The 121,896-nt window shown below is 60.7% G+C and overlaps 2 protein-coding genes, 1 long non-coding RNA gene and 1 other non-coding gene across 5 annotated transcripts; 2 read left to right on the top strand and 2 right to left on the bottom strand.

The window, feature by feature from the left end:
• Window positions 1-3,824: 3,824 nt before the first annotated feature.
• On the bottom strand, window positions 3,825-91,857 carry LMF1 (lipase maturation factor 1). 2 transcript variants are annotated; one of them, XM_078440346.2, is made up of 11 exons: window positions 91,647-91,857; window positions 77,622-77,931; window positions 71,037-71,047; window positions 42,444-42,592; window positions 27,658-27,723; window positions 16,843-17,010; window positions 5,859-6,042; window positions 5,507-5,660; window positions 4,987-5,170; window positions 4,354-4,466; window positions 3,825-4,047 (listed from the first exon to the last, which is right to left on the bottom strand). In XM_078440346.2, the coding sequence occupies exons 1-11, from the start codon at window positions 91,816-91,818 to the stop codon at window positions 3,873-3,875; spliced, it is 1,686 nt and encodes a 561-aa protein (XP_078296472.2). In that variant the 5' UTR covers window positions 91,819-91,857; the 3' UTR covers window positions 3,825-3,872. The 2 variants fall into 2 exon arrangements, with proteins under 2 accessions (XP_078296472.2, XP_078296473.2); XM_078440347.2 differs by lacking the exon at window positions 42,444-42,592 and having other exon boundaries at window positions 70,987-71,047.
• On the top strand, window positions 55,464-55,548 carry TRNAQ-UUG (transfer RNA glutamine (anticodon UUG)). Its single transcript has one exon. It is a non-coding gene; the product is annotated as a tRNA-Gln (tRNA).
• Window positions 91,858-92,913: 1,056 nt separating the features above from the next.
• LOC145713307 (uncharacterized) lies at window positions 92,914-101,309 on the bottom strand. The gene is made up of 2 exons (XR_014136373.1): window positions 94,531-101,309; window positions 92,914-93,813 (listed from the first exon to the last, which is right to left on the bottom strand). It is a non-coding gene; the product is annotated as an uncharacterized LOC145713307 (long non-coding RNA).
• A 777-nt stretch (window positions 101,310-102,086) lies between these two features.
• On the top strand, window positions 102,087-107,014 carry SOX8 (SRY-box transcription factor 8). The gene is made up of 3 exons (XM_078440345.2): window positions 102,087-102,699; window positions 103,989-104,218; window positions 104,954-107,014. Exons 1-3 carry the CDS (start codon window positions 102,278-102,280, stop codon window positions 105,688-105,690), a joined length of 1,389 nt encoding a protein of 462 aa, XP_078296471.1. The 5' UTR covers window positions 102,087-102,277; the 3' UTR covers window positions 105,691-107,014.
• Window positions 107,015-121,896: the final 14,882 nt, after the last annotated feature.

The following is a 121,896-nucleotide window of genomic DNA, read 5'->3' as shown; positions in this document are numbered from 1 at the left end:
GCTTTTCCTGTATCTGCTGAGAGGACTGCGCGTGCCCCACCCACCGCGTTCTGTCGACGCGGATGCGGATGCGCGTACCGCGGTGACGGATTTTCTGAAGTTGAGCCACTCTGGCACTCCTGGGGCAGAATGCCACTTGGCCGTGGCATGGAATCCTCTCTGGTCATGCTGTTATTTTGCTAGTATTTTGTTGAGGACTTTCCGGTCTGTATGTTTAAGGGATACTGGTGTTTTTGGCTTTGTTACCAAGTAAAACTGGCTTCACGAGAGGACTTAGGAAGTGTTCCCTTTTCTGAGTTTTTTGGAAGAGTTTGGGAAGAATCGGTGTTAACGCTCTTTTAAATTCTTGGCAGAATTCAGCAGTGAAGCCATTGGTCCAGTGTTTTTATTTACTGGGAGGTTTTTGATTACTGATGCAGTCTCTTGTGATAGATCTTTTACAGCTTTGTTTTTTCCTGAGTCACTTTTGGTAGTCGGTGCGTCTCTAGGATTTTGTCTGTTTCGTCGACGCGATCTCATTTGTCGGCATACTGCTCTTAGTACTCCTAAAGTTCTTTTTACTTAAGGTCAGTAGTAATGCTCCCGATCTCTTTTTTCTGATTTTAGTTCTCTGCTTTTTTTTTTTTTTTTTTCTGTTTGTTAAACTAAAGGTTTGTCGATTTCATGGATTACTTTAGGAGTTTTAAAGGTCAGTTTGCTTTACTCAGTGGCTTTGGAACCAGTTCCCTGAGGACAAAGGCATCTTTATGCCCTGAGGGTACAGGGCAGGGAGGTCGACTTGGGGAGCGGCCCAGGGTGTTGTGCTGCGGAGCAAGGGGACTTGTCGGCCGAGGGAGGCAAGCAGCCACTTCACGTCTGGCGAGGGTGTCCTTCCCAGAGGGACGTCGGTCCTAAGGATGCGGGGGCCTGAGGTGGAGGGGGGTCTTGGGGGTGGCGAACGCATGGGGTAAAATAGAAGACAGTCAAAAGGTAGCCCCAAGTCCTTTTTTCTGGAAACTAAAATCCCCACCTCTGTCTTTGGATGGGTTGAAGGGAAAGGCAGCAGTTCTAGAATCCACAGACCAGGCCCACAGTGTCCAGCTGAGCCATGGGGCCCTTGGCCCCATTTCCTCGAGGTCAGAAGGAGGACTAGAAAGAAGTGAAGTTTTCAGTCCCAAGATGGCACCGATGGAACCCCCGCAAGGTGGCAGGGAGGAAGAACGAGTGTCTGTGCGCTAGGGCCGGGGGATGCTGGCTGGAAAACCCAGCGCCGGTGCTGCGAGACTGAGAAGGCGGTAAGAAAGACCGGCCCCAGATGAGCCTCGGGAGCAGGGAAGGGCCGTCACCCCACAGACGGCAGAGGCTGGTGACCCGTGAGTGATCGCAAAAGCAGCTGAGCGGAACAGTGATGGCTAACGGCCACTCAGGCTGCCCGGGCCCACCCGGCAGGTTTTAGGAATCTGCGCCCTTCTCGACTTTGTCACTGTGTCCGCCCGCAGAGCCACGGGGCCTGAAGTGCGCAGACCCTGTGCAGACGCAACCCGGCGGCCCCGGGGGCAGAGCACGGGGGCCTTCCCCGTGCAGATGCAGGAGGCCTGCAGTGGCGGGCAGGGCCCGGAACTCCTGCGCCCGCAGGTCTGTGGTCCGAGCGAGGTAAGAGAGGAGCCCCGCTCGACCTTCACACGTCACCGCTGCCGAGCGAAAACCCTCTCGGAAAGGGAAGGTTCCCCTGCCCCTGGCCCCGCACACGGTCGTCGGTTGGTCGCTGGCTTGGGCGGGCTCGGCTCCCTGGGGCCAGGCCCTTCCCTCGAGCCTTGTGCCCCAGGAGGTGCGGGCAGCATATCTAGCCTAGCGTTGACCTGAGCCTGACCTCCGCGTCTGTTTGTTCCCAGTGAGGAGAGAGCCCCGCCCCCGCCCCCGGGAGACGATTTTTCTACGGTGGAGCCGGGGGTGGGTAGAGGAGGCACCCGGTCCACCTGCACCACCCAGGCAGGGTGAGCTAATGTCCCCATGTGTCCCCGAGCCCCAGCCCCTGAAGTTTCTCTTGGGTTGACCAAGAAACAGCTTCCCAGAGACCACAGGGTCAGGCTGAGTAGATGCGGATTTGGGACCTTTCAACTTTGTCAGGCGGACAGTTTATCCAGCAGGCCCGTATCGGTGTCGCTCGGCCCTGAGAGGAGCGGCTTGGGGTCCGGCGAAGGCAGGGTGAGGTGGCCCTCAAGGGGGGGTGGGCTGTGTGGAGCCGGCACGGGAGCTGCCAGAGCAAAGGCCCTGCGGTCCGGCACCGGTGGGCGTGAGGAACGGGGGCCACGGCGCGACCCCAGGCTTGTGCTCAGTGAGGCTGGGGCCACGGGAGGATTTCGAGTGGAGGAGGGGTGGGGTCTCAGGAGGGAGATGATGGGCCTCGGGACAGGCTCTGAAGGTGGAGGCTGGGGCACCCTGGGCCTCTGGGAGGGTACGGGCCGTGGGAGATGTCGTGTGTCCCTTGCAGCGGGCCTCTGGGCGAGCGGATGTTTGTCTTGTCCGAGGGCCGGTGTGCCCCGAAGGCCTAAGCATCGTGCCGTTGGAGGCTGTCTTGGGAGAGGTGGAGGAGGCCTGGCGTGGCGCCCACGGGCAGGGGTGTGGTGAGCCCAGGGTACGGAACGAGAGCTGCCAGGGGCCTGCGGTGGTTCTGGCGGCGGAGTCTCCCCAGGCCGCCCGCCCGCCCCGTGCCCCCGCCCAGCGGCAGAGCTCCCGGGACAGCCCCCTAGGAAGGGCTGCCCAGGCCACGGCGGGCTGGTGGGCAGCTCCGTGCGGCCGCCGCGGGCAGACTCGCTGGCTCCAGGCTCCTCGTCTGAGGCCGCGTCTGTCCTGAGCCAGACACAGGGAGCCTGTGTCCCCGCGAGCAGGAACACGGCCTCTCTGTTGGCACCTGGACCGGCTGGCCGCCCCCCCTCCCCCCCCCCGCCCGGCGGGCTGTGTGTGTGGGGGGGCCCTCCACACAGACCCGCGCTTGTGCCCCCCTCGGCCGGGCCTCCTGCCTGAAGCACCTCGTTCCCGCCGGGACCCTCCCTGGGGTGGCCAGGCGCTCCTGACGGGTGCGGGGAGGGGGAGGGGCAGCTAGGGCAGGGAGTCGGGCCACCTGATCGGCAGGGGCGCCGCCATGGGGTGGGAGTCGTGTCTGCTCCCAGCTAATATCAGGCAGTAACGATGTGGGGCCTCAGTCCACGTCACGTGGCAGAGACCCCCAGAAGGACGCCTGGCAAGGAATAATCCACGTAGTTTAACTTGTGCCCGTCAGTCCTCGGAATTGCCGCCGTGGGCACTCCCAGGGCGGGGGTCAGGGAGCAGGAGGCTCCACGGTCACTCACGGGCCGGGGGGGGGGGGGTGGGAGGGGGCTCGCCTAGGGAGGAACAAAGGGCTTCTGTCTGTGCCTCTGGACCCTGGAGCTGGGGGAGGGGGAGGCGTGCAGGTTCTGAGAAGGGGGCGGGCGGGAGCCGTGGCGTCTCCCTCTCCCGGGCACCTCCCGGGCGTGGGGGCAGCACCAGGGGCTGCTAAGAGCACAGGTCGGGAGTGGCAGCTTCCCTGTGGCCCCGCCAGGCACGTGATGGGGTTTGGGTGCCCCAGGGCCGGGGGCTTGTGTGGGCCCAGCGCCCTGGTGCTGGTGGACACGGTGGGGTCAGGGCGGTACTGGTGACCGGCAAAGGGACCGGGGGCTGGCTCTCCGCAGTGAACTCCATCTGTAAGGAAGAGGACGTGGCGGCCCAGGGACGGACTCTGGAGGCCAGCACGAGTCGCCCTGGGACCCCCCTCCTCTGTGGGAGTGGGTGGCGGTTCCCCGGGCGCACGAGACCTCACCCAGGTAGCCGGGCCTTCCTGCTTTATTCCTCCGCGCACTGGCCCGGGACCGCCTCTACTCCAGCTCCGGGAGCGGCCAGTCTCGGGACTGGAAGTAGCCCTCCAGGTCTCGCAGGCTGAGTGGGGGGAAGTAGGGGCCGATCCTCTTCCGGACCCACCACCTGCCTGCCGCAGCATGCTGGCCCCCCAGGCGGCTGAACTTGTACCTGTAGTGCTCTCCCCGGACCCACCTGCAAGGGAAGACTCGTGTCGGGCAGCCTGGCCCCTTGCCTGCAGAGCGGCTGCTCCTTGGAAGGAGAGGCTGCGGGGGTGGGGTGGGGGGGGCAGGTGACCCCCGGAAAAGGAAGGGCTCGACACTCGGTGCCACGTCCTGCCCTCTGGCGCAGGCGAGCAGTGCCGATCAAGGTGGGGGGTCCAGAGCGTGGGGACCTTGGCACTCAGGCATGTTTTCAGGTGTTTGGGGCATGGCCGGGGGTGCCCGCATTTGTAGGAGCAGCGCTGAGGGCACGCTGGGCTGTCCAGGAAAGGGTTCTTACCTGGGGGGGGCCCTGTCCTTGAAAGGGTTGAAGGCCAGTAGGGACAGAGCCTCCCTGTCGTTGGCCAGGAGCTTGCCTGCCAGGTGAATGATCCACTCGTTGTGCTCATAGGTCTGGGGGTGAGAAAGGAGTGGGGTGCTGGCTGTGGGCACAGAGCCGGGCACGTGGGGGGCCCCCTGGATGGGCCAGAACAGTTAAGCCGTGGTCCCTGGGGCCCTCAGCTTGCTGCTTCCTCACCTCCCCCCACCAAGTGTGGTCAGGGTTAGTCTCTCCTGGGGGCCAGGCCCACCCTCCCACTTTCTCCGTCTGGGTTCCTCTCTGGAGGGGCCGCTCACTCCCTGCTCTTGGCCGTGGGGCAGGTGCCCGTGGACCGTTCCTCTCAGGGCCCAGCTCCCGCCATACTGTCCTGTCCTCGGATGGAGCGGGCACGGGCCTGTCAGTGTTGTCACCTGCCGGCCCCGGGGTCTCGTGTGAGGCGTCTTCCTGAGGCTGTCTTTGAGTGAACGAGGCCCCCGCTGACACCCTGACGCTGGCTTTCTCGGCCGCGTCCTCTCCCAGGGGGGCCGTGTGAGGCAAGGGCTCACCCCCACTAAGGGCGTCGTGGCCTTGGGAACGCGGCGGAGAGGCCCTTACCTGGAAGGCCGCGAACCACATGAGCCAGTCCAGGCGGTAGTGGTACGGAGAGATGAGGCACGGCCGCCGCCCCGGGTCACCCGGCTTGCACTTGAACCCATAGTCCTCCCACACGGCGTCCGGCGCGCTGGCGTTGGGGCTGGCCGTGCCCTGCAGGATGACCTCCGTGCGCTCCTTGGTGATGCTGTGGGGAGACCGAGGCGGGGGGCTTTGGGCGCACGACGGTGGCGGCTGCTGTGCCTCTGCACCGTGGCTTCTCTCCTGAGCAGACCCGGCTGAGACTGGGGTGTCCACGCCCCGGCTGATCTTGGAGGCAGGTTCTTCCCAGAGCTTTGAGTGGAACCCGGCCTCCAGACACGGCGGTTCCGGCCTCCGGGGCTGCCCGGTTCCCACCCACCTCCCCACGACCCTGCCCTAGACCGAGGCTGCCCCCTTGGAAGGTTGGGGTGGGTCTCCGTGAGGGACCTTGGGTCTCACGGGCGCACACAGCAGACGGGGTGAGGAGAGACCTCGCACGTACCTTCCGAAGGCGCCGTATGTGTTGACGATCCTCAGAGAGTTGAAGGAGGTGTTCATGACCTGCGTGGGACTCAGCAGGTTGAGGACCACGGGGACACTGAGCCAGGCCACCAGGATGCCTAGTGCCACGTGCACTGCCTGCCGCACCACACAGCCTGGGGGGGGGGGCAGGGAGGGGGATGGTGGGGTGAGCCTCACTCTAGGCCAGGTGCCCGCCAGGGAGGGGCGCCTGGCGCAGCCCCGACACCCGAGCCAGGACGCTCTCTGAGGCTGATGTGGACCCTCTCTGATGGGCTGGTTGTTCCCATCCTGGGGACGAAGGGCTTCTGTCCACGGCGGGGGTGTCCACTCACCATATCTTAGGGTGAGCCGGGCCCCTCGGGCCGCCTCTTCCTGCATCTTCCGGACTCGGTCCTTGAGGCCCCCAGGCCCGGAGGGGAACAAGAACCCCAGAGCGGCGTCATCGAAGCAGGCGATGCTGGGCACCATGGTCAGCCAGTTCAGGAAGCTCAGGTTCCCGCTGATGACAAGGACCACCTGGAGGGGGCGGGGCAGCGCCTGAGCCCAGGGCAGGGGTGCTCACCGAGGACCTCGACCGTGGCACGCTCTGCCCGGGACGAGGCAGCCTAGCGTGGGTGGCCCTTGGAGAAACATGGGGTGTGCCAGGTCTGGACCCCTCTCCCTCATCAGGGTGTCCACGCCCCAGCTGATCTCGGAGGCGGGTTCTTCCCAGAGCTTTGAGTGGAACCCGGCCTCTGGACACTGCGATTCCGGCCTCCGGGGCTGCCCGGTTCCCACCCGCGGGACCGCCAGCTGGTCTCCTTGCGCTGTTTGATGCCGTAGTTTGCGTTGGGGCAATTGCCGTGGTGACCGTCGACGAGTACAGGCCCGCGTCAGCCCCCGGGGACCTGTGCCCAAGTCACGCGGAAGGGGGACGAGGCTCTGGCTGCTTACCCGGAAGTTAGGGGTGGGGGGCGCCTGTGCGGCCACCCCATCCTCCACAGCCAGCGGTCCCCGAGGCACGTCCTGAGTGACCATGTACAAGGCCGGCCGGGGCCCGGGGCGCCTGCTGGGATAGCGTGGCCGGCCTCCACTCGGGTTCGGCTCCAGTGTGGCTGGACTGCCGGCACGCTCTCCGCCTGAGCTGGGGCTGGCCACCGTCCGTCCCGAGAGGCTGGTTCTGCTGCAGGGTCTGGGGTGACCCGGGGTCTAGGAAGTCCCGATGTGCTTGGGGAGAAACCGCCGCCCACTTTACCAGTTGTCTGCCGACTTCCCACTACCCAGGCTGTGGCAGTTTTCCGATAGGGCTCATCCCTAAAAGCGACTTAGCACCTTGGCTGTGAGAAGTAAGGTCACAGAACCTCTGAGCGGATGGAGTGCCAACAGCCTGGCGTTTTCCCGCACGCCCAGCCTCTTTCCTGGCGAGATGCTGGCTGTCACGGCTGCATCCCAGCCAGAAATGGGGAAAGTTCCTTCTGGCAGCTGCACATTTTTAAGTTGTTTTAGTGACTTGAAAATAATCAGGCCTGATTACAGCCCTGTCAGTGGGCACTGGAGGGGGAGGGGTGGGGAGGCTGCTGGGCCCGCGCCCCGTTCACGGACATGGGGCCGCGAATCCGGCCTCAGAGACCCACGCCGCCCCGGGCCGCACGGCTCAGCCAGATGCGCCTGACCCGAGCGGGGAGGGTCTCGTGAGGCCGGTCCTCCAAGGAGGTGCCGATGCCCTGGGCTGCCGCTCCCTGGGGATGGACGGGTGCCCTCAGAGCGGCTCGGACTCGGGAACCCGGCAGGAGCAGGCGGCGAGGGCAGCAGCAGCCGTGAGCTTCTGGCAAACGTGCGTCCTTACTTTCTAACTCCGTTCTCTTGACACAGATGATAAAGGCGTATAGTTCAGGCTCTTGACAAATGCTGACTCTTGTGTAAATCACCATAAAGTCTAGAAAGTTCCACTCCAGATAGTCCCCTGGTGCCTGTGTCGTCCACCCCCCCACCCTACGACCTGTGAGCCGACCTCTGCCTTCTGTCACTCTGCCTGTCCCCGAACGTGGCAGGCACGAAACCTCGGTGTCCTGAGACCCGCGGCCACCACGTGTGCAGTGGGGCTCGGGCGTGCGGGGCCCAGCGAAGCCCGCAGGGTCTCGGTGTCCCCGCGGGAGCAGTGCTGGGGTGTCCCTGTGGGGCCTGTTAGACGTGCATACGTTCCCGTCGTTTCCAGCCAGCAGACTGCTTCTGTCGGGGCATCGGGTTGCCGTTGACGCTTTCACAAAATTACAAGTGACTAGTTTTTTAGAAGCTTTACAAGCGGTGCTGTGTCCTGAGACGCGTCCCGAGAGATGCTTGGTTACTCTGGGGCCACACGGGTGTGAACGTCGCATGTTTAGTTGCGAATTAGCTTCTTGCATGTGGGGTGAGGCTGGGGACTCCTCTGCACCCAGACCCCGTTGTCGGCCGGCGGCCCCGCTCGCACCTGGGACCTGCCCTGGGATGGCCGAGGCCCGCAAGTCCGGGGGCAGGGGAAAGGGGGGGGGCAGGACGGGGCAGGAGTTGACGCTCACAGGAGACAGCCGCCTGCCGCATACGCCCCGAGGAGACGTGAGGATGGGAGTGGCCAGACAGACCTGCTTTAGGAGGGACTCTGAGAAAAAGAGGAAGCCAGAAAGCAGCAGAATTGGCCCAGAGGCGAGAAGAATCCGAGCCAGTCACCCGCACACGTGAGTAGATGGACAGACCTCGGCAGCGACTACGGCCTGGACAAGCCAGTGGCCGTCACCAAGCCGAGCAGGCCGTCTCCCCGTGCAGCGACCTCACCGTGGGACGGCCTGGAGCGGGGCGTCGAGGTCAGGTCTCCCCGCGTGGCCTGTGGGTGCCGGGGGCCTCTCTGCCTCTGCTCTTCTCTGTGGCGGGCAAGTCCCAGCTGACGCCCCAGCCCCTTATTTCCTGAGTTGTGGTTGCAGCCGGTCCTGGTCCTGGCGACTGGGGAGGAAGGTGGGGTCACAGCCGCCAGCCTCAGGAGGCTCTGGCAGGAGGAGCCGTGCTTCCGGCGGGTCTCAGCAGCTTTAAGGATGAGGGCACATCACGAGGTGGGACGTGAGAGGCAGGGACTCACGGCTCTCCCGGGAGTAATTCTTGGTTCCAAGCCCCTAGATGATTTCTCCCCCGGGCCTTGGTCCCTGCTGGCAGGTGCCCTGGGCACACTGGGCTCCCCCCGCAGTGTGCCGCACACGGCATCCTGGTCCCCTTCCTCCAGGCGCCTGACCTCGGGCGCTGGTCTCCCTGGGCCCGGGGGCCCGGACGCTCTCCCAGCCGCATCAGCAGGTGACTCGAGGGGAAGCTGTGCCTCCTCTCTGCCGTCTTGGCCGTCGGCAGCTGCCTGCGTCTTCTGACAAAAGTCGTGTTTTCCGTGCTGTCGACTGGGGGTCCGCTCTGTCGGGACCCCACGGGGCTGGCGGGCTCGGTGCAGCTCCGGGGCCGCGGTGCCAGCAGAAGCTCCCTCCGCTGCTCCCTACGGCTCGGCTGCCACTGAGACGGTGAGCCCTGCCTCCTCCCCCTCGCCCGCACTCGGGTGCGTTTCCAAAGTCCTCTCTGGCCCAGCCAGGACACCGGGGCCCACCTGGGGTGGCTAGGTGGGGCGTTCACACCCCTGCCCCGCAGAGCCCGGCAGCCGCCCTCTCACTGCTGGCCGCCAGCACCCACCTCTGCCTACAGACACTGCGCTGACTCTCGTAGTGCCCGGGGACATGGCCCAGGGGCTCCCCTCCAGGCGTAATTGGTGGAACCTGCACAGGTACCGAGGCACAGTCTCGCCTCGCCCCTCATGGCCGCCTCTGAGACCCCAGAGAAACCCAGTCCCAAGCCGCTAATCTTAAAGGAGCCTCACTGGCAGAGAACGTTGACGTTCTCCAGTGTGTCAAGGAGAATAAAAACACCAGGGGAAGGGCAGGGGGATTCTGCTGAGATCTGAGTGGCGCTTCAGAAGGCAACTTGACAAACCCTTGAGGGAAGGGAGACGGGCTGAGCAGCATCGGGGGCTTCCTGCTGGACTTTCCAGAAACCCCCCGAAGGGGAAGGAGACCCGTGGGTCAGAGTGAAGGGGGGCCAGGACACCCCAGTGGAGCAAGGCACAGGCTCACGGGGCTCTGGCGGGCTCTGGTGTCCCAGGCTGAATTAGCAGTAAAGATGGTGTAAGCGTTTAGACTGAAAGATGTGAAACATGCGGCAGGATGGGTGGCGTGTGGAGTGGCAGGCTGGAGTCGGAGTGGCACGGGGCTGGCCAGGTCGGGGCTCGCCCGCTCGCCACGTCGGAACAGAGGTTGGGGGAGCAGGGTGGTCACACGGTTTCTTGACAGCACTTGGCAGGTGGGAGGCAGATCACCAGGGCGCAGCCATGGGGTCTGGCCCCAGAGCTGAGAACTGGGCAGAACCACGTGGCCCGGTGTCCGCCCCGAGTTCTGTCTGTAAACACCCAGACCGAGGACGGGGACGCCCCGTCCTGTCTGCCTCCCCGGAACAATCCGATCGCACGCCCTTCCTCCTGTTTCCACCGAGTAGAGCCTGACGGGGACGGGCCGAGGCAGAGGAATGGTAGCTGGCATCCCGCCACGGCCTCCTCATCCTGGAAAAGTGGGGTCAGCCTCTGGGGCCCAAGGCCACAGCCGTCCTGCCTTATCATCGCTCGGCAGCCCCAGTGACATCTGAGCGACGGGCTTCTCCGGGCTAAGGGCCCGAGGGGCGATATAGTGCGGCAGCGGGACAGCGGGGACAGAGCAGGTGAGGCGGCTGTCCCACAAGCCGTGGCGGCCAGTGCCGCGGCACTCCTCCGGCCTCTGCTCTCCCCGCAGGCACTTGGGCGGCCTCAGCACAGGGAGGGAACCCCAGGAGCGCAAGCCTGACTCCGGGGAGGCCGAGGTGTCGGGCGCTCGCCGCACGAGCACTGCAGGGATGGCCCGGGTGCCCTCGGGCCTGCCACCACTGAGTCACGGGCACATGGAAGCTCACACGGGGAAAAGAAGCCAGGCACCCGGCAGAGACCCTGGCGAGGCACAGGCCCTGTGAGGGCCAGACCAGCCTTGCAGTGAAGGGTATGTCCCACCTGCCTGGGACGGAGGAACGGACCCGTGAACAGTTAGCCGCTCGTCAGGAGAGAGAACTCAGCACCAAGAGGACGCTCGCTAGCACGGCCCGTGGTGGCCGGCGTCCGGTCACCTCTGCAGACGAGCTGCCACCGCTGGGATGGAACGGGAGTAGAATCACATGAGAAAATCTGCAACGAGGAGGCAAGAGCGTTGAAGCAGCTACTGTGAGTAAAGTAAGGAATTGATGAGAAAACATCATCATAATTAAGAGAACTAGGAAAACTACGTAAAAGAACCAAATGCACTTTGAGAGTTTAAGAGGTCACACGAAAGATGGAGAATTTACCGCAAGGACTTCGGACAAACGGACACGATAAAAGTCCGCCAAACTGCGGGAACAGGGCAGGGGCCGCCTTGTGAACTGAGGCCCAGACCACCGCTGACCAAAGTGCAGCCCCCAGGGGCACGGGTCTGTCACACCCGGGGAGGTGTGGCAGTAAGAATATCAGGAAGGCAGGTGGCAGTGCGAGAATGAGGAAGGCAGGTGCAAGCATTCTGATTTGACGACAGTGCTGAGCGCACAGATGAGAGGAGCCCAAGGAAACACAGGCGCACTTGGGTCGTGGGAGCCTCACCAGCAGGCTCGCGACGCGAGCAAGAGCCAGGGTCGCAGCGGTGCGAGTCCACAGTGGAGACCCCTGGGCATCGTGTGTCGGGCTCAGATGCCCACGTGACAGAGCGGTCCTGGAAGGTGGCCGGAGTCCAGAGCCGGCCGCGGCCTGTTGGAGCACCGTTCCAGCAGCACAGCTCCCGGGAGCCCTGGGTCTGCGCCCAGGGGGGGGGGGGTGCAGAGTCCCAACGGCCATACGTGCGTGAATTTTTAAATATGTCTTACATTTCCTTAAAGGAGAATTGTTCGGGCAACAAACGACCCTGGACCGAGCGTGGCTGCCGAAAGGAGGGCTGCTGGCCCGCAGTGGCGACGGGCCGTTCGTGCTGACCGCTGGCCGCAGCGCCCGGGGCGGGAAACCTGCGGGTGGCTGCCGGGGGTGTGACGGACCCTGCTCTTCCCGCTTCTGTGCCAGATCGCCGGTGTTTTCCACTTGAGTGCCATCAAGAGGCTTTGCTGGCCACTCCCTCTGCCGTGCCCTAACCTGAGGCTTCCTGGAGGGGCAGACGGCCCAGGCCACCGGGGCCCACATCCCCATCCGCCCAGAGTGAACTGGGGTTTGGTGGCCACGCCCGGGCGGACCCTCCCTCCCCAGCTGCTCAGCACAGGCCGGGCCATCTCCTGTGGGGCCCTTGCTCCTGCTGCAGACTCCCCGAAGAGGGGGACGTTTGCAGCCAGCTGCCCCCTCGCGTGTGATCCCCAGAGGCCCCGAGGCCTTGCCTGAGGCTTGAGACGCGGGCCGCCTTCTGAGGCTCGCTGGTGCCCCTGTGTGGCACCGTTACTTTGGCAGCTGGGGGCTCTGAGTCTGCATCTGGGGACACGGGTCCTGTCAGCCCAGACCCGGTCCTCTGCCTGGTGACCAGCGTCTCCAGCCACACGTGAGAATAGGGGCTGCGTGGGACCTGCTCCGGGGAGGGCCACTGCTGAACAGCTTGCGGGGAACCAAGCGGCTCCGCTGCGGGTCACGGTTGGTGGCCAGCCATCCCACCCCTGGCGCCACCTCCTGGCCGTTGGGCTCCCAGCCCACCCCCGCCTTTGGAGTCGGGATGGGGTGTGGAGAGGCTCTGCCCTGATGCTTCCCCATGGCCCCTCCCCCCCTTCCCGCGCAGGCCATGGAGAGGAGGAAATGTCAGGAAGAGGCCCCCAAGTCCATTATCCAGAATGTTCTGGCCCCACAGGCTTCTGACAATTTTGTCTGGGTCAGAGCTGGGGAGGATGTGCTGAAAGGCTGGCAACAGGCCCAAAGTGACCAGAGGCCTGGCTGTCCCTTGGTTCCTATCTTGGTGGGTCTGAGTAGGGCAGTGGCACAAACCTGTTTCTCACCTACCTGCGCCCACCGCGCCAGTCACCCTCCTGTGAGCCCACCTGGGGTGTCCTGGCCCGGAGAGCTAGGGTGCCACAGAGCACAACGTTGGGTATGAAGTCTGCTTCTGACAAAGCAGCAGGAGCCCTGAGGCTGCAGAAATGCACGCTCCTGGCTCACTCCCCTCATCCCTCCTCCCGTCCATCGGGATGGTTACTTTTAACAAGAAAAAGGGCATTTGGCGTGTGTGGCCCCAGTGTGCTGAGGGGACACCACTGCCACAGCCTCTCCTAAGGGACAGTGAACGGATCACACTGTGTTTACGGCGGCAACGGAGCCTGAAACATGCCTGCAGGTCAACTTGTGGGCTGCGGGAGACCAGACCTGGGCCGGCAGCCCCGCGTGCTGCCCCCCCGGGGACCAGAGGGAAGCCTTGGAGAACACTCAGGACGCTGAGCCGTGCGCATGGGATCCTGGGCTCAGGAGACGCTGAGCAGGCGGTCCGGTGATGCAACAGACACCAAAGGAAAGGGGTTTCTGGAACTCCCGTGCCGGGCTCTCAGCTCCCAGTCTTAGAGAGGACACCCGTGCTTGTAGGTGACTTGCTGTGGCCAGGACCCCAACTCTGGCTCAGGGGCTGGGGGAGGCAGCTCTCTGCGCCCGCATCCCCGGTGAAGGCCCCCAGTGTGACACGTTCCCGATTCTGCCCAAATTCCTAGAGACTGGAAGGAGCAGGACGCTGTGGGAGGCGGAAAAGACGGGTGTGGGGTGAACGACTGGTCTCTGTACTGACCAGGAGCCACTTGCCTGGCAAACCCCCATTCCCACGCTAGGAGGGGGTGCCCCCCTGCCAGGGTCTCTCCCTGAGGCTTGAGGTGGCAGAATGGGGGGGGGGGGTCCGGGACCGCGCAGTTCAGCTCTCCTGTTGCCTCTCACGTGCACCTCTCCAAGGAGACAGCGGACCGGTGGCATTGCAGAACCCTCCGGAACAGCTGTGTAAACTGAGCGTGGGAGGAGGTGAGCATGCTCACATCCTCAATCCTTCCCCGAAGGAATGAATGGAAACAAACAGAACCAGAGACGCCCCTCAGTGTGTCGGGTGCAGAAACGGGAGCGTGGCCCCCGTCAGGACAACGCGGAAACCTTCGGGTGGGCGTGCCCACAGCGTACCGCTCGCTGGGGTGACCGGCACACCCGCTCCTGCCCCGAGACTGCGCCCTGCGGCCCCCCCCCAGCCTGAGACCCCACGCTGCCTGGGAGGGGGCCGGACACGTCGCGGCTGGACCAGCTGGCCATCCGTCCTCCCTGCTCCAGGAAGCTGGGGCCCGGCCCCCGGGGGCATCAGACCGTGCCTCAGAGGAGAGCCGCCGTGCTAGTGTTCTGCTGCCTTGTCTGGCGCACGGCGTGGCACTAGAAGGGGGGACACTGGGGACCTGCCCGGACTACAAGCAGAAGGGCTGGTCTTGTAGAATGATGCCCGGAACTGCAGGTCGGGAAGGTCCGGCTCTGGCCTTCCCTGCCCTGCGTTCCTGCACCATTGCCGTATGCCGTTACACATGCAGGCAGCAGAGCCTAGAACAGGGTCGAGACCGGCCACGTGGCCTGAGACCCTCTGCTTGCAGTGGAGACGCTGGTGCCCCAGGCCAGGATTCGGACTTGCGGCCCAGCCGGGTTCGGCAGGCTGGCGCCCATCCTGACGCAGGCCTCCCGCCAAGCACTCTGTGAACGGACGAGGGCACTTCGAGGGCCCTGGTTCTGCGGGCAAGTGAGGATCTCTCAAATCCCACTCTCAAGGCGCTGAAGCCTCTCCATCCATTCTGTTAGCGCAAACCTCCCACCCTCATCCTGTCACGTAACGGGACAGCATGCTTTCCTCTTCCACTCGTCAAACCCTGGCTTCAGGGTTTTGGAGAGAAAGCAGTAAGTAGGTGCAAGCTGGTCTCGCGGGCCCAGGCGGGTTTACAGCCTGGAGAGGGTCCCCGTGGTCCACAGCCCGGAAAAGCAGCCGAGGCGGTGGCTAATTAAGGCCCCACGACGCTGAGCGGTTCTCTGGCACCATGGTAACCCTGACGCCAAGCGGGCTGTGCTGGCCAGGGTCCTCTGAGTCGCCTTGGAATGGGGAGGGGGAAGTTCTCCTGTGGGAGGGGACAGGGGAGCCCACTGGCAGGGCATCCTTGGACAGCGGAGGAGGGTCCAGCACGAGGTGGCGCCCACACTGGCGGACGCTCTCAGGGATGCTCCAGCCTCTGCCCGAGGCCGCCTCCTGCTGACTTGGGGCCCTGGGACCACGGGGCTCAAGTGTGCGTGGGGCAGGCGTGATGCACAGCGCCCCTGCCGGCCCGGGCGTGTCCCTCATCAGAGGGTGGGGGAGCAGGGGTCACGGGCCCGGCCATGCGCATTGTGACCGGGGTGTCACATGAATGCAACAAGTTCACGGACAAGGGGACTCTCCGCACTCAGCTTTTCTGTAAGTCCAAAACCGTTCTAAAAAAGTGTATTAATTAAAAAAGCAGAGCCACCGAAGCACTGGAGGGCCGGAGCAGAGCCTGGGCGGCCGTGGCAGCAAAACAGGGAGGAAATTCAGACTTTTCAGTCTGTGCAAAGAGCACGCGTTCACCTGCAAGAAGCCACGTGTGTAACTCAGAGAGAAATAACGGAACAACAAAAATAGTTCAAGAAGGCTGAAAGGAACAAAAGGAAACCCAAGACGTGGAAACAAGTCCAAAAACACCAGTTGAGATACGTGCACTTGTGACTTGGGAGCGTGTCTTGCCTCCACTCGGGAAGAGACCTCTCTGCTGTGACCAATGGCCCAGTTGCCAGGAAAACGTTTGCTGCTAAATCTGCCTTCGGGACAAATGCAAACCCGGCCTGTCCAGCAGCCCCCGAGGTGCCGCCTCTGCCCCGTGGCCGCCTGCCCTCGCGGAGCCGCGTGGGGGGCGGAAGCGCCGCGAGCGGGGCCCGGACGGGCCGCCACTGGCGACGGACGTCATTCCCTGCGGCCACGCCAGATGCACACGGATACCGGCAAGTTATTCCCAGGGACGTGTCGAAGTACACGTGTGGCAGAGCCGCGTTCACCCGAGGATGTGAGACTGGCTCAGCGTTCGCGGCGTTCGTGCCACTCCCCGTGTTACAACTTCCGGGAGGGGAGGCCCTCTCCCAGCTGCTGGACAAAAAACAGTTGGCTGAAATTCAGCATCCACTCGGGACCCGTAAAACCCAGAACAAAAGCGGCCGGAGCGCGTACTGCCTCAGGGGGTGACGAGCAGAGGGACAGGCGAGCAGAGGGACAGGCGATGAGCGCAGGGGCAGTCGGACGTGGCCGATACGTGCAAGTCAGCACTGTGTCTGCACCCCAGCAGCAGAGAGGAACACGGTTGAGAAAACTTCCGCCGACAGGATCAACTCGAGTGATGCGTCCGGCAGGAAGCCACCCCGGTGGGTATGAGACACTCTGCTGTGGACATCCCGCACCGCAGGTGCCGGAAGGCAGGGCCTTCGTGAAGGTGGCGGCTCTTGCCGTCGGATCCCACTCCCCCCGTCGGATCCTCACCCACCGGAACGGCCAACGGAAAGACGGACCGGAGCAGAGTTAGCGAGGAGGCAGGACGAGCGGGGCTCACGTGCCGGAGGGAGAGGAGAGGACGCGTCCCGCATGACGTCGCGCCCGCCTAGGACACGGACTCCCGTTTGTCTGTGACAGTGACCACCTGGAAACACCCGGGATGGTACAGCCGCAGGACGTCCGCACCGCGGGACACACTCAGTAACCGAGGGAGCACAGGCCAAAGCACACCGCCACCACGGCGGACCCCAGGGTCTGGAGCAGGACGGCCAGGCCCGGCGCCCCTCCGTCTGGATAGGTGTTCCCAGGAACGCTCTCACGCGGCGCACACACGGCACCGGTCGTTGTCCGCGAGGACGATAAATACGACGTAGGAATTGAAAGTCCCCACGGTGTTTTTCCTGGGGATCGACAGGTAGATGCCCACGTTTAGGGAAAGGAGAGGTCCCGGACGGTCAGCGCCCCAGGGGAGGGAGGTGGTGGAGCCCCTGCCCACCGCGGAGGGGCCCCGGAGCCGGGGGTTGAGAACAGCTGTCCGCGTGGAAGTAGACGACCACCAGCCCTTTCCTCGGAGACCCGACGTGCAGCTCGCACGTGAAAGGAACCCCACAGAAGGCACCACGGAGGGCTTCCCGGTCGCACGTCCTGGGCCACGTGCCTCGTGAGCCCAGCAGAGCCTGCGATCTCGGGGACAGTTACGGGGTGACGTCGGCCGTGGACTCACCTGGAACAGGATCTGTAAGGCCCCGTGGAGGATGCACAGCCGCCGTCCAAGGAAGATGAAGAAAGGCACCACGAGCTCCAGGAAGTGGTTGCTGAGCGTCTCAAAGCGGTGGGCCCACCAGGGGGACTGGTGCAGGAGGTAGGCCATGGGGTTGGGCACCGGCTGCGTCTGGGGAACAGAAGCAGGCCCGTCAGCCGAGCCTGGAGCTCTGCCCACAGGGGACCCCTGCCCACGCAGCACCCACCGGTGGGCCCAGAAGCACAAGGGGGTTTTTAGGGGAGGGAGAGGTCTGGGAGCATCCTGGCCGGCAAGGGCACAGGGGAGGCTGGTCCCGTGGCCCTTTCTCCAGCGGTCACTTGCTGGGGGGGGGGGGGGGGGCGGTACCGAGGATCAGCGACTGCTCAGGGTGTGCATCGCCATCCCCTGCCTGGTCTCCTGTAGCTTCTGACGCTGACCCATCGTGGTGCCCTGACGGTCCTGGTGACCTAGGAGCCCAGGTCTGTCCTGGCCAAAGGGACGGGGCACCGGGGGAGCCCATGTTTCGGGCCAGCGCTCGCACACGGGAGGTTTCTGCTCCGAGGCTGCCGGGGGTGGGGGGTTCCGGCCTGTGTGTGTTCCCGGGAATGGCCTCCGCACACGTGTGAGGGGGGCGGGTGTGCACATCCCACGAGGCCTGTGTGTTGACTCAGCCGCGGTGCTGGCCGCCCCAGGGCCCGGCTCACAGGCCCTGTGCCCCTGACCTCAGGGGCCCCGTCTTCCCTCAGACCCCTGGCAGGAGAGGAGGCCGGGAGCAGGCCACGCGGAAGGCTGCGTGCCCTCCTCACACACCCGCGCAAGCTCCACAGGTTCAAACACCAACCGGAGCCCTCGGATTCCAGGAAGGGTGCGGCCCACGATGAAGCAGGTGTGGGGGAGCCCGGCCCAGGCGAGGGGCCTTGTTGTTTCCCTTGCTGCCGCCAGGCATGCGCAGGCCGTGTGCCAACGCTCTCTCTCTCTCTCTCTCGAGGATTCGCGCTCACACTCCCTGCACGCACACCTCACACGAGGACGTCACCATCAGAGGGGGAGGCCGGGGCCAAAGGGACAGACGGACAAGAACGGTGGGGCCGGTGCAGTTCCAGCTTTGAAACTCTGAAGATGTTTCTGACACTAAAGGACTTACTCGTCACAGGTGGTTTAGGCCGGAGGAGGAAGTATTCGTCCGTAGCTGCTGCCGGGACCCCGTGCCCACCTGCTCCCCAGCCCCGAGGTGCCCTGGCGTGGCACCTGTGTGGCGTGGACACCAGTACCTGTCCCTCTGTCGTGAGTGGGCAGAGGTGGGGACTGCTGGTCCAAGGACACCGGTCACATGCTGCCCTGGACACGCAGGGTGGCGGGATCGGACGAGAGGCCGCGGGAGTGGGTCGCGAACACAGCGGCCCTCGGCCGCCCCGCCCCCTGGCTCAGGCTGGGGGCAGCTCCTGGCCGGACAACTGCCCGGGAAGGGCCACCGTCCCATCTGGGAACACTTTTCTTGCTTTCCATTGGACACACTTTCTGGCTCAGAGAAAAGTCGGTAGAATAGGAGAGACTCCCTGAACGGCACTCTTCCCCACCTCGTGTGCTTGGCCCCTCAGTACTTGAGCGCGAAGGGTGAGCTGTCTCGGTCACAACCAGGGATGGTTGACTCAGGTTCCTCCTGTTGCCCGGCAGGATGTGTTTAACAAAAGGCGACCCAGCCCCTAGACTCTCTAGACCCTTGTGTGAATCTTAGGCACAGACTAGCTCATCTGCAGGGTGTCCCTCACGGTAGATGTGGGGCTTGCACTTTGGGCAGGAGGCCGAGGAGGGGACGGGCCTGTCCCCGGGGCCTGAGGGGACCATGTGCCTTAGCATGGCCGTTTCCGCCTGGACCCGGTTAGGGGGTGTCGGCTGGGCCGTGCCCAGCACTTTGGGGCCGTGGAGTTCCCCACCCCGCCTGCATTCCAGCATCCTTTGCGGGTTCTTGCCAGAATCCGTGGCTCTCTTGGCCTGTGAGCCATGACTTCTGGGTCCGCCGCTCCTCCTCATTGGTCAGTTGGTGTTCCACTGCAAGGGAGACCTGTCCCTCCGGCCCAGCTGCCTGTGCTGTGCGGGCACGCGGGTCCTTCGCCGTCACTTAACTGCAGAGATGCTCCTTACCTTCTGGCCCTGAAGACGCTGCCGCCTCTGGTTCAGGTACGTTCCCTTCGATGGGAGCCCGGCCTGGGCACACGTGTCACGGGCTCTGGGCCCTTCGGTGGGCCCAGCGGGAAAACCGAGTGTGGCTCCGACCACACCCGTCTAGCTCACAGCTCTGCGTCTACGCGTGTTCCGAGCAGACGTCTGCAGCCCAGGGCAGCGCCCCGCGGGCCTCTCCCCGTCCGTCCCAGGGGCTCTCAGCACGTGACACGTGTTCCCACCTGTGAACAAGAAGGGCGCACCTGCCCGCACGGCCTCGGGGCCTCGTTTGCTCTCTCCAGGTCCCCCGGCCCTCAACCCCGGGTGCGGCTGACTCGGACCCTCCGTGGCCCGGACGCGCGGTGGCAGGCGTGTGGGTGGGGCTACCTGGGCCCCTGAGCGAGTACAGCACGTGTGCCCAGGATGCGCCTTCCTCTTCACGATCATCTGGGGTTTACGGCCCACGGGGCCCCGCGGACAGGCAGCCCCCGGCCCCTTGTCCTTCACAGTGGACCGTCCAGCACTGAGCAACAAGCACAAGGAAGTCTCTTCTGCTGGGCCCTTCCAGACAAGCCTCGCTCACGGCCTCCAGCTGGTGACGGGACACGGGGACGTGTTTCTACTTGGCCTTCAGAGAGGTCAGTCCTTCGGAAGTCACCGCACCAGGGGGTCACATCTGCTTCTCCGGAGGTGTGGGGCCCTCCTGCGATCTGCTGAGGCCCCGGCGACAGCTGTCTGCCTTCTGGGACCCCCTGCTCCTGGGGAGATGGGGGAGAGAGGCCAAGCTCCTCACGGAGTCACGCTGCAGGGAGAGGCGCTGAGCGTCTCATCTGTTCCTTCCCTCAACGTGCAGGTGGGAGTGAGCCCGAGGCGCGGGCGGTGGTCGCTAAAGTGTTTTCTGGCAGAAACAAACTGTCTGGGTCGGGGGTGAGGCTGGCCAGCCCCCCAAGGCCCCGCCTCCAGGCCCTGCAGCGGCCAGGCCACCCTCCGCTGCCCAAGGCAGGCTCATTGTGTTCTTGGCAGGGGGCGCCCAGGCTGGGGCTGCCCCCAGTTGGGGGTGCCGCGTTCTCTGCCAGTTTTCATTTCTTGAACTTCGTGTTTATCTCTGGTTGGGGCAGATTTCTGGGAACCGCATCTCTGGGACAAGGGGATGTTTCCTAGGGTTTTGTGAGTAATTGCGTGTTCTCAGCAGAGGTCAGGCAAGACACATCTTCTCGGGAGGGCTGAGCTCGGGGCCTCCCCAGCTGGCAGCCCACCGACGCCACCTCTGGGTCATGCCTGCGGCAGCGGGAGCCTAGACAGGACAGTGGTCAGGGACCGTGTTGGGGTTTTGAGAAGGTTGTGACCTGAATTTGTAATAAACTTGGACAGCTGCTGCAAATTCCCGTTCCTTCGAGTTTCTGTGACCTTACTTATCGTGAAGCAGAGACACATGCTCAGTAGAATCATCCGCCGCTTGGCGCGGCAGGGGGCAGCCGGTCGGCGGGGGGACGGGGCCCCACGTCTGCAGGTGTGAGCCCCAGAGTGGGCCCCGTGCCCTCCACCTGGCTTCTCTGCCACACAGAAATGAGAACAAGTACTGTGACGGGTGTCCGACACCTCCCACGACAAGTCCTTGAGAGGATGGCTCCGTTTCCCAAGGCCCCACACCGCCGGCCGAGGGCTCACGCTCCTCCCGTGGGTTTGCTCCCTGCCGGGGGCGGCTGTGTTTGGGCCTAGGGGCTGGGAGGGTCCCGAGGTCTCCCTTCTCCTGCAAGGTGGAGACAGAGTTTTATTTTTGTTTGCACCGATGCTGGAAAAGACCACTATGTCATAAAATCTGGTTGTAAACCCTGGAGGTGGCTGGAACGTCGCACCCCATAAAGCAGTGGCAGGAGGGCCTGCTGTGCTCACCACTGCAGCCGCAGCTCGTTAGAGAATCATGGCCGAGTGTCCGGAGCTCGGCCCAGCTTGCAGGCCGGGGGACGGCCAGCCGGGGGACCCGTGCGTCATCTTACAGCTGGGTCCCTTAAAAAGATAAATTTTTTTTAACGTATATTTATTTTTGAGAGAATGAGAGTGCACGTGGCAGAGGGGCCGAGAGAGAGGGAGACGCAGAATCCGAAGCAGCTCAGGGCTCCGAGCTGTCAGCACAGAGCCTGATGCGGGGCTCGAACCCACGAACTGTGAGGTCCTGACCTGAGCCGGAGTCGGACGTCCAACCGACTGAGCCACCCAGGTGCCCCCCAAAAAGACACTTTTAAAAAGGAAAAACGTGAGGACAACACGAAGGGTGATGAAAACAGTTTCAGGATTTGGGGAAAGCGACGTTCCTTCCTGTCGGTTCCAACGCCCTCCTCTCCAGGCCCTCAGTGAGAAGCGTGAGGATAGAAATGGCTTTTTCGGCCCTTTTCCCACTTTAGGGACTACGAATTATGTGCGTGAGGTTTTAATGAGAAGAGGAACGTGCGTAATCCTTGTCTCAAGAACAAGTTTTGGAAAACCCTCGAGCTGCACGTACTCTGGTTCAACAGAAAACCCCCGTCGCGCCATCACTGCCAACCCGGGACGCGCGTGGCTCGCGGAGCCTGGGAGGTGAGGTGTCCGCCCCGCGGTCTCAAGTTTGCATCTGTTTTCGGGGTGGAGGTGTGTCCCCTGGGGACACGGAGGCGTCTCCCTGTGGGCGGCTCCCTGGTGGCAGGGAATGGACGTCGCTCGCGCCTGTCAGGAGAGGGTCTCAGGGTGACACCAGGAGATGTACCGTGTTCTCTCACACAGCTGGCGGCTGGCCTGCTGCGGGCCCCGACGTCAGGGCTGAAGGCTCCGTCCCTGGTGACGCCAAGGCGGACACGGGTGCCACGTGTGTGCTCACCTTGGGAGCTCAGACCCCCTGAGGCTGCCTCTGCTTCCCGCCCCGATGACGGGCGGCGGAGAAGGAAACAACGCGAGCTGTGCACACGGGTCCGGGACCGTCCTGGCGCCGGGTAGAAGAGCACGAGACACCGGGGGTGGCTGTGGCGGCTCCGCAAGAACTGGGGGCTCTCATCCCGCCCGAGCCCGGGTCCCAGCAAGAGGGCACTGGAGCCACGTCCCTCATGGACCGAAACAAGTCTGTCGAAAACGTCTTTCACCGACAAGGGGGAGAGAGGCCTTCGGATCAAGAGCCCAGCGGCAGCAAACCCGCACCACGGGGTGTGAGGGGCGGCCGCCCGGTGGAGGGAAAGCAGGTGGTGATTGGAGGGGAGCCCTGGAGATGCTGAGGGCTCGGACGGCCCCACAAGGCTGTCTTTCCGATATAATGTGCGATCTCTAAAGGCCAATTTGACTGGACAACAACAGTAACGACGTGGCCTGTGGCTCCTGTAACAGGACGCGTGCGACAGCAGCAGCGGGAGGCTCGGGGAGAGAGCGAGCGCGTCACCGTCCCGGTCCTAGCTGTGACGTACGACAGACTCTCACGGCAAGCCCTCAAATTACCACGAAAACGGAAACAAAACGATTGTGGCTAATGAGCTGAGAAAAGAGCTGGAAAGGGGTTGTAAGAAACATCCGAGAAATCCAGAAGAAGCGGAAAAAGACACAAGAAGATGTAAAGGACAGCTGGGCGGGACAGCAAACCGGCAGCAGCCACGAGACCGCCGTGCTCGGGGACGGTGACGAACACACAGCCGGAAGGCAGTCTGACCAGGTGACGCAACGGGGCCCGACGCCACACACGTCTCACGCGAGGACGCACGTGGGCTGACAATCACAGCGTGGAAGATGCAGGCCACGCGAACGCCGCCGGCCAGGGGAGCATCGGACCGGCCTACGAGGGAGGGTCATTTCTTCCGGCCCACGTGTCCGCGAGTCCACGATTGGGGTTTCACGGTTCAGCTCCTCTCTCAATACTTGATGGGACAAGTAGACAGACAAAACATGGCGACACGGGGACGAAACCCCTACCATCCAGCCGGACTTCACGAGCACTCAGCGAATACGGGACAGACACTCCTGCTTTAGGCTCATACGCAACATTCACGAAGACCGTATTCTGGGCCACAAAACAAGTCTGAATACATCTGAAAAGATTCAAATCACATATATATGATCTCTGACAATAACGAATGGAACTAGAAATCAATAACAAGGACACTTGCAGAGTTCTCACCTACGCGGGAACTCGGTTACACTAACTGGCCTCACAGAGTTGACACTCTAGTATGCGTGTCACTGATCTGATGAAAACCTTGGGGTTGTTACCAGCTTCAACTTGGGAAGACAGGGTCAAGCCTCGAGGTGCACACGGGTCAGAAGCAGCCCCGAGGGCACGCGGCATGGGTCTGTACGAAGAAGGCAGTGACAGGGACCTGGGTTCAGGTCTGTGCCAGTAGCAATGACCTTCGCTGACCCTAAGGCTGCACCCTTGCCTCTCACGGACTTGGTCTGGCAGAGCTCGCCCTTTGGGTAACCCCAGGGCCTGGGCCACCACAAGCACCCGGCCAGGTGGTGTTCCCCTCCTGTCCCCAGTACGCACAAAATACACTTCCTTCCTATGAAATCAGGAAAGCTGCCGGGGGACCAAGCCTTGACTCCCAACCCACAGGAGCTAAGTCAGCCTCCACTCCCATCATGTTAACATTTGTAGCTTTCACAGTAATGTCAGTCTTGAGTCCGGTTCCTTCCAGATTTACGGACCCCTGTATTTGAGGGCGTTTGGTGACCCCCATCAAATTATGGTATGAACAGCTGGTAACCCAGGTCCCCAGGTGGCAGTTAAAGACAGGACCGACTGGCCGGAGACCCAAACAGAAGTCTCCTATGCTGGGGCCGGTGTGCGATGTAGGAGGAAGGTCCTGCTGTGCTTGGTGGGGGCGTTGGTAGAGCGGCCCCAGCTGTGCCCTCGGCTGTACCCAAGGCCAACGGGCACAGCCAGAAAGGGTGTGTGGGCCGTGAAAGACGCCGGTCACCGCTCGGCGGGCCGGCGTTCACACACGCAGATGACCGAAGCTCGCCCAGGGAGGGAGGACACGATGCCCAGGGTTTAGTGAGCAGCCCCCCATGACACCGCCCAGCCCCGGGAGGACGCCTGGCTGCCTGGGAGGGGCCGGAGGCTCCCACCGGCACTGCTGTCCGTCCCTGGGGCCCAGCCTGCCTCGGTCACCCCAGAGAGCATCCTGGCATGGCCGAGATCACTGGCACCTGGGAAGGAGCGCCTGGCCTGGACCCGGGAGGCAGAGTGCCAAGAATGACCGTAAATAAACATTAAAAAAAATTAAAAAAAAAAAAAAAAGTCTCCTGGGTGGCTCAGTCGGTTAAGTGTCCGACTTTGGCTTGTCATGATCTCACGGTCTGTGAGTTTGAGCCCCGCGTCGGGCTCTGTGCTGACAGCTAGGAGCCTGGAGCCTGCTGGGGATTTTGTGTCTCCCTCTCTCTCTGCCCCTCCCCCACTCACACTCTGTCTCTCTCCTTCGCTCAAAAATAAACAAACAAACAAACAAAAGCTGGTTTAGGCTCAGGGAGCAGCGGGAAGGCAGTCCCCGCTGGGCTGGGCTGGTGCCCGCGGCCCCGGGAGCGAACACTGACGAGGCAGTGCTCGTGTGGACGGCCTCACGCGCACTCGGAGGGGTAGAGGCCGGGGGGCCCCCGCGTGGCACGGACCCGCCTCCTGAAGGGTCTGCTCAGGCATCGAGGCTCTGAGGCGGACCCCGCAGGTGCCCTCAAGCCAGCCGTTCCGCCCAGGCGTGGAAGTCGCGCCTAGGAGCACAGTGGACGTGACAGGCCCCTCGGACGCGCCAGGGACCGCAGGACCTCACAGTCGCGGAAGCCGACCGTGACTTGTGTCCCAGACGGAAGGTCACCTCTGCGTGAAGGACTTCAGAACGAAACCGGTGCCGGCGTCCACCCACTGCCTCCCGCGGCCTGAGGTGGGGCACAGACCCGACCCCAGAAGCGCTGCAGGTGGATCCCGGCGGGTGGCCAGCGAGGCGGGAGCCCGTGTGGCTGCTCAGAGACCACACCGCACGCCCGTGTCCGCAGCCGCGGGCAGGGGCCCGCTCAGGCGTGCGCACGTCCAGGGTACGTCCGGGAACTAAAGCATCGTAAAGGTCACAAGTCCGGATCCCGACTCGTCTGTTCTGGGCAGAGAGGTCACGGGGGAATGCAAGTCGGCCGCTACCTGAAGTCGTGCTGCCCCGCGTGGGGTGCCACCGTACCTCGCGGCCACCCTGACAGGGAACGGAGGTGTCGGCAGATAGACAGCATTTTCCTTTCCTCCCTCGCTGAGCACCTGGCGGGGAGGCCATCCCGGGGCCTTTCTCGTGGACGGTTTCACCGTGTAAGAGCCCGTGAGCGTGGGGGCCAGGGCTCCCGGCACCTTCTGAGGGACGGCTGGCTTTGCTGTGGCTGCTCAGGGCCACCGTGAGACCCGCAGGGACCGTGGCTCATCCTGGGAGCGTCCACGGAGGTCACCCGCTCTTTCCCCTACTGAGGCTGATGACACACACGCAGGGGCCCTGCCTGGGCCCTCCTGTGCTCTGAGTCCGCCAGGAGCTGCGCCCAGGTCACGGGAGAACGTAGACGGGACACCGCGGGCCGAGGCTGCGGTGTCGGGTGCGGGCCTCTCCTGTCAGCGCTTGGGGCTGGCAGGAGGTCTGCCGAGCCCGCCCCCCCCCGCTGGCCTCCGGCTCACTGCCCGGTCTGGGGAGGCAGGGGCTCAGCCCCCACGCTGACGGCACTCCAGGTTCTTGTCTTAGCCGGAAGCCCCTCCCTCCCTCTCACCTGCGTGCCTGCCCCCCCACCCCTGCCAGTTCCCTGGCTGTCCCCTGAGGGTCCCTCCTGTGAGCCTCCCACCAGCAGTGCCGTGACAGTGAACGAGCTGCCCTCTCTCATCCCACTGCCACCTGCCACTGACTGGGGAGTCCAGGTCACCGAGGACAGGCCGTGAGGCCCCCATCCTTGCTCAAGGCACACAGACAACCTGACGGGGCTCTGCGGGCGGCAAATAGCACGAGGGGTCCCAGCCCCCACTCCTGACCTGCGTCGGGTGCCCTCACTCCACCTATCTTCTAGAGCATGGGGGAACATGATCCACTAGGCAAAAGCTTCTCCTAGATAGTCGGGGTGCTTCTGTCCCTGCAAGGGACCTGACCTGGGGGCACAGGCTCCTGGTCTGCGACAGTGGCACTGCAACCAGGGCCCCAGGGCAGCCGCTCCCTTACACCCTGGATTCCACTATGATCGCTGAGCCAAGACTTTGCCTGTCCTAGAAGACGGACTCCCAGAGGCCTTGGCCTCACACCGACATCATGGCTGGCTGGCCCCCTCCTCAAGACGTGGGTCACACGCCACCAGTCTGCCCGGATCCCTTGCAGGGTTGGAGAGATGCAGGAACTCTGCCTCCCTGTACCTGCCTCCAGCCCTTCTGAGGATGCAGGAGGCTGGGACACCTCGCCCACCCCGTGTGCAGGCTCATCCGGCCCCTCCCTGCTGGCCGAGGCTCCTGATGACATAGAGACTGGAGTCCCGGGTCCCGCCTCCACTCTGGTCAACACCTGCAGGCACGCGACACCAGGTGGTGCCGCGGGGACTCTGGCACGTGCCACCTGTTCCTCCTGCTCTGACTCCCTTCCTCTGCACACAGCGGGCAGTCGAGGGGACGCGGCCGGACTGGCTGGGTGGCCCCAGGGGTCCTGGCTCAGCCCAGGGGGCCCCACGCCACCTCCCTCCTCAGAGCCAGGAACATTTACTGTCTGGAACTTTGTGGCAAGGTGGCTGCAGGACCCAGGGATGGACCCGTGGGCAGGAGGGGAGGGGAGTCTGTGGCGCATGTGCCCCGAGGACGGTCTCCTACCCCCATGAAATGCGGCACACGTGGGGACGTCCCTGCCCCGGGCTGGTTGACAGAGGACGTGAAGCCAAACGTGCCTGGGACTCAGAGTCAGCATCCACTCAACACGTCAGGACTGAAAACCCCCAAGGTGCGGAGGGCTGCAAGCAAACGCCTCGTAAGAGGGGCAGAGCACGTTGCCTTTCCCGTACTGGAGCCGCAAGCCGGGAGCGGGAAACGCGGAAGGAAACGTCCCGACAGGCGCGCGCCAGGAGTGTCACCAAGAGGGACGTGGCACCCGGGAGGGCTTGTCTGTGCACACACACCGAATTCATTCACGGGGCAATGCGGTCCCCGCCCCCCACAAACGTGAGCAGTCAGAAGGGACACGAACGTCCAGAAGGGCTTGGACCCAGGCGGGGTTCCAGGGAGGGGTGGGGAACGGGGTGTGGGAGCCTTGGAAACGTGGGCACAGCGGGACTGGGGCCTGCCCCCACGTCCGTCTGCCACGGCTGGGGGGCAGGGCGCACAGTGGAGCACCTCCCAGCCTAGGGGTGCGCGGGGCCAGCCCACCTGCCTGGAGAGGGTGCCCGGGCAGGACCGTGGACAGCGGTGGAGGGACCGGTGCCCAAGGGACCGCTGGGCCCGCAGCCACGGGCACCGGGAGCCCCGTCCTCCAGGACGGGGCCCTCCCCACGTGCTGGGGCACTGCAAGCCACCTCGTGACCTACCCATCACCCCCCACCCCTCCCGAGAAAAAAAGCAGGAGGGGGCAGCCCTGTGAGCCGAGCCGAGGCCTCCAGGAGGCCGCACCTGTGGCGCGGCGGGCGGGTCCCCCGCGTGGGGCTCACCTCATAGTGGAAGTCCATGCAAGTGAGGTCCCGCCAGCACCGGTCTCCCCGGATCTTGATGAGGCCCTGCCAAGACAAGACAGAAGGACGTGAGCCGCTCCCGAGGACACGCAAACCCGCCACGGTGGGGCCGCCCAAAGGAAGCTTTGAGGGACAGAACTTCTCTCGCACCTGAAACACGGACCAGAGAAGACATGAACGAAGCTGTACGAAAGGCCCGCTTGGGGCTTTTCTGTGAGTAAGTCCCGTGTTACGTGTAGAAAACACCAGCTTCCTCCTACAAAGGCAGTTCCTTCTGTGCTTCCTGCAAGACTCAGCTCTCCTTTTCTTTTTTTAGATTTTTTATTTTTTAAGCAATCTCTACACCCAACATGGGCCTTGAACTCCAACCCAGGGATCAAAAGTCCCAGGCTCCTCCAACTGAGCTGGCCAGGCACCCTGAAAACAGGTTGCCTGAGCATGACTGCAGGAATGCGGTTGGGAGGCTTTAAAAACGGACGGGTTAGAAAAGCCACAGGCCCTGGATCCGCATACGCTTCTATGGACGCAGAGGAAGCTGGGCAGGAGGGGACATCTCCACCGCCCCCACGAACAGCAGGTCTGAAGCGTGCCCAGGGAGCGGCTCAGCCGCCGGGCACGCAGGGGAGAGGCCGTGCGGGGAGGGCCCTGAGCGGCCTGTGGCCCCGAGGACACTGGCGTCCACGCCGCCCGTCTGCAGCCTCGGGGACCACAGCAGCTCGTCTGTCGGTCAGATGCCTCCAGCCCGGCTTTCTCTTGGGAACTCGCAGCTCCCTGCGGACCCTTCCTAGGAGGGGGCTGTCCGCTGCCGGCACTGGAGACCCCGCTTGGGTCCCAGAGATTCTGCTGCGACGTCTCTTACATAACAGCTCGGTTAGGAGGTGAGAAGCCGCACCGACAGAAAGCGGGCGTGGGCTGCGGCTCCGCTTTCCCTCGTGACCGTGGTTTGTACAGCTGCAACAGTTCTGGGCCGAGTCCTACCAGCTTCACCCTCCCGCCTACCTCCCTTCCACCTGCCCGCCCGCCTCCCCACCCGCGTAGTCAGCACATAGAACTCAACAGGTCGAGCCTGGCGCAGAAGAGGCCTTGTCTGGCTGCGGCGGGGCAGGCACGTGGAGGGTGCCGAGAAGAGCACCCGGGCCCTGGAGCAGGAAGGTGGGCGGCCCTGGAGAGGCCGGGACAAGCCGCAGGAGCGAGGGGCACAAATGCCAGGCAGCGGTGTGAGGGAGCCCGGGCTGGCAGGTCTGGAGCTGAGCAGACCGGGAAAGGCTGTGTTCGGGAACTCCCAGGGTCCCCTTGGCCTTGGGGTCAGGTTCGGGTGGGGACGGAGTAGGCCAGAGAGGGACACGAGATCGGTGACGAGGGGCCTCCGCGGCTGTCCAGGCAGAAGGACCATCCAGGTTGGGATGTGTCTGGAACATGGAGCCCGCAGGATGGGTGCGGCATGGGGAGCAGCCGAGAGTTCGGGCTGGTGGGCGGCAAGGACGTGGTGACACCCAAAGGGGCAGGGATGAGAGGCGACACGGGAGTCCCAGTGACACGGTGTGGCCCTTCAGGCTTCCTGACACACCGAGTTAGCATTGCTCCTGCCGTGCACGTGGGCTTGGTTTACAGATGGTGGGCTTGCACATCTATCCCCAAGGGCTGCTAGCGCTCTGCTGTCCTGAGCCCCGACCCACTGCCGTCTCTGATGGGGTGCTGGGCTGGGGGGGGGGGGGGGGGTCGCGCACACACCCGGCCTTCGGCCACCCTGGCAACCCGGCCTCTCGGTGGCACCTTCCACCCATGTGGAGACGAGCTCTGGGCGCCCGGGTGTGCTGTTTGAAGACCGGAGTCCCCATCTTTCTGGAAACTAGGTTTGCTTAGGTCACACAAGTGCCAGAGACACACCCCCTGGGCAGAGCTCTGTGGCACATTTGTGTCCACAGGAAAACCGAGTTCTGAGAAGTCCCGCGTGCCTGCTAGCCAGACCCGAGCGAGCCTGTCCCGGTGACGCGGACGGCCACGAGCTCCCGGTGATCGCGTGCCTGCTCGCGGGGCAGGAAAGCAGCCGCCGTCACGCGACAGCCCCGTGAGCGCAGCTCTGCTCCCCGCACCCCTTGGAATCCAAGAGCGGGTCTCTTTGGAGATTCAAACCAGGCAAAGAAGAAAAAAACAAAATAATTAAAATGTCATTCAAATTCTAAGTTGATATGAGACACTTAAAAATCTGAAACATTCTTCCGGGAGCAGAGAATAATTATATTCCTCCTCATCCGCTGACTTCTCCCTATAGTGCAGATGTCAGATTTTCCACGGATTTTTTCCTTCCTGAGTGAGCGTCAAAGGAACAAAGACTTCTGTCAGCCTTTTTCAGCCCCAAATTAATTCTGGAAAAAAAAAAAAAGGCTCAGACAAGCCAGTGCCAGGCCAGATCCAAAGAGAGCCGAGTGACCCACAGCCGTCCACCCCTGCTCTCCAGGGAAGGGAGAATGCAAGACACAAGAACGTTCCGGGCTCGCTCTCTGGAGTCAGGAGGAGGCAGGGGCACGAAGGGAGGCACCCGGGATGCAGATGGGCCTCTCCGGACGGTCACGGGCCTGAGAACGTGCTTCTGAGCCCCCCGTCTGGAGAGGCCAGGTGCAAGGCCTTCCCACAGGAAGGACATGGGCTTCTCCATGCTGCGGCCTTCACTCCTACCCGAGGGCCAGAAGGGGCTCCCGGGCCTGAGCTGCACCCGGGCAGTGGGCCGCCTCCTCCAGGGGGCGCCCACACCCGGGGAGCGGTCTGCGGCAGCCTCATTCTGCGCGCACACGGCACCCCACCGTCTCACCGACGGGCCACCGCCTCCACCTGCACACGCAGGGGCCACGCCGGCTCCTCCCCTCGGGAGAGGCCTCGGTGACCCTGGGGCCACCCATACTAACGAGGTCGCGGGTTCGGAAGGAGGCACTGCTCCTCCCGAGAGCAGCCTGGTGGTCTGGAATGCCACTCGGGCTTCCCGCCACCCCTCTCCTCTGGGGGCGGAGCTGGGCCCGAGGACCCCGTGTGCCCCTCAGCAGGCGAGGTGGGGGGACCTCCGTGTCTCAGGTGCGTTTGGGGTTCACAGTCACGTGCCCCCTACGTGGTGCTGGGGGCTCGGGCACACGGCGGGGCCTCTCGGGACTGCCCCGTCTCCACGCCCGCAGGGCCCCGCCAGCACCCTCCAAGCCCAAGGGACAGTTACACAGAGACCCCCTGCTGAATCCAGTGAGCTGGCGCTGGCCTGAAACCCGGGGGTGGGGGACTAACGCTGCTTTCCCTCCGCCCTGCCCCCTGGGCCCGAGAGGTCTTGGAGAACGGCCGGGCCTCCGTGCGGGGTCCTCCTGCGGCAGGCTGTGTGATGGGCTGCACAGAACGCAAGGGAACACCGTGGGCCCCGTGAGCGGTAGGACTCGGTGCCCGTCGGGCCCTGGGTTGTTCGGAGGCGAGCGTCTGGAGATGGAGGCAGAGAGGGGCCGAGGGGCCAAGCACAGGGCCACGAGCTGGGGCCGAAGCTGGGACCAGAGGTCAGAATACCGCAGAAAGCACTTTCCAGAAACCCCCACGCCGCCTCTTGCGCCGGAGTCTGAGGTCTGGCCCCCTAGGCGCTCTTGGGAAGGACAGTGCAGCCCCACGGGAAAACCCCTTCCTCTGCCCGTGTTATTTCGCTGGAGCAGGTGGGAGTGACTGCTCTCCTTTCCGAGCGGGGATCCCAGGACACGGTGTCGAGGAACTGGCGACATCGGCTTGGGCTTGGCCGTCATGGGGCGGCGCGCTGCACCCCATTTAATTACATTTGACGCAGTCTTACTGGAGGCCTCTGACTCCAAGGCGGGCCAGACTTCAAAGTCTCTCTCCTCCCCCAGCTCAGAAGCTCCCTGCTCCGACCTCCCCCCCACCCCCCACTCGGAGGTCTGGATGATTCCGGTTTGCTCCCTCAGGGCAGCCACTGGGCCTGGTTGGGGAGGGGGAGGGCGGGAGAGAAGCAATCCAAATGCAAACGGAGGAGCTACCCAGTTGTGGCCTCCTCGCAGCCGAGAACGAGAACGTTCCCTCCCACAGAAGTGACGGAGCCCCCGGAGGAGGAAGAGGCCGAGGTGCGGTTGGGACACGGAGGCGGCGGGCCGCTCGGCTCCGGAGGAGATCCAGACACGTGCGCTCCGCGCGCTCACGGGAAGCTGCTGTCCCCCTGCCAGCGAGTGTCACAGCCGCGCGCGGGTCTGGACGTGGAGAGCGGCCCCTGCTTGCTCCCGACCCCGCGCCCCACACGTGGCTTCCGTGGACGAGTCTGGTGGCCGCCCTCGCTCTCTGCGGCGGGGGTCCCCTAGGGCCGGGGGTGGCTGCGCGGTTACGCTGGACTCGCTCGTCGTCCCCGGGTGTGCGGAGTGAATCGGGGCCGCGTCTCGCCGCAGGGGCCGTGTGTAAAGCTCCACGATACCCTCAAGTCAGAGGGTGGAAGCTACGACTTACATGGAACGAAACCCATCCGAAGTCTCAAGTTCAGCGTGTTCTGACGATTGAGGTACCCCCACCTCAAATAGGAAGCGGATGTCCATCCCGGAGAACGTTCTCCGTGACCCGTTTCCAAGCTGGTCTGGGCCCCGCCCGCCCGGACGGAACGGCGGCCAGCGCCGGCTCGGCCTCCCCGGGATCTCACCCCCGCGGACTCACCAGGCTGTGCTCCGCGCGTTGTGGGGTTCATCCGTGTTGCCGCCTTTGGAGCGGGCTCCCTTTTACGGCGGAGCGTGGCCCCGCATAGGAGCGCACCGCCGCTGACCCCTGTTGACGGACCCCGGGTTGTTCCCGGGCCTGGCCGTTCTGAACAGGGCCGACCTGCGGCGTGCGGGGGTGTGCGGGCCTCCGTGTGGACGCGGTTGTCCCCTCTCCCGGCACGGCGCAGGAGAGGAAGGCTGGCTCGCGGGGGCAGGTGCGCGTCTCGCCGGGTGGGACCTGCTAACGGCTGTGCCACGAGGCTGCATCCCTGACCCGAAGCGGCGGGCAGTGCGGGGGGCGCTCCGGGCCCCGCTTCCCGGGCTCCCGGCCGGGAGGAAGATCTGCTTCCTCCCAGTGTGTTCGAGCCGCGTGCCTGCGTTTCTCCCGTGGTTTGCGTATTCTGTGGGTTAATTGTTGCTTGGGCCTGTACACGCTGCAGATGTTTTTCCTAGTCTGTAGCTTACCTATTCGTTTTCTTCGTGTGGTTTTGCTGATGGAGATTTTTCATATCAGTCAAGTACATGTAGCAAAAAAACTTTTTTAATGGTTACTGTTTTTTTGTGCCATCGGAGCAGTCTTTGCCTTCCCTAAGATAACTGTGTTATCTTCGGAAAGCTTTGTTTTCCTGGCTTTTATGTTTGCAAAACAAATTCTGTGGTTGCCCCAGGGAGTGACCAGGTTGGAAATCAGTCAACTGCACCCGTGCGGGCACGTTCCGAGAGGTACTCCTCCGTGTGCCCTTCTAGGAACTTGCCAGCGTCGCTCTTAAATTTAGGTCCGTGGTCCACCTCAAAGTAGGGTCTGGTGCAAACGAAATCCCGTCCAAGCTCATTTTCGTTCCTCTGCAGATTTCCCGTGACTTCAGCACCTTTTGTAATGAGGGGCTTTCCTTTTTCCATTGACTTGACTCCGTACCCTGGCTGAATATCAGCCGAATAGGAGAGAGGTGGTCCATTTCTGGACCCTCTTCCCTGGGTCCACTTTTCTAGCTTAGATCAATATACCACGCTTCAGTTTTAAATTAAGCTGTAAAATCAGGAAGCAGGTGTCCCAGCTTTGCTTTTCTTTTTCAAGATTCTCTTTATTTACATATAAAACTTACAATCAGCATGTTAACCTCTCCAGAAAGCCCAGTGGGACTTTGACAGGAAATGCCCTGAATCTGCACACACATTCGGGTGAAGCGGTCTTCCGACCTGTGGGCGTGGGTCCAAGTGCGCGTCACCCGCCACGGACGCCCTGCACCTGCCACACACGCGCCTTAGGCATCTTCCATCGGGTCTGTGACCGCGTACTGGAGGTCTGCTTGATGCAGCTGTAGACGGTATTTTCACAACTTGCTTTTCTAACGGTCCCTTCCTAGTACGCGGAATACGACTTGGGCTTCGCACGAACCTTGCTTCCCGTGTCCTGAGTTCATGTGTTCATTTTGCTAGTTGGTTTTTAGATTCCGCTGGGTTTTCAGCCTGTTGAATCAAGGGGTGTGAACAGTGCCTTCCTTTCTTTTCTTCCAGTCTTTATGCCTTTTCTTTTTCCCGTCTTCCTGCACCAAGACTTCCAACGTGACGCTGAGAGCGGCGGTGAGAAGAGACACTAGCTGGGTGTGAATGCTCCCGTCCCTCTCGAGCAAGGACCGGTGGCCCGGTCTCAGACACTGTCCCCCGAGGACGTCCCCCCGCTGCCACGAGCCAGTGTCAGTCTGTGTCGCGTGCTTTTCTCACAGCTGCTGCTTTACGCTGTTACTGTAGGGAACCGTGTCCGTTGATTTTCCAATGTTAAACCACCCCACGTTCCTGAGAGAGACCACGTGTTGTCATTGCCAGAATCAAACTGACGGGTGCTTTGCTAAGGGTTTCTGGATCTTTGCTCCTGGGGGTACTGGTCTCTTTTGTTCCTTTCTGTGATATCCTGATCAGGCTTTGTTTCATTGTTTCAGTCACGTAAAACAACCTGGGAAGTGTCCCCCCCCCCCCCCCCCCCCTTCCAAGAGACCCTGCCATCGTTTCTTCCTGAAGCGTCTGGTAGATTCCACCAGGGAAGCCATCTGGGTCCGCGCTTTTCTCCCTGGAACGGGTTCTGGTGACGCATTGCGTGTATTTAATAGACACAGAGCCATTTAGGTCTCCCGTTCCCTCTCAGCTTTGGGAAGCTGCATTTGGGAAGGAACGCGTCCGTTCTGTTCCGTCTACGCTGTCGAGTTCATCCCAGGTGACTCGTACTGCGTCTGAGCAAAGCGTCTTCTCACAGTACCGATGATCGCAGCCTGGCCGTGGCCCCCGGGTCTGCCAAAGTGACCTGAAAAATGCAGGACCACAGGCCTCGCTCTGGTGGCTAACATACGGCTTTTTCTCTTGTGTTAACAGGATAGCAGGGCAGTCTGCCCACGACGAGCACCGGAAGGGTCCCACCTCGGGTGCCGCAGCTGCTGTGAGACACAGCCGCGAGCGGGAGCACACAGCGTGAGAGGCACCGGTGCTCGGTCGTCAGGCACCTGCTGAGGACGGCCTGTGGGAAACACGCTGGCATCTCTCTCCTTCAGGTCCCTGGGCGGGGGGGGGGGGGAGGTCACCTGCACGTACGGAACAGCAAAGTTCGTGCCTTGCCAGCCTCTGAGAGGTGCCTGGGGGCTCCGGCGCCCGGCCTCCCCTCTTGCCGCACCCTGCGCTCGGCGAACCTGCCAACGACCCGCGCCGGCCACCGCAGAGACACGGCTCCCGATGAAAGTGGCTTGTTTCGGCTGCATTTGGTCGGTAAGAAGTTGGGAAGTTTTTTATGAAACTCCCACCAGGTGAACCAGTAATGAAATAATTTAGCACATGGTGTCGGAGGAACTACGGAAAGGATATGTGAAAAATTAAAGGCGCGCTGACAAAGCGAGAGCCCAGAGAAGCAGCCGCATCCCGGCCGTGAAATCCAACGGTCATCAGACCGACTCCTGACCCCCGTGGCCCGGCGTGCACACGCTCCTCCTCGTGGGCCAGCGACCACACCGCTCACGTCACGCCAGGTTCTCACGGAGGAGGGGCCGCAAAGAGCCTCCGCCCGCCTGCGCACCCAGGCCTCCCGCACGCGCCAGGGAGGCCGGGGGGAGGGAGGTACGCGAAGGAGATGCTTTCGGTTGTCCGGTCGTCCAGGCCGAGGCCAAGCGCGCGCCTCCCCCGGTGCCGTCCAGCGCGAAGAGTCCCCGGCGGCAGGGATTCTGCCTCGGCTCCCAGAACTCGGGGCACCTGAGACCTCGGCCTTCGGCCCGGCGCGGGCCGTCCGGCCGGCCCAGGACCGATCAGGGACAGCCGTGGCGCCAAGGCCTGTGGAGAAGCCATGGTGTGGTCCGACTCGGGGAGCGGAAGCTCCAGGAGCAAAGGGCTCAGGCTTCGGTGACAGGCAGCGTCTCCAGGACGAACCCGGCCAGCGCCGACTCAGCCACAGACACACCTACCTGTGTCTGTCTTTACAGAAGTTGAGATTTGAGAACAAAGTGAAAACTTTTTTAAAGCATGATGAAAGGCAACCTATTAAACACTGACTCAGACACCCACGCCGTTTGCCATTTTCTGCAGATGGAAAGCCTCTCCCCACTAATGTGTTTGGAATCTGTGCCTTTAAAGCCGAAGACTGAGTTGAAACCTGGGAGAAGGGCTCCTGACTCTTCCAGAGAAGCACCGGGTGGGCCTGTGCCACTCCAGCGGGAGGGTACACCCGCGCCTCTGCCCCAAGGGAGGGAGTCCGACGGGGTGGTCGTGCCACGTGGCTGCCCGCGTCCCCGCAGCTGGCGCGGGGAGCCTGGCCAGGGGGCTGCGTCGCGTGGCTCTAGCTCAGGCGGCATATCCGGCCAGGCTGACCATCTTTCCAGGGCTCGCGGCCACGTGGTCTTCTCTGCTGCGCGACGGAGAAGCCCCAGGAAAACCTGCCAGCGTGCCGGTCTCCAGCCCTGCCCACAGAGGTAGCTGTCTGCGCGACGCAGGGGCCGATCGGCCACCTCCCTGGAGGCCCCCGGCGGCTTGCCTCGTCGGGTTTAAAAAAATGATTTACATCCAGGCCCGAAGCGTGTGGCCAAGGAGCTTTGTGCACGGGCACGCCTGGGTGCCTCCCCCGCCAGCACGGGGGACCCTTCCCCGGCCCCCCACGTTCCAGTATGCCCCCCCCAGTCAGTCCCCACCCCGGATCCTGGCCACACGCTGGCCCCACCGGTTCCGGAAGCCCCCGCACGAGGAGCCAGATGTGCCGTCTTCTTGCTGATGGACCGTGGTTGGTCTCCAGCTCCTGGTGCCGGGGGAGGGTTTTGGGGAGTGCATTCCCAGGCATCCTGAGGACAGAAGGATGACGGGGTCGAGTAGGTTAACTTCGTAGGTAACTGCGTCGCGGCTTCCGTGAACTGCGCACCATTTCTCACGACTGCAGGAGAGCACCACAGGCCGGTCCCTCTCTGGTTCACTCCCCTTCCGTGAAGGGCCGGTGCCGTGTCCTCCCCGGGCCCTCCCCGCAGCTGCGTTTAGACTGAGGAAGTAATTAAGTGTCCGTGGGGCCGTGGGGGCAGGGTCCTGAGCAGACGGGACGAGTGCACCCATCAGAGACACCGGGGCTGCTGTCCCCCCGCACCCCATGAGGACACGGGAAGAGTCCTCACCGGGGATGGGAGGCGCTGGGACACCGCCGGCCTCATGCCTGGAGGAAGGAAGCACCGCTCAAGCCACTCGGTCTGCGGTGATTGGCGCTGCCCAAGCCAGGACACTGGCTGCAGTGTGGTCCTGCCCTCTGTGGGTTCAGCAGGTCCTGTGGGCACACACGCCATCCCACTGCGCGTGGACTGGCAGGCATTTCCCTAACGGCTGGGAAAGCTGGGCAGTTTTCAAGTGTTTGCAGGGGTATCTGCTAAAGCTTCCCCCTTTCACACCGATCGTCGTGACCGCTGGGTTTCTTGCGTCCTTTATGGGCCCGGACACGGGCTCCCCGTGCGGGGCAGAGGAATTGTGGGTGCCGTCTATCACTCGTGTCTGTCGGGAAGAGAAGATTCTGATTCAAAAACCCCCCGTTACCTTCAAGAAGTGTTGTGATTTCCACTTTCACGTTTGGAACCCGCCTCGAACGAATTCCCGCGCGCGGTGGCGGGCTGGGGCTCATGGCCTCTGTGGGTAACCAGACACCTGAGCGCTGCACCTCAGAGAAGCATCTTGTCTTTCTTGGTGGCACTGACTCGGTCAGTTGTCCAAAGCGTGCGTCACGGTGATTTTGGTGTGGGGCTATTTCCGGATTCGCTGACCCTCCTAAGGGTTCGGCTGTGTGTCCTTGTGCCCCCACTGCCCGTCTCACCAACTGCGACCCCTGGAACAAGGGGTGTGCCTCTTGTGCGAGATTTTCTGGCTATTCTAGGTCCTTGGCGTTTCCAAACAAATCTAACAATCAGTTCATCAACTTCTAGAAAGAAAGTCCTTCTAGAATTACGTTTGGGTTGCGTGGCATCTATCAATCGATCTGGGGAGAGCTGGACACTTGAGCAGTGTTGAGGCTCCTGACTCACACAAGTGTGTCTGTCTCTTTAAGCCTTTCTCATTTCTCTCAGCAACGATGGTAGCTTTCAGAGAACAGTGTTAGACTTCTGTTAAAATTTCGAGTATTTTACGGTTTTGGAGGTTATTAATGACATATTTTACATTCTCTTTTTGTTTTTTTCGGGGGGGGGGGGAGGCGGGTAAAAAACAAACCACTGTATTTATTTAATGTATTCATAAAGGCTCAACCAGAGACTTCATTTAAAAAACAGAAACGAAACAAAAATGACACCACAGCTTAAGATACAGAGTCCTAGACAAAAACGAAGGAAAGGGCAGATGATCTAAGGAGAAGATAAAAAGAGAACACAAGGAGAGAGCCTACACAGTCCGGGTTCTTGGCGAGAGACCAGCTTCGAGCAGGTTTCTTGCAGACACGTCTTTTAAAAAATTTCTTTTTAATGTTTGTTTGCTTTTGGGAGACAGAGACAGAGTGGGGGAGGGACGCAGAGAGAGGGACACACAGAACCCGAAGCAGGCTCCAGGCCCTGATCTGCCAGCACGGAGCCCGACGCGGGGCTCGAACTCACGGACTGAGATCAGGACCTGAGCCGGAGTCGGACGCTCAACCGACTGAGCCCCCCGGGCGCCCCTCTTGCAGGTACTTCTTAAAGGCCGTGAGGTTTCTCCAGGCTTTTCACACACAGCGTGTGTGCTCAAAGGGCTATGGGTGCTGGATTCTCCTAGCAGGGTCTGCATGGACAGCAGGGTGGCCCTGATGTCACACACACAGACCACACGTCCTTGACGGTGTCCAGGCAGATGTCACCCTGGGTGTCCGCGTCTGGGTAGCGGCAGACCGTGAGGAACGCCCCCCGTGGGCGAGTCGTAGGCACCGGGGGGCTCTGGGGAGAGCTCGTACCTCAGGTTTTCACACGCTGTGCCCGCCGCTCCGGGGATGATCCCCACGCATGTGAAAAGGTTGATTTGGGGAAGGTAGAAGTTCCTTTGTCACCAGACCTCGTGGGGGTCACAGGCTCCTGCTGTGGCATCTTGCCCGCAGGGCTCCAGGCGACACCCCCACTGGGCCCGGCTCCTTCGTGGGTGGCTGGGTAGCGGTTCCGTGGGACCCCCGGGGCGCCGCGGGCGGGGAGACAGGAGCTCGGACGGCACGACAGTGACGACCCCACAGATTCGCTCCCTGTCGGCTTCTGCTAGCCTGATCCGTGTGCCCTGTGCGTGAATCCCACACCTGGCTAACTGCACGCGCTGGTCCTGAGGACCTTGTGACCGCTCCGCCGCGAAGACGGGTGCCTTCACTTCCTCCCTTCCCGCGTTCGGGGCTTTTGTTGCTTTTCCTTGCTTTTCTGCGCGAGCTACAATCTTCAGTACGACACCAGGTAGACGGGATAAGTGGGCGCCCGGCACGCGCTCCGCCTCGGCAGACACGCGCGGTCTCCTCAGGTGAGCGCGGCATCGGGTGGGTGCCTCACATATCGGGCGGAGGACACCTATTCTCAGGGCGCCAGAGATTCACCGGCTGTGAACGAGTGTTTAATTCTAACGCTTCTCCGTCAGTTAAGAATTTGGTGAATTGTATCGGTTCGCTTACGTCCACTCGATATCCCGCGGAAAGCCCGTCTACCGTGAGGCTTGGTCTCCGTGTATCATGCGGCTCAGGCGCTGCTGGGTTCGTTCGCTAATAATTCAAGAGTGTTTCCCGGTGCTCTTGAACAGACTGCTGTGTAATTTCCTTTTCTTGAAACGTCCTTGTCCTCACGGACCTCACAAAAATAAGCCCAGAAGGGGTTCCTCTGTGTCGTGGATGCGTGTGGACAGGATTCACTTTCTTCCCTAAATGTTTTACAGACTGATCAGTAAAATCTCTTCTAGGCCTGGAGTTTTCTCAGTGGAAGGTACTTCTTCTTTGGTTGGATGATCTCAGTTTACACAACTATTCGGACCGGGCACCGGGGCGGCCGTGTCAGTTAAGTGTCCGTCTGTTGGGATTAGATGGGAGCCACGCGCCTTTGCAGGTCGGCAGGGGTGCTGTGTCCTTCTCGGGGCTCCTTCTGTGCCCAGGTCCTCCTCTCTGTACCTCGCCCCTCGAATTCTAGCAGGATGCGGGCCGAGGGAACTCTGGGCCTCCCTCCGCCCGCCCCTGCCCCCTCGTAGACGGCCAGGCACCCGCCACGTGTCCCGCTGGCCCCCCACCCCGGCTGTCTGCTGTCCAGCATGCGTCACGTGCCAGGCCCAGTTTCCAGCTGTTCACAGGCAGAGCCTGCTCCACGGTGGGGAGGCCACGCTGACCCGCCTCGGGGGCCCGGGAGGCCCGGGGGCCGTGTGTGCAGGGGGGTCACTGCCCGGCGCGCCGGGACCGCAGCAGACGGCGGCCGGGTGGCTTCTGCGTCCGCGACGCCGGTCGTGAGCAGGCGCAGGTCAGGCCGGGGCTGCACCTGCAGGCAGCTCAGTCCTCGGCAGGCGCGTGCGGCCCTCTCCCCGCGTAAGCGACAGGCGCTGTCCTTTCCCGGGCCTGCTCCCCGCTGCCGCTCTCCAGCGAGGAGGAGGAGGAGCGGCACCCAACACAGACGCAATCGAGTAATTACCCCTTTTAGTGCACCTGATGAGTTTTCACCCAGCTGGTGCGAACAGTCAATCAAAATGCCACGAGAGGCGCCTGAGCGCTGTCAGGCTCCGTGGGCGCCGCTCCGCCACCCGGCGCCCCTCCCCCGCCGCTCTCCTGCCTCCAGAGCCTGCGGTCCCAGGCCGGTCCCCGGTGAGGGACTCGAACAGCGAACACCTTGGATTTTCAAAAGTAGTTGAAGAAGAACTCCAAACTGAAGTCCCAGACGGACACGGAACCACGCCCGCTAATCACAGCAAATAACTTCCGTGTGTCAGGAAAAGGAGCCGCGAACGTCAGGCCCGCCGTCTGACCGCCGGACGAGGAGTCTTTGTGGCGGGGTCTGGCCACGCGCTCACCCCGCACGCCAGCTCCCGGGACCTGCAGCGACGCGCACCGCCCGGGGTCGCGAGCCCTGCCAGCCACGTTGGGGCCACACGCGGGCCCCCAAGGCTCCCCTCGCGGGCAGCCTGGGTGCTGCTCACCAACCACGTCCACCTCCCACACTCCGGCTGCTTCTGGTGCCCCGCCCCCCACCCGCCACACAGCCCCAGATGCAGCAGTAACCAGACCGCGGACGGTCGTCACACGGGGATGAGGGGCTCGAGTGCCCAGGAGGGCGTCTGAAGCGTGGGAGCGCGCGGGCTTCCGGCAGGAAGAAAGGACTTGGGGCAGCCTGTCCTGCTCGGGGACCTCCGACTCCCAGTTAAGGGCTGGCACCATTCAGGATTTGAGGCGACAGGGCACGAAGACGGGCTCCCGCAGGCCAGACGGGTAATGGGGACGAAGGGCATCGAATTAACGCCAGCCACGGAGGGGCAGACCGGTGCCGGGAGTGGGGGAAGGACATCTGACGACGACGCGGCAACCACGGAACTCTATGGGACCCGGCCACAAAACACTCGCCGATTGCACAGGGATGGAAAGCAGCCCCACAGAGATCTGGCAGGGCCTGCCCAAGTCAGGGACGGACACACGGATGCTGTCCCAGGCTGAGAGTGACAAGGGCCTCTTGCCAGGGACGCAGCGCACACCAGACGGCCGGTGCCAGGGCGCGGGGGACAGGAGACGGCGGGCTGTGTGGACTGAAGGGGACGCGGGCAGAGCCACCATTGTGTGTGGCAGAAGCGTGCTCTCTGTGAGCTCGTGCGCGCCCGCACCTGCGAAACCTCGAAGCAGACAGGTGGCTCAGCACACCTGAGGGCCGGGGCTCCCGACCTAAAGGAAGTCAGTGCTCCGGCATAAGCAGCAAGATCTTATCAGCGGAGAGTGAGAAGCCCAAGAGAGCGGACACTAGTCAGGCCGAAAGGAACCAAGTCCCTCCTGAATGGAAGGTTCGGATGATGTTCCCGAGACACCTGAGGGGGACGGGAGGGGGAGTGGAAGCAGACGCGCACCTGCACGGGCCCCGTGGGAGTCTGCGGCCGGGGAACCCTGGTCGCCAGGGCCCAGGAGGGCGCGAGCCAGGAGGACACCAGGCAGGCAGCACGCGGGCCACGGCATCGACCGGCCAAGCCGGAGCGAGGCAGCCGCCAACACGCCTGGCTTTTGGGAGACGCTCCCCGGGGCCAGCAAGCCAGGTGCCGACGGGAAGGACTCTGCACGGCTTCTCTGGGGTGACAGTCACAGGGGACTGTGTGTCCTTGACCCGCTCCCCGCCTTCCTGATTTAAACCACGTAAAACATTTCAGACCTTCCAGAAATCCCCAGGAGGGACTCTGCCCGTGAGTCTCCCTGTGGAGCGGGCTCAGAGTCGAGATAGGCCCCACAGGAAGTGCTTGTGCACAGGACTGGGGGCCGGGGGCACTCCTAGGGCTCAGAAACAGGCCCCCGAACACGGAAAGCAGCAGAAGGGGCCCCGCGGGCACAGCCCCGCCAGCAGGCAGCGAGGCGTGGCTCCTTTGCGGCACGCTTCCTGAAGCCTAGCCACTGAAGGTTCCGCTTACCGCTCCAAGCATGATTCTGAAAATCAGCCACCGAAAGCCCCACAGAACGATCTGGGACGGGGGGGTCCCTGTGGGCAGTCGAGACAGAGTCCAAAGAGGGCACAGGAAGATTCCCAGGAATCCCGTTTCCAGAAGCTGGGACTCCCATCCTGGAATGACAGCAAGGACACAAAAGGCCACGTTAACGACAGCCAGACCTTTTCCAAACTCAGCTTAACTTCAACGATGCTTCAACCAGGACAGGTGGTGTGGCCCAGGGACCCGTCTCACCCCCAGGCCGGGGCACATGTCAGAGAGGGCAGTGGCACGGCCACAGCACCCCAAGCCAGGCTCTCTGCAGGGCACTGCACGGACCTGACACGGGCCCCACACTCAGCACACACTGCCTGTGGGTTTGTGGAAGCCTTTTCAATTCAGTAGTTTTGAACACGGAAGCAGAGCTTTGTGGGTCCTTCCCTGAGACCACCTCACCAGGACAGAGTGTACGAGGCCAGATGGCCTGACCCGGACACGAGGGCCCCAGTCTGCCCCAGATGAGCGGGGAGGCCTGGGGGAGACGCGGGTACAGGCTACGTGGCCCCAGGTGAGCGGGGAGGCCTGGGGAAGACGCGGGTACAGGCGACAGGGGCTTTAAATGAAACGGCCTCCTGTCAGCGCTGTAAGGGCTTGGCCTGGGGCAGCCAGGAACTCCACCGCAGGCTGTGACGGCAATAGCTGGGACCCAGCTGACCAGTGTGGTGAGCAGCGTGGGCACAGTGGGGGCGGGTGTTCCGTGCACCCGTGGACACTGAGTTGGCCTGTCGTGGAAACGTGAGACCTTGACAGCTTCCCGGCTGCTGTCACTCGGCCTTTCACAAGAGGCTACGTGGCCTTCTGCATGTTGCACATGCTTTTTAAAAAAAAGTTTAATTTACCTGGAGAGAGAGAGGGAACGCATGTGTGCACAAGCAGGGGAGGAGCAGAGAGAGGGAAAGAATCCCAAGTGGGCTCTGTGCTGTCAGCACGGAGCCCAACACAGGCTTGAACCCATGAACCCCGAGATCATGACCTGAGCCCAAGAGTCAGCAGACGCTTAACCCACTGATCCCCCAGGCGCCCCTACACACATTCTTTTTTGTCTCATTTTGATGAATCTGTGAAACTTTACGCACACGAAAAATACTCTGGACAAGGGTCCATGTACTATGGTTCCATTCACAGAAGGTTCTGGAAGGAGCAAAACTGATACAGGGGAAAACAATGGGAACTGATACAGGGGCAAACACCTGGGGGGTGACACCCCCTCAGGGTGTGAGTCAGAGGCACCTGAAGGTCTATGTATTTCATTGTAAATTTCTTTCTAAAACAAAACCACTGCAAAGAGACAACCCTAAATGAGTCCTGAACCCGAGATTTTAGGGCCACACGGATGGCTCGATGCCTACAACTTACTCTGAGATGCACTGGAGGTGGAGACGGGGGACATGATGACGCCCACGAACAGCCTGCTCAGTCTCGGTGGCAGGTGTGTGGGTTCTCACTGTGCCCGTCGGACACTCGTCTGTGGTTTGACATTTTTCATAATAAAATAGGGGCGACCCATTTGCTCTCGTATGTTCTGTGCATTTCTGAAGCCCCGGTTCCAGGTCAGTTGGGTCTTAGGACGGGGTCTGCTTGCTGTGAGGCAGTGCCCAGCACCGAGGCTGGCGGGCAAACCGGCCCCTACTCAGAGGGGCGGCGAGTCCCGCCCTATACCGGCCAGCATGGCATCCGTGGGCTGTCCCGGCTGAGCCACGTGCACCTGTGCTAGGGACACTGGGGCCACCAGAGCACACCCTGCACCACCCAGAGAAAAGTCCAGATGCAGAAAGAGGCCTAGGATGCCGGGGAGGGGTGCCCACAGGAGGGGGGAAGCAAGGCAGGCTGCGGCCAGGCCCCCACTAGTCACGGGCAAGATGGTCCTACAAGGTGCTCTGGCGAGGCCGGGAAGGGGCATTGGTACCACCCGTGTGCGGGGGACTTAGCGTGTGGGATAGCCACGGGGGCTCAGCCTGGCTCCCCAGCACCCGCCTGCACGCGCCCAGAGCTGAGAACCCTGACTTCTCCCAGGAGAAGGGGGAAAAATGCAGGAAGTGTTTGCACTTGGTCTGTCTTAGGAAATTCCAGACGCAGACTGACCGTGTACCTCGACTCAAGGTGCTCTTCCCCTTCACGGTGATGGAGGCCCTTTGCTTTACAGTTTACTTCAAACCCCCGTTCTTGTCTCGACCAGAAAAAACCAGACGTCGTTCCTTTTATGACAACTGCTCTAGTTTTATTGTGAGAGAACAGTCATTGAACTTGGACCTCGTTCTCTTGGGGTGTCACTTCATGGCCCAAGCGTGCCGTGCGCTCATCGACGGGCCCCTCTGCTTTCTGACAAAGTACCTGTCGTCCTGCCACTGGGCCGATCCCTCCCCCTGTGTGGCGAGAAAGTGTAGGAGGCGGGAGGCCCGTGCCGCCGCGCAGCAGCACGAGCGGGCAGGTGGGTCCAGGGCGTTCTGGGCAGAGCCAGGCAAGCCCCGGAGGCCGCAAGGTGGAGTGTCCACCCCGAGCACCGCAGGCACGGGGACGTCTGCCAGCACTCACCGGAAAGGCCTCGTAGCCCGCGACGCTCACGTGGGTGCACGGCGTTCCCCAGAGTGCCAGGCCCGCCTTCTCTAATTGCCACCTCACTTTGCACAGATGTGACGAGCGGAATTTTAATATGCAGCTTGAATGACACCAATCAAAGTGATGTGCAAATGGCAGGGCCCAGAGACCCACCTAAGTGCCGCCAAGCAGGCGATGGGGTGGGCAAGGGGCGCCCTGCCGCCTTAGGGACTCACGTGTACTGGCAGAAGGTCACCTGCCCTCCTGCCTCCTTGCGAACCTACTGGAACGTTCCCTACCTTGCCCGGGTGCTCAGGGGGAGCAGAGCCGCCTATGCCCCCCCCCCCCCCCCGCCTCCGCTCCCCCGATCTGGCTGGAGCTGCCACCTCCCCGGCCGCCAGCCCTCGGGTCATCAGCGCTCGCGACACCGCCGGGGAGGAAAGGGTGGCCCACAGACCCACCTGCTGCTGCTTCCCTCGCCTGGATCTCATCGGGTGGAGCAGCTGCGCCGCACACATCCGCACAAAGGCACCATTGTTCTCGGGCGGCGTGGCGGGAAGGCGGCCCCGGAAAACAAATGCCCAGGGGTGCAGCCGGACGGCTTCCCGCAGCCCCGAGGTCGCGATGAGGACGGCCAGGGCGCCGCGGGGGCACCACCGCAGGCCGGGTGGCAGGGCGCTGGGGCGACCCAGACACAACTGGCGGGTCCCACCGGGGGCCCGACGTCAGTGACGAGTCCCACTCGAGAGGGCGCCTGTGCCTTTCCAACCTGCGCTCACACGTATCCTCTTGCAGAGAGAGGGGACGGGGCACTCTGGCCCCTTCACTGGTGTGCGAGTGCCACGTGAGCACTGCAGCTCCACGGGGTCCCCCGGAAGGCTCCGCCCCAATGGATGCTCCTCGGGGATGAGGCCCACGTGCTGCCCCTGCCTGTAGCTTTGGGGCAGTGGTCACAAACGCCCACTAGGGAGCCACGAAGCATGAGGCCCATGCAGCTACCTGTTTCTGGAACCTTCACTTCTGTGGCTCCTGGCTTGTTTCCAGTAACGCTGACAAGTGCTGAACAGGCCGCGTTGGGGAAGCTTCCCGCGGAACCGGAGGGAAGGCCCCCAGCTGTGAGAGACGAGGGGTCGGTGCTCAGGACCGGACACTTGGACGGTGACCACCCCAGCAGCTGTCGGGTAGTGGGGCGGCTCCCCAGCTCTGTTTGCCCTTCTGAGGAGGAGACAGGCAGTGGGGGTGGGGCAGGCCGCTCTCACGGAGGTGTCGATGGGACACGTCCACGTCCTCCGGGTCCCCGGGCGGCCACAGCCCCGTGCCCTGCAGTCTGCGGACAGCCTGTGTGGTCGGAGAGGGGAGGCTCTCTCGGCCGGTGCTTCTGAACCAGCATTTAAAACCGCACGGTGTGTGACGTGTGGCCCGCGTCTGCCAGGGCAGCCGCAGGCGACTTCCGAGGAAAGACCCCATACAACACGCTGAATTCGGGCCCTCCGTGTATTCCGACGAGAGAAGCGCACGGGGCCTGGATCTCCCGACCTCACCTGTCAGTGGTGGGGGTCCCTTGCCCCTCTGGCTCAGCTCGGGGCACCTGCTCCCTAAATCAAACCTTCCCTGTGGACTTAGGGATGTGAGGAGAGTGAAGATGCTCTTCTGTTCAAGATCCAGAAAATGCAGCACTGAGAGGCCGGACCCGTGCCTGGCGCCTTCAGGAGAACCGCGCGGGACGGGGGCGGCGGCCTGGCCGCTCCGCGGCGATCCCTTCGCCTGGGACGGGAGGCAGACCCGCCTGGCGAGCGAGGCGCGCACGACGCGTGCGTGGAAGTCACCCAGAGTCCAGGTCCACCCGGCATAAATTAAGCCACTTGTGACCTGGGAGAAAAACACAACCTACACCAAGGCTTCAGAGGCGGGAGGTGTGCAGACGGCCACTCCAGGAAGGCAATACCAACCGAGGTCTCGTTACCTTCCCCAAAACTATTACAGTTACTTAGAAAGAATAATTAAGCGTTGCACCTATGGATCCTTCAAGAGTGACAGCCACCGTCCGCATGAGAAGCAGGAAACCCATTAGCTTCGGGTTAAAAACAGGGAAAAAGGAGAAAGACGCCTCCCTCCAGACGGGCTGTCATTCGAGAGGAGCGGCCCCACCCTCGGCACCTGCAGAGTGCTCGGAGCCCTGGAAAGTCACTTTCTTCGTCTTCCTAGGTTCCATCTCAGGACGGGAAGTTATGAAGCAGCACGCCAGAGTGTGCTCTGCGCAGTCACCGATGGGGCCCAAGGGGGCTGCTGGCTACGGAAACTCCAGGGGCCCTTGTGTCGTTGAGGGTGGGAGCACCCCACAGGCACGGCTCTGGGGTGACCCTGCCCCTCACAGGTACCAACCGGCACCTTCTGTCCCCCTGCAGGCACTGTCGCCGTGGCAACCAGCTGCAGCCAGGAGGCATCACACGTGTGCCTGCAGGGAAGGGCACGGAGAGGGGCCTTGCCTAGGCGACCCCTTTCAGCCACAAGGATGGCTTGTATAGCCACTCTTGCCCCAAGGAGACAGACTAGGGCCGGGCGGTACTGATTCCAGCCCCACCCCAGAGATGGGCCACACTCCTGCCCCCACCCCCCACCCCGGTCTGCTCCGGATCTGCCCCAGAATCCTCCGGAACCACCCTGTGCGGGGCAAACGTGGCACGTGGGGGGCCGCCGACCTTGCTGTTGGACAGCCCGCGAGGGGAGACCCGGCCTCTGAAAGAAGCGAGCCTCACGCTTCAGATGCGGGATTTAAGTCCAATCAGATTGTAAACAGGAGTGAGTTTTCTGGCACGTAGATAGGTTTGAAAGAGCTGGTTAAAGGTTTCGGGCTTCAAATAAACTCACTTTAAAACTGCACGCTCCCAATTATGAATCGTTTAGAAAATTGCGAATCTTGTGTCGTAAGGCTGTCCTTGGGCACTGCAGGGAGCAGGAAGTGACCTGTGTGACCCACACCCACACCGCGACCCTCCCCCTCTGTCACCGGCGCAGAGTAATGCTCGGTTACCATGGCAACCAGACTTCCTAGCCCCAGGTGTCCCCTGTTGCTCAGGACCGTGCAGGTGTCACCAGCTAGCCCAAGAGCAAAATTCAGAGCAATGACCTTCGCTAGCTTTACTGGTTTTGGATAAATATGAAAATGCTTCCTGTCAACGGAAATTAGATCTAGCAACAGAGATTTCTTAGGATTAATATATTCCAAATATTTAACATACATGAGGCTGAAGGGCACGATGTGTTACCGTGTCTCTGCCTTTTGTTTGCCGGGCATGAAAATTAGCCAGGAGCTTGTCTTGGAGCGGCCTGCCGCAATCCCGAAGACGCTGCCCGGTGTCCAGGTCACCCTGGACCTGCCCTGCAGGCTTGCGCCGCTTGGACTCACGGTGCGGCGGGGGGCGGGGGGGGGGGGGGACCCTGCTCTCTGACAACACCGGGAGGCAGGTCTGCTGGGAGGCTCTGCGCGGTGCGGGCCTCGTTCCAGCGCTGCGGCTGAGCCCCGTGCCCGCAGAAGTGGGGTCACCCTCGCCCCACACGGTCCTGAAGAGTGACCTGCTTTTCTAGATCTTCCACACACTCCGCGAACACTTTCTGCTGTCCTCGATGCTGCTAAGAGGCACACCCTTGTCACCTGAAGGAGGGCAGGGCCTGGCCGACGGGAGGGGCCCGTGTGTCCAGTTATCTCACCCCGTGAGGCGCGGCCCGCCCCACACACCTGCTATGGGCAGCGCATATGTTCGGCGGGACAGGAAGCGGACAGGCGGGCAGCGGTCACGGAACCAGGACCCCGGGGGGCGCTGTCGGCAGCCGGCACTGCTCGGACCTTGTGCACAAAGAAGCCTGGGGTGGTGGCTTGGTGATGGGAAGGGGCAGTGATATCCTCAGGCACCACGTCTGTGATGCCATCAGGAGAAGTCTCCAGAAGGGCTTTCTTTTAGGTCAGTGCGCAGTGAGTGAGGACTAGGTTTCCGTTAAGTCCGCTGACGTGAGCCATCAGGAAGACCCCACACAAGCGGCCCGCGGGGAGAGGGTACAGCTAACCGGCACGCCACTGACCGCCTCGCCTCCCCTCCCCTCCCCTCCACCCTGGGCTCTCCTCCCCGGCTGGAGGCCCAGGCCCGCCTCAGGTCCCCGCCGCCAGCGCCCCCTTCTCCGGCCCGTCGGCCAGCTCTCTGCTTGGAGGCCACCCTTCTCAGGGAGGGCCTTCCCCGAACGTAACGTTTACAACCAGGCCTCAGCCCATCCCTGCACGGCCCGCCCAACACACACGGCGCCACGGACCGCGCGTCTCCCCGGGCTGCCCTGCTCCGCAGAGACCAGGCGAAGGGCATTCAAGCCGGTAAAGGAAGACCTGCCCACGAGGCACGTACAGATGGGACCACTCGGCAGAGAAACAAAGCTGGGCAAGAAAGAACCAAGCGAGTTCAAGAGCTGAAAAAGAAAGCGTCTCAAATTACAGTTTTACCAGATGAACCTAAGAGCCGTCGAGAGGACAGGACCAAGTGAAAACAGCTCGACTGAAGTTACGCAGGCCGCAGAGCAGACTCTGTAAAGCCTGGAGAACAAAAGAGCACGGGGAACACACATCGTCAGAAGGCCCTACATATACACACGGGTGGAATCCTAGGAGAAGACGAGAGAGACGGGCAGGAAAAAACGGAAAAGATAGTGGCAAACATTATCCAAACTTGGTAAAAGACACAAGTTACAGATTCAAGAACCTCAGGGAATCATAAGACAGGATCCAAAAAACGTGCACAGAGGCGCAACGCGGCCTAACTGCTGTAAACCAAAGGCAGGACCCCAGCAGGGGACAGTGAGACATTACAACGTGTGGAGAAGGGACAGGGTGAATGGCAGCAACTCGTCAGGAGCGACGGAGGTGAGCAGACACCGAACCGGATGTGGACTCTTGCGCCTCCCGGACTCTCCGTTCTGAGATTAGAACCGGGAATCCACAAGCTTTGCCAACAGCGAGGCCCCCAAATCATTTGCGCGGAGAAGATGCTGAGAGAAAGATCTAGAGAGGAAGTGGAGCGACCCCAGCACACGTGTGAAGGGAAAACCACCAGCCTCCGTCAGCAGCACGGATAAGGCTTGTCTGTCTAAGCAGCACTAGACAGAAAGTTCTTCGCCGTCATAGCCCGTGCTTAAAAAGACTGCAAGCCGTTTTCCTTTGGACAGAAATCAGAGCGGTAGGACTGTGACCTCGGAGCCTTCTGTTAGTAGCAAAGAAATGGAAAACACCAGACATCATTATAAAAACCCCGCAGCCTATGGGAAAGCAGAACTTTCCCTGGTATTAACCACATAAAAGCTGCTTCATGTGGGGCATTGCGATTTCATCTTCTCGGACAGGTGAGTCCTCCAGCTGTCCTTCGCACAGTTCCCCACAGGCCCCTGAGACCAAGGGTCCCTAGTGTGGAAGGGACGGGACACAGCTGTCTGCAGAGAGGTGTCAGCTGAGTAGGACTTCTGGAAGGTTAGCTGAGAAGCCAGGCAAGAAGCAAACCTTCCCTCCTTGTGGGGAGCATTGTGCAAACGGTCCTGGAAGTTTTTTCTTTTTAGTGTTTATTTAGAGAGAGAGAGAGCGGGAGCAGAGGAGGGGCAGAGGCAGAATCCCAAGCGGGATCCATGCTGCCAATGCAGAGCCCAGCGCGGGGCTCAGTCCCGCAAACCGTGAGATCGTGACCTGAGCCCAAACCAAGAGCCAGGCGCTTAAGCGGCTGAGCCACCCGGGCGTCCCTCCTGGAAATTCTTACAGACTCGGTCTGAGATAGAACGCTACCTTTGCATAAACGGTAGTGATGCTAATTTTCTGTATCTTCATGGGAATTTGGATTACACAGGGGTATAGGTCTGTCAGACTCTCAAAGTGTGCGCTTAAGATCTTCGCATCTCATTGTGTGGGAGTTCTTTGTCGCGGGAAACGACCCGAACAGCTCAAAGAGCCGTCCTGCTGGCGTGTTTAAAACTCTCACATGTCCCTCTATAGTGTCTGATTCTCCACAAAGCGTTTAAATATTTTTTTAAAAGATTCATTCCCATATTCCCTCTAAGCGTGGCTTCTGGGACAAACGGCAGTTTAAAACACTGCAGTTCACAGTTTAACTGGAGCTCAGTGAATGACCTGACGCTCAAGTGTACCCATGTGGCGTTAACTCTGAAACGCAGCAAAACATACGACGGGTTGGTGGACGGACGGAGAGGTGAGTAGATTAGCTAAATCACAGAAAAAAAAAAAATCAAGTAAGATACAACCTGTAGAAGTTAGATGGTCCGTGTATGCGTTTTTACTATATAATCCTTTATTTTTATTTTTTTGGTATGCTGGAAATTTTTCATAGTTATGTGATTTGATTTTTTTAAACATGGCAGCTATTTATTCTTTATTTTTATTTTTATTTTTTTTTAGCCATTTATTATTTATTTATTTATTTTTTTTTTATTTTATTTTTTTTAATTTTCTTTTTTTAACATTTTATTTATTTTTGAGACAGGGAGAGACAGAGCATGAACGGGGGAGGGGCAGAGAGAGAGGGAGACACAGAATCTGAAACAGGCTCCAGGCTCTGAGCTGTCAGCCCAGAGCCCGACACGGGGCTCGAACTCACGGACCGTGAGATCATGACCTGAGCCGAAGTCGGCCGCTTAACCGACTGAGCCACCCAGGCGCCCCTTTTTTATTTATTTTTAAAGTTTATTTACTTAGAGAGAGAGAGCGCACACGCACGAACGGGAAGAAGCAGAGAGCGAATCCCAAGCAGGTTCTGCACTGTCAGCATGGAGCCTGATGTGGGGCTCGGTCGCACAAACTAGGAGACCGTGACCTGAGCCGAAGTCAAGAATTGGATGCTTGCCAGACTGAGGTGCCCCCGTAATGACACGATTTTAAGAGTCCTAATCACACTTATCCTTAGCCACTGTGAAAATAATAAAAAGTTCTAAGACCTAAAGAAGAAAAAAAATATGATCTCCTACATGGAAAGTTAAAACAAAATACGGAAAATGAGTTCAAGTATCAAACGGCGTCAGCAGCAACTGCAAATGGCATTAAAAGGACTCCCGTAGGTGCTCAGGGACCAAGTGATTGTCACAAAAGCTGAAGAGGGAAAGGAACACCTGTTTATCTTGAGTTTTTCAGAGGCACAAGATTTAGAGCAACCAGTTGATGAAGGAAAGTTACTTTTAGAAAAATCAACCAACCAACCGAGCAAAACTCTGATAAAAGCAGAGTGACAGAATTTGAGCACAGAGCACACCCTCCGGGGCGCGGGGTGGCTCAGTCGGCTCAGGTCATGATCTCGTGTTCAAGAGTTCGGGCCCCGCATCGGGCTCGCTGCTCTCCGTGGGCACAGACCCGCTTCGGATCCTCTGTCTGCCCCTCTGCAAAACCCCTCTCTCTCGGCCTCTCCTCAACTTGCACGTGACCTCTCTCGCAAGCGCTCTCTCTCTCTCTCTCAAAAGTAAATAACCATTAAAAAAAACACAAACAAGAACGTGAGCTCCAGACTGGCCACCCAGGCTACCGGCCCTTCACTGCTGCTGACCGAGAACTTGCTAAAGGACAGGTCAGGCTGGTGACAGGTGGCCTCCGCAATCTCACCGTCGCAGAGAGAGAGGAAAGGTGGCCCGAGCTTTCTGACCGGCAGCGACCGAAGTCCCGGCACCCACAAAACGTTCCTGCCCAAATCAAGGCCGACTCTGGAGTAGCCGGGAGCCCTGTGTGGCCCACCGGGCCTGGAGAGCAGTCCGCTCTGTGCAGGACTGCACGAGTCCTGTCTGGAGCACAGAGGGGGAGGGGCGTGGAGAGGCTGCAGGGGGCACCCATCGGGCGTGTCGGTGCGCACTCGGACACGGGGGCCGTAGGAAAGGCGCTTGCTTAGCCGGCGGTCCCCGAGCACGGACTGAAGGTGGGAGCTGTCCTCCCCCCCCCCCCCCAACCCCGGTGTCCCAGGTGTGCTGGCGGTGCATGGTCACAGACCCCACCCGGGGCGGCACGTGCTGAAGCGCGTCCAGGGGGAACAGCAGCGTGTGGGATCCGCGTCAGGAAGGGAGGCGAGCAGGAAGGGAGGCGGTAAGCAAAGCCCGGGCCGCTGCCTGTTCAGGGTCACCGTCAACACGGAGATGGTGTGTGTGCGCCGGAGGGTTTTCGTAATCAAAAGTTGAGGAAGAACAGAGCAAGGAATCGGCATCTACGGGGACATCCAGGACGGACTGCCGGCAGGCTCGTGAATCGCAACACACTGAACTGCGATGTTTTAAACTGCCACGTGTCCCAGAAGCCAAACTTACAGCGACTATGGGACTAAGTCTGTTAAGAAGATATCTAAAAGCCTCGTGGAGAAAATCCCACGCCATCGAGGGACATGCCCGAGTCTCATGCAGGCCAGCGGCACGAGCACGCGTTTCCCGGAAGAGGAGCCAGGAGGGCCGCGGAAAGCCACGGTGTGGGAGCAGGGGGCCTCTGCTACCCAGACCGCTCAGGCGCAGCTCGGAAAACAAGTTCTCTTTCCGAGATAGGAGACCCATGTTCAGGGGGACTGGCTTCTGGAAGGAGGCAAAGACTCCGAAGGGGGCTGAAGGGTGGGCAGACACGGCTGGTGGTGCGCCAGCTGTCACGGCCACCCCGGGACGGCCTGGCGTGGGAGCAGGCAAAGGGCAGAAGCGTGTTCTCTGCACAGAAGCGCACACGGGGTGTCACATAGGGCCCGAAGGAAGGAAGGGGAGGATCCAGGAGCCTGGCGCACGACAGCCACGTCGCCCAAGAAGATTGAGGACTCTGCTCCAGTCCCGTGGCCACGTGAGAGGCGGCACCGTGCTCCCCAAAGCGCAGGGCCTGCACATGCAAAGCCCCCCTGGGGCTCACACCCGCCCCGGGCTCGGGCCCACCTGTTATTTTCTCAGTTGTTATTTTCCTCGGGGATTATGACTGTAATTGCTGATTTTGGCACGATCAAAACGGGGAAAAAGCCAGAGAGTTGTCCATTTGCCGATGCTGAGCCAAGTATCCCGGACCGGGTCCCAAAGCCACGTGATGGGGTGGCGGGCGCGAGCCTTCCCCCGCGGGCTGCGCCGTGGTGTGCGTTCTGAACGGGCGCCGTGCCGAGGCGGGACCTTCGCGCGAGTCTCGCAACAGAACCACGTACATGCTTAGAATTTGGGAAGGGGCCGAGCCGTGGGGAGTCCGGAAACTTCTGAGGCCCGGAGAGCGCCACTTGGCGTGGCGAGAAGCACGGCTTCCTGTCTCCTGAGTCGCTGCTTTCATCCCCAAGCCCTGGCCTTTTTTGAGGCACATCGCACAGCTCTCACTCAGATAGGAGGAGGTTTCTTGCCGCCCAAACACACAAAACCTGAGACACGGCACAGACTGAGTGGACAGGAGGGCAGTAACCTCACCCGTCCGGCAGAGGCACCGGGCGCCACGCAGCGCGTCCCCTCCCCGCCTCCCCCGGTTCTGGGGACCAACTCCAGAGCACCCGCAGCACTAAATTTCGGTCAGGAAGTACTTCGCTGTCCTGCTTTCCTCACCTGGACTCACCCGGACTCCCACGCCCACACTGGCCCTCATCCGTGGCTCTGGCTCGACGGAGACCACCGTCTCTCCGGCCTTGCCAGCCCCTCCCCACCTAGTCAACGCCCAGCACTCCCTGACCCCTCCTTGGACCCTCCAGGCACCGCCTGCGTCTAGCGTCTCCTGCCAGCAGCAGCACAGAGCACAGGGCAAGCTCGGACCCGTCCAGACAGGAGACCGATCCGAGGGTCCCTTCCTGGTCTCAACACCCTGCGGTCCTCCGAAAACCTTCACTCCTCCCAAGCCCCCAGCACCGGCAGGCCACCGCAGTCCCTGCGCTCAGAACCGGCCCCCGACCCCCACCCCTGTCCCGCCTCCAGCCACGAGCGCCATGAAGCCCCCCCTCCCAGGAGAGGAAAGGACTTCTCACCCGGCCAAGGGCACCTGGCTGGGAGCGGACCTCCCTGCGCCCCTCAGGCAAAGCTTCACTGGCTCCCTCTCCTCCTCTGGCCGCCCCCACCCGGGCTCCTCCAGTCCTGTGCCCAGCTCACATCTGCTCACATCTGATCCACCACTGACCTCATTTTATTAGAAGCAACTCAGTAAATACTAAGACAAGTTTATTATTCCTTAATCAAAAGCAAAGATGTTCACTGAAGATAAACTGGAACTAAGGAGAAAAGCAGTCTGACCACCCAGAGGTAAATCTTACTAATTCCCTGATCGTATACTTCAAAATAATTTTGGAAGATTTTTGTAGAAGCAAATTGCAGGGGTGCCTGCTGGCTCAGTCAGAAGAGCATGTGACTCTGGATCCCGGGGTTGATTTCAAGCCCCATGCTGTGTTTAGGGATGACTTAAAATATTTTAGGGGCGCCTGGGTGGCTCAGTCGGTTGAGCGTCCGACTTTGGCTCGGGTCACGATCTCGTGGTTCGTGAGTTCGAGCCCCACGTCGGGCTCTGTGCTGACGGCCCGGAGCCTGGAGCTGCTTCGGATTCTGTGTCTCCCTCTCTCTCTGCCCCTCCCCTGCTCACGCTCTGTCTCTCTCAGAAATAAATAAAAATAAAATATTTTTAAAAATGGGATGTAGTATATACAATTTAAAACCCATTTTAACATATCTTAAGTATCTTTGTGTGTCATTACATCGTGGTGTTTAGTAATGCAGAGATGTAATTTTAACTGATTCTCCACAGCTGAACCTTCAAGTGTATTTCCATTTTCTCCTGCCATGAACACGGTGCTGAGCCCCTCGCAGTTTGCCCGCACACCCTAATCCTGCCGCAGAACATCCTGAAGTGAGGCTGGTGACCGGCAGGCACATGTGTAACTGGGCAGCCACACGTCCTCCAAGGAGGCTGCACCAAGTCCTGTGCTCCCGGCAGTCCCCGCTTGCCCCACCGCCCCCAGCGCTGCCGTAGACCGTCCTTCCAAATGCCACTGTTGGATACAGCAGTTGCTTGTTGGCTTGACAACCGTCTCCCGTCACCACTGGGCTGAATTATTTTACGTGCTTAGCTACATAAAACCGCTCAGCAAACTGCTCACTGTTCACAGTGGCTTAGCAGTTTGTTCTCAAAACACCCCTCCTGATAAGAGCCGTGACCTCCACGCCGTCTCACGCATCTGCGTACCAGACCCGGGCACGCCGTGAAAACACCTTCCTCAACCCCTCAGTGCAGTTACTTAGTAGATGCCTACGCACACGTCGTAACACAAACACAACATGTAACGTAGAAGACGTGTTAGGTAGAACACGCACATACGTGTGTGTGAACGCTGCATGTTTATCAACAGGTTCATTTGTTATAGTTCATATTTGGCTTCCCCACACGTCCTACGTGGCTTTTTAAAGATTTAATGTGCTAAAACTTATCCTTTGTGCTGTGTACTTTTAAACTCTTACAGCAGTTGTAGGTTCAGAGCAAACTGATGAGCATCGCACCGTTCCCGTAGACTCCTTGCCCTGGGTTCCGTGGTGTTGACCCAGGTGTAGACCCGAGAGACCCCCATCACCGTCTGCGTGTAGGCAGCCCCCTCCCCAGCCCCCAGCCAGGATCGCGCTGTGTGTGGCACCTGAGATGGGCTCCTCTGACGCTCATCTAGGTCCCGACAGTGGTTCGCTGCTGGTCAGTGGTGCGCTGTAAGCATTCACACCCTTCCTGGCTCTGTCCGGCGTGGGGCAGAGAAGCAGTGTCACCCCGTCAGCCACGAGCACACCCAGCACCCGGATCTTGGTGTCTGACGCGGTTCTCCGTGAAAGAGAAGCAAGGCCCCTGGGGAAAGAGCTGAATCGAGGGCTACAGAAGGGAAATCACGAGATGGGGCTGCAGCTCGTAGGGCTGGGAAGTCAGGGGGGGCTCAATAAGGGTGTGGCAGCCAGCCTCGGGGCTCCCCGCAGCTAAGGCTGGGCGATGAGCACCAAAGCAGGTCCTCGTGGTGCTGGATCCTAGTCCGTGAGAATAGAATGAGGAGCCACAGCGACATAAACAAGTATTTAGTAAAGAAATGGGGGAGAAAGGGTAGCTCCTCCTCATAGGGGAACTGCAATTCACAACAGTAGAAGGGATGATGGAAACAAGAAAATCACCTCCAGGACGTCACAGTAATGACGGCCACAGGGAAGCCTAAAGTCAGGGGACAAACCCTGAAGGAAAAACAGGGTAATCGCATAACTTCAAGAAACTCCCCCAATTTTCAATAGCGACTATGTGGCTTTAATGTACATACACAAGTCATTTGAGGGTGTCGCTGAGTCCTCCCTCCCCTGGGGTCGCGGGGCCCAGACACCGGCTTCCAGAGGACAGAGGAGGGACGGGAAAATGCACCCGACACAGGACACTCCCGGAAACACACTTTCACCAGGTGATCCAGGTCAGCATCACCTGCGGGGAGTCATGAGGATTCAGGCACCTGATCTGGTGATGAGAAGAGCACCTCCCCCCGTGACCTGTCTCATCACGAGAAACATCAGGTAAACCCAGCCTGAGGGACGCTGTACCAAGTAAGTGACCAGAACTGCTCACAACTGTCAAAGTCAGGAGAGTCCAGGAGGCTGGCACAGACCCCAGAGGGCAAAGCGGACGAGGCGTCATGCGCAGTGTGGCCCAGGAGGGGCCCCGGGACTGGGGGGCACTGGTGGGAAAGCTAGAGACACCCAACCACGGTCTCGTCGAGCTGACCGTCCCGCCAGTGCTGACGTCTCTGTTCCACCAGTTACGTGCCACCTGCGGGGACGCAGGGCGGAGGCTGACGGGGACTCTGCAACATTTCTGAGTCAGAAACTATGTCAGGACCACCTTTTCAGAGGTCCTGTTGGCACCATTTCGCCAGGGACAAGCCACAGCCTCGGGTCAGCGCCCGGCTGGGCCCCGCCCCAGGGCGGGCACGCGCCTGGCCGTCATGAAGAGGACCGGGTCTCGGAGGCTCTGCCTTGTACGGGAGCCCCCCTCACCCTGGAAACCCGGGACCAAAGTGTGGCCGTGCCACTGCTAACCCCGAAGCCACCCTGGCTCTTACCGAGGAGCACGGACCTCAGACGGCGCCTCGGAGGCTGCCTCTGGCTCCACCGTTAGTTTTCCATTTTGTGCTTTGCCTCTGGTTGCGTTCAGCCAACGGACTGTGGTCCTCTTGCTTGGCACTTCTGTGCCCAGTTCAGGGCCGAGCAGGAGGAGGTGCCGTGTGCCCAGACCCGAGGCTGCCACGCTGCCAGGCCAGCCACGTCCCGGACGACGGCCACACGTGCCTCAACGCAGCCATCTCTCAGAAGCACCAGAACGCATGCTGCGGCTGTGCTGGCGGTCTGAGTTCCGGAGACACGTCATCGAAAAAAAAACCAATGCGTTTTCTCCATACACCAAGTCACACCCTCCGCCGAGCATAGGGCCCTGAGCTGCCAGCGGCCTTGAGAAGAGTGACAACATAAGAATGTGCCAGCCTAGAAAAACCCAGACCGCTTGCCTCCTCGCGGCATCCGAGTGTGGACCCGTGCACAGGCTCACCAGGGACCAGCCACGCCGTGATCGAGCCCCTCCCCGTCCTATGTGCTGTGGTGGTGGGGGGACCCCGTGAAGCCCCGGCCCTCATGCGCGGACTCTCTGGTGAGAGGAAGGCAGGTGGAGAGATGATAAGCCGACAGATAACGCAAAGACCCACGTCAGAGGGTGGTGGGCTGGAGAAAAATGAAACGGGGCCCGGGGCTGGGAAGCACGGCTGCGCAGGTGCAGGAGGTGGACTGGAGGGAGGCATGCGGCCCTGGGGGCCACTGTCCCACAGTGGGAGCAGCCAGTGTGGAGGCAAGTGTGAATGGATGTGGTACAAAAATTAATCACAATCCTGTCCGCACGTCAGTCTTCCGAATGTTCAAAAGCTACTCATCAAGGCTAATACCAAATGGAAAACCAGCAGTGCTCTTCCTTGTCAAAGGTATTTAATGTTCGTTTATTTTTGAGAGAGACAGAATGTGAGTGGGGGAGGGGCAGAGAGAGACGGAGACACAGGATCGGAAGCAGGCTCCAGGCTCCGAGCCGTCAGCACAGAGCCCGACGCGGGGCTCGAACTCATGAACTGCGAGATCATGACCTCAGCCGAAGCCGGACGCTCAACCGACGGAGCCACCCAGGTGCCCCCAAAGGTATTTAAATATGAGACCAACCACATGCCCATAATAAGTACAGGGATCGTGCTTTAAAAGAGGTATAAAATTCTCGGTAAGAGGACACAAGCCATTAAGAAGAGATGCGTTGTACACACTTAGGAACTATTAACGGCACTAAAACTGCACCGGTATCAGTGTCTCCATTCAATGAATCCACACAGACAAGAGCTGCTATTGTAACAGCAACAAAGCATGGCTTCCTCGCTTAAAATTTCTGTTTTAAAATATCAAAGCATTTACAAAAGAAACTGGCACACAGCTGCTACTCCAGGGCTAACCTAACAATGCCTCTCCCTGTTAGTGGCGTTGGCAAAGGTCAGGCTTGCCGATGCTGTGTTCCTCTTGCATCCAACAATGGGGCATCGGAGCCAGGAAGCTCCAGGGACACACGCCAGACTCGGGAGGTTCCAGGCCAGCCAGTGGCTGCAATGGTGTCTGAGGAGACCAAAGCCATTCTCTGGCCTCCCAGCTGTTCACTGTGATTCAGGACACATCAGTGTTTACCTGGCAGGGAAGGAGCATGGGGGCAACGGTTCCTCCTGCCTCAGACAGGCGACTGCTAACGCTGCAGAAGTAAAGGGAAGGACCCATCTCACCAGTTGCTTTTAGCTATGACCAAATGAGATCAAATGTGATAAAAAAAAATGTGATCAAAACATGGGCTTAAAAATGATTCTTCCTAAGGAAGAATAACGCTCTAGAATATACATGGGGAAGAAGGCTGTGGACCAGTGGCTGTGTCTCTGAGCCTTACCCCAGCACAACTGCAGGTACCTGTCTCTGTGAACTATAAAGATCTTGAAGATGGGAAGAAGGACAAATAGGTCAGTGGTACCCAATCTGGCAAAGAGTTAACCTGCCCCGCAGTCTCCAAATCCAGAGACCTATAAAGCACCCACTCCAGGTGGTAATAGTTCCCAAGAAAAAATCTCTATGAAGGGGGTGGGGAATGGGGAAAGGAAGTGACAGATTATCAAATATGTTTCATTCAGTAAAAATCGTATCGGAAGAAGTCAAACAGTTGTGTTGGTGAATTTGGAATGAAATGTTAAAGCATGATCAGAGATGAAACACAAAGCAAACCAAAAAAGAAGAGGCAACTATTAACTCCAGGGAAAACAACGAGTTACTAGAAACAAGTGAGCACAATTTACTGTTGGCTCAGCAGATGACATTTACACAATGTAAAGACTGAATATGAATTTCATATACTATATTTGTGACACACTTGTACTGAGATGAGGGAAGGAGAAGGATATGGGAGGGAGAGTAATCCTTATCATTCATAATAGGAAGAATATAGAAAAAAGCTTAAGTGATACACCAAGAATAGTCTCCATAAATGTATTATTCAGAAATATGGAGATAAATACCAGCAATGGTAAAAAAGTAAAGGAGTTGCTCCAGGAAACAGAATGGGGGTGAGCAGAGGTAAAAGACACTGCTGTTTTTGTTATAAGCTGTGACATACAATTTCTTCCTAGTCCACGCACATTTCTAATGTTTCTTAGAATTAGAAGAACAATCTTAAGGCCCAATTATCTGCTCACAGTGTAATAAAATCAGAAACTGGTCAACAAAAGGTACCCTACAAAACCCTGAGGGCTTGGGACTTTGGAAGCTCTTCTCTAAACAGCACTTGGACCAAAGAGACATCAGCACTGACAATTATAAAAGTATACTGTGTGCCATTATCAGGAAGACACTGGACTCTCAAACAGGCAGGGTGGGTGGCCAGAGACACAGAGGGGAGTGGTCACCTGCCTCTATGCTTTCATTAGCAGGTAAGAAGAGATGGAAAATTAATGAGTTAAACAATCAACTCAAGATCTGAGGAAATAATAAACCCTTTCCTCCCAGAAAGAGGAAACAACCGATAAAAAGTAAAACTTAATGAGCTAGAACACATTTTTTAAAAAATCAGATAAAACCAGTTATTTGAAAAGACCCACCATGGAGACAACCTGTGGCTGTTTTGACCACAGGGATAAAGGAGGGAACAGACAAGCACTCAGGAGTGCCCAGGAGCTGAGCTAGAACTACAGCTGGGGGTAGGGGTGGAAAGGCCACTCTGAATAGCATGCAGCCATAATGGTAACAGCAGGAGGGTGTGGGGGAAGAGTGTGTGGCAGTCGGACAGACCCTGGCCGCAGGGACTTCAGCAAGTCTCCAGAAAACAGGGTGGTGATAAAACCATGGTTCTCAACCCCCAGGGGACCAGCATCCGGGAGACTCAACAGTTCATCAAACGTGATGTCACCAAAGAGACACTGGATTAATTCCCAAGCACATGGCTCTGCCGCATTTAATCTATAACAACTTTCCTGTTCTAAAGTCTTAAGTTGGATACAAACCCTTTTCCACGTTTCTATTTCAAATCACTGGAAATAAATCCAAAAGACCCCCAAAAGCAAATGCTAGTCAAACATCCACATCTACACAATTTAATAAAAATAAAAGGCAACTTAGAAGCATTGCAGACAAAAGCCACCCACATGGATTCAGAACTAGAAGTGTGAATAAAAGCAACAAAATGCTTCTTTTCTATTCTAGAGTTCTGCATATTAAAGAGATAAGCAAGTTTCAGAAATAGAAATGGGTAGCTAGATGTGATGGGGAAAATGGAGAATAAGCAAAATGTTAGTGATCACGTAAGGAAGAAAGGTCTTTAAAACAGATCTTCTTCTAGGTCTTAGTAATTCTCACCAGATAGTCCCAAGTGAAGAGAATGGCCCATAATCGGCCCCATCTGGGTGTGCGGTGACCTTCACCTGAGCGTGTGCGCACATGTGTTCGCACACAGATCTGAGGAGGCGTCAGGGTAAGAGAATACGGTAAGATAGGGGTTACCGGGGGGAAGGAGCAGACCGAAGATGCAAAAGACCACACTGGGAAACAGCACCATGTACGGTGTGTGCACACGAGGGAGGAGAACCCAGCACCTTGAGAGACTTGCCCAAAGGGGCCCCGGCACCCCAGACCTGACTTTCCCCCTTCAACACGCTGGGCTGAACACTGCACACCCCGGGGGGCAACTGTGCCACGTGGGTCACAGCTAGGAGCGCCTTCAGTGACCCCCGGGGCCGCAGCCCCTCAGGACGGCTCCTTCTCTCCAGGAGCATGGTCTCCCTGCACTGGTGACCCCAGGGACCGGAGAAGGGAACAGTGGTGTGCCGACAGAGCCAGCCGGGCAAAGAGAGGATGGCGGGGCCGGTGGGGGCGGAAATGAGGCAAGAATACTCCCCCTGGGGGCGCCTGGGTGGCTCGGTCGGTTAAGCGTCCGACTTCCGCTCAGGTCACGATCTCACCATCCATGAGTTCGAGCCCCGCATCGGGCTCTGTGCTGACAGCTCAGAGCCTGGAGCCTGTTTCAGATTCTGTGTCTCCCTCTCTCTCTGCCCCTCCCCTGTTCATGCTCTGTCTCTCTCTGTCTCAAAAATAAATAAATGTTTAAAAAAAAAAAAAAAAAAAAGAATACTCCCCCTGGCACCCGGGTGGCTCAGTCGGTTGAGTGTCTGACTTCGGCTCAGGCCATGATCTCACGGTTCGTGGGTTCGAGCCCCACGTCAGGCTCTGTGCTGACACCCAGAGCCTGGAGCCTGCCTCGGATTCTGTGTCTCCCTCTCTCTTTGCTCCTCCCCTGCTCACACGCTCTCTGTCAAAAATAAACAAAGATTAAAACAAAATTTTTTTTAATTAAAAAAAAAAGAAAACAAGGCTCCCCCTGGATCAGGACCAGCCCCAAGACCCTGATGGAGAGAGCACCAGAAATTCCAGGCAGCCCGGGTCACTACGGAGAACACCCAACACAGGCCGACAACAGGAGGTCTCTGGGCCTCTCAGGCGGTCGTGGCCAGCCAGGGCTGCTCACAGTGGGTAAAGGGCAGAAGCCATTCTAGACGGTTCCTCTCACTCTGGAAAGGGCTATGCCTGCTAGTTGAGATGCTTCCCAGCCCACGCAGGTCACACGGGAGCTCTGAAGACCACCTGGCACGGGCTTCTGTGTCCCTCCTAAGGACCCGAGCGGACAAGAGACCAAATCCAAACAATGCTGAGCGGCCAGTGTCACTGGCGGGGAGCAAGGAGAGTGCGAGCGGACACCCATGGAGCCATGCGAGGAGAGTGGCTGTGTCAAGCCCGAGCACCCCGGAAAGCACAGGGAAAGACGCCCCCGAGAGGCTGCACAGCCCGGCGAGCTCACGGGCCGGGACAGGAGAGGCTGCCTCTGATTATGGGAGTAATGCGATTACGAGAAACTGCTTTCTCGGGCTTGGGGGCTGGGAAGGGAATTAGAAGAACCATCAATTAGAGCAGAGCTGGGACACGAGGGTCTGGAGACGGTTTGGTGGGATCTGCTGTCACAGAGTCCGCCCGGCCCTCGGAGGCGGTCTAATCGCTTCCTGCAGGTGAGCTCCGCTCCAGCACTAATAGGTTTTAATAAAAACTTCCAATTGGACCAGTAAACCCCTCATTAAGCTGTTTTTCAAGCACGGATTTAAGAGCAGCAAGGGTAAGGGGTCACAAGCAGCATTTAATTCACGACGGCTGGTGGGAGGTGCTGCTGGGACAGACACCGGAGTTCAAGGGTCCAGGCCACATTCGCACCGATGCCAGCACAGGACCTGCCTGAAAAGCGCACCTAATGAGGCAGCAGCGACCGGAGGAGAGTGCCAAACGCCCGGGGGGGCTGCTCCTCTGAGCACAGCCACAGCCTGCAGGGACTCGCTCGCCCCTGACGCCCCGCACGGCACGTGTGCGCCCCACCTGCACCTCTGAGTGCCGCGAAACACCGACGGTGCACCCGCCCCCCGCCCCCCGTCCCCATAGCCCACCCACGGTCCTCCTGCTGCCATCCGGCCCTCCTGGCCTCAGGAGATGGCGGTCAGCCCCCAGTCTCCTCCAGGGTCCTGCTTCCTGGCCCCGTGGCCCGCGGCTGGCCCTGCCGGTGAGGACTACACCCGGCGTTCAGCACACCAGGATAAATGAGTAGCTCATCCACTGAGCTGCTTTCCGAAACCAAGCGTCGCTGACGCATCTTGTTCTCGGCCAGACGGGCCTGCAGTGAAAACAGAATGCTCTTTTCCTACAAAGGAACGTCCCGAGCCGTGGAGCCCGCCGAATCCTTCTCTCAGACCCCTCGCGCCCCAGGGACGGGTGCCTGGGCGGTCTGACGCAGGAGGACCTGTGCTGCTGACTTGCTTCCCGTGGCCAAGCACTGCGTGAGGTTTCAAGCCTCGAGCCGCACCTGAGGAAACGAAGCAGGCCTGGGACCGCAGCTGCCCGCTGTCCCGGCAGCGCTAACGACACTAACGAACGTCTGAGCGTTCACGCGGCCTGAGGGGCTTGTGTCAGTTTCTACCTGCAGTTTCCCACCCCAGCTGGGCTGCTGAGCCTCGGAAGGAAGGGGCCAGATCTCCACGCCCCTCAACAAAGGACCTTAACCACAACAGCACCAAAACACAAAAAAACACAGCCCGTGCGGCCACAGGCAGAATGACGAAAAGCTACGGAAATACCACCCCCTTGAAAGAAGACTATGGCGTAAACCGAACGTGCTCAGGGAGCACATGCCCACGTGAACACCAAGGTTCCCGAAGCTCCTGATAGAAGATCAGTGTCGGGGGAGGTGGGGACCCGGACCTGCCTGGGAGACTGCCTGGAGGCCAACACCAGCACATGCTGGGGTCCCTCAAGCTAAAATCGCAATCCAAGTTACCAGATCCTTTCTAGGGCCGGAGACACTCCAGAAGCCTCAGGGCCTCGAATAGCAGAGAGGTCTCATCATGTGTGTGTCTGGGCACAAGGGCCCTGTGATGGCTCAGCTCCTGGTCACGGGGCCTGTCCCCTCTGCAGCCGCCAGCTGGCCTCCCCTGGTGCCCGCGGCCGGCCCAGGCCCGGAGGGGTGGAGCCCTGCATTGGCACCAACACTGGGGGGAAGCTGCACGACTCAGTCCCGAGGACAGGGGGCCCTTCCTGGGTCCCCACCTCACCCAAAACAGGTGGCCATCAGGCCTCAGGCCACATTGGGAGGCTGTGGGCCAAGAGCAGCCCCTTCTGGGCAGAAAAGACTGGAAATACCAGCCGGCCCGGCCTGCTGGTTGCTACACGGCTTTCAAGGACAGCGCAAGGGCCCCACCCTGAGCTCATGATCATCAAAGAGCACTTTCTGCTGGGGAGCAGGAAACAGCACTTACAGGGGACCTGAATTAATTACCTTTACGCCCACTCTTTGAAGTAAGAGTTACCAACCCAGTGGCCTTCAAGGCACAGCCACACGGAGAGCCTCGGCAGAGACACAAGCGGCAAAGCAGCCTCCTAGCACCCGGTTAACAGTGGCCTTCATGTGTCCTGGAGCAAACAGCCCTACTGCCCTGACCGTCACCTTAGCCGGAGTCCCAGCCGGCTGCAAACAGGCACTCGAGGGCCCGGGTCCCGGGACAGCAGCAGGTGCCACTGACGATGGGGAGGGGCCCTCAGGACCGTGGAAAATGTTCCAGACACTTGGACATCCTGAGAAACGTGTGGTCGTTCCGAACAAGGGAAAGGCGCTAGAAAGAGGACGTGGCCCCGCGGCCCTCCTCCCAAACCGAAGGGAGTTATATCTCACCTACCACGTCCTTACAGGGTCAGAGAAGGCGGCAGCTTGAGTCCGCAGAGGTAAACAGCCGTGCCCACTCATGGCCTGGCCGGTGAGCGCCCAGAACTTCCCACGGGGGCGGAAGCGGGCTGTGCCGTGCGTGCCCAACGTGGCTGCCGAGCGCTTGCCGTGGCGCAGGTGTGGCTAAGGAGCCGCACCTGGTCTCACCTGACTCTCATCAAGCCGCCCCGCGACGGCTGGTGACGGAGCAGCTCCGGGGGCCGAGGGCCGGGGCCCGAGTTCTCCGGAAACGTGTACCCTGTGCAGCTTAGCGCTCGGCGCGAGACCCAGTGCGGGCGCGGCCTCGTCAAAGTCCACTTTGCAGAATAGAGACACGATAAATGTAACTAAAACGAACCAGAACGGCGCGTACACACAGGCCCAGAGGGCCTGCTCCTCGTAAGAACCGAGTTCCTGCGGGCAGCCCCAGGTGAGGCCGACGGGCCCCCGCCCAGAGGCCTGAGTCCTTTCCGTTTGGTGGCTCTGGGGCTTGGTGGCCGGGCCGGTGGCTGTCGTCCTGTGAGATTAGCGAGGGAGAGAGCAGCCTGGGACGCCGAGGGGCCGCACCAAGCACACCCCACACGCCGCCTTCTTCCTCGGGGGCCTGCTTCCACGGGAGACGTGTCAGCAGCGCCACTGGCTCCCGGCGACACAGCTGGGGCTCACGAGCGCCAGGTAGTGCCCACGGATGCACGGATGGGGGGCAGACTTGTTTAAACTCGGAGCAAAACGGTGGCTGTTTGCCCGAGTCTCCCGACGCCAGTGTTCCCGCCGAGGACGCCCTCGCGGCCTCACAGATGCCCGCAGGGCTCGGGCACCGCCAACCCCGGGGACCGGAGGGGCTGGGGCTCTGGGCTCTGCCTTCATTTCCCACGTGAGGCCTCCTGCGGCCCCCTCCCCACGCAGCTCTCCTAAGCGCGGGGGCTTTGGCAGAGGGGCCGGCACGGGTCTCCCAAAGCCTCGTCGCCTCGGGGGGAGGCAGGCTGCGAACCTCGGCCACCACACCTGCCGCTTCACCGCCACAGGCGAGCGCGTCCTCTGGCTTCACGACCGCCGATTTTATGGTAGCTATGGTAACCGCCCCGGATTCAGGGCACGGGCGCTTTTCCCACCTGGAAAAGGAGTTAGGGTCTGCCGGGTCTCAGTCACAACTGGAAAACAACAATACTCCTGCAGCCGCAGGTAAATCAAGCAGATTTTAGCAAGACGAGAGGGAGAAGGCAGGTTTCTTGGAGGAGTGTCTCGCAGTCACGTGGACCCTAACGCTCTCGCCGAAGGCGAACTTCACGCCCAGACTTCTAGCCTCCCCTGCTCCCAACCGCATGAGGCTGGCAGGGTACTAATTCGCTCTTATGGTTAAGAAGCGCTCCACAGGCAAGGGGGACGGGGAACCATCCCTGCTCTCTTCTGGCCGAAAAGTTCAAGACACAAGCCCGAGAAGGAAGGCCGCACGCGGACGCAGCTGGCCGCCCCTGACACCGAGGGCGCCTGGCCGGCTGAGAAGTTGGTGAGGGACACGGGCCCAGGGCAGACTGAGAGCCTCACTTTCGATTTTAAATTTCAACTCCGGCTTTGTCACCCACCTTTTAAGGTAATTCAAGATCGGAGAAACATTCCGTGTTCGCGTTCCTCTTGCCAGAATCCGACACTCTTCCTTCGAGTTGATGCCCATTTCTGTGACTTCGAGCGTCTCTGCCTGCAGAAGCCCTCAGCAGCCCCAGCAGAGCAGCAGGGAGAGCCCGCACGTGCCTTCCTGTTGAGGACGCGGTGTGGCCGGCCGGGGGGTCCTCCCTCCTCTCTGGCACTGACAGGGGTGCGCAGTGCTGTGCCTGTGGCACCGCTGGCCGCAAGGAAGCTGCTCTGGTCCTCTTTGGTCCTGACCCGTCCGACCATGACGTGCGTGGGAGGGTCTGTGGCATGCGCCTTTCATTCGGGTCTGGACAGTCCTCAGCTTCTATTCCTTCGACGTTCTTCTGCCTGCTGTCCCCGCTGGCGTGCGCCCCGCCCCACTGCACGGCCAGCAAGGACACCCTGTGCCCAGCGCCCCTGCCGGCCCTGTCTGCTGCTCTGTCGGCCGGGCGGGGCGGTGCGTCTGTGCGTGGGCACCGTCGTGGCTCCTGCTGGGGCAGACAGACCCACCCCTTCCTTCCCCGACGGCTCCAATATCGGGGTCACCCCTGCTGCCTGCAGGCTCCTTTTCCCCCTGCGTGCGTACATCTAGAAATTCTTGTTTAGGTCAAATGCTGTGTAGAGAAACGGTGGGTCCGGAGAGGAAGTGATTACCCAGAAGTGAGCGTCTGCAGTGAGGCTGTGGTCCGGCAGGGAGGGTCGGCGGGACGGGGTCATCTGGCCGGAAAACCGACTGTGCTCTGTGAGCGACCCCAGCACGGGGCCTGGGGGCAGCCTCTCCCCATGGCCCTTGCCCACCCGTCGGCAGAGGAGGGCCCTTCCCCACCCGTCGGCAGAGGAGGGCCCTTCCCAGCCTCCTCCTGACCCCCTCCAGCCCACTGGGCAGCTGAGTGGCAGCACAATTGCGGCCCCTCACCAGGACACGGCCTCTGCTTCAGCCCCCCTCCCCGGGGCCTCGGGGCTTGATGTCCCTGCCCCAGGGCAGTCTGTTCCCTCCAGCACGGGCCACCAGGGAGACCCTCTTCGGCTTCCTGCCCTGCCTGCCCCAGTCCTTCTCGCGTGCCCAGGGAGGCCCGCAGACCGGAGCTCGGAGCTGCCACGTCTGGGACAGTTGCGGGGGCCTCTCCTTGCCAACCCCCCGGGCTCTCGGGCTCAAAGGTGAAACCAGTCACGGCCCCACGCTCCCGAGTGGGCGCTGGGGGTTCAGACCCTGCAGCTGCTCCACTGACTGGGCTCGCGTGGGTCAGGCCACGAGGTGGTCTCGCACAGCACCCAGCCCCCGCTCCCCGTGGGACGGGAGGGACGGCTGTCGGGGACGCTGTCTCCTTCTCAGCGTACTGCTTGCAGATGGCCAGGACGGGGCTGGTGTGCTTGTGGGTGTCCCAGGGGGCCTGAACAGGACATACGTGATCCCCGGGGCGGGCCGCTTCCTGCCGGACCTTCAGCCAGACACCTGGCAGCCCCCTCAGGCCATCCTCGCCAGCACCCCTCCTGCGTCACTCGTGGTCCCGCAGGGGACGGCCTGCGTCCCCGCCAACTGCCGCTTGTGCTCTCAGGAATGAGGACACGTCCCCCGTGTCCTGGCCGTGCCGGCTCCTCACCTCTGTCTGTGCTGGCATGAGCACAGACCCCGGCCTCTGGCCCTTGTCTCGGCCGTGCTCCCCCCACCGTCCCGCCAGACCTCCGTGTGTCCGATGGCATCAGGGCGTTCTGTCGATCTCCTCTTCCAGCTGGAACGTGAGTCTGTGACGCCGATGCCATCGCCGACGTGGTCTTTAGGGCTACGCTTCCTGTCCCTGTGCCCCCCCGTCTTTCCAGATCACTTGGATTTCTCAGAACACCGCTTTGTCCAGCATTTTACCTGCATCTCCACGTGTTTCCGGTGACTGCTCGAGGGGTCACAATACGCACCCTGAACCCTCCTGCACTCTCCTCGGGGTGTGCAGCTCCACTCGCAGCATGGAAACCCACGACCACGCGGGTCCACCTGCCGCCCTGCGAGCCCCGTCAGGCCCGTCGCGTGCGTCCGCTCTGGGAGCGTCACGGGTCTCAGAAGGCAAACGACTTGTTTTGCTTTAAACAGTCAGGCGTGCCGCAGACGAAGCAAGAACAGGAAGCGGTCTTCCACGCTGACCCGCGGACTCCGCTCTGGGCTCCACACGCCTCCCGGAGGCCGGGTCTTCCGTCCCGTCCCTCCCGGCCACCCGGGGCAGGGAGCGCGCCTCGGCGGCACCCAGTCCCCGACACAGGGCCCTGGCTCCCGGCTTCCATTTGAGGCGCCCGCTCACCGGCCCTGAGCCCTCAGGGCCGCTTCCAGACCCGCGTCCAGACCCACCTACCGCTCTCAGGACGCTCCCTTTCCCTCGGTCAGCACCACCCAATGCCGCGGGAGACACGGTTTCCTTCCCGCGCACGCTGTGTGGACTTCCCCGGGCTTCTTGCATCTGTGCAGTCGTGTCTCCAACCAACGTGGGGACGTTGCCAGCTGCCCCTCGTGCCGGGGCTCCGCACACATGCCGCCAGCCTCCGAGCTCTCCCCCGGGTGCCTGAGCTCTGCGCGGCCTGGGGGGGCTCTAGGCCCCACTCCGTGCCACCGTCACCCAGCCCCTCTGGGAAGTCCTTCATTTCACACGCCGTAGTTTTCAGTTCTCGACTTTCCGTCTGCTTCTTTTCTCATCTCGTCGGTTTCTCTCCTGAGACCTCTTCTTCTCATTCTTCAGGGCCTCAGTGCAGTCACCAGTCCCCACAGCTGCGCTGGGCTGGCCTGAGGATGGCCTCTGTCGACGATCGTTTCCCTCCAGGACGGGCCTGCCGTCCTGGCCCGTTGCTCCTCGTGCGGTTGGGGATCGTGCTGGGGCGCCGAGGGCGGCACGGTGTGGGGTGTGTGGCCCTTCGCGTCCCCTTGGAGCGTGCTGACGTGTCCGTGTATCAGCAGGTGAGAAGGTGAGACCCACAGGTGGGCTGTGCTGGGCCCTATCCACCGGGGGGCCCCCTTGCCTCTGAACAAACACTACCCACGCGCTCACGGTGGGTGCAGCACTACCCACACGGCATGGAATCACTGCCCGACGTCCTCCCCTTACCGAGCAAAGAAATCGGACCGCCGCAGGCTGTCCCACCGCCCTCAGCCCTGGGTGAGCTCCTCCTCTGCCCAGGGGTGTCCCGGGCACTCAGCGCGGCCTGGGGGGGAGAAGGGTTGGCCTGCAGGACGGCCTGACCTTCACCCAAGGAACAGTGTTGATCCGTCAGGACACTGCGTGCTCGCTGCGGTGGGGCCACTCGACCAGCCGTCTGACGCTGCCTTCTACCCACAGCACACCCCAGTGTCACGCGTCCCCAGGTCTGCACGGGGCCGGCACTCCGGGCACGGAAGCCGGCGTGGGCCAGGACTCCAGGTTCGATCACAGACATCGGCCAACGTGGTGACAGACTCTCAGGCGAGGCGAGAGGCAGAAAAAGCGCACGGGTACATACCCCACACACATGCCAAACTCCCACGGCGTCACTTTCTGATTTCCACTTACCAAACGAATACCTACAAAACAAAAGGAGAAACACGTATCAAAATTTTGCCTTGCTTTGTCAAAAAACTTGCGAGACTAAAGCATCCTGCTACCCAGCTAAGTAAAGCCCACTTCAGTGACCCCAGGACACCGTGGGTCAGGTCACAGACCCCATGGGCACTAAATGTGGGGAAGGTGGGCATAAGGGGGACCCCCTAGGTGCTATGTGTGTGGCCAGAAGCCCTGTCTGCCCAGGCCCTGCCCCACATATGGGGTCCCAGCCCATGCTCACAGCCGGCCAATCAAATCTTTTAGGGGGGCACTTGGGTGGCTCAGTCGGTTAAGCGTCCGACTTCGGCTCAGGTCGTGATCTCAAGGTTCGTGAGTTCGAGCCCCGCGTCGGGCTCTGGGCTGACAGCTCAGAGCCTGGAGCTGCTTCGGATTCTGTGTCTCCCTCTCTCTGCCCCTCCCCGACTCATGTCTGTCTCTTTGTCTTTCTCTCAAAAATAAATAAAAGTAAAAAATAAATCTCTTGGAAAAAGGAAACGTAATAGTGGATATCTGGCAGTAAATAGTTTCTGTACATAGTCAAACACCATGGAATGTCATACCCTAGAATCAGAAAGTTCGAAGGGCACCCAGTACCCTGAGCACAGATTATCAGAAAGGAGACCCTACAAGGAAGGGCGGCCTTCACTGTGGAGTGCGTGCCCAGGCGCAGGCTGCTGCCCCCACGGAACGGAAATGGCCCCATTCCGCTCCCTGAACCTCCCAGAACAGAGGCAGGAGTCCGTGTCTGTGCATCAGCTCTCTTTTCAGTCAGTGCTCCGTCAACGCATCTGGGCCCCAGGCAACGTTCAAGGCGGACGTGGGTAGCGGGGCGCAGGCCGGGGCGGCTGGTGGCGGGCCCTGCGGGGGGCTGCTGCGTTTAGGACAAAACGAGGCTTGCATCGTCCACCATCCGGAGGGAGCGGCCACGCAGCGCGCCCTGTGGCACCAACCGTGACCCCCGCACCCCCCGCGGCCCTCTGGCATCTGCTCTGGGCGCTCTTTGAAGTGCAGGCTCTGTCCTCTCTCTCCAAGGGACGTGGCAGAGGCGGCTTCCTCCGCAGGAAGGACCCCCTGAGCCTCCCCGATGCCGGTCCAAGTTTCTGGAGATAATCCTTTCTTCTTTGGGGGCCAGGAAGGTGGGGAGAGAAAGGGACGGCTGCACAGCCATCCTGACTCGCTACAAAGGGCCCTTGAGGAGTACTGCCAAAGTAAAGCACAGATAAAAGGATCGGAAAGCCGACGTTGTGGAAAGTTGATGCTGGGGGGCAGCTGGAGTGAAGTCACGGTCGGGGCTCCCAGGGTTCTAGCAGGTTCCAGCGTCCGAGACAGAAAGAGCCGCTGCAGCGAGACCCATCTTTAAAACCACTTAAACTCATGCAGTAGCGGCTGCTGAACTCTAGCTGTCTCGTCACACGTCGCCGGTTCCCAGGATGGTGAAGCCCCAAGAGCAAGAGGGCAGACACCCAAAGTCCCCACTGATGTGACCGGGAGACCCGCCTCCCCTGCAGAAGCCTCCCAGTACCCGGCTCCCCGCCCCACACCTGGGCTGTGTGCCCGGACTCGGACAAACTGACTTCACCGCGGACAAGGTCACCCAAGGGACCTCACCGGGCGGGGAGGGTCAGCAGTGGCACAGATGAGGCTCGTCAGTGGCACTGACCACCCGTGTGATGTGACGTGACGTGACGTGATGTGACGTGACGTGACGTGATGTGACGAGATGGGTGCACGATCTCCGTGGCCTTCTCCCTGAACCCACAACCCAGCCCAGTTGCGAGAAGAGCGTCAGACGGGTCCCGACCCACAGCATCCCTGACCAGTCCTATAAGCTGGGGGGTCAGAGACACTGTCCCAGCCCAGAGGAGCCTAAGGGGATGTGACGCCCAAATGTCCTGTGGCTCCTGGGGGAGGGGGATCCTGGGACAAAAGAGGTCAGTATCAGTCTGACAAGGAAGAGGTTGACAATACACGAAACTGGGTGTGGGGTGCCCAGGAGCTCCCCATACTGTTCTGCATTCTGTAAACCTATAGTTGTTCCAAAGATGAAGCTTATCACATTAACAGGAAAAGCTGAAGTAGCTAGGCAGAAACCCAATCTGTGCCCGTCAGCCAGGAGAGCCACATCCGGCCTTGCTGGGTCCTCAGCAGCGAACAAAACTGTGTGCGGCAGCCGCAGGCAGGGCCCTGGGAGGGACCACACGGCTTCCTTCCACTGGACAGAACCTCTGGGGCCCTGGGCACTGTTCGAGGCACACAAACTCAAGTTCTCAGCAAGGACAGCACGGGCGCACGGTGGGCTCAGACGTGCGCACCAAGGCCCAGGCGTCTCAGGACCAGGAGGCACGGGCTCGGCAGTGGGGGGTGGGGGTGGGGGTGGGGCGGGGGCTGCCTGCCGGCCACCTAATCTGAGGCCCCTTCTAGCTCCATCCGCTCCCAGGGCACCACCTCCTGTCTCTCCCCGACAGATGATGCTGTACCTGGTTAAACAAACGGAACCGAGAAGTCATCTCTGCCCCTAGCCACACAGTCTCAGGGGCGGGGACACCCTCACACCGCTCCTGTCCCAGAGCACCAGGAAATCAAAACCTGCTCCGGCCACACTCGATGGCTGGTGATGGAGAGGGGGCCTCCACAGCCGCTCAGCACCCCTGCACGTGTGTCCTTGGAAAGCCTGAGCCCTCACACGGGCTGGTCCTGCATCCCTATCGGGGGCCTGCCGGCCTGGGGACGCCCTGACTGCTGGCGAGCCCTGCAGGGGCTTGGGGCCCCTGGTGCTGAGCCGCTTCCCTAGTTCCTCCCGCAGAAAGAACACAGTCCTGGGCCCAGCCACCTTTCGCGCACTAGGAAGGCCCGCCGGGCACCTGCCGCATCCCTCCCTCTGCTCAGCGGAGGCACAGAAACACGGGAGCTCCCGCTTTACCTGCCTGCCGGCCAGCAGCACCCCAAAGAAGTGGAGGGAGTCACGCCCCCTGCTGCTGCCCGCCGCAGCCCAGTGGCTCCCAGTCCCACCTTCCTGGGGCTTGGGGCTCCCCTTTCCTATCAGGGGCTGCAAATCCTGGCCCCGAGGGCCCAAGAAACCCATTGGCGCCAGCCCAGGTCTTCACCGTGAGGCTGGGGGGGAGGGGGTGGCCGGGTAGATGGAGATATCACGAATCCTCACCTTAGATTTGCCCAACATGTGAAAACAGCATCTCTTAACTGCCCGGAACTGGAGCAGCGGAGACCCAAAATGAAGCAGCCGCGTGCCCTTGACAAAACACCCTGCTGTGCGGGAAGCACAGCCCCGAAGGCCGTCGTGAACACGGGGCCACGCTGGGTGCTGACGGCACAGGTAGGTTCTAGAAACACTTGCGGGTAAAATCATGAGGATGTGGAGTTTGGTAAAACACGGGGGACATGGGGAGAGTCAGAGGCCCGGGTCTGCCTGGGTCCCGTCCGGTGGCTGAGCATCCCACGTGGGAGCGCTGCCTCAGCCCACAGCCCGCCCCACGCCTGACCACAGGCCACGCGGATGCAGGACTGGAGCTCTGGCAGAGGGCGCCCCGGAGCACGGACCCCATGGCAAAGGGCATGCCACCAGCTCGCCTGTGCCCCGGTCCCTCGTTCCTGCCCCCGCGTCCCCAGTCCCCCTCCCGCTACGCCTCCTGCGGCCACAACATAAGGACTTCACACGATCGGTGCTCCACTCCCCGAACCCGAGGGCTCGGGCCACCGATCTGCAGAGCACTGACCGCCTGGAAGGGAGCCACTCTCCCCACGACGAGGTCTCCGGTCGCTGCCACCACAAAGTGGATTCAGCAGCTCCCACCTGACACGCGGTGTCAGGAACGAAGTCGGGAGAGCGGGCAAAGGGCAGTCACGGTTCCAGAACATGCCTGGTGCCGCGTGAGGCTACCCGGCTCCGCCCCACGACAGCCACCTCGGGGGACTCCAAGTGCCACCGGGCAGGAGCAAACGTGGGCAGGCACGGGGCCGTGGTGCCTGTGGAGAAGCACCTAGTGCACCTGCCGGCACCTCCCTGCCTTGGGGGGAGGGGCTTCCCGTCCCCACCACCGGGCGCCAGCTGGACACCTGCAAGACGTTTTGCCAACAGCGTCCATGATCTGCGTATCTCACCTCAAAGAAATATTCTTTTTCCCCAACTTTAAATAAATGGGACATGCAAAGAACGGTCTGTGTCTAACCGTCATTTGGGGTGTCACGAAAAAGAAAGCCTGTTCCCCCCGAGTGGGGTCCTCACTCGGTAAGTTTTCAATGGCACTCTGATCCCAAAACTATCATCCGTCAGGGAAACCCGAGCCAAGGGTGGAGCTGGAAATACCTCGGAGGCGGAGGGCGCCTGCGTCCCGCCAGCCACCTCGCCTGGGTGCAGGTGCCCGTGAGCCCCACAAGGCCCCACATCTGTGCCACAGCAGCGTGCAGCTCGGCCGTGGACACTGGCATCACGGGCATGGTAGGTAAACCACTGGTCTCCACTGACAGATTTTGTTTTCTTTTTCACTTTTCACCTAAAACATCTCATGCACCATTTCTGAGAAAATGTAGTTTTATTTTATTTTGCACATTTTTTTTTTACACGTCCAAGGGAAGGAGAACAAAATAGCTTTTCCAATGAGAAAAATACAAGACTATTTTTGTCCACACATACCCAAAGTGGTTTTCAGAAATTTAAACATGGGGTTGATCCTCCTTGGCCACATTCTATGCCATGACTAGGAAATACTTTTCACAGTTCAACTTTCTCTGGTTGCCAGGCACGAGAAGGCACGCCCCAAGCCACGTGTCCCAGAGGAAGCGTGCCGCCCTCTCCGGTCTCTGCAGCGGGCGCTCGCGGTGTGGAACTCCAACCGCTAGTATGGGACAGAGGGGCCCAGAACGCTCCCTTCTCAGGCGTGGTTTAAAATCACACGTCTCAAAACACAGCAGCCTCTGAAGACGTCGCAGGAAAAGCCAGCGGAGCGCCCCTCTGTTGGTAAACACCCCCGGCCAGGAGACCGGGGGCAGGAGGGAGGCACCGGGGGCGTCGGACCTCCGGGAATCCCACGAGGGGAGGAGCAGACGGGCGAGAAGGACACCTCACGCCGCACAGCCGCTTTGCAGCTGCTTGAAGCAGGAGGCACGCGGGACGGTCCCCCGGACCCCGCGCGGTGTCAGCACATGCTGACAACAGTAACACGTCATCAGGAGGGCCCCGGGGGTGGGTGTGCAGGGTGACCGAGATGCATGGCCTTCTTTCCCGCAGCCCGGATTTGCAGGAAGGGCCTCCCGCATGCACACTAAGTGCTACCCATCCCTGCCTGACCCGGCGCAGTGCTAAGCGGGGTCACCCACAGCCAGGAACGGGCCGGACAAAAGTCCAGCCCAGACTCCACTCAAACAGGTGCGCACCTGCCCACAGGGAGCTGCGAGGGGCCCGCCGGACAGACCCCGGGCAACTGCCACAGCCCTGGGGTGACCGTTCGAAATCCACCTGCGAGACAGCACTGAAGGTCAGCTCCACGGGCACAGGAGCAGACTGTCTGGGTTGGAACCCAACCCTGGGAAGACCGCACAAGCTTTTCCATCCTGGGCCAGCGCCGCACAGACGGCTGGGCCACCGGACTACACTCTTCGCCCAGAGGACAGACGACTCCTCGGTCAGAACACCGCAACGGACGCCCCGGAAGCGCTTCACCCTCTCCGCGTCCACACAGACGCGGATGTCCACGTCCAATTCAGGCAGGTCTACACAGACACCAACGCTCCGTGTCTGCTTCCTGTACGTCTGCACCGATACCCTCCCTCCCTCCCACGCGTGCACACAGACACCGACGCTCTGCCCCGGCACTTCTCAGAAAGCTCTGGGTTTTCCTCTGCCAGGCGAGTCTTCCCTTCCTCTCGGGCCCAGCACCGGAAAGACGAGGGGGATCCTTCTGACCTGCTCAGACACCCCTCGGCGCCCCGGGGCCGCTCGACTTCAGTCAGCCTTTCCCGGACCACGGGCCGCCCTGGGACACGGCCTCTCGGTTCCCGCAGGCCTTCCCCAGCCTTCCCGCCTCTGTGGAGCTCCGCTGCCCCTCCGACCGCTTGGCCCGGGAGCCCGCTCCCCTGACCCCTCAGCGGGGCCAGCCTCATTGTGGCTCCTGGCACTAGCTGGTAATGGTTCATCCTGAACAAGGAAGGAGCTGGAAGAGCAGGAAAAGAAACAGCTTCCAAGTCAAGACCCCCCCCCCCCACCCCTCGCCCCCAGAGCACTCCCAGAAGCCCACACGGAGACCCTCCCTCCATCCACAGGACGCCCGGCCGCAGGAGGCTAACATCAGGGTCTCTGGGGTGGCCGTGCCACTCCCAACAGACTCGTGATTATTCCCAAAGAAGAAAGGCCCTGGGAACGTGACTGACTGGCAACCGGCAGTCTCTGCTCCCGCCTAATTGGAATGGCGATGCTCCCCTGCACTCATGTGAGAAGAAATCTTGCTCTGTCTCCCCAGCTGGATTGCTCCCCAGCCTGTGACATCCCCAGGACGCCGCGCTGCGGCACGGCTGGCCTGCGGGACTCCAGGGCTTCTGACTTACCAGATCTGTCCCACGTTGACCAGGGACATGTAGAGGACCCAGAGAGTGGCCATGAGCACCATGTTGGCACAGCCGGTGACCAGGACGAAAGACGAGACGCCCAATCCGAGGAGGGCGAGGGCGTCCAGGTTGGCGTTCATGTGCGACCAGTCCAGCAGCCAGAGCACGGTGGGCGCGTAGCTCACGGCGTCCCAGCCTCCCCGGCCCTGGAAGTACCGCCGGACGCTCTCCAGGTACGCCCGGCAGGGCAGCAGGCCGCGGTCGCCGATCAGCTGCTTGTTCTGGTGCAGAGCCACCAGGAACGCCACGACTGGAAGAAACAGGGCAAAGGACCGTGAGCAGGAGCACAGCTGCGTGTGCGCACCCGGGGGAGGGGGCGTGGCCGGGCGGGAAGACGAGGCCGGGTCTGGGCAGCGGCTTGGGATCAAAGCAGGGATGCGAGGGGTCTGAGCGTTTCTCACAATCCCGGGGGCCATGCCGGAAGGTCCGGTCTGGAGAAGCTACGGAACGCGTGAAACGTACACAAGCACACGCGGGCTGCGTCTCCTTGCACACGTGGTACGTGCGTGCACGAGACACGCCCCAGGCGAGTGGCCGGTTAGCGGCCCCAGACCGCACTCCGCGTTTGTCGTCATCACACACGCCCGGACCACCCTGGGCCTGGAGCCCACGCTACAGCTCACGTGTAAGTCACGAGCACCGTGTTCAGACCACTGGTTTCTGACAAGCCCCGCTCCTACAAGAGCACGTTCACGTCCTCTGGACTTGAGCGTCTGCACGGAGACGCCACAGGATGGGGGAGAGAGCACGGCACCCCCGCCTGCGCACGGGAAGGCGAAGGGGACAGAGCCGGGTCACAGGTGGCCACAGAGCAGTTCCACGCAGACACCACGGGACCCGTGGACCCCCGACACGAGCTGCACTCTGTAAAAAGCTCCACAGGGCTGAATGTCCAGGGTGAGGACCACCGCGTCACGGGGCAGGGGTGAGACCGCGGGGGAGAACGGAGCACGGCGGTGGCGGTGGCTTAGTTGCCGGTTTTGCACACACTGGCTAAGGCTCCCGGTGTCACGTTCAGGTTGGGACCGCGTGCGACCCTAGTCTAGGGCCAAACCAGCAGCAATCAGCTAAAGCGTCTGAAGGGAAGTAAGGAGGAAACAGCACGAAGGCCAGGAGACCCCGGGAGCACACTCGCAGGGACGTGCGCCACACAGAAAGTGGGATTCTAGTACTTGGGAGACTCAGATTAAGTCCCGTGGGACGGCAAAGAAAATTGTAAACAATTCTACATAATGAGTCAGTACAGATATAAAAATGGAATCCTAGAAGATGCTCAATTAACCGAAGAGAAGGCAGGAAATGAGAAAAAAAAAAAAGAAACAACAGAAGAAACAAATAGAAAACAACTAGCCCCACGGTAGCTTTTAATCTGTCACTCTAAATGAGAGTATTCTAAACTCAGCAGTAAAGACAGAAATTGTCAGACTGGAGAAAAAAGCAGGACCTAAATCTATGCTATCTACAAGAAATCCACTTTAATTTTTTTAAGTGTTTATTTTTGAGAGAGAGAGAGAGAGAGAGAGACAGAATGAGAGAGAGGGAGACGCAGAATCGGAAGCAGGCTCCCCACTGTCAGCACGGAACCTGACACAGGGCTCCTGAGAGCCACCAGATCATGACCTGAGCCGAAGTCGGACGCTTAACCGACCGAGCCACCCAGGCTCCTCCAAGAAATCCACTTTCAATATAAACATGTAGGTAGGTTAAAAGTAAACGCATAAAAAAGATACATCACAAAAACATTAATCAAAAGAGAGCTCATGGCTGTATTAACATCAGACAAGAAACGTAAAAACAATAATACGAGGGACAAAAAAGGACACTGCAGATGATAAACGATCAACACATAGACACAACAGGATTAGATGTGCGTGAACCTACCAACAAAATTTACGTGCTTAAACTGACCTCACTTACTACAATCAAGTATATACTCTATACACGTATTCATTGACTTGACCTAACACATACTGATCGCTATATGTATAAAAAAGCAAGACACGCCAATGTGACATCTTTAGAACACTCTACCCAACAGCAAAATAGGTATTATTTTCAAGTATATGTGGAACATTCACTAAGACACTCCACGCTGTGAGCCATGAAGCAGATAAAACATAAAGAAAAGAGCTAAACTCTAAAAAACATGTTTCCAGCACAGACAGAATTAAACTAGCAGTCAGCCACAGGATGTTATCTGGAAACACACCCAAATCTTTGGATATTATACCACACACCTCTAAATAGAGGTTTTAAAAGCACAAGCAAGGGGCACCTGGGTGGCTCAGTTGGTTGAGCATCTGACTTTGGCTCAGGTTATGATCTCACGGTTCATGAGTTTGAGCCCCGTGTCGAGCTCTGAGCTGACAGCTCAGAGCCTGGAGACTGTTTCAGATTCTGTGCCTCCCTCTCTCTGCCTCTCCCCCACTCATGCTCTGTCTCTCTCTCCTTCAAAAATAAACATTAAAAAAACCACACAAGCAAAATTATAAGATTTATTTTATTTTTTTTAATTTATATCCAAATTAGCATATAGTGCAACAGTGATTTCAGGAGTAGATTCCTTAGTGCCCCTTCCCCATTTAGCCCATCCCCCTTCCCACAGCCCCTCCAGGAACCCTCCGTTTGTTCTCCATATTTATGAGTCTCTTTTGTTTCGTCCCCCTCCCTGTTTTTATATTATTTTTGTTTCCCTTCCCTTATGTTCATCTGTTTTGTCTCTTAAAGTCCTCATAGGAGTGAAGTCCTATGATTTTTGTCTCTCTCTGACTAATTTCACTGAGCATAATACCCTCCAGTTCCATCCACGTAGTTGCAAATGGCAAGCTTTCGTTCTTTTTGATTGCTGAGTAATACTCCATCGTGTATATATTCCACGTCTTCTTTTCCATTCATCCATCGCTGGACATTTGGGCTCTTTCCATACTTTGGCTCTTGTCGATAGGGCTGCTATAAACATGGGGGTGCACGTGTCCCTTCGAAACAGCACACCTGTATCCCTTGGATAAACGCCTAGCAGTGCCATTGCTGGGTCGTAGGGTAGTTCTATTTTTAGTTTTTTGAGGAGCCTCCACACTGTTTTCCAGAGTAGCTGCACCAGCTTGCATTCCCAAAAATTATAAGATTTTTTAATTGAATGAAATTTGAAAATACAACATATAAAAACTTGCAGGATGCTCTGGAAGCACCACTTCAAGGAAAATTTACAGTAAAGTGCTCGTGTCAGAAAGACAGAAAGTCTTGGGGCACCTGGGCGGCACGGTCAGTTACGTGTCTGACTCTTGATCTCAGCTCAGGTCTTGATCTCGCAGTTGGTGGGATCGAGCCCCGTGTCAGGCTCTGTGCTGACAGCGCAGAGCATGCTTGGGACTCTCTCTCTTGCTCTCTCTCTGCCCCCTCCTGCACACGTGTATGCACACACACATGCTCTGTCTCAAAATAAATAATAAATTTAAAAAAAAAGAAAAAAGAAAGATAGGTCTCAAATCTAAAGTTCTACTTTATAAAAAAAAAAAAAAAAGCAAATTATACACAAAACAAGCAGGAGGAAAGAAATCTTTAAAAACCTAAGAGTGGAGATCAATGAAATTGAAAACAAGAAAAAAATAGAGACAGTCAGTAAAACAAAAGCTGGTTCTTTGAAAAGATGAACATAATTGATAGACCTCTAGCCAGACTAATGAGGAAAAAGAGAGAAGCAGTATCAGGAACAAAGAAGGGAACATTGCTACTGGTCCCACACACGTTGCAAAGATAATCAGGAATATTACAATCTCTTGAGGACCATAAATTCAGCAACTTAGATAAGACAGACCAATTACTGGAAAGACACAAACTACCAAAACTCACAAAAGAAGAAACATGGGTACTAAATCACAACCGCAGGCCAGAAATGCAACACGAGTTCAATACTCAGAAATCAATCAATGTGATTCCCTGCACTAACAGACTAAAGAAGAAAAACCATGTGATAATATCAACAGACACACAAAAAAGCATGTGACAAAATTCAGCATCCACTCATGATAGAAACTTGGAGCACATCAGGAACAGAAGGGAACCTCATCAGCTTACACAGCGGCTACGACAAACCGACAGCCAAAACCAGACTTGGCGACGGGTGCTTCAGTGGTTTCCCCTGAGGGTCTGGAACAAAACAAGGATATCTCACTACCCTGCTCAATGGTGTGGAGGAAGTCCTAGTTCATACGGTGAGGCAAGGAAAAGAAGTCAAAGTCGTAGACTGGAAAGAAAGAAATAAAACTGTCTCCATTAACGCTTGATACGATTGTCTACGTAGAAGATTTTTTTTTTAATTTTTAACGTTTATTTATTATTGAGAGACAGACACAAAGAGCGTGAGCAGGGGAGGGGTAGATAGAGGGGGAGACACAGAATTCGAGGCAGGCTTCAGGCTCTGAGCTGTCAGCACAGAGCCGGACGCAGGGCTCAAACTCACAAACCGCGAGATCATGACCCGAGCCGAAGTCAGTCGCCCAACCAGCTAAGCCCCAGAAGATTTCAAAAAATATACAAAAAAACCCCTCTTGGACCTAATGGATGAGTTTATCAGAGTCACAGAATACAAGGACCATACATAAAAGTCAGGTGTATTCCCATATGTCAGCAATGAACCGTAATCTGAATTTTTTTAGTTACAATGAATAGCAAGGAACCCTAAAAAAGTGCACAGCTATAGCTATAGCTCTAACGAAATACATGCAGAATCTGTATACAGATTCAAACAAAAATTGATGAAAGGAATCAAAGGTTTAAAAAAATGGAGAGAGACATCGTGTTCGTGGATTGAAAGATTCAGCATTACGAGGATGTCACTTCTCTCCTGCCCGATCTACAGATTCAATGCACTCGCAGTCAGAATATCCAGCAAGCTCTGCTGTGGATATTGACGAGCTGATTCTCAAATGAATATGGAAAAGCAAAGGACCTGGAATTGCCAGAAGAGTTCTGAGAAAGCGCAAAATTGGAGGACTCCTAGTACCCAATTCCAAGAGTTACTGCAAAGCCACAGCAGCCAAGACGGTGTGGTACTAGCAAAAGGAGAGACACAGAGTCAACGGAACAGGACCGGGGGTCCAGGCACAGGCCCACACAGATACAGCCGGCTGATGTTTGACGAAGGTGCAAAGAGTGTTTAATGGAGAGACACGGTCTTCTCGACAGATGGTGCTGGAGTGAATACTTGACCATGCGCAAGAGCACGAACCTGGACACACGTCTCACACTTGGAACAAAAATCTACTCACAAAAGACCCCAGACTAGATGTAATCTGTGGCTTGGGCGTGGCAAGGGGGTTTCGGACACAACACCAGAAGCGTGACCCATGAAAGGAAACCATACCTTGTCAAATGAAAACCTTCCACTCTGTAAATGATACTGTAAAGAGAACGAAAAGACAGGCCACAGGTTGGGAAAACATTTACAAAGCGCATAAAGCACCTGATAAAGGACTTGTATCCAGAATATTTAAAGTACCGTTAAAACTCAACAATATGGAAACAACCCAATTTTTAAACTGGGCAAAGAATGTGGACACTGAAGTCACCTGTTTCACACAAGTAAGATACACAGATGGTAAATAAACACAGAAAAGATGCTCAGTATCATTTATTGGGGGAAACGCCCGTTAAAGCCACAACGCAACATCACCCCTCACCTACCCGGACAGCCAAAGCCCAAACACTGAAAATGCCAAATGCTCCGGAGCATCCAGAACAACGGATGTCCGCTGCTGGGGAGAAGGGAAACTGGGTGCAGCCACTCTGGGCGACGCTGGCAGTTTCTTACAAAGCCGGACAGAGCACAGGACCCAGGAATTATATCCTTATGTGCTTGCCCACGTGAACTAAAGACATCTGTCGACACAAAACCCGCACCCGGGCGGAGCACACAGGAGTTGGGTTCATAACTGCCACCGTGGGAAAGAGTGGAGACCCCCCCACCCCCGGCGTCGGAACGCGGGAACGGGTGCGGCACGTCCCGTGTGCGAGTCCCGTGTGCTACGGAGCAACACGGGAGGGAAGACGGGGAGCTGCCGGCTCCCCCAGCCGCTCGGGCGGAGCGGAAGCGCCCTTTGCAAAGTACCGGAATCCAGGGCCACATCCCGCGGGATCCCGCGGACTCTAGCTGAGGCAGAACTGCAGGGCAGACTGCGGACGACAGCGATGGCCCAGGGGCCGGTGGCCGAGGCAGCGGTCTGCGCGCACAGGGGCGTCTGGGGGAGACGAATGTCCAGGCCCGGGGTGACGGATAAGCGGGCATTTGTCAAAACCCAGAGAACCGCGTGTCACAGAAAATGAGCTTTAATGTTTACAAACTAGCAAAACGAGACGGCCTGGAGGTCAGGGGACGCCAGGACGGAACACAGACCATGCCAAATGACCGGGACTCCACGACACTGAGTGCACGGGGCGGGGGGGGGGGGGGGGGGGGGGGGGGGAGGCGGGAGAAAGGCTGCCCTAAGGAACTCTGGAAAAGGTGCTGAGCAAAAACCGTGGGGACAGAAGGCAAAGGAACGGTCTGTGAACACCGGCGTCTGGTCGGTTTCTCTCACGGAGGAGAGCAATTGCGAAACCGCTTTGCAGGTGCACGGAGCTGAGAAAACAGATCCGCCAGGCGGGTGGTGGCCCGGACCTCACAGCAGGGGACGAGGAAGCTCGGAGGAGCGAGGAAGCAGGGGCGCCCGCACCCCGCGAACCGAACCGGGCCGGCAGCCGAGCCGCAAGCGCCGCTACACGTCACCCTCCGCGGAGATTGAGACGCACGCGCAAGGAACCGGCCGGATGCGCGTGAGCACGTGCACACCTGACCCGCTCCTTCCGGAAGCAGCAGCACCGCTCTAGTGACAGCACTCCCGGCTCCCGACGCCACTCTCCGGTGAAGAAACCACAACTGGAGAAACGGCTGGTTGTCGGGCCGGGAACAGACAGGGGCCGGCAGCAGTGTGCGGCAGCGGCGGTCAGTCCCGGCGCGCCGGGAACGGGGCACAGGGACACACGTGAGGCACGCGGGACCGTCGGCACCGCCAGAGCCGGACAACCTGAAGCCGCGATCAGGAACAGCCTGCGCCCATAACCGGAAGCGCACCTAACTAAGGAGAGGAGACAGAATCCTTCCCAATGGAGGAGCTCCAAATGATACATGGACAGGCGCTGGTGGGGCTGCTGGGGGGGCTGGGGCCTTCCTCCCCTGGGGTCGCCAGGCCCAGAGACCGCTTCCAGAGGACAGAGAAGGGACGGGAAAATGCACCCGACACAGGACACACCCGGAAACACACCTTCACCAGGTGATCCAGGTCAGCATCACCTGCGGGGAGTCCTGAGGACTCAGGCACCCGATCTGGTGACGAGAAGGGCACCTCCCCCCCATGACCCATCTCATCACGAGAAACACCAGATCAACCCAGCGTGAGGGACACTACCAAATAAGTGACCAGAACTGCTCAGAACTGTCAAGGCCACGAAAAGTCAGGAAAGGCCGGGAGACTGCCACAGACCCCAGGGGACAAAGCAGACGAGGCGGGGTGTGCAGTGTGGCCCAGGAGGGGCCCTGGGACTGGAGGACTCTAGTGGGAAACCCCAATAAAGTCTGGAGTAGGCTTAATAGTTGTTTTTCTTTAATTGTCTTGAAAACCCGCTCTATGTGGCTCACCACGGTGGGAAAAGAAGGGAGTCCTGACCCCTGACAGGACGGGGGCCGGGGCGGGGGGGGGGGGGGGCGCTGGTGGTGGAAGGGGCCAAAGTCACCTGAGGACAAAGGCCCGCCGCCCCCAGCCACAGAGAGCACACCAGCTCTCTTCTCCCTCACCTGCCTCCACCCAGGGCAGGAGCCGCCCAGTCCACATGCCCCGGACCCTCGAGGCCACATTCACCGGTGCTCCCCCGGGGTGGAGCCCGGGCCCCTGCTCCCCCCCATCTCTTCCCCGGCCCATTCCAGAACACTGGGGCTCCTCTACAGAGGGGCCTAATTAGCAGAGGCACATGCTTCCTCCCAGGAACCACAATTCACATTCCACTGCCACGAAGGAAAACAATTTGGGCTCACCAGTGAGCTTTAGAATTTTTTTTTTTTTTTTTAAGTAATCTTTACGCCCAACGTGGGGCTCAAACTCACAACCCCAACACCAAGAGTCAGATGCTGTACCGACTGAGCCACCAGGTGCCCCTGGTCTCACCAATTAGTTTTAAAAAGCAATTCTAAGCAAGAAGCATAGGAAAATTCCTACCTTACCTATCAGGAAACAATGAACATAACTTGGATTACTATTTCAGAAAAGGAAACCCATTTCAATTTCCGCTCCCGTTACAGAAATGGCTAAGTAGAAAGAAGCTAAAATTTCAAAATACCATAACATCTCAAAGCTAAACCAACCAACTGAACCTAGAAAGGCTTAGTCAACCCCCACTGCAGCCCAGGAAGGCAGGAGTCAGCCTCCCACCCCCAACCCAGGAAGACAGAAGACAGCCCCCCATCCCCTAGGGTGGGGAGGGTAACCAAGAGAATGATCTAGAAGTGACCAGACTACCTAAATATGCATTATCAAGGATGTCTTAAAATGTTTTCTTTAAAAAACAAAAAGCAAAAATTTTCTCTCCCATTCAGATGAATCTCTAGAAGATTATAGCAGAACCATCCCCCAAAACGCCATTCTCCGCTGGCTGGTTCTTAATGACCGTGGTCACACTGCGGGTCTTGGCACAGAAACACCCAGGGCTTTTTCTTGACAGGTGGGAGCCGTAGACAGCTCAGAAGCGGTGGTGGTACTCGCGTCTGAAACAACCTGGAGGCGTTTCACAGAGAATCTTGTAAAGTCAAGGGAGCATCTCGTTAGAATCTGAGCAGCCTGGAGGACAGAGAAGAGCTCGCTTCCGTGATCTCTCAGAAAGAGTGAAATCTTGGGGGGCGCCTGGGTGGCTTGGTCGGTTAAGCGTCCGACTTCGGCTCAGGTTATGATCTCACGGTCCGTGGGTTCGAGCCCCGCGTCGGGCTCTGTGCTGACAGCTCAGAGCCTGGAGCCTGCTTCAGATTCTGTGTCTCCCTCTCTCTCTGCTCCTCCCCTGTTTATACTCTGTCTCTCTCTGTCTCAAAAATAAATAAACGTTAAAAAAAATTTTTTTAAGAAAGAGTGAAATCTTGGAACAACACAAAATGATGAGGGATTTCTTTTGGTTCCGTTTTCCTTCCTCGAAATTTCCAAAGAACAGCTAAGAGTTCTGGAAGCACAATGCACGTGCCGGCCTCGCTGCCTCCATCCAGCTCGCTCTCGGGCGCCGGCTGTGCTGCTAGAGCCCAGGTGAGGCCTCAAGCATCCCGAGAAGGAGCGCAACAAGCTACTGCCTTTATTTATTTCTTATTTTAAAGAGAGAGTGTGAGCGGGGGAGGGGCAGAGAGAGCGAGAGAATCCCAAGCAGGCTCTTTGATCAGTGTGGAGCCTGATGTGGGGCTCCATCCCATGACCCTGGGACCACGACCGGAGGCGAAATCAAGAGTCGTGTGCTCAACCGACCGGGTCTGCCAGGTGCCCCGCTACCGGTTTTAGAAAGTTCCGACGCGCCTCGCGGTACTCAAGGAGTTGAGTTGTTCGGGGGCAAGAGGAGAGCTCTGCCTCATGTAACCGAAGTAAGGGAAGCCGACAGAGCAAGTGCCCACACGTTCACGACGAGCATGAAGTGGGTAAAGCAAAGGCAGGAATTAGAGTTGGACCCAAACCAGCCTTGAGACCCTTTAGAAGCAGGATTTTCAAAGACACGTCATTCCAGGGACTCCCCAGTAAGGGTGTGGAACTAAGGAGGTGTGCTGTCTGCTCACAAGTGACAGTCCCCTGTGCCCGGTACTCAGAGCCCCCTCTGGACGCTCAGCTGGCCAGGGCGTTCACATCTTCTCCATCACACCCTCACGTAGCTTCGTGAAGCAGCTTCTCCAGCCAAGTGGGGAGGCTTCATGGGGCAGGGGTCCCTGAACGGGGCACATTTGAGACCCACTGGGATGTCCAGACAGACGTGGGCCTAGAGGCAGCAGACTGGGCAGGGTCAGAGGACCAGCCCAGAACTAGGGCAGGAGTCTCAGAATGAATGAGCACAGAGTCCCCTGAGAAGGAATGAGCAAGGGACACTCATGCAGATACGCCGATAAATCACAAGGACCCAGAGTGAAGATGGCAAGGCAGCAGAGACTCTAAAAACTTGCAGAGGAAAACACAAGTTACTCAGATGCTGCCGGGGAGGAAGAAATGCTGATTTGGCCTTGGTCCTGGGGTCGGGAACTTCACGAGTGTGGAGGCCGAGAGGAGCGTCTGCTGTTGTGTATGTCAAGCCCCCTTCAACCTGACCTGGGTTCCCACCAACCAGGTGACCCTTGGGGCTTGGGGGCTGGTGGCCGGGGGACCCAACCTGTGATTAGCAGGTGGGAGACCGAGCTGATCACCCAGGACCGATGATCTCATCAACCACACCTGTGTCACGGGGCCTCCACAAAGACCCCAAGGGAAGGGGCTCGGGAGCCTCCGGGCAGGTGAAAGGACACACGGAGGTGCCGGGAGGGTGGTGCCACCCCTCCCCCCTGCAGGGCCTGGAGGCTCCGAGCCCCTTCCCCACCCCTTGCCCTGTGTGCCTCTTCCAGCCCCGTTCCTGAGAGTTGTAACCTTGACGATGGACCAGTAAACATGAGTGAGGGTTTCCCTGAGTTCTGTGAGCCGTTCTAGCAAATTATGGAGGCTGAGAAGGGGGGGGGCGGTGAGAACCCCGACTTAGAGCTGGTGGATCAGAAGCACAGGTGACAGCTTGGATTTGTGACTGGCATCGGAAGAGGGGGTGGTCTCGTGGGACTGGGCCCTCAGCCCGGGGGTCTGCATAATGCCGGGTGAGAGCGTGTCAGAACTGCTTGTGAAGGAAAACCCCCACGCACTCGAGCCCAGAAGCGTGTCAGCAGAAAGAATGAAAGTGTTTCCCGTTAGGCATCTGGGAAAGAGCAGGGGTCAGACTATGTGAAGACTTCTCATCATCAATCCAAAAAGTTCTGAGAAAACTTGCTTTGACTGGGAATCACAGAGCCAGGCAAATGAGTAATTCCCAGGGGTGTACGAAAGACACAGGAAGTTCACCTCCAAATCCTTTCTTGAAAAGTTTGGGGTAAATTCCAGCAAAAAAGAGAGACTAAAAAGAAAAAAGACGGTGACGTGAGGTCTGAAAAATTGGGAACACAACCAGGAGAGAGTCGGGGGCCTCTTGGGTGGGTGGCTGGTATCCTGAGGGTCCACACCAAGGGGCTGGAAGCGGTGGGGGATGGGGGGAAGGGAGGGGGACACGGCTGGAAAAATATCCCATGGGGACAAAAAGCAATGACAGAGACAATCGGCAAAGAGTCAAGGAAATCCTGTGAAACAGGATAGAAGCAGAAGCAAAACAGTGTCCTTCCTGCAAGCTCACAGGTGGGCTAACGACCTCCGGTACGCACTCTCGTCAACGTGCAGAGGGTGAAGCACAGGACAGGGGTCAGTCACTTAGCCTTGTGGCGGGTCAGCGGTCCCCAAGAGCTATTATAAAACTCAGTGTCAAGTGAAGTGTGTGGACAGCCCCCCATGGCAACCGGCATCGTGAAAAACCCTGGGACTTCGGAAACTTTACCGAAACCTTCTGGAAAAAGACCAGTGCGGGATGGGTGCCCACTTGCCCGGGGCCGTTTCAGCCACGGAACCTCGTCCCTGGAAGATGGGAAACCAGTTCCTTCATACAGCTGGAAAACACTGACTCTACCCCAAATAAGAGAAAAGATGGGGGGAAATGCCTCTGTCAAAGCCAGCGGGTGTGTGCTCGGCACCGGTTTTAAAACGTCGGCCTGACCCAGTAGCTCGGAACTGCCTTGCTCGCGCTGCAAGACAGACCTGCCAACGGAGATCAAAGGCAGCCCCGCTCATCTGAAAGCCTGAGCCTGGTGCTCTCAAGCTGTGCTCCCTGCCAGCGAAGCCACCAGGGTTTTCCCACCGTTACAGGCCCCCTTTTAAACGTCTATTAAAGCTTCCTCGGGTAACAGCGTCTCCACTTTCTGCTAAGTGACAGCTCGAACACACAGAAGGACTGTTTAATCCTGTAGAGGATAAAGCAGCGCCAGCAAGAACTATTTTTATAGTAACTTAAAAGAGAGGAAGGCGTGGCTGAACGCGCACACTGGCGACCCCACGGTCCACAAATCGCCCCAGGGTGTTGGGTCACCACTGTGCCCCGAGAGACGGGAAACCCAGACTCGTCCTCCTAAGGCGCACCCCACTCCCCAGTGTTCCTGCCGTGGGAAGGAAGAGCGAGATGCTCAGAGCCCATGGCGCAGTGGAGGCGGGCCAGGCCAGGGACCAGCACCCTCTGGATCCTCCTGGAAGAGAGCCAGTCTGCTCAGCTGGGCCATCTCAGTCTGGGACTCCCCCCGTCTCCACCGTTCTCCCCCCACACCCACACTGGTTTGAGAATCTGAGTGTGGGCTCATCCTGCATCTATCTCCCCGTGTAGACTCCTCCACTTCCCGCAGGCTCAGATGGCTTGTGCCCCTTCTGGGTATAGGGACAGGGGCAGGGAGGTGTGCTCGGCGCCTGGGGCAGGGCTGCTGAGGGCTGGGCAGTTCTGGGCCCGGTCAAATGTGGATCTTCCCAAACCCTGCAGGTGAGGCAGAGGCTCAGGCTTCACCTGCCACGGTGCAGAGGCCTCCCCAAAGCCACGGGAGCAGAAGTGAGGCCTCAGGGCCAGCACGACCTCCTCGGCTGTGCAGGGGCTGCCTGGGGCCTAGGTGCGGCTCCTGAGTGGGGGGCACAGCATGGGAAACACTGAGGTCAGGCGACTGGGCCGGCACAGCTAGCGGGCGGGAGCTCTGCGGGGGCACCCCTCGGCCCATCTCCTGGGAGTGAGAGCCCCCCAGACACTGCCCAGGCTAACTGGGGAACCCAGCTCCCGGTGCGGATAGAGGTCAAGGGGGACCAGGTAAGAAGTCACTTGCCAGCACTCTTGCTCCTCCAACTCTACCCCATCGGACCTCACCCAACCCGGCTAGGAGGAGGGGTGCGGAGGGGGAGCTCCGTGTATCCCCCTGAAGGGATGCCTGTGGGAGCTGGTGGGGAGAGGAGCGTCCTGGGGGCCTGGGGAGCGTCCCAGGGAGAGGGGTGTCGGGGGAAGAGCCTCCGTGGGGAGAGGTGTCCCAGAGGAGCAAGGCATCGGGGTGGGGGGGGAACCGTCCTGGGGTGAAGAGTGTCAGAGGAAAGGGTGTCAGGGGAGGAGCGTCCTGGGGGAGGGGGTGACCCAGGGGAGGGGTGTGGGAGGGGAGGGGTGTCAGGGGAGGAGGGGTGTCCCGGAGGAGGCAAGAATGTCAGGGGAGGGGTGTCAAGGGAAGGCGATCTGGGTCCTGTGGGGAGGGGTGTCCCAGGCAGAGGGGTGTCAGGGAAGGCACATCTCTGGGGAGAGGTGTCCCAGGTGGGAGGGGTATCAAGGGAGGGACGTCTCAGGGGAGGGGTGTCCCGGGGGGAGGAGTGTCCCAGGCAGAGAGGGGTGTCAAGGGAAGGCAGCCCCGGGGGGGTGGGGGGCGCGTCAGGGGAGGAGCGTCCCGTGGGGGAGGCGTTTCAGGGCAGGGGCTTCAGGGGAGGGACATCTCGGGGAAAGGGTGTGTGGGGGGGGAGGGGTGTCCCTGAGGGGGGTGAGGGGTGTCCAGGGAAGGCGACCCAGGGGTGGGGTGTCAGGGAAGGGCCGTCCCGGGGGAGGGGTGCCCCGGGGGAAGGGGTGTCCAGGGAAGGCAGGCCGGGGGAAGGGTGTCAGGGGAGGGACGTCCCGGGGGAGGGGTGCGCCGGGGGGAAGGGCGTCAGGGGAGGGCCGTCCCGGGGAGGGAAGCGGGGGGCACCGTCCCGGGGCTGGGGGCGTCCTGGGGCGTGCGCACAGGGGCAACAGTGACCGCAGCCCCGGGCTCCGCGGACTCACAGTAAATGAAAGCGAGGGCCCTCAGGAGCACGATCCTGGTCAGCCAGAAAGTGCCCGTGCGGAGGCGGGCCGGGCAGCCTGTGGGGTCGCGCCCTGACTCCGGCGGGGTCTCAGGCTCGGGGCCCGAGTTCCCCGCCTTCCGCCTCCTCAGCGTCTCCTCGGGCGCCGCCATCGCGGGGCCGCCAGTGCGCGTGCGCGGGGAGCGCCTCGGGCCCGGACGCCCCGCCCACACTGGGAGGCCGCGGCTGGCCGCGCTTAGGGGCGGGGTGCGCGCTCCAGATCCGGGCGCGCGCGCGCCCCACAGGGCGCACGGGGCGCTGCGGCGGAGAGGGCGCGGCCCGGGGTGGGTACCTGGGACCACCTGAGTGTACTCCTCCCGGAAAGGGGCTGAGCATTCGCTCATTCATCAGCTCCCGGTGCACTTTCCGGACCTAGGCGACTGCCCTCATGGACCCTCACTCTAGGGTTGTTGGAAAGCTTGGGTCTGGCCAGGCCCAGGGTGGGCCTGGTCAGCGTCCCTGTGAGCGGCAGAGGCCCCTCGTGGGTCCCGCGCTCCCTCGACGCGTCCCCGCGGTGTATGGAGTCGTATGCCGGCAGAGGAACGGTTGGAGGGGTGGCTTCACCCCAGGGCTCCCGGCTGCCACGGCTCAGGGTGTGTGGTCAGGTGTCCCACAGGTGTCCCTTTCCCAGCCCCTCATCGCCACTCTCCGAGGAGGATGTTGTTGGGATGACAGGCACACAGCTAGCGAGGGGCGGCACAGGAAGCGGCTGCGTCCTGAAATCCGGCCGGATCCTCGAGCTCAGGTCAGCAAAACCCCCTTATGCGGCCACACACTCCTACCAGCTCTCAAGACTGGACCTCCAGCCACTGGGGAAAGTGGGGCACTGGGATTCACAGGAAAGAGGAACTTACCCACCAGTGACCCAAGCGGAACCCTGGTGAGAACACCAGCAACTCCAGCTTACGGGGATAGAGCAGCCCAGGCACTCCGCAAGAGAGGTGTGCCGAGTGCGTCGACTCCTGGGTCCCCCTTAGGAGATAGAGGGTGCAGGGCAGCGGATGCATTAGACCTTCAGTGGCTAATGGGCAAACCGTGAGGTGCTTGGAAGCAAAGCATTAAGGCACGCGTGGGTTTCTCATTCTCCGCGGCTCTGTACATATTAAAGACCCTATTCTTGTGTGTAGATTGCAAATGTTTGTCCTGGGGTTCTGTTTTGACTTCTCGTTCCGAGCGTTTTGAAATACAAATTACTGATACTTGTGTGGTCAAATGATCAGTCTTTCTTGCTTGTTTAATTATGTCTTTACCGTATGCAGGGTGAGCTCCATGAACCCTTCTTCAGCCTCCAGCTAGCTGCCCCCCACCTGCATTGTTGGGGTAATAGCACATACATGCATCATATAGTGTGAGGTTTTTAAAAAGTGCCCCCCACTTTTTTTTTCTTGCCATGAAAAAACCCTCCCTTCGGAGCTTAAGGGTGAAGTGGGACATGTAACAGATTGGCCGGGGGTGGGGGTGGGGACAAACACCTTCTGCATCCCGGCAAGCCCTCAGGGGAGAGGCGTGTGCCCAAGAGCTCCCATCCTTGGGGATCAGAGGGACAGTTATTCCAGGTCCTTCCAGGCGAACCCACAATGCACCTCTCCTCTCCAGCATCCAGGTCCTGCGCTTGGGATGGGCCAGCACAGCTGTTTGGGAGAGCAGGGAGAATCTAGCGCCCCTCACCCTGAGCCCGCTCGAGTGTCCAGGCATTCCCCGGATGCGGGAGGTGCTCAGGGGACAGAAGGCACGGAAGGACAGCCCTGCCATCAGGTGTGACCCTGGGTGCCGCTTTCAGGTGGGGACAGGCCTCACAAAGGGCCCTTTGTCCTCAGCTTCCCCCGGCCGAGTTGCATTGTTCTCCCCAGAGAAGGGCACAATGGGGCATTGTGCAGAGCAGAAAAGGGCCCTTGTCCAGCATCCAGCTCCCTGGGCTCCAGGCTCCCTCTCCGGGTTTACCCAGGGTGGGCGAGGCCATCAGAGAGGTCTTCTGGGAGCTCATGTTCTATTTCCTCCGGGACCCGCCTTGCTGGGAGCTGACTGCAGAAGTCCAGTGAGTCTGAGGGGCCAGAACCCACGTGAGAGCGGACCTCACAGAGCGGGGCTCCGTGCTTGCCTGTTTCTGCCTGAATTTAATCAAGAGTGCACAAGTACATTATTCGGCATCTACTGCAATCTAGATGAACCTCAAAAATACCATGCTAAGGGGCGCCTGGGTGGCTCAGTTGGTTAAACGTCTGACTTCGGCTCAGGTCATGAGCTCCCAGTTCATGGGTTCGAGCCCCACGTCGGGCTCCGTGCTGACAGCTGGGAGCCTGGAGCCTGCTTCAGATTCCGCGTCTCCCTCTCTCTCTGCCCCTCCCCTGCTCGCACTCTGTCTCTGTCTCTCTCAAAAATGAATAAACGTTAAAAAGAAGTAAAAAAATATATCATGCTTAGTGAGAGTACCAAACACACAAGGCCACGTGTTGTCTGAGGCCACTTACACGAAACGTCCAGGGCAAGCAAATCTGGAGACAGAAAGTAGATCAGTGGTTGTCTGGGGCTGGGGGCTGGAGGCAGGGGGCAGGGGGGCAAAGGGAACGACTGTTAATCTGTGCACAGTTCCCTTGTTTGATGACGAAAATATTCTGGAGCTAGACAGACGTGATGAAGGCTCAGCAGTGCGAACGCGCTGAGTGCCACTGACCCGTACATTTAAAAATGCTTAAATGTGAGGCCATGTGAATTTCGTTTCAATAATAATAATAATAATAATAATAAACCCTACGTTGTATCAGAATCTCCTAGAAGGCACCCTTTTTACATTTTGGAGTAAGTCTTGTCATTTACACCAAACTTACCTCTTCAGCTAGATTAGGGGGCATCTTAGGGCTTTCGCGTATTTAGATGTGGGTGCATCTGATGGTCCAAGGAGGCACTCCACTCAAAAACGCATCTTGTTTTGTAAACCTTGAGGCTCGTGCTGGGGAGGCACAGGATGGCTCCGGCACACGAGGGTCTCTCCAGAACAACCCTTCACCCACACCAGGAGCCCGGGGCACGGGGCTCCTACGCCTACATTTGCAAGCCAAAAACCATATAAGAAAAAGTCAAGCTGGTTACAGAGGGACTGGTACGGAGCCCCGCGTGGCCACAGCCAGAGAGGAAGAGCCCGGAAAAAGACGAGAGGGGAGACAGGGAGGCTTCCCTGAGAGGATCTGTCAGCTCAAGACCGGGGCTGGTGTCAGAGAGACCCGCGGACGAGCCAGAATCCCTGCAGGGGGGCCCGTCCTGGGGGGGCCCATCCACAGCTCCTCCGGTACAGCCCAGAGCCGAGGCGCGCACAGGCCCACGGGCTGGCCGAACTCCCAGCAGCTGCGGGCGGCTTCACGGAGGAATGAGCCCCGCGTCGGCACCTCGTCCAGCTGTCCCCAGGCACCCTGGCTTGGCAGCCCCCGCTGCATCGGGGCAATTGTCCCCGACATGCATCTGCAGCTGTCTCTGGCACCCACGAGGACCCAGCTTGGGCCCGACCGAATCACCCACCCTTCATTTACCCCAATTTTTCATGTCCCGACATCTGTTGGTGGGGGAACAGAACCCATGGGCGCAAACATCTGTCACTTTCTCCTGGAGGGGTGGTCAGTTTGGGCGGGTCCCACCCTGACTGTGCAGCGGCCAAGACCCCGGGTGATGCTGGCAGGTGCAGGTGGGGGTGGGTGAGCAGGTGCTGGGCCATTTGCTGGTTTTCTGGAACTGTGACTCACGGGCGGCTGTTCCGCTTGGCTCGCCCGTCTCCTCTCCTGGCACCCTCGGCTCCGGGCCACGAGCACTCTCATGCCTGCACCCCAGCGGGAGAGGTAGCCCCGCGTGGCCCTGCACGCTGGTGTGCCGTGACCGCGAGGCGAGAGGACAGCAAAACACCCCGGTGCCGTTACATTCCGTGGCCGTAGAGCCCTATGGGGCCAGAGAATGTGCCGCGAAGTGTTTTCTCTTAGAGTGGGGTCCTGACGAGGAAGAAGTTTTGGAAACCGCCCGGGCCAGGGGTCACAAACAGGAGGCCTGCAGGCCGAATTCTGCTCCCAGAGCTGTGTCAGTCACCACAATAACGCCGCGTAGCAAACAGCCTTGAAGCTGTTGTGTTGGCCAGAGGTGCTGCCCGTCGAGCGGGGCTCAGGTGTGCATCTGCGGTCAGCGGGTCCCTGGCTGGCCCTCGGGATGACCGGGGCCTCTTTCCAGCCACCCACAGGCCGTAGGACTCCTTACAGCCTCACCCACAGCAGATTCGACGCTCCCCTCCCGATCAGGCTCCAGAAGGGACCCACATCCAAGGCCCCCAGTTTGGTCCCAACCTTAGTTCGTAGGTGAGACTGAGGGCTGGGCTGGGGGGGCTTGTCCCCAACACTGTCCATCCCTGGGTCTCACCTTCCTATGGCTCTCAGCCAGTGATTAAAGCAGACACTTCATTTCTGAACAGGATGGGTGGCGTTCTCCCTGAAGATGGGAGGTAGGCCCAGCGGTGGGGACGGGCTCTGGAAGTTGCTAGCGTGGAGTGATGAGGGGTCACAAACGGAAAAACAATAAACACGAGGCGTTGGCTACCACAAGCCCCAGCACCCGTGCACCTCAGCTCATGCAGGGGCCACGCTGACCCCGCAGAACACACAGGCATTCCGGACCCCTCTGCTGCCCAGAGCAACCCCGGAACTCACCCGAAGTCAAAGGGCCACAGGGGACGTCATCAGGTCCCGTGACCTAGAACGCTCTCCTTTCCAGAACTCCAGTGCCTTCTCGGGGAGATCCCTGCAGCTCCCTCCTACCCCCTTCCACACCCTGAGGACAGGAGGCTGGGGCGGGCGGCCAGCTTTCACGCTTTGCTAGAACGCTTGGCCAGCAGGGGTCCTTGCGGGTTTGCAGCCAAGGAAGCAGGCCGGGTCTGTGCCAGCCAGAGTGCCAGGCCCTGAGGGACTGAGGCAGAGCAGCTCCACAAACTGCCCCTAACCTCGAGCTTCAGGGGGCAGACCTCTGCCAGTCCTGCTCTGAGTCTCCCTGGTGGGCTCCAAACAACCACTAGCTCTCCCACTTTGCTCAAGGCTCCCGCCTGAGAGTGTCTTAATTCAACCCTCCTTCGCCAAGTTCAGAAAAATAAATACTTGGGAGACAGCGGAACTCTTTTGACAGGGTGTGTTTTAATTTGCCTCTGGCACCGCCGCGTCTCTGGAACCTTCCGCGGTGGCAGAGCCATCCGGGGCCCCTCGCTCCGAAAGAGGATTTTTCTCTCTGATATTTTCGTTTCAAGCTAGCATTGGCCTTTCCCGGTCATAACGGACACAGGGCTCTGCTTCCAAGGGGTCCTGGCTTCGACATCTTGAACCAGAAGCCTCATTAAATCTGAAAGTTAAGTTCGGAAGGACAAGCATAGCTCCCGGCAGCCTATTTGGGCTCGAAAGCTGGTTTTCTGGAGTCACCTTCAACGTTCTGGCTCCCCTCCTGCATGGGGGTTGAGAAGCCCTCTCCCGGCCCCACTGCCTCTCAGAGGAGCCCAGGGACCAGAACCCAGAGGGGCTTGGTGCACGGGGGTTGGGGCTGGGGCCCAGGTGGTGGGGAAGGGCAGGGGGCCTGGGGACTGAGGTCCAGGGGCAAGAGCCCATAGGAGCCAGGGGGCCCATGGTCCAGAATGAGGGTAAGGTCTGGGGCCCAGGGGAATGAGGGTCCAGGAGGAGGGTGGGGTCTGGGGTCCGGGGATCCAGGAGCCTGGTATCACACAATGCCCGTCTGCAGAGACGAGGCTTACGGGATGGAAACGTCCAGAGGAAGGCCCAGGCAGACCCCAAGCCTCTGACACCTCAGCGGACTCAGTTTCCCCGCAGGTGGTATGCTGGTGCCTGGCCTAGACGCCTGGCACTTGCCTCTACCCAAGGAGGGCTCTGCATGCAGGCCCCAGGACCCTGCCTGAGGACGGTTTGGGCTGCGGAAGCAGTCTCTGCTTGCCATCAAAGATACACACTGAGATCCGAACGTCGCCGGTGGAGGCAGGCCCCCAGGCCCAGGACGGGGAGAGGAGAGATGGATGGGCACAGCCGGAGGCCAGGGGGTCGCGTCCAGCAGGGGGTGAGTGGAAGCCAGAGCAGAGTCCACAGCTGTTCCCGACACATCTGCACAGCACATGTCACTGGGCAGACAGCGTGCGCCGGGCTCAGCCCTCCGGGCTAAGCATTGCCCTCTCCCCTGATCTTCTCAAAGAACCGCCACAGGAGGGGGTCCAACTGCCCTGTCCTGTCCCCGGCCACCCCTGGGCAGGGTGGCTTTCCTGATCGGCCTCAGAGCCGGTGACAAGGTGCAGCCTGGAGCACATTCACCCCAACCCGGCGGTCGGGAGGTGTCCTGAGGACCAGCACCCACCACGGGCTGGCCCAGAACACCCTGGTCCTGCAGGCAGGGGAGGGGGGAATCTGGGCACGATCTCCCGGCGGCCTCTGCACACACAGAAGGCGAGGGGCAGACACAGCCGGCTTCCAAGTGGACATCAGCCCAACCGAGGAAGGGCTTTGACCCAAACCAGAAGGTCCACGCCAGCTGGCAAACTACGTCGGGAGGGGTGTTTCAACAAAAAGCTTGGCCCGGAGCCCTGGGAGTCTGTTACTGGGGCCACTGGACTCCTGGCGCCCCTGTGAGCCCCCTCGCCTCTCGCTCCGGAGACCCAGCAGGGCAGGACGGGGCTGTCTTTGCGGAGCCACTGCTCAGAGCTGATCGCTCATCTTTGTCCTGGATGTTTGGTTTCTGCAGACCAGCCAGTAATTAAAAGCACCAATTAATCTCTGAGACCGAGCTGGGGTTCCCAGGATGTGATGCCAACTGCTTCAGGCTGGCTCGATGAGAGGCCCAGGTCACGGCGGCAGACACACAGGGGACACGCCGTCCCTGGGGCTCACGGGCCCATGTGGCCCGCGCCCGGTGCCTTTCTCTGAAAGTCTGCACAAACTGTGGACGTGGCCGCCCTGGCTGTCCAAGATGCGGGCCAGGCTGAGGGTAGGCAGAGGGTAACACAAGGAACGAGAGCAGGATACCGTCCTCCATGGTGGCCTCCTCAGCAGCCCTTCCTTCCCATTCAGCCTCTCCAGCGCCACACATGCACACACACGTGTGCACACACGCAGGTGCACACACACACAGGCTTCCTATGCACCCCTAGAAGCCAAGGGCTGGGGAAGTTGGGGGCCCTTTGCCTGGAAGAGGTGTCCCTGGGGCCCTCCAGGCCCAGACTGGCCAGGTCTTGTAGGCTCTCAGGGTGCACATCAGCCTACACTTCCTTCTTCCCAGGTGCCCTTGGAGCCTCTGCCAGGGGCCCAGGTCTAGAATCTTCACGTACATCAGCCATCCCGTGCTCTAGGGTCTCAGGGCCTTTGTACATGTTGTCCCCCACTACCCTCACCATGAGGGAGTGGCCTTTCCTCTTCAAGCAGTTGGAACCTTCAGGTCTCAGCTTAATGTCACCTCCTCAAAGGTGCCTTCCGGGACCCCCCACCCCCCCCCAGCATGGTGAGTGTCTCAGCTCCATGGTGTTTGCCCACAAAATCCCCTGGCACAAAGCAGGTGCTTCATCAATCCCGGTGAAGACAGGAACCAACCACAGCCACACCCTGGGACCCACCCGGGGCCTGCCTACCAGCTGAGGACATGAACTGAGGGCAGCACTAATGCAGGATGAGTCTGGAAAGCACACTAGCAAGTATTACAGGCCTTCCAGAAGGCCAGAAGGCTGTGGGGCACTCCTGGAAGCCACCCCATGTGTGTGCGGCCGGCCCTGGGCTGACGAGCTGGCACCTGGGTGCCGCCTTGTGGGGAAGTGCACACGTATGCTCTTGGCCAGCCAGGGGTCAAGGCCTGGCAGGATAGGCGCCTCCCCAACCATTCTGCGGGAGCTGTGGGCTGCACGTAAATGACAGGCGCTCACCGGCACCCCTCCCAACCCCCAGGGTGCTCAGTGCAGCCCAGGGGACATGAGGGTGGGTCCTAGGACCACACACCCTGCACCAGCGTGTGACCTGGGTTTGGCACTCCCCCAGCCCGGCCTCTACCCTCCGAGGATCCCAGTGGCCACCTGTCTGTGACTCTCTGTGGGCCGGCAGGAAACAGCGAGAGGCTACCTTACCTGGTGTCCCCAGTGCAGCCCCGGTTTCATCGTCCTTGGAAAAGCAGGGCTCTTCATGAAAACCCAGACATGGTGCCCAATGTCACACTGGGTGCAAGGAGGGATGGGGTGGGGCGGGGTGTGGAGGGGGGAGAGAAGGAGAGTCTGGGCCAGGTCCGTCAGCCTCGACACTCCATGAAACTCCTGCTTGCACTGGCAGGGGGCAGTAAGTTCAAGTTCTGTGGGTGCCCCCAGGAAACCTCCCCTTGGGCCCTCCCTGAGTCCTCCAACTGCACAGTGGGGACCCCAAGTGGAGGGCAGGACCTCTGAGGGGAAGCCAGCACAGGCCAGTAGGTAAGGGTGTTCCCTGGCAGGTGACAGAGCAAAAGGAGACCAGACACAGGACAGGAGGCAAGAGGACAGACCACTCCCAGAGGCTCTGCCTCTGCCATCAGGTGCCCCCCCCCCCCGCCCCCAGGGCTGTTCCCCTTAGATGCAACACCCCCAGTGGCACTTTCCCATAAGGCAAGAGATCAGGTTCCCTGGGCAGCAAAGCCCACTGAGAAAAAAAAAAAGGAGCGCCTTGGGGTCACCTGCAAGTGGCAAAAAATCTGGGCAGGCAGGCACCCCCCCTCCCTCTTAGGCCCTGAGGTGTCCCCACACAGGCACCTGTATGTTTTAGATGCAGGGCTGCGGGGTCCCTGGGCAGCCCCAGGGCCCGTGAGGTGAAGCCTACCTCCCTAGATGGGCAGCTGAGATGGACAGGGCTCAAGGCCCAAGTATGAAACCTCTTCTTCTCTGAAGAATCTGCAACCCAGGGGGGCAGGGGCTGGGGGGGAGGGTGTGGGGGGGGGGGGAAGGGACGCAGTCAGAGGTGCGATGGCGGCCCCTGAGTTGGAAAAGGTGCACAAGAGAGATGCTTCAGCCCGACCCACGCACTAACTTTCGACTCGGAGTTTTCTGGTAACAGACCAGCGCCTTCTGCTGCGGAAGAGACGGAGAGCCGACGTTATTCCTCCGCAGCGGCCGCCACTGGCCCAGGCATCCACAACTCCGAAGAGGGGCGCGCGCCTGGGGGACCCGGCTCCCTTGCCTAGGGTCACTGAGGGCGCGCGGGCCACAAGCTCGCAGCCGCACGTGTTCCCACTCGGCCACCCGAGGGCCTGTGGCGAAGCTCTGGGCGGCCGGTCCATCGTCTCCCGGCGGGTTTGGCGAAAGAATCTGAGCCGCCCTCGGGGACTGGCAGGCCCAAGGCCAACTCGCGGGGGCGGCCTCGGGCGGGGACTCGGAGCCGCGGCCCGGCGCTAGCGTCCGGAGAAATGTCCCCTCTCCGACCCCGCCGCCCCAAGCCGGGCGGCACAGCCCACCCCCTTCCCTCCTGGCTGGCGCTCCCATCTCCTCCACTGCAGGCGCCCGAGGCGGCCCTCACTTCTCCAGACCACCCAGGGCCGCCCGCCTGACGGCCTCGGCGCTGCGCCCCCCCCCCCTCCGGGTCACGCCCGGAAGGCCCGAGGCCCCCGCGTCCGGCCACGCCATCCGCCGGGCGGCCCCAGGGACTCGCAGCTAGGGTCAGCCCAGTCCCTGCCCATCGCTCCCGCCCCCCCCCCCCCTCCGCTGCCTGGTTCCTGGGGCCGCGCCCCCGCCTGCGCCTTCTCCGCTCACACCCGGACAGGGCGAGGGACCAGGGATCGCCCAGCTTCGGGGCGCGGCCTTCGGGCGCGCTTTACCTGGACGTGCGCGGCGCGCAAACTCAGGGCGCGCTGGAGGATCCTGTCCGGCGCGCCGGCCCTGCGGGCGGGAAGCCCGGGCTTTGAAGCTACGCGGCCGAGCCAACCCTGCCCGGGGCCGCGGGCTGGCAGCAGTTGACCCCGGCGCCTCGGGTTTGCGGGCGAGACGTCGGGGCTCAGGACCGGCTGTGGCGAGGCGCTGGCGGACCCGCCTCCCTGCGGAGCGGGCTTTCTCGGGCTGGGCGAGGGGGCCGAGGGCGGGACGCGCAGGAGCCGCCGCGCGCCCGGCAGAGGCACCCGGAGCGCCCCGCCGTTCCGGGTCCCAGACCCCTTTTCCTCCCCGCCCCTGCTGGAAAGGGGGCCCGCGGCGCGGGGCGGTGCCGGGAGGGGCGCGCGGGGGCGCAGAGGGAACCGCGGCACTTTCTTTGTGTGGGGGAGGGGCGGGCAGCCGGGCTCCGCCCCCCGGGGGCAGCGGGGCGCGCGCGGGCCAATGGGGACCCGGGCAGGGGGCGGAGCCTCGCGGCCGCCACTTAAAGAAACTTGTTGCGGGTCCTCCGCCGGGACGGAGCTTCGGCGGCGGCGGCGGCAGCGGAGGGGCCGGGGTCGGGCTGTGGCGGCGGCGGCGGCGGCGGCGGAGGGGGCACGCAGGTCGGGCCACCGCGCGGCGACCTCGGGTCCCAGAGCGGCCGCAGCGCAGCCCGAGCAGCGGCCCCGCGGGTCCCGGTGCGCGCCCCTCCGCGCGCGGCCCCGATGCTGGACATGAGCGAGGCCCGTGCCCAGCCGCCCTGCAGCCCGTCCGGCACCGCCAGCTCCATGTCGCACGTGGAGGACTCGGACTCCGACGCGCCGCCGTCGCCTGCCGGTTCCGAGGGCCTGGGCCGCGCGGTGGGCGCGGGGGGCGGCGGCCGGGGCGACGCGGCCGAGGCGGCGGACGAACGCTTCCCGGCCTGCATCCGCGACGCCGTGTCGCAGGTGCTCAAGGGCTACGACTGGAGCCTGGTGCCCATGCCGGTGCGCGGCGGTGGCGGCGGCGCGCTGAAGGCCAAGCCTCACGTGAAGCGGCCCATGAACGCATTCATGGTGTGGGCGCAGGCGGCGCGCCGCAAGCTGGCCGATCAGTACCCGCACCTGCACAACGCGGAGCTCAGCAAGACGCTGGGCAAGCTGTGGCGGTGAGTGCGCGGTCCCCAGGCCCCGGGGGCGGGGACGGGAGCCCCAGCCGCGCGGGCGGGCCGGAGGGGGTCCTGGGGTTCGCAGGGGCTCTGGAGGTGGCCCCACGCCCGGCCTCGGCTCTGCTCCCAGTGGCTGTTCCCAGGGCGAGTTCCGGCGGACAACCGCCCTCCGGCCGCGTTGACTGCCCCCCCCCCCCCCCCCCCCCGGGTTACGCAGGTGGTCGGGGCCACAGAGGGCTGCAGGGCGAGCACGCAAGCCCTAGCGCACTCCCTCCCGCCAACAGCCTGCGGAGAGGGGGACTCCACCTGGGATTGGCCCCCAAGCCCGAGGCCTGTGCCTCCCTGAGGAAAGGTGGCTTCTGTCCAGAAGCGGGAGGCGGTATCAGGCGAGGTGGTGCTGGCTGGAGGCGCCCCTCTTTCTAAAGGGCTCCCCTCCACTCTGACCGCCATGTGCAAGAAGTCAAGGCAGACGGAGGGGGTGCATGTCTGCCCCTCGGGCACCTTCCCGACAGCTGCTGCATCGTCTGCCCGCACTGCGCCCCTCGGCAAGGAAAGTCTGGGGATGCAAGAGTGGTCGGGCACAAGCATGCTTTGTGCTCACTTGGGCATGGTGGAACCGGATGCTTGTGCAGAAAGTAGGGCCACAGCAGGGCTGCTTGCTGCTCAGAGCAGCCCGTCCCCACCAAGGGGGGTCTCCTTGGGTTCACATGGATGGCTTTGGGTTCCGGGCGCCGGTTCCCGTCTCCTGCTCCTCTCCTCGTGAGCGGGCCCTGGGAGTTTGCACGGATGTCCTCTGTGCCCTGTCCCACAGGCAGTTGGAGGTGAGCTCCTGGAAGGGTTTGAGGGGCCTGGCGTGTGTTGTGAGCCTCAGCGAGGACCACCGGTTTAGCCAGTGTTCCCGGAGGTCTGGGAAGCCCAGATGCCCACGGAGTCCCTCCCCGCTCGTTGCTCGTTCCCGGGAAGCCTCGTTTGATCCTCGTGTGTTCTCAGCTGGGTTCTGCCTCCTCCCCCGCCTGCCTTAGAAAGCCCCAAAGGGAGGGGACTTACACAGTCTGGGGGCAGAAGGAAGTAAGAAGATGATGGAGATGGAAAGCTTTGGGTTTCGTTCCAGCACGTTCCTTTGACCCTCAGCAGAAGTCCTCTCTGGCCCGAGCCCCCGTCCTCAGAAAGGGGGGCGCCCGCCTGGTGCCTGCTGAGGTGCGGGAGCACACACAGGCCTCCCTGTGGGCGTCGGGCGGGGGGGCGGCGTGGGTGCCCTCACCGTGCCACCTCTGCCCTTGGTGCTGCAGCTTGCTGAGCGAAAGTGAGAAGCGCCCCTTCGTGGAGGAGGCGGAGCGGCTACGGGTCCAGCACAAGAAGGACCATCCGGATTACAAGTACCAGCCGCGACGCAGGAAGAGCGTGAAAGCAGGCCAGGGCGACTCTGACTCCGGAGCCGAGCTGGGCCCCCATCCCAGTGGTGCCGTGTACAAGGCGGACGCGGGCCTCGGTGACGCGCACCACCACGGCGACCACACAGGTGGGTGCCTGGGGCCCCACAGCATTTGCCTGCCCCAGCAGGAGAAGTGGGGGGTCTGGCATCCGCTGTGAGATGCGCAGTGGGGTGGGGAGCAGGGGCTCGCTCCCAGGGCTGGTGTCCGCGTCGCCCCAAGGTCCCCCGTGCACACGGGGGTCTGCTTAGCCCCCTCTGAGCCCTGACGTCCTCACAACTTTTCCCTGGTCGGGTGCCGCATGACGTGGGCGTTTTCTGCTCCGCCTGGAGGCGTTTCTGCTTCCCCTGGCCCTTCTGCGGGTGCTGACCCAGCACTCACTCGTGTCCCCTGTGCGGTGGTCAGCAGCCCAGCCTCAAGATCAGACGGGCTGGGGGGGAGCCCGGCCAGCCGAGCAGTCCCCGGGGAAGCTGGCTACTGCCGCGAGCCTGGGGGAGAGTGAGCTTTGTGTGCGTGGCCTTGTGGTCACGTGCAAGGGGCCGGGCACTTCCTCTCCTTTCCCCCATCTTGGTCTTCTGGGGTAGGGGTGGGGGCCTCCGTGGCCCAGCTCTTCCTGCAGAACAGCGCTTAGCGGAATTTCCTCGGCCGAGCAGTGAGGTCTGGGTCTGGCTCTGCTGGAATTTCTGGGAAACGTACAGAAACAAAAAGCCGTTGATTTCTACCTGTGGCAGTCAGCGGGCTGGTTTTCCTCCTGGGTGTGCGTCGCCAGCCGGCCGGCCCCCCACAGAAGGGGCATTCATGCCTGAAATGTGCTCTGTCCCCAGGGCAGACCCACGGGCCGCCCACCCCGCCCACCACCCCTAAGACGGACCTGCACCACGGGGGCAAGCCGGAGCTGAAGCCGGAAGGCCGCCGTCTGGCAGACAGCGGGCGCCAGAACATCGACTTCAGCAACGTGGACATCTCAGAGCTGAGCAGTGAGGTCATCGGCAACATGGACACCTTCGACGTGCACGAGTTCGACCAGTACCTGCCCCTCAACGGCCACTCGGCCCTGCCCGCGGAGCCCGGCCAGCCCGCCGCCGGCTCCTACGGGGGCGCCTCCTACTCACACTCCGGGGCAGCCGGCCTCGGGGCGTCCCCTGTGTGGGCCCACAAGGGAGCCCCGTCGGCCTCGGCGTCGCCCACCGAGACGGGCCCCCCGCGGCCGCACATCAAGACGGAGCAGCTGAGCCCCAGCCACTACGGCGACCAGTCGCACGGTTCCCCGGGCCGCGCCGACTACGGCTCCTACAGTGGCCAGGCCAGCGTCACCACGGCGGCCCCGGCCGCGGCCGCCAGCTCCTTCGCCAGCTCGCAGTGCGACTACGCCGACCTGCAGGCCCCCAGCTACTACAGCCCGTACCCCGGCTGCCCGTCCAGCCTCTACCAGTGCCCCTACTTCCACCCTTCCCGTCGGCCCTACGCCTCGCCCCTGCTCAGCGGCCTCTCCGTGCCGCCCGCCCACAGCCCGCCCGGCAACTGGGACCAGCCTGTGTATACTACCCTGAGCAGACCCTGAGGGCGCCGTGGCCCGTGGGGGGGACTGGCGTCGGAGAGGGAGAACCTTTATCTCAGCAAAGACAGAGCCTCGGGTCTTCCGGAAGGGGTGCAGAGGGAGAAGAGACGGCGGCTCCGGGCAAGGGCCTGCTGACGTCTGCGGGCAGCCACGCTTGGAGCCCGACGCCCCGTTGCTTCCAGATCTCCCCGCTCCCTTCGGCCAACAAAGCCCTCTTTTCCTTGTCGCTCGCTCTTGGCGGTGACTGGTGACTGCGCGGGGGACGGCCGTCGGGCCCTCTTCCCTGCAGACAGCAGCCCCTTGGTTTTGCATCTCAGTGGACCCGAGGCAGCCACAGCACAAAACAAAAAGGAGGGACGAGGCGCGGGGGCTCCGGCCGCCCGTCTCCCGGGGTCCCCGCCAGCCTCGCGCCGGGAGCCCACGGGACCAGCGGCATCCGCAGCCTGGCGAGAATGCGTCTGTGGGAGCAGACCTCTCGGGACCAGCCCGTCAGCTGCGAGGGGCTCCCACAACGCAGGCTCTACCCAGCGAGGTTTGGCTGGGACTAACGCTTCCCTCGTTTTATTTTATTTTATTTTTTAAGTTTTGTTTTTGAAGCTTAAACACGTTCGATTTGTTTTGGAAGTTGTTGAAACGTATTTATGTTCTGTATTATTTTATCTTTAATTAAGTAATTTGTGCAGAAAGTAGGATCTCAGACAAAACGGAGGCCGGGTTGCTGAGCTCCGGGGCCAGGAGGACGCGTGGGGTGGGGGCCCTGGGGCTCCAGGCCCCGGGGAGGTGGCCGGGACCCTGAGCGGGGAGAAGGGATTGCCTCGTAGTGTCTGTGCCCGGGTTGGGGGTGCCGTGGCACCCGTGTGAGGTCGAGGCTTAGAGGGCATGGGTGTCCCTGGGCTCCACCCCTGCTCACAACGGTGCCAAGCCGGGGACGGGGTGGCTGGAGAGGCACATTAATCTCGGCTCTTAGGACCCAGACGCCACCTACAAGCTGTGAAACTAAAACCTTCTCCACTAAGTGTTTAGAGTCTTAGCTTTAGACGAATAATACCCGATTGACGCGTACCTGCTTGCGCTGCGTGCCGACCAACGGTAATCGCCTACTTCATGGAAACTTGTGCCTTTAAAACTTTGTACATTTGAAGACATCCGAGAAGTTGCTTCTTTTTACTTTTTCTACTTTTTCCTACCTTTTTCTAGAAAAAAAAAAAAAGAATTTGTTTTGCATATCTCTTTCTGGGGGTGGGGGCAGGGAACTACAGCAAACTCATTTTTATGCAAAATCCGTTGTTCCGCGTGGAGTTTGGGCTTCCGCTGTCACTTACCTGCTGTGTTCGGCTACTTTCTGACCAAGCAACGCTAACTTTTGTACAGACCAATTTGGTAAAATTAAAAAAAAAAAAAAAAGCTTTTTATCTACTCAGGCTGCGTTTTGTGTGTTGCTTTCCGTAAGCCTGGCGGACGGGGGCTCCGCGAGAACGGGGTCTGGGTCCAGGGCCTTGGCGGAGGCAGGAGTGCAGTCTACCCCGAGCCCTCCTCAGAGGATGTGGGCATCCGGAGCCCCATGGAAGGCAGAGACAACGCTTCAACCCTGGGGCACAGCCAGGCCCCCCCCTCCCCCCCGCCCCCTGCAGGGGCTGTGTCTGGATTTGAACGGATCTCAGAGGCCCCAGGAAGCCGGCCATGCCGCCAGTGTCTTCTTTCCCCAGGGGCCTATTCAGTAGGCAAAGCGGGTCCAGATTCGGGGCCATGGTTTCCTCCCAGGCGAATCCCAGAGCCGGTTTCTGGGTGGCTGGCGGCATTTTTCGGGCGCTGGCGCGGAGCCAAGCTGGGAGCTGGGTGAACGGGAACCAGGCAGGGCCGTCTGGTTGGCCGAGTGTCTGCAGGGAGGGATGGTTGTGGGGGGCAACCGCAAGCAAGGGGGCAGCCTCACCCCTTGGCCGGGCCTCCCCGCAGCTGGTTCAGGGGCTGCGTGGGGCTGGGGGCACCCACCTCCAGGCCCTGCAGGTGCTTCTGGGGCATCTCCGGGCCCGAGAGGAAGCTTACACTTCTCGCGAGAAGCCAGCTGCTTGAAGCAACTCCCTCTGTGATTTTAACGGGGTGGTCCGGGTAGGGGGGCGCCCTTCCCGTCCCCTCGTCTGCCAGCCGCCCGCGTGGCTGCGATCCAGGGCGCGTCCCTCACCCCGCGCTGGAGAGCCACGTCCGGGGCCTGCCAAGAGTAGTGTTTGGGAAGAGCTGCCCGGATTTGCGAGGGTTCGTGAGGTCTGGGGCGTGCCAAGCCTCCGGGGCGAGGCGGGGTCTGGGAGGGGGCTGCAAGCCAGGCTCACGGATGCCCCCGTGGAGCCAGTCCAGCACATCCTGCATCCCGCCAAGGGCCGTCCGGGTCCATATGGGCCTCCAGGCTCTCACGTGGACACCCCAAACCAAGGAAAGCCCCTGCAGCCGGCTCCCTGATGGAGGGAGTGAGGCTGCCCCGTTGCCGCTCTGGGGTTGACTCGGGCCCTTGCCAGGTTCCCGAGGGCTGGGGTCCCGCCAGGTTTGTTTGGACTCGGAGGGGCTCCTGCGTGTTAACTCCCCAGAGGCCCGGCCCCTCTTCCCACCAACCTGACGGTGCGAGGGCCCTTTTGGCCCCTGTGCCCCAGGCAAGCCTCCCTGGGGGTTCCCTGCGTCTGAGCTCACCGTGTCCTCTCCTCTCCAGACGCCCCACCCCTCCCTGGGGGCCAGGCTGGTGGCCTCCCCTCCACAGCACTCTCAGACGTTGGAGGCTGAGCCCACAGCCGAGCGTTCTGGGGGGTCACGGGGCCCCTGCTCCCCGAAATCTGGGTCCCCGGTGGCCTTGTGAGGAGGTGGTGAGGCGGACACCCCCGGGGGTCAGGGCAGCTGGGAGGGGTCCCCGGGACTGCCCTGGTCCGCAGGCGCGTGAGGGTTTTTCCAGCCAGCTCCCCCAGACAGCACTGTTCACAAGGCTGGCCTCACCCCTCCGGGCCCCAAGTCCAAGCTTGTCCAGAGCCCAGTTCCCACTGAGCGTGCTCCGTCGGCCCATCCTGGGGACGAGCTGGCGGGAAAAGTTCCTCATTTTTCATTTCCTTCCCCAGAGCTGAGCGCGTTGCCTCTGACCTCAGCTGAACAGAATGCCCTATTCAGAGACAAAGGGGAAAGGGCGTTTATGACCCAGACCCCGCTCTGATAGATTGGGAAAGCCCCTCCTGGTTCCGCATATAATTGCTCTTCCTGGGACGACGTATCGGCTTTCAGGAGCAGACTTTCTGTTTGGATGTGAGTTCACGGCCGGCGTGGCTGTCAGCTCCGGGGAGGCCTGTGTCTCTGAGCCGCTGCCTGGGGGAGACCCGGGGCCCCCCTCCTCAGGCCTGCCCAGGGGAGAGGGGGGCGGTTTCCACACCCACCCTGCCTGCTTCGCATTTAGGGGACAGCACCCCAGGGCAGGTGTGAGACTCAGGGTCGTGGCCTGGTGCATGGACCCCGATCTTTCCCCCCCAGTGTCTGGCCCAGGGCCTCCAGGGCAGCCCTGGACAGAGGACCTTTATGGACCTCGTCTCTGGCTGACCAGGGCTGCAGGAGCCGTGGGCCACACGGCAGGGCTGAACCGACTTGTTTCCAGGCCACTGGACGTTAAAGTCTTTAGCACCCTGTGTGGACACCTGTCTGGGATACATTCCACCAGGCTTCGTGGAAAACTGGGGCTGACCATGAGCCAGTGCTGCAAGATCCCCCTCCTCCCACCCCTAGGGAGACCCCAGGTGCACACCCCAAGGCTGGGGGTCAGAGCTGCTGCCCCCCGGGACTCGGTAAGGACCCATTCCCAAGGGAGGGCCGTGTGTAACCACCCGGTGTCTGCTCCTCTGTCTCACTCTGGGCCAAAGCGTGCCTGCGTTTGGGGTCCTACATCCTGGAGAGAGCAGATGTGCAGACCAAGTCCTCCCAGGATGGGGCCGTAGAGGCCCCGGGGCGCCCCGGGGGCCGCGGGAGGCTTCCGAGGAGAAAAGTTGGGAAGGGAAGGAGCAAAAGGGGGAGACACGGGAGGCGTGGCCCTGCCTTCAGGTGAGGGTCCTCCTGGAGCTGCGAGCTCAGCGCTGCCCACCCCCAGCCCATTTCTGTCCCAGGAAGAGTGGGAATCGGGGCCCTGAGGGTTTCCCCGTCTCCTGCGTTCCCTGCTGGCCCGGGGGCTCCTGGCTGCCCGGCGGTGTTTGGGGGCGCTCCGTGAGGTCAGGACCTGGCTGTGACCCAGTGGCTGGAGGTTCTGCCACTCACCACTGATCTCTACGTGCCTCCTCCCGTGACCATGTGACAGTGACGGCCTCGCCGAGGTGCCGACGATGAAGCTGGCATGGCCGTGGCCAGCACACAGACACGTGACAGGTCCCTCCCTGCCCCGTCCTGCTGGCGGGCTTGTCCCTGGAGCCCTGGGGTCCTCGCTCCCTTCCCTCGCGGTGACCTGTTGCCTTGGCTGCCCCTAGCGCAGCCCCCCTGCCTCCCCCACCCACGCTGGGCTGCCCTGGGGGGGGGGGTCCCGTGTGCACCCCCCCACCAGCACCCCCACCAGCCCCAGCCTTCCCCAGAGGGGCCGGGGCCAGAATTCAGTCCCGCCGAGGCTGGCTGCCGTGGGAAAGCGCAGGACACTTCCCGAGGCCTTTCCGAGAGGCTCCCCGACAGGACGGGAGCGGGAACAGCCTGGGCGGCTGCGGGAGCCCCGCTCACCAGGTCCCCCAAAGCCGAGGCGGGGCGGCACCCCACGCTGGGCGTGCGGCCGGTCGCCAGGCCCGCCGGTCCCTGCAAAGGGTTAAGGGGCGCGCGGCCCGGTGGGAGTGCGGCGGTAGCGCCTGCGGGCCGGGCAGAGCAGCCGGGCTGGTGCGCGGCCAAGAGCAGCGGGCGAAGGCGCTGCATTTTAATGAATCATTATTGCCGGGGAGGCCTTTGTCTTTCTTTATCCGGTGCACAATAAAAGAATTAATTAGACAGAAAATGGCAGGGCAAGGAACTGACAAGTCATTAAGGGCTGCTGAATGACCGATGAGGTGCGGGCTGGGGTGGACTTCGGCTCCGGAATGATAATGGCCGGGCCGGGTGCTTTGTATGCGCGACCAGCCGGCCCCTGTGCGGGCATTGTGGGCGCTGCCATTGTGGCCCACGGGGGCGGGCTGGGCCGCCCGAGTCCCCAGAGGCGAAGCGGGCAGTGGGAACCTACGACAAAATTGCCGTATTAATTTTTGTGGGCAGACACAGCAGTAAATATTTGGATGCGCGGGGACTTGGGGATGGGTGTTCTGCTCCCTACTTCCTGGCTCGGGGGCGGGGGTGGAGGGTGGCAGGGGGTGCTCCCCACACTGTGAGACCAGAGACGCAGAAGGCAGGGGTGGGGGGAGGAGAGGGATGGGAGAGGAAAGAGGGGGAGACCCAGAAGAAGCTCTTCCCGGAGCCAGTCTCCGCCACCCTTAGCTGCTGTCATGGTTATTCAGACGTCACCAGGAGAAAAGTACCACCCACAGATCCGGCTCCCCCCCCCCCCCCCGAAAAACTGGGTTCCTCAGCGGGTGGAGGGCAAGAGAAGAGCGACGGTGAAGTAGGAGTTCATCGGGGGTCCCGCTGCCCACAAGTCCTGGCCCACGGGGTGGGGGCTGGATTCGAAAACCGGCCGGAGCCCCCTCCCTGGTTTCCTGCTGCTTTGCAGCTTGTCTGACCCCCTTTGGTTGTGGTCTCAGGGTCTTCGCGGGATGGATGGGGGTGGGGGTAGAAATCCCAGACAGGTGGGGAGAGGTCTCCCTCGCCCCAGGGGTGATGAGAACGTCAGAGAAAAAGCAACGTGTCGCTGAGTCGGTCAGCAACCCTTCCTGTGCGGGATGTGAAAGGACGGGGCCACAACACCTGGAGTGCCTTCAGCAGGGCTGTGCCCGCATCCTCTCCTCTGGCCCGCACGACATTCTGGACGGGCCCGACTGACAGATGAGTCCCTTGTTCCAGGACTTGAACATAGGATTGGGTGGCCAGCCTGGGTCCCAGTGCTGTCCCTGGGCCGCTGAGACCAGAGGACAGCCTCTCGGGCAGCAGAGGGCAAGTGCTGGGCGTCCCTGGGTGGAGGGGGCTCCACCCCAAGTCAGGCTGCATGGAGCAGAGGCCACACTGGTTTCCAGGTGACAAGTGTCTGGCTTCACCACTGGGAAGCACTGTCACTGTCTTTGCAACTCACTGCCTGATGTCCCCTCTCAAACTTGTGAGTGAGCCTGGGTGGACCAGGATACCATGGGCATCACCCCTGAAGAGGGGGCCCCCCCTCCTCCCCACTTCCTGAGGCCACTCAAGTCCTTTGAGGAACTCATTCACTAATGGGGGAGGGATGAAGGTGGCCAGAGGGCCTGGGTGACTCTGGCTCTAGAAGCCCGAGTCTCCCACCTTTTCCCAACAGGGACAGAGTGTCAAGGCAGAGTCAAAGTTTACCCTGACACACACTGCCTGATGCCTGGAGCTTGGGCTTCCCGGGATGCTCAGCTTTGGGCAGGTTACTGGCCTCTCCGGCCTCCGTGGTCCATCTGTAAAATGAGAAGAAGAACGCCCACCTCCCCAGAAACGGTGCTCAGGAAGACAGGGGATGCACACGGGTGTATGTAGCACAGGGTCACTCTACATACATCACCCAACATTGATGTTGAGCTAAACTGATAGGGCTCACAGTTCCGCAGGGAGTTGGCCTGCCAGCCACGACAACCAGCTCTATCTGTCCTTCCATCATCCACCCATCTGTCCATCTGCTCACCCATGCATCCATCTACCCACCCTTTACTCCATCCATCTGTTCTTCTGTTCATCTGTCCTACCACCCATTCTTCCATTCCATCCATCCATCCATCCATCCCCTTCTATCCATCTATCCATCCATCCAACCCCTTCCATCCATCCATCCAACCCCTTCCATCCATGCATCCAACCCCTTCCATCCATCCATCCATCCATCCATCCCCTTCCATCCATCCATCAATCCACCCATCCATCCATTATCCATCCATCCATCCTTCCATTATCCATCTATCCATCCATCCATCCACCCATCTATCCATGCACCCATCCATCTATCCTCCATCCATCCATCCATCCTTCCATTATCCATCCATCCATCCATCCTTCCATTATCCATCCATCCATCCATCCTTCCATTATCCATCCATCCATCCATCCATCCACCCATCTATCCATGCACCCATCCATCTATCCTCCATCCATCCATCCATCCATCCTTCCATTATCCATCCATCCATCCTTCCATTATCCATCCATCCATCCATCCATCCACCCATCTATCCATGCACCCATCCATCTATCCTCCATCCATCCATCCATCCATCCTTCCATTATCCATCCATCCATCCATCCTTCCACTATCCATCCATCCATCCATCCATCCACCCATCTATCCATGCGCCTATCCATCTATCCTCCATCCATCCATCCATCCTTCCATTATCCATCCATCCATCCATCCTTCCATTATCCATCCATCCATCCATCCATCCACCCATCTATCCATGCACCCATCCATCTATCCTCCATCCATCCATCCATCTATTCATCTGTCCATCCATCCTTTCATCCATCCAGTGATCATCATACAGCAGGTACAGGGTTCAAAGGAGAGGGAGACTGACCTGGAGAGCAATAAAGGGTCACATAGGACAAGTGCAGAGACTGGGAATCCATACAGGGACCCAGCCTGCTCTGCGGGCTGCCAGGGAGGCTTCCTGTGGAAGCTGCATCTCGTGAGATGTTCCCACAGAGGCTTGTCCTTGAGCAGCGGCCTGTGACCTCAGCCCTCATCCAGTGTCGGTCCTGGCAAACAGCATCATCCTTTGCTCTTCATTCAGCCCCCAGGATCCATCTGGACCCCTGGGGCCAGCTCCTTTCTCTCTGGTCCTGAGCGAGCGGCAGCACCGAGGGGCCGCAAGGGCAGGTCTGAGCCATGCCCCAGGCAGGCAGAGCTGGTGGGCTTGGACCCAGGTGCAGCCCCTCACAGCTCTGGGTCCCAGGGCTTGGCGAACAGTGTGCCCAACTGACACAAAATTTGCCCGGGCATTTCCAGTTCTGGCCCCGGCAGTCACAGAGAGCCGGGATGGTAGTCACCTGGTAAACGGGTGTGGAACGTTCCACACGGTTCGCGCCTGTCTGTGGTGTGGGTGGGGAGCGAGTGGAGGGCAACCCCATCCCCACATGGGCGGCGTGCCCCCCAAGTCAGGGCCGTGGCTGCACCTAACTTGCATCCATGACCTGGGCCATCCTGGACACAGCCAGGCGCTCGGTGAGTCTTTGCTGGATGAGCAAACCCGTGAGCGCATGAAGGTGCCGCCAGGGTGTGCGTGCATCAGATGGGGTCCGGCGCTGCTCCTCTCAAAGAACTAGAACCGCACAGACAGAGGCGGGCAGAGCAGCCGCGTGGCAGGAAGCTCGGGGTTATGATGTCCCCCTCAGGCGTCAGTGGCTAACGCGGACGAACGTGACCTTCAGGTACCAAGAAGCAGCTGAGGTGTTTGTCAAACTCTCCCGCACAAGGTGTGGTACCTGCTAGGGTCGCCAGAGCTGAGAGGGGGGAGGGAGAGTGTGGAGCGCTGCAGAGGACATGGGCCTCGCCCTTCAGGGCAGTTTCCAAACGAGCTGGCACGCAGGTGCCCTATAAGCTGCAGGTTCCTCCCGGGCATGTATACACTCATCCAAAATGGGCAGAACTGGAATGTTCCTCGTAGGCTGCCCTTCAAGGAAATCGACGAACTATGACCTTTCACGCATCGGGATCCAACTCAGCAGTGAGGAGAGTGGAGGCAACGTGGAGCCTCCCGTAGACACAGGACATTTCGAGACTCCGTTTATGTGAAGTCGTAAGGTTCTGTTTGGGTTGTGATTTTGTTTTTTAAGGCAGGGCAGTGAGAAAAACACTTCTGGGAGATTTCTCCCCGAATCAGTCCAGAGTTATGCCGATCTGCCACGTGGAAAGCTACCTCCCTAGAATGTCTCTCCATAGACTCGAGGTCCAGGTGCCCCAAGTTCCACATTCTGGAATGTTCCTCTCTATCCAGCACATGGGAAGAAAACGTCCTGAAGCAGGTGCACGGCAGCGACGATGGCCTTTTGTTAATTATTGGGACACCGGGAGCACTTGTCGTCCACTGAGGGGGAGGAGGGGACAGGGAGACGGACCCACTCACAGCTGCCCCCAGATCCTCCAGGAGCTGGAAAGTCATCCACTCATCAGGAGGCCATGAGCACCCCAGCATCTGGGCTGGGGGCAGACAGGTGTGCAAGGGGCTGGGAACGGGCTGACCTCGGTGCCGAGCCGAGCATGGAGGGCTTCCGGCCCGGCCCCTGCCCAGCCGCCGTGATCTCAGCAAGGGCTCGGAGGCTTGCTGGGCTGGCGCCAGTCTTTGCCCTATTTAATACATGAGGGGACACGGCCTGACAGGTCTGTGCTTTCTCCACAGTGCCCCTGCTGGCTGAGACCCCAGGCCGAATCCTGGGAAGAGGACAGGGCAGGGCAAGGCCCCGGGGGGCGAGATGGGCTGGGGGCTCTGCTGCAGTAACCGGGGCGCCCCACACCTGTCCGCCCTCTGCACGGCGCAGGGTCTGGCTCTCTCGGGGAAGGAGGAGGGACCCTTGCCGTGTCCGCCGATCGGAAGGGAACTTCCTCCTGGGCTCTGTCTCGCCAGTGGTCCCATCCGCCAGTGGCCAGCCCGCAAGAGCACACTGGCCGTGCCCACAGAGGAAGCATTCTTGGCTGTTCCTGAGGTTGACTGGACCTGAGGCTCTGGACTCTGGCTGGACCCCCCCCGGGAGGGCAGTGGGCACACTGGGATGCCCAGGGCAGCCCCGAGGCCAGGAAGGGCCCGCAGGCCCCCTTAGGGTGCAGGGGGCGGGGGGGGAGGTGTTGCTGAACACCACGACTGGCCCAGCCCCTGCCACCGTGATCGCCTGGCCCCGCGGGAGCTGCAGGGACGCCAGGCGACCTGAGCAGGAAGCGCTGGCGGGAGTATTTCCTTCCCCAGCCCCAGGCCCAGCCCCAGCCCCGCCTGCCCGCCCAGGGAAATGGATGTCACAGGCCCGCTGCTGCAGGCAGCCGAGGCTGAGGGGGGCTCTCACCGCTTCAGGAATGCATGCCGTGTGGGATCCTGCGGGCTCTGTCGCCGGAGCTGCGGGGAGGTGGGCGTCCTGCTCCCATCTGGCAGGGAAGTCATTTTCTTGCAAAGCGGGGACGCAGCCAGCTCGGTGCCTTTGGAAAGGAGACAAAGTACATCTTAATTTGCAATGGGGTCTCGGGGCCCTCGCCCCCGCCTCCCGCTTCACACACCTCGGGTGTGAGATGGGAGGGCTGACGTCCCCAGAGCAGGCGCCCGTCACCTGTTCCTCCCATTTGCGAGCTAATTCCGCAGGGTCCGTGGGCGGCAGCGGGCGCGGCAGATCCGGAGTGTGGGCGAGGCGCTCCCTCTGTCGTTACAAAACAGCCCACGGAGCCCCCAAGAGTCCCCAGCCAGATCCTCCTTGATTCCGAGTTTCTGAAGCTCGGGTTTGCAAGATGCAGCCTGCCGATCCTGGACGCTGGGTCAGAGGGATGGAAGGGCCCCAGCTAGAAGCAGCTTCCGTGGTCCCTGCTGGCTGCCCCCGGCTGGGTGCATCAGGGAAGGCACAGGCTCAGTTTACCCACCTGAGAAACAGGCACTCGTGTGCTGCCTGTCTGGGGCCCTCGAGGGTAAGGGAGCCGATAGGGAAGGAGGTACAGGGCGGGCGGTCAGGGGGTCTGCCTGAGTGAGGAGAGACTTGGACCCAGAAGAGCCAGAGGAGAGGGATTAAAACGCTGTCCCTTGCAGCCAAGGGCAGGCAAGCTAGAGTGATGAGTGCTGGTGGCCCGCTCTGAGGCGGGGCAGCCCCCGGAAGATGCCCGTGAAATGAAGGACACGTGTGCCCCGTGGGGCCGTCACCCACCCAGCCGTTGCCCGGAGACCCTGCCTCTTGGGCCCGGGGGTCCAAGGCTTCTCTGCCACTCCCCGGCCAGCACCTCTCATCCTCAGCTCACATGCCACCTCCTTCGAGAAGCCTTCCTAGACTGCCCCAAACGACGAACCCATCGGATTATTTCCTCTGCAGCTCAGGTCTCTGTCGGCGATCACCACAACAGGTGGGACCACATGGGGCCCGGTCGCCCCACCTGCACATCACAAGTCCCACGAGAGCAGCAGCGGATTCGTTCATGCTCCTGCTGACCCCAGCGCCTCTTGCCAGGCTCATGGAGCTGCCCATCAGCAGCTGTGAGCAGCCGAGGGGCTTCAAGCAAACAGAGGGATGGGGGGCCCCACTCAAACCCCACAGCCTGGCAGCAGGCTGGAGGCCCCACTCCCCAAGCTGAGCACGTGGTATCTCCCCGATCCCGTGCCTGGGCAGGGGTCCCTCCTGTTCTGCCGCTGGGGAGCCGGGGTCTCCTGGGTCACAAGGCTTCAGAGACTGGTGAGGCCTCTCAAGTTGTCGTCTGCCAACGCGAGTTTCTCGTGACCTTGACAAGCGCGTGTGCATGTTCAGAGGGCTGACTCTCTCCGAGGCCGGGACCAGAGCGGGCAGTGCCCTCGGACAGGAGCTCCAGGCCCTGGAGAGAGGCCCCTTGTCAGCACGCTCCCGCTCAGCTCTCTCTGGGCCGCGCTCTGTGACGCGCCATGTCTGGGGGAGAATCTGAGAGACCAGCTCTCGGACCACGTGGGCCGGGTTCGGGGGTCTGTGCCTGCTCCACGAAATCAAAACCATATTTTCTGTCCTGGAGCTTCCCAAAGTGTGTCAAAGCAGACTCAGAAAACTCATTTGGACAGATGCCGTTTCTACCCGGGAGGATTTGATTTTCCCTGGAATGCCAGCAGAAACATCAGCTTCAAGTGGAGTGAGGGGTGGCGGGGGAGGGGACGCAGAGACCGGACTTGGGCCCTGGAGCCGGCCGGGGGCATGGCCTCCCTGGCTCCGCCCACCTCCACGAAGCCTTGGGTGCACCTCTCCGTGCCACTGGCCGGTGGCTGTGCGTCACCCGCACACGGGGCCCTGGACGAATTCGGTGAGGGGACACAGACGGCCCCTTCGCACCTGGCTCAGCCGGCTTCTGGAGTGATGGGGGGCAAAGGGGGGCGGTGCCCGTCAAAGGGAAGGACAACAGATGTGGACCAACCTCCCTGGATGGGAAATCAGGGTCCCTGGACAGCCTCCCCAGGACCCTGTGACACCCCACACCTGGGCTGTTAAAAATTAGTAAAATACACACAGTCCTCAGATATCACCCCCGCCGTGGCCGCCCGGCGATGCCTCCAGGACGAACCACTACGAGATTGACGGCCGGGTGTGAGGTGGCCACGTGTGGGCCGGGGCCAAGTGTGGAGGCTGGCGCCGGCTCGCTCGTGCGTGGTCCTGGGAGAGCAGGGTGACGGAGGTCAGGCTGGGGGGTGAAGGCGTGGGGCCCATCCACACAGAGAGACGGGGCTTGGCCACACGCCCTCAGAATAGGGTGAGGCGCTGTCGCCTGGACCACAGGCGTGGCTCTAGAGCCTGGATACACCTCGACAACACCGTGCTCGGTGACAGAGGCCAGTCCCCAAAGGCCACACGGTGTGCAACTGCAGACAGAGAACAGATTTCCAGCTGCCGCGGGTGGGGAGGGGTGGGCAGGTGACTGAGGATGGGGGCGGAGTCGTATTTAGGGGGGATGGAAACGTCCCGGAACCTGATGCGCCCGATGGCCACAGACACTGTGAAAGTAGTAACTGCCACAGCACCCCTCACTGGAAAACGGCGGATCTCACCTCCACGAAGAAAATGAATTAAAATAGAACGGTTCGCAGCAGATGACTCCGGTTGGGGGTGACTCATCCAGACCGTTTGCATGGTGGTCACTTGAAGACAAATCTGACCTTTTCCAGAAAGTGGAAAGGCCAGAGTGAGGTCCCAAGGGCCCCGGAGGGCGGGAGGCAGACTTCGTGTGAGGGCAGAGAAGGGCCTGAAGCTCAGACCTTCACTCTGCCAAGTGGTGGAGGCTGGCTCACCCTGCTGGGTCGGGGCGGGGCGGGGAGCTCTGGGTTTGGAGAAATAAAGGCCGTTGTCAGGTCCCGGCAGGTGGAGTCCAGGGGCCTGGACCATGCTGGGGGTGCATGGTGAGGAGGGGGGACGGCCCTCTCCTTTCCTGGAGAAGCTGGCTTGGAGAAGAGGTGGTGGGAGGCCAGGTGGCCTCCCTGGGGGCATGGGTGACAGCCCAGTGGGCGTCCTGGGGACCCTTCGCCCTCACTCCAGGGCCCCGTGCACTGTGTGAGCAGTGCAGACACGCCCCCACACTCATCCACGGTGGCCCGTGTGGCCCAGGGGTTCGTTCCTCCCCCCAGAATCACATACCACTCTGCGAGCGAGGGGCAGGCCCCGGAGAGATTTTCCAGGCTCCATGGAAAGAAAGCGCGTCCAGGGCCAGAGTCTGGGAGGGGCCAGGCGGGGCCGGGAGCCCAGACACAGCCCCCAGAAGGGGCTGGAGTGCCCGCCGGTCACCCAGAGTCTCACATGCCCCAGACAGCAACACCTGGACGCCTCACAAGGGAAACAGCCTCTGGAAAGTCCACCCACATAATATCCCTTTTCACTCTTCCTTGGCGATCGCGCCTCATTAACCAGCAGCGACCGAGGGCCATTTCTCCAGAGGCTGGTGGATCCCCAGGGGGAGTGGGGAGTCCGCGGTTCCCCAGCAAGGCGCCAGCCTGAGCAGCAGCCCCTGGTGCCCTGGGAGGCCGTGGTGTCTCAGGCAGGCTTCCCCGTCCCCAGCTTTCCCCGGGTGAGTGTCTGGGACTGGGGGCCCGGCAGGCACAGAGTGGGCCCTTGAAGGGGAAGGCGGGGGAGGAGAAGAAGCTTGCGGGGGGGCAAGGGGACAGCACTGATCACTCAGGCCTCTCGCGGTGGGGGGGGGGGGGAGCTGCCCCTGGCGGGGGCCACACAGCCTCTGCTTGCCTTTGCTCCCTGGGTGTGATTTCTCGCACTGTCACCTTGCAGGCACTGATGACAGCGGCCACCCACAGGAAGGACACTCATTCTGCTCAGGCACAGGCTTCTGATCTCCAGGCGGGGACTCTGGTCGAGTGCATTTTATAGGTGGGGAAACTGAGGCTCAGAAAGGTGCTGCATCAGGACTCCTGTGCGGTGGAAAGAGTTAAGAATCATCTCTCTAGGGGCGCCTGGGTGGCTCAGTCGGTTAAGCATCCGACTTTGGCTCAGGTCATGATCTCACGGTTCGTGGGTTTGAGCCCCGCGTCAGGCTCTGTGCTGACAGCTCGGAGCCTGGAGCCTGCTTCAGATTCTGGGTCTCCCTCCCTCTCTGCCCCTCCCCTGCTCACACTCTGTGTCTCTCTTTCAAACATAAATAAACATTAAAAAAATTTTTTAAAAACTCATCTCGGCATCTTGTATGCATCCCCCCTCCCAACCCAGCATTCAAACAGACAGGAGGTCCCAGGTCCCATCTGCCTGCCCCATCTCTGGGCCTGGGGACAGGGGGAGAAAATCAGGGCAAAGGGGTAATGGATCTGGAGGTGTTTGCCAATTGCAAAGCTCTAGCACCCAGGGGGTGATTATTATTCCCACAACACCTGGGGGCGATGGTCAGGGACAGGCGCTCTCATGGGCCGAGTGTGTCCCCCAAGCCCCATGTAGAATCCCTAACCCCTAGTTAGGGTTCCTCGAACAGAACTGCATTTGAAGACAGGGCCTTTAACGGGGCAAGTAAGGTAAAAGAGGTCCCTGGGGTGTCTGTAGGAGATTCGGGCACAGGCACACAGGGAAGACCACGCAGGGACTCGGAAGGAGCCGGCCCTGCCCACACCTGGATCTCGGAGTCCCCGCCTCCAGAAGAGTAGGGAAATACATTGGTTGTTATTTAAGCCCCTCGTCTGTAGTGCTTTGTCTGGCGGCCTGAGCAGACAGAAGCCACTAAATATTTTATTAAAATGTTTGCAGGTCAAGTGCAGTGTGACTTAAGGCAGCCCGTGGCCATGCTCCGGGAGAGATTCCAGAAGCTTCTGTGTCCCTGGATGTCTACCCAGCAGCCCCTTCCCAGGGTGGGGGCGGGTGGCCCATCGGGCCACCGGAGCACAGCGTGGACATACACAGCGGCTGGTCCCACGACCGGCCCTCCCCCAGTCCAGGCCTTGGCACGGGAACCCCGGGCGAACGGCCGCGGGGAGGAGGAGCCGCCAGGGAGAGGTGGCCCCGGAATGTTCCGCCTTTGGCTCCGCGCCTGCCCGGCAGCGAGGCGAGCACAAGGTGAGTTTCACACTCCTGGGAGGTTTTGGTCCCCAGGCTTCTCTCCCCCCCAGAAGCCGTGAATGGACGTTTCATGGAGAAAGGCCCCATTATTTTTCCCCATGTAAATGTGACCGCTCTGCGTGGGCTCCAGGGTGGCTCACAGCCCTCCACAAACATCTCAGGGGCCCGGGAGCGCGGCAGGCGCGTGTGAACAACACTGCAAGCCCCCTGCGGGCCAGCAGGCCCCTGCCCCCCAGGCTGGGTCAATATTGATGCAGAGCAAAGGTGGCGCCAGGCCACGAGTAAGGAGCGTGCAGAGCCACCCCAGGGCTGCTGCCAGAGGCTCTGGCACCTGGGCTGGACAGAGCTCTCAGGCTGGGGCAGAGGTGGAGGCTGGGGGCAGAGGTGAGGACTGGGGGCAGAGTAGAGGCTGGGGGCAGAGGTGGGGGCTGAGGGCAGAGGTGGGGGCTGGGGGCAGAGGGGGGCTGGAGGCAGGGGTGGGGGCTGGATGCAGAGGTGGGGGCTGGGGGCAGAGATGGAGGCAGGGCGCAGAGGTGGAAGCTGGGGGCAGAGGTGGGGGCTGAGGACAGAGGTCGGGCTGGGGGCACAGGTGGAGGCTGGAGGCAGATGTGGGGACTGGGGGCAGAGTAGAGGCTGGGGGCAGAGGGGGACTGGGGGCAGAGTGGAGGCTGGGGGCAGAGGTGGGGGCTGGGGGCAGAGGTGGGGGCTGAGGGCAGAGGTGGGGGCTGGGGGCAGAGATGGAGGCAGGGCACAGAGGTGGAAGCTGGGGGCAGAGGTGGGGGCTGAGGGCAGAGGGAGGGCTGAGGGCAGAGGTGGGGGCTTGGGGTAGAAGGGGGCTGGGGCAGAGGCGGGGGCTGGGGCAGAAGGGAGGATGGAGGCAGAGTGGAGGCTACAGAGGTGGGG

This window comes from Panthera onca, chromosome E3, assembly GCF_046562875.1.
Source record: "Panthera onca isolate mPanOnc1 chromosome E3, mPanOnc1 haplotype 2, whole genome shotgun sequence".
Classification (NCBI taxonomy): domain Eukaryota; kingdom Metazoa; phylum Chordata; class Mammalia; order Carnivora; family Felidae; genus Panthera; species Panthera onca.
This window is presented reverse-complemented; position numbering and strand designations above follow the sequence as displayed.

Bases quoted from the DNA above. Each gene is read 5' to 3' on its own strand.
- SOX8 (XM_078440345.2), top strand. From the start codon at position 102,278: ATGCTGGACATGAGCGAGGCCCGTGCCCAGCCGCCCTGCAGCCCGTCC. The intron at 102,700-103,988 runs GTGAGTGCGCGG...TTGGTGCTGCAG, and splicing joins ACGCTGGGCAAGCTGTGGCG to CTTGCTGAGCGAAAGTGAGA. The intron at 104,219-104,953 runs GTGGGTGCCTGG...CTCTGTCCCCAG, and splicing joins CCACCACGGCGACCACACAG to GGCAGACCCACGGGCCGCCC.
- LMF1 (XM_078440346.2), bottom strand. From the start codon at position 91,818: ATGGCGGCGCCCGAGGAGACGCTGAGGAGGCGGAAGGCGGGGAACTCG. The intron at 6,043-16,842 runs GTGAGTCCACGG...CGCCCCCTCCAG, and splicing joins CCTTACAGATCCTGTTCCAG to GTGGTCCTTGTCATCAGCGG. The intron at 5,661-5,858 runs GTGAGTGGACAC...CCCCCCCCCCAG, and splicing joins CCGGCTCACCCTAAGATATG to GCTGTGTGGTGCGGCAGGCA.